General features: G+C 33.4%; 5 protein-coding genes and 2 non-coding genes across 7 annotated transcripts; 5 read left to right on the plus strand and 2 right to left on the minus strand.

The window, feature by feature from the left end:
• Positions 1-25,845: 25,845 nt before the first annotated feature.
• LOC120091857 (COP9 signalosome complex subunit 4) lies at positions 25,846-38,179 on the plus strand. The gene is made up of 14 exons (XM_039050006.1): positions 25,846-26,138; positions 26,246-26,397; positions 26,996-27,099; positions 27,208-27,268; positions 27,629-27,721; positions 27,824-27,924; positions 34,370-34,478; positions 34,587-34,631; positions 34,708-34,776; positions 34,864-34,955; positions 35,038-35,080; positions 37,278-37,337; positions 37,536-37,595; positions 37,799-38,179. Exons 1-14 carry the CDS (start codon positions 26,009-26,011, stop codon positions 37,871-37,873), a joined length of 1,194 nt encoding a protein of 397 aa, XP_038905934.1. The 5' UTR covers positions 25,846-26,008; the 3' UTR covers positions 37,874-38,179.
• A 7,121-nt stretch (positions 38,180-45,300) lies between these two features.
• On the minus strand, positions 45,301-49,849 carry LOC120089815 (putative leucine-rich repeat-containing protein DDB_G0290503). The gene is made up of 11 exons (XM_039047218.1): positions 49,033-49,849; positions 48,881-48,935; positions 48,648-48,747; positions 48,347-48,578; positions 47,879-47,929; positions 47,562-47,794; positions 46,795-47,356; positions 46,579-46,693; positions 46,208-46,257; positions 45,955-46,101; positions 45,301-45,776 (listed from the first exon to the last, which is right to left on the minus strand). Exons 1-11 carry the CDS (start codon positions 49,648-49,650, stop codon positions 45,513-45,515), a joined length of 2,427 nt encoding a protein of 808 aa, XP_038903146.1. The 5' UTR covers positions 49,651-49,849; the 3' UTR covers positions 45,301-45,512.
• A 2,432-nt stretch (positions 49,850-52,281) lies between these two features.
• On the minus strand, positions 52,282-55,236 carry LOC120089832 (outer envelope pore protein 24, chloroplastic). The gene is made up of 3 exons (XM_039047237.1): positions 54,937-55,236; positions 54,214-54,573; positions 52,282-52,506 (listed from the first exon to the last, which is right to left on the minus strand). Exons 1-3 carry the CDS (start codon positions 55,210-55,212, stop codon positions 52,426-52,428), a joined length of 717 nt encoding a protein of 238 aa, XP_038903165.1. The 5' UTR covers positions 55,213-55,236; the 3' UTR covers positions 52,282-52,425.
• Positions 55,237-68,494: 13,258 nt separating this feature from the next.
• LOC120091877 lies at positions 68,495-71,561 on the plus strand. Its single transcript, XM_039050025.1, has 3 exons — positions 68,495-69,116; positions 69,194-69,532; positions 70,904-71,561. The coding sequence occupies exons 1-3, from the start codon at positions 68,820-68,822 to the stop codon at positions 71,417-71,419; spliced, it is 1,152 nt and encodes a 383-aa protein (XP_038905953.1). The 5' UTR covers positions 68,495-68,819; the 3' UTR covers positions 71,420-71,561.
• A 7,377-nt stretch (positions 71,562-78,938) lies between these two features.
• LOC120090837 lies at positions 78,939-84,597 on the plus strand. Its single transcript, XM_039048540.1, has 3 exons — positions 78,939-79,029; positions 84,079-84,304; positions 84,420-84,597. Exons 1-3 carry the CDS (start codon positions 78,939-78,941, stop codon positions 84,595-84,597), a joined length of 495 nt encoding a protein of 164 aa, XP_038904468.1.
• Positions 84,598-105,588: 20,991 nt separating this feature from the next.
• Positions 105,589-105,677, plus strand: LOC120092273. Its single transcript, XR_005485983.1, has one exon. It is a non-coding gene; the product is annotated as a small nucleolar RNA R16 (small nucleolar RNA).
• Positions 105,678-105,755: 78 nt separating this feature from the next.
• LOC120092272 lies at positions 105,756-105,838 on the plus strand. Its single transcript, XR_005485982.1, has one exon. It is a non-coding gene; the product is annotated as a small nucleolar RNA R16 (small nucleolar RNA).
• The last annotated feature ends 23,062 nt before the right edge of the window (positions 105,839-128,900 follow it).

Here is a 128,900-nt window from a genome sequence, read left to right on the forward strand (position 1 = left end):
ATTTTCCTTATTAAGTATTACCTCATGCCACTAACCCTTGTCTTAAGTAAAGGAACTCGATCAAAGGTCCTTGAGCGGAAGCAGATCATCCCAATTTCCTAATTTTCATAGAATACATAGAAGAGCATACAATTATACATTTAGTACAGAAATTACAACATGCTTAAAAATAAATGCGGAAGAATAAAATTGGGTTCAAGAACCCTTACCTTTGAATACCATTCTTCAATGGATTTGCTCGAACAATACGGACACCACCACGATGGCTACCTACGTATTCTCTGGGATGAGAACCTAGGAGTTGTGGGCTCTGACTATTTTGGTAAAGAGGGAAGAATTTTGAGAGAAAAGATGAAGAGAATAAAATATCTTACAGAACCCTTATGTAGAGAGAGTTTCTTTGTTATCTTTCTCTATTTTCACACACTGCAGAGAATAAGGAACTACTTTCCACTCACACGTAGAGATGTCCACGGGGCGGGGCGGGGACGGGAAGCCATCCCTGTCCCCACCTCCCTATACTATTCCCTGTCCTGCAAATTTCCCCGCAGGGAAAAATTTCCCGCCTTTATTTTTTTTTTTTAATCGAATATGGACTTTTTCAATTCAATTTTAATTGAAACAAAATATTTTTTAGTGCAAATTTCAATAGAATATCATCAATTTTTCTATTAAAAACATTCATTCATAATCCATCAATTATTCTCATTAAAATTCAACATAAACTTAAATAATGAAAACATCCATCTCATTAAAATTCAACTTAAACTTAAATAATATCCATTCATAATCCATCAACTATTTTAAAAAAAGTTACAACATGACAACAAACATATTTGTTTAAGATACAACAGACAACAAACTCCATTAACATCGCCAAACCAAGCCGCCATCAACGAATTTCATCCAACTTTGCAAGGGATGATTCCTAAAAAAAAACACACACAAATATTGTAGTATTAATATAAATCAATATTAAATTAATAATAATAATAATAATACACGAACTTATAACTTACATCATCTGGATCTCGATCCTCAAGAATATTTTCCAATACTTTAGCATCTATAGGAGTATGTTTATCTATTTAAGACATGTAAAAGAAAAATTAGATCTTAAATTATAAATAATAAAAGCTTATTAAATGAATTAAACAATTCATACCTTCCGCCCATAACCAATCTTGAGTACACATCAAAGCTTCCAATAAATTTTTATGAATTTGAGAATGATGTGGACCTACGTGTCTACCACCAATACTAAATGCAGATTCGAAGCAACAGTAGTGATGGGAACGACTAGAATATCTTTTGCAATTTGATACAAAACAGGATACTTCACTCCATTCAACTTCCACCATTGTAAAATATTAAAATCATCCGACCGCGGTAGAAGAGACTCATCCAAATAATGATCCAACTCTAATTTGACATTATCAACATCATTTTTAACATTATTAACAAACTCTTTAAACTTGAGATATCGATCTTTCCTATTAACAAGAGATATCGATTTTTTGTCTTTTATAATGATTCCATACTACTGACGTCAACCTATTACTTTTTAGTACATCCGCATTATCATTGGTATCTAATGTAATAGGCGTAGATTGATCATTATCACTAGAAGCACTGTTTATTGGGGTTGATTCGCTCATGTTCATGGATATTGGAGTTAAACCACCTTATTCTAACTCATTATTATTCGATAGAGTCATTTTCAAATTTCACCTACAAATAGTCAAATAGTAACAAAACAATCACAAAATCCAACAACTAGTCAATTTCAGACATATAAAAAAATAGCAGATCACAGTCCACATATTCACAATCATAAATTTCATATTCACAAATCAAACCAGAAATCACAGATCAGATTCACAAACCGAACAACTAGTTTTACCTTTAGATTCACAAATCAGATCAAAAAGTGGATATTCAATCGGATATACATTAAATCGATCTGACGGAGGCCGGAAGGACACTGACGATGAGACTTGAGAGTGAACGAGAGGGAGAGTGACGGTGAAAAGTCACTGCTGAGAAGTCGTCGTTGACTGGAGTTGAGGCCGTGACCGAAGTTTCATCTGCCAATGAGAAGTCATGCCACTGCTGAGAAGTCACCGAGAAGGGGGAGCTGACTAGTCTGAGGAGTGCCGCTACTGAGGAGTCGCCGATGAGGGGGACTTGAGAGTGCCACTACTGAGGAGTGTTGTGCCGCTGCTGCGTGACTCATGAGGGTGATCGTGAGGGTTTGCCGCATGAGGGTGAGGGTGAGCGTGAGTGAGGAGTGAGGACGAGGACTGGAGTGGACAGTGGCCACACAAGAAGAAGAGACGAGGATTGTGTGTGTGTGCCGCCGACTAAACTGAAGAAGGATGCTTGCTCAGCTTAGGGTTTTATAATATATATATATATATATATATATATATACTCGGTTCGGGTTATCCCTGACCGTAGCCCCGAAATGGAAATGGGGAAAAAAAGTTCCCCACTCCCTCCCTCATTCTCTATGTGTTCGGGATTCTTCGCTCTGCTCAAGGCGAGACCCCGGCCCGCAATTAAATGGACATCTCTATTCACAAGTCTGAAAGAGCAAAATGAGGGGAGGAAGTTACAACTCCCTCCTATAATTAGTTTTTCTAAAAAAAATAATAAATTAAATTAAATTTATTTATTTATTTAATAAAATATTTAATATATATATATAATAACTATCTTATCACATATATGTATTAAACTATATGTTATATCAAATGTAACATATAACTTATAATTTCTATATTGTATCAAATACAATATAACCTATATTTCAATTCTCTCCTACCAATGGGCTATATTTCTATCAAGTATACTTTATATATTATGTATCAAATACATTATAGTAATTATATCATGTATAATTAAAATTAAATTAATATAATTAATTCTCTCAATTAATTTGAACAATTCAAATTAATCCAAAAACTGATTCTCATTTATTCCTGTTGAGCTACTGAAGTAACCTCATGGATCTATAGCTTGAAGCTCCAACGGTACGTGAATAATTAATTAAACTCCTTTAATTAAATTATTCATTATCCATTAACTGTCGGACACTTCACTAAAGATCGACAACTGCACTCTTCGCACTATAGATATATTTCTGTGTCCATTGGATATAATCAGTCAATAGTACGATGACCCTTCACAAATTGCTCATAAGTACAGCTGGATCAAAATTACCGGTTTGCCTCTGTAGTTATATCTAACTCCTTAAATACCACTGATCCCTCTAATGAACAATAAATCATAGTCCAACTATGATCAAACCCCTCTCAAGCGAGGAGAAGGTGTGGCGCCACATTGTTCAAGCCCTGAAATCAGTCTTTAAGGGAACATTTTATCTACTTACCCCGACGTTGGGGAATGAGTGAATTCCTTCTTATATAGTTGTGTTCCTAGCTCCCTAATTAGACGAATCCCTAAAATGGTAGGCTTATTGAGTCAGCGATCTAGCCACTCTCACCCTACAAATCAAAAGACAACCTTCATAGGCAGGAGTTCACAACTAACTTAGGATTCAGATCATGTTATCTATGGTCATCCTGGTGAATGTACGTCTCCATTATGAATGGTGCTATATAATGAGATTAAACATTTTATGGTTCGGTCTTATACAAACTCCTTTTGTATAGAATATCCCCGTTCACATGTCTCCACATGAATTATCATGATAAGATTATTCGTAGCACTTTACAACAATTGTAATATCTGCAAAGTGGGTCATACTCGTAGTGTCATCAGGATAAGTTATCCAACTTTATCCATCTACTACATACCATTTAGGTTATCACTTAAACATGATCCACCCATATATTTCTACATACATGTTTAAGCTACAAGATAACCTTGGGTCTTAGTTTATTGGTTTGTGGTTAATGCAACTAAAATTGAAATAAAACATCATATGTTTTATTAAACAAATAAGATGTTTGTACATTACAATTACAAACTATAGAACCTTACGAGATTTAGGGCACCAACCCTAACAATCTCCCACTTGCCCTAGTCTAAATGTGGCATGTCCCATAGACCCATACTCTGCAGGTGACCCTCAAATACATTAGCCGTGAGAGCCTTTGTAGGATTAGCAACTTTGTGCTCTGAAGCTATCTGTGTGACAATCACATCCTTTTTATGCATAATCTCTCAAATGAGATGATACTTCTGCTCTATGTGTTTCTCGCGCTTGTGACTCTTAGGCTCTCATAAATTAGCCACAACACCATTATTATCACAATAAAGTGTGATGGATTTTGACATGTATAGAACGACTCCAAATCAGTCAAGAATTTTCTGAGCCAGATAGCTTCCTTAGGAGCTTCACAAGCTGCCACTTACTCAGCCTCCATGGTGGAATCAGCAATGCACCCTTGCTTGGTGGTCCTCCAGACTATTGTCCGTCCCATAAGAGTGAACATTGATCCTGATGTGGATTACCTAGAATCCTTATCAATCTGGAAAATAGAGTACGTGTATCCTATAAGGATCAGATCCTTAGAACTATACACGAGCATGTAGTCCCTCGTTCTCTGTAGATATTTGAGGATATTCTTAACGGCGATCCAGTGATCAATTCCTGGATTAGACTAATATCTACTGACTATCCCCACCGCATAGCAGATGAGGTCTAGTATAGAACATTGCATACATCAGGCTGCCAACAGTCGATGCATAGGGGATTCGTCTCATTTCCTCAACCTCTTGAGGTGTCTTAGGACACTATTCCTTATAAAATATAACTCCATGCCTGAAAGGTAGTAAACATTTCTTTGAGTTCTACATCGAATATTTGACAAGCATTTTGTCAATGTATGATGTTTGAGACAGAGCAAGCATTTTGTTATTTCGATCTCTAAAGATCTGAATTCCTAGAAAAAACTAAGCCTCTCCCAAATATTTCATTTAGAATTGGGTCTCTAGCCAATTCTTAACTTCAGTCAGTAGACCTACATCATTCCCAATTAGTAGGATATCATCTACATACAACACTAAGAAAGCTACTGAACTATTAATGATTTTCTTGAATACACAAAGCTCATCAACATTCTGATCAAAGCCATAAAATTTTATCACAATGTCAAACCTTATGTTCTAAGATCGAGAAACCGGCTTCAGTCTATAAATGGACCGATTAAACCTGCAAATCTTTTGCTTTTGACCTTGGATTATGAATCCCTTGGGTTGCTCCATATAAATGGTCTCCTCAAGATTGCCATTTAGAAAGAAGTGTTGACATCCATTTGCCAAATCTCATAGTCATAATATGAGGTAATGGACAGGACGATCCGAATAGATTTTAGCATGACAACAGGTGAGAAAGTCTCCTCATAGTCGATTCCCTAAACTTAGGTATAACCATTTGCAATTAGTCTAGCCTTAAAGGTTTGCACCTTCTCATCAGCGCCACTTTTTCTCTTGTAGATCCATTTGTAACCTATAGGTTTAACCCCCATCAGGTTGATCTACAAGATCCCAAATTGAATTGAAATACATCGACTCCATTTCGAGATCCATAGCTTTGATCCTCTCATCTTTGTCAGCATCCTTCATTGCCTTCTTGTAAGAAAATGGATCCTTAACATCTCCGTTAGCTACCACAACTAGGATTTTCGTTAAACCCATATAACGGACAGGCGGGTTCGCAACCCTCTCACTGCATCGAGGCTCCCTCAACACTTGAGGTGGATTTGACCTACTAGATGATCCAACTTCAACAACTCTTGTTTAGGTATCAGGTTCTTCAACAACTCTTGTTGAAGGTTCAGTAGATTCATTGGAAAGTTCATTCAACACAATCTTACTATAGGGCTTGTGCTCCCTTATGTGGTATTCTTCTAAAAAGTATCGTTTGTTGACACAAACAATTTATTTTCCTTAGGGTCAAAGAAGTAACAACCTCTAATTCCTTTACGATATTCGCCTACAAATAGGCAAAATTTTAAACGAGGTTCCAGTTTATTGGGATTTTCCTCAAGCACGTGCTAGCCAATCCTAGATTTGAAATGATGAAAACTAGCTTTACGACCATTTCATAACTACAAAAGTGTTCTCGTAACACTCTTGGATAGAACACAATTCAAAATATACGTTACAGTTTGTACTACAAAATCCTAAAACGAATCAAGTAAGGAAGCGTAACTCATCATAGGCCGAACTATGTTTAACAAGGTTTGATTTCTCCTTCCTGATAAACCATTTTGCTAAGGTGTACCAGGTGCTAAAAGTTGGGATTCAATTCCACGCTCTTTCAAATAGTTCTGGAATGTAAGATCTAAAAACTCTCCACCTCGATCAGATCGAAACGTCTTAATTGTTCTATTTAATGCATTTTCAACTTCGGCCTTAAATTCTTTGAACTTTCAAAAGGATTTAGACTTTTGTTGCATTAAATAAACATACCCATATCTTGAATAATCATCAATGAAGATGATGAAATATTCAAACCCTCATCTTGCTTTTACATTCATTGGACCACAGAGGTTTGAATGTACTAGCTCTAAAGATTCTTGCTTCACTCTTCTATTCCTTGGTTTTCATCAAGAACTGGAAGGTATGTAGCTAGTTGAGCAAGGTGCTTAGGTTGTAGTCAATCCTGTTCGTAACAGCATTACTACGGACATGTAGGAAACTTTTATGAAAAGATTCTCGAATGAAACTAACCTGACTAGCTTCGTCGATGATAGACCCATTCATCTCTACCACGTTGAAGTGGACCATCATGTTGAGAACACATTCTCGAACAGATGCCCTATCTAGCATACAGACATTAAAGATGTGTTTGAGAGTGTCGTCTTGAGCTGTGCGGATGGTTGTCTGAACATTCCCCTCAGGGACTCCATAATCTCACGAGTCGTGAGTATGGGCTCATGCTTCTTGGCCAAGACTTCAGAAAGACTTTCCAGGATATGCGCTCTGGCCTTTTCGTTTGCTCGTGTCCATCGCTCATATGCTTCTCGAACATTTCGAGCAGCATTTGGAGCTGGAATGAGAGGACAGTCCTCCATTAGGACAAAAAAGAGGTCATCAATGATCAGGATTATATTGATCGTATTTTTCCAAAACGTGTAATTTTCATCCATTAATTTATCAGTGGTGAGTAAATTAAGAGTTGCGGAAGTCATTATGAATAAGTTTGTTGAAATCATACAAATTATTTATATTAGTTTATTTTCATTAAACCACTTAGAAAAAACCAATCATTTTAACAAAATAATCTAATGTATCCTAAGTGACATCTATTTTGCAATGATGTTTCAGTGAGGCAGGATAAAAGCCACCGTAGGGTGATCAGGTGCCCCTTCACTGGAATGAGACAATCTCAACTAATAGATAGAACAACTCCTTATTACTATAACTATCAGTCACCATTGTTCAGTCCAGAAATTGTTAAACTTGCTTAACATTTCTTGTAAGTGTAACCCATCATTTTAGATTCTAAAGTTCTGCCTCAATGAGCCAACCGTAGCGAAAAACCGAATAGACATGAAACTAAAGTAACCCTATCCATTGCTGGAGTTTGAATAAAGTGTCATGCAAAAATGCCATCCATAGGGGGACAATCAAGGTGCCACGAGGTCTTGCATGAAACTTTACTTCAAGCTAATGAGAGAGACCAGGGATATGTTGTCACACGTCTTGCTCCCACTTACTATAAACACTTGCTCCATTCACCTTGATATTGATCTATACAAACACCATCCATAGGGGGACACTCAAGGTTCCTCGAGGCTGAGTATAGATCTAACGATGTGAACTTTTAGGGAGAAATATGAAGAGGAAAAATGAAGTATCATATACCCCATTTTCCTCCCACTGAGTGTTCTACCTAGGGTTAATTAACTTAGAAAAATCCGTCTACTAGTTTTAACTAAATGATTGTTTAATTTACCCCAAAATAACATTTGCTTTGGATAGTTAAACAATTTTGATTAAGGTTTACTAAACACTTTAACAAACTTTAATCAAACATTGCATGTTTGTAATAAATCTATCTAATTCACCTTTCTAGGTAAGTTCCCAGGTAGGGGGTTACGTTTCCGTCAACTTAAATACCCTAGCCTAGACAGAACTAGCCTTAGACAAAAGGTCCCTTATAGATACATTTGTTACAATGTTAATCTTTTAAATAAGAATCAATTTAATTCTATTAAACCGATTAAAAGATTAAACTTAAATATCTAAATCCTTAGAAAATTGATCTTAGATCTATATAAATCATATTTTAAAACAATTTCAAAAGATGATTATAACCTAAGGTTTGTATGCAATTCTGATTTATTGGTTTTAATTTATAATTTCAATTAGCAATAACAATTATAAACAAATGAACATATTAAAATCATACATTGCATGTAATTGACCTACTTAGTAAATTAACACTTATAAGTTACCTAAAGTAGTGTCATGCTTCATGTAAATTCATTTCATTACTAACATATATAACAATTATATAATAAGGTAATGAAATAAATTATAACAATCATCCATACATACATTCGACCATATATTGTAACACTTATAATATAAATGATACATGGATATGTTAAATGCATGCATGCATATATTATAATATTTATATTATACGATGCATGAGCATGCTATAAAATAAATCATGCAACTAGATATATTATAATATGATGCATGAAATTAAATGCATAACTTATAGTGGGATTTTATACTATATGACATACATTACGACATATAAAAAAAAAAAAAATCATACATCACATGCATAATTTAAAAGCAATAAACGATCAGGATTGGACACCTAAAAGAAATTTAAAAAACTAATTATTACAAAAAAAAACATCCATTCGATTCGATACAGATAAATTGGGCCTTGAACCGCTCAAATCGGACCCCGAATCGGTCCAGATGAACCCAAAAACCTCGAATCAGAGAACTCGTGAATCGAACCAGACTAGAAGACCATGGACCACGCGCGAACCAGAGTTGAACCGCACGAATTCTCGGTCTCAGAGCATTGTAATGTCGTGCCCTAGTGTTGCGACTACATGAAGAATTTCTTTGTCCGCCGCGTCGTAACGTCGCAATGCTAGGGCACAGCATTGCGATGCATAGTACATTCGCCCACTATATTGCATAGGATTCCTTTGAAACTTCACTGAATTTTACCTCGACTTCTCCAAAATTTGGCTGGGAACTTTACAAACGACTCAACACCAAATATTATAGAATCGATCGCAAAATAATGCCTAAAAAACAAGGGCCCTTACAAAACAATTTTGTAAATTAAAGCGATAAATCTATATTGCCCAATCCCGAAACATCCATTAATGCAAACCACATTAAACGCAGGATTCATCATATGAACTAAGAATGCTAAATCCCACCATTACTGTAAAAAAATATTATGAAAAATTAAGAAAAATTGGGACCAAAACTTGGCTCTGATACCAATTGAAAGAACTGGTTAAAGGTTTTTAAGCGAAAGCGGATCATACCAATTTCCCAATTTTCACAGAATATAGAATTTTACAGAAGAATAACATATAATTATGCATTTAGTATAGAAATTACAACATGCTCAAAAATAAATGCGAAACGATAAAATTGGGTTCAAGAACCTTTACCTTTGAAGACTGTTCTTCAGTGGATTCCTTCGAACAATATAAACACCACCACAACGGCTATCTCGGTATTCTCTGGGATGAGAACCCATGGGCTCTGGCTATTTTGATAGAGAGAGAAAAATTTTGAGAGAGGAGATGAGGAGAAGAAAAGATTTCATAAAACCCTTCTGTAGAGAGAAAAATTCTCTTTTATCTTTCTTTGTTTTCACACACTACAGAGAATAAGGACTACTTTCTCGCTCACACGTCTAAGAGAGAAAAATGAGGGGAGGGAGTTACAACGCCCTCCATAATTAGTTTTTTTAAATAAATTAATAAATTAATCCAAAAACTAATTCTCATTTATTTCCATTGAGCTACCGAGTGGACCTCATGGACCTGTAGCTTGAAGCTCCAACTGTACGTGAATAATTAATTAAAATCATTTAATTAAATTATTCACCATTTGTTAACTATCGGGCACTCCACTAAAGACCGACAACTGCACTATTCGCACTACATATATATTTATATGTCCATTGGATATAACCAGTCAACGATATGATGACTCTTCACAAATTGCTCGTAAGTATAGCTGAGCCAAAATTATCATTTTGCCCCTGTAGTCACATCTAACTCCTTAAGTACCACCAATCCCTCTAATAAACAATAAATCATAGTCCAACTATGATCAAACCCTTCTCAGGCCAAGAAAGGGCGCGACACCACATTGTTCAAACCCCAAAATCAGCCCTTAAGGGAGCAATTTATCTACTTACCGCGATGTTGGGGAAGGAATAAATTCCTTCTTGTGTAGTTGTGTTTCCAACTCCTCGATCAAATAAATCCCCAAAGTGGTAGCTTATTGAGTCAACGATTTGGTCACTCTCACCCATACAAATCAAATGACCGCCATTATAGGCAAGAGTTCACAACTCACTCAAGATTCAGGTCATGTTACCTATGGTCATCTTGGTGAAATGCAAGTCTCTATTATGAACGGCGTTATATAATGAGACTAAACATTTCGTGGTCTGGCCTTATATAAACTCCTTTGTATAGAATATCCCCGCTCACATGTCTACACATGAATGATCAGGATCAGATCATTTGTAGTATTTTATAACAATTGTAATATCTACAAAGCGGGCCATACTCGTAATGCCACCAGGATAAGGTATCTAGTCTTATCCATCTACTACATACTATTTAGATTATCACTTAAATATTATCCACTCATATGTCTCTACATACATGTTTAAGCTACAAGATAACCTTGGGTCTTAGTTTATTGGTTTGTTGTTAATGCAACTAAAATTGAAATAAAACATCATATGTTTTATTAAATAAATAAGATATTTATACATTATAATTACAAACTATAGAACCCTACGGGATTAGGGCACCAACCCCAACATTAAGCCTCTAATTATGCCACCTAGCCCACTAATTAGTCTTCACACTTTACTTCCTCTCGACCCTAGGCTCTCTTTACCGCCCAAGCTACCACCTTGGCCATTGCCTATAACTCCCAACTTTCTACCTCTTGCCACCATCTAACTCTTCCTTGCCTAGGCCTTTCTTGTGACATTCCTTCTATCTTGGCAAGCTCCCCATGGCTTGCCTTCCAAAGTCATCGCTTAGAGTTTGCCAACACCAAGTTCTCACACCTAGCCTCCCTCTTCTCAAGAACTTCTTAAAATTTGACCAAATGTTAGAAATTCATATTTAGACCCGAGAGCTTCTTTTCTTATACTTAAAATACTTTTGAACTAGAACTTAGTTCACTCTTTGTGAGGACATGAACTCGTGATTTATGACTTCGAAAAGTACTTCATTTAAAGTAATCTAGCATCATGATAATATCTTTTCGACTTTGTATAGACCATTGATAGTAACCATTTTGAATACTATCAGAGTAGATATTTCCTCCAAATCCTTAGAAATTTTTTCTTCTTTTATTACTTTACTTACTAACTTCAAATTTAACGAATTAAAAACTAACTCCACGAGCATTCTTTAAAACAATTTACAATAACTACAACAACATTAATAACAACGTGAACTTCCAAGTGTGCTATTTAGAAAACCAAGTTCGAGGGTTTACACAACCGTTACACCACTCTTTTTGTGAGTTCAAGAACAAACTCAATTCTTTCCACGAATCAGGATCAAACTATTTCAACTGCTCTTTTTTTGGATCAAAAGCAACCCTTACAAAGTGTTTAGAAAAATTAAAGCACATTTGAGAAACTCTCTGAAATAGTGGATTTACAAATTTTGATCTCACAACACATCAATTAAATTATCTCAATAATTCAAAATTTAAGGTTGTTGCCTTTTTGGCAATTAATCTCAAATTAATTAATTAATTAATATTTTGATGATAACAAACCTACTCTTATTCACTAATAATTTTAGTGTTTTGAAGTCATCGTTGCATAGACTTCGAAATAACAAATCCAATGCATTTCAAATCACTTAAATCGGAGCTCGAACGAAAAAGTGGCCAAAACAAGCTAACGGAAAAATATCCAAATGGTGACATCAAAATGGACCCATGAAAAGAGACATTTGGAGCCTAAGAAGAGTAACACATAGTAGACTTTTGATTTTTGGATTGGTTTTAAAAAGAAAATTAATTTAATAGTATATAAGTTTGTGTGTAACGACTAGTTTTGGACACATGGTGGGCATTTGATTTTTGTTGGGTTTTAATGATTTTAAAAGATATATGGGCACGTACCCCCTCTCACATCATGTCGTTTTACATAGAAAAATTCTGATAAATAGAAAAATCTAAAAAATATTTAAACTTTATAGTAAAAAATTCTAAAAATGCTTTGCGCATATATATGTATATATTTTAAATATTTGTTTGTTTCAATGGTTAGGTAATGGAAGTATGCTAACTTGATGACTAGAGATCAAAACTTTTGGGAGGCCATGTTTTATCTTTTTACTATTTGATTATTGATTTTTAGTTTTTGAAAATTAAGATATAAAAACGTCAATTTCACATATAATTTTTTTTTTTAGACTTTACCATTATTTTAAAATTATATTCAAGTTAGTACAAGTTTAATTTTTAATTTTTAAAATTATGACTAATAAATAACTAAACTTTCAATTTGAATTCTAATAAATCTCTTTAAAATGTCAAGTAGATATAAAAATTTTCAATTTAGTATCTAAAAATCCTATAAAATATTTAGAATGCTTAAAAATTAACCAATTTATTAGATTATTACATTTTATTTCTAATTGAATCTCAAAATTTCAATTTTGTAGCCCATAACATTATTTTAAAAATGTATGGTACTACATATTAGACACATAAACCAAGACGTCAATGATTTAGTATATATTTTTTGAAGTTCAAGAACTATATATGACACAAATTAAGACGTTAATAGGCTAAAATTTTAACATTCTATAAAGTTGTATCCCTAACATGAAATTCTAGATCTGCCATTGTCTGCATGTCAATTAGTTATGCTTGTTTTGACGACATTATATGATTTGAATATTATATCAATACATCTAAAATTATGTTTATATGAAATTCAATGATAAAGAATCTTCGAGTATCGAATCTAAGTACCATGTTGAAAAACAAGACCCAAAAAACTCAACCCCAACAGACCCCAAAACCAAATAGTCTAAACCCAAAAGATAGACTAAATAACAGAATACTTAGACAATCTAATAAACCAAGGATTAGAAAAAGTATTGAAACTCACATCAACCTTTGATCTTCAAAACACTCTACAAGTAAGACAAATCAATCCTCACTTGGATGCTCTAAATATTCATGCATTCTATCTAAAAAATGCACAAGAAACAAGCTTAAAAGCTTTCAAAGTTTAAAACCCAAGATTTTACATTTTCCAAAACTTCTTCTTCCCAAATGTGAAAAATATAGCACTTTTATGTAAAATAAAAACACACTATGGAAGGTCACAACCTTTCTTCTAATTGACTAGATTCATCTAACACTCTCTCAACTTTCTCATAAATATAATTACATAAATTAAATTGTACATAGTTCATTAAAGTTGTGGATGAATTTGAATTTCAGAGTCATTGTCTCTTGGATGAAAATGTGTCTTTTGATGCATGAATGGTTGCAACTCTTCACCATAGTTTGGAGACTTAATTTGGAAGTAATCATTTAATGTTTTAAGAAGACTTTTCACTCTAGCTCTTGTTATTGTCAATTATTTGCTTACCAACAAGTCTCCATTAGAGAGTATTGTGCCGTCCGATTGATTTTGTTCCTTATTTTGGCCGTTGTGAGGTAATAGGAGTGAAGGGTGGAACTTCTTTGGTTTTGTTTCTTATTTGGACCAATTTGATCAACCGAGCTTACCTAAGTCATGTAGCAAAAAGCAAGCTTGTAATCAATAAAATGAAGAAATTTCTGTCATATGTTGTGTCTTTGCGCTTGATAATAATAGTATAGTTAGTGGTTGAAAGAAGTATAGTCAAGGAACGTTGTACATATGAACATTTTCAAATTCCATGGGATAGTAAAGTATGGTATGGAATGAAATCTATTGTTTTTGGTGTAATTAAATTGAACTTGTTCAAGTTTTTTTTTTTTTTTTTTAATATATGTGTTTTAGATGATTTAGAGTAGTTATGCACGTATTCTAGAGTTTTTTCTTTCCCGCAATATATGGCAATTATCTTTCAACTTCAAACCTAAAATATCTAACACAAACTCAAATTTATGTGTTTTAGGTGATTTAGGGTGATTATGCACATATTTTATAGAGCTTTTTAGGTATTAATATTATTATTATTTATCTCGCAACAAGTCGCAATTATCGTCCAACTTCCAAACTTGTTAAAATATGTATTCCTACCCACCCTAAATGATCTAAAACGAGTTTAAAAATGATTTTAATTTTGGTGCTTCAAGTTTGGAAGTTGAAAGATAATTGCGAGATGTTCGTGAGATGGTTGCGAGATTAAGAAACAGTATCTAAAAACTTACTAAAACATGTGAAAACCACCCTAAATCACCTAAAACAAGTATAAGATTGATTTGGAGTTAGCCATTTCAAGTTTGGAAGTTGCGAGATAAAAAACAGTACCTACAAAATTGCTAAAACATAGTAAAATGACTCTAAATAGCCTAAAATAAGTATAAAATTGATTTGGGGTTAAGCATTTCAAGTTTCGAAGTTGTGAGATAGTTGCAAGATTAAAAAACAATACCTAAAATCCAAGCTAAAACATGTGCATGTACACCAAAATCACCTAAAATAATTCTAAAAGTGAGTTTGAGCTAGTTGTTTCAAGTCATTTTTTATGTTTTGTTGATGCATGAGACACACTTAGGGGTCGTTTGGGGCACCGACTAGAAGTTGGTGGGGTGAGTTATTATAGCTCACTCCATGTTTGGAGCACCAAATATAATAGTAGTGTGTACAATTATTTATAACCTACAATTAAGTATAGTAAATAATATTTCAAAACTCTATTTGTTACATTATTTACTATTTTTTACTCATCCTCTCTTTTCTTCCTTGTTAAAGTGTTTATTATTTCCTACCCAAATAAAAATAGTTTACATTTTAAACACAGACTATAATAACCTAGATTAAAATAGTATGTATCTCAAACACTAACCATTATAACTTACTGACTATAATAACCAATCCAGCACCCCAAATGTCTCCTTATGGTCAAATATAATATTAGGATTTTAATTAATCTCATTTTTACATTTGGCCCCTCCATGTACCATTTTAGGTGTTGTTTTTTATATTGAAAGTATCTCGCATCTATCTTTCAACATAAATGTTCCACACCATATATATTTGTACTTGAAACATATGATAATACGTACATGAAATACAAATATATACATATATATTATATATGTGCATGAAAATTACAATCTAAATATGTTGATATGTTGGAGTTAATGGTCCATAACTGGCATGCCAATTGTTTTATAAACTACATCATGTTTTCTTCGTCTCTCATCTCATACGCCACCATAACAAACTAAAATTCAAACATGGATCTTCCTTAATTATTGAAAACTCTTTAATTCTTGCAAATTTAAAAAAAAAAAAAAACAAAAACAAAAACAAAACAAGCAAACACCTAAAACAAATCTATGATGAAACATGTGTAAACTCATCTTAAATGACCTAAAACAAGTATAAAAATGACTTTGAGTTAGGCATTTCAACCTTGAAAGTTAGAAGATAGTTGCTAGATGGTTGTAAGATAAAAAATGGTCGCTATAAAACTTGCTAAAACATGTTTAAAACTACATTAAATCACCTAAACAAATAGAAATTTGATTTGAGCTTAGACATTTCAAGTTTTGAAGTTGCGAGACGATTGCGAGATTAAAAACAAAGCTGTGCTATGGAAAATTGTGAGATTCTCTCTTTTGGGATTTAGAAGATCACATAATGATTTTTCTTTATTTTCTCAGGAAGAAGAAAAAAAGCATAGGAAGCTTGAGAGCCTTCTCCCTCTACAAAACAAAACCCCTTTGTTAGAGAGTGAGGGATGGTGAGAGAAGGAAAGAAAAACGTGGGATGGATCCCACATTTTCTCGTAACTTCTCTAAAACTGTGAGTTAATTTATTTAATTTAATTTAAATTAAATTAAATCATATTTAATTGAATAATCATTTAAATCATATTTAAATGATTTCCTCTCACATAACCTGCAGTTTTAATGTGCATTTGATGTATATTAAATTTAACCTATAATTTGATTTAATCAATTTGATTAAATTAAATGAAATAATTAATTAATCATCCAATTAAATATCACATATTTAATTTAATTTCTCATTTGAATCATATTAAAAAACATTTCTCTCATTTAACTTATAATTTTAATGTGCATCCAATGCACATTATTTTTAACTAATAATTTTCATTATGAATCTTATTCATATTAAATTAATATTCGAACTCCTTTCAAATATTTCGTTTTCTCATTTATTAATTTTGAAATATCCAAAATGAATAATAAATTCTAAAATTAAACTTTATATTAAAATATATCAACATGCATTAAAAAAATTCCTAATTCTGAATTTGAACATTTCAAATTCAATTTAATGACAAATTACCTCAATACCCTTTACAAGCTAAGAAGGGGACCTAATGGACCAGTAGATCAGAAGCTCCAACAATGTGAGATTAATTGGATAAACTTATTAACCAAATTAATCAATATTCATTAACTGTGAGTACACTCCACTAAAGACCCATATCTGCACTCTTCTCACTACAAATATGTTTCTATGTCCACGGATATAGACCAATAACAGCAACTTAGTCCTTCACGAGTGTTCATAACACCAGTTGGGTCAAATATTGTTTTACCCTTGGGTTACCTCTACATCCTTAAGTACCAGTGCTCCTCTAATGAGCAACCTATTTATGGTCCAACCATTAAATAGAAACCCCTCTCGGGCCAATGAAAGGGTAGGGCCCTTTGTTCAAGTCCCAAAGATACCACTTAAAGGAACACTCGTCTACTTACTCTGAAGTCGGGGGAAGGAGTGAAATCCATCTTGTATGATTATGTTCCCAGCTACCCACTCAGTCTTATCCCCAAAATGGTAGGCATATTGAGTTGACAAACTGGTCACTCTCACCTATACAAATCAAAGGACAATCCCTTGTGAACAGGAGTTCATAATATACTCAGGAGTAAGATTAAGTTGTCTAGGTCATCTTATTGAAATAGAAACCTAACTAGTCAACAGAGTTACATCTAGTGGTTATTATTTCGTGGTCTTGTCTTATGCAAACTCATTGCACATGATACCCCCACGTGTGTCTCTTACACAAGCACTTAGATCACTGTATTTGTATCAAATACAAAGTGAGTCATATCCATAGTGTTACCAGTATAAGGTACCCAACCTTATCTCTATATTATAGACCATTTAGGTTATATATTGAACATTGATCATTATATGTCTCTACATATAGTTCAAGACTCATAGACAGCCTAGGATGTTAGTTTATTGGATTTTAGGGTTAATAAGACAAAATTAAATAAAAAATTAATAACACTTATTGATAAAAATATTAATAACTATTTATTAATGATAGTCATTTAATTACAATCACCATCTACAAGTTTCAGGGCATCAAACCCAATAGACCTGACATATGTTATGCAGTGGGAATAGTCAGTAAATATTAATCTAATCCAGGACATGATCACTGGATCGCCGTTAAGAATATCCTCAAGTATCTACGGCGAACAAAGGACTACATGCTCGTGTATGGTTCTAAGGATTTGATCCTTATAGGATACATGGACTCTGATTTCCAGACTAATAAGGATTCTAGAAAATCCACATCAGGATCAGTGTTTACTTTTAATGGAGGGGTAATAGTCTAGAGGAGCACCAAGTAGTGGTGCATTGCTGACTCCACCATGGAGGCTAAGTACGTAGTGGCTTTGTGGAGCTGTGTGGCTCAGGAAATTTCTGACTGATCTGGAAATGATTCCAAACATGTCAAAGCCCATCACCATTTATTATGATAATAATGATGTTGTGGTTAATTTTCGAGAGCCTCAGAGTCACAAGTGCGGGATGCACACATCGTGAAAGTATCATCTCATCTAATAAATTATGCATCGAGGGGACGTGATTGTCACACAAATGGCTTCAAAGCACAACGTTGCTGATCCATTTACAAAGGCCCTCATAGATAAGGTTTTTGAGGGTCATCGATAGAGTATGGGTCTACGGGACAGACCATATTTAATTTAGGGCAAGTGAGAGATTTCGTACTAGGCACGTTTTATGTCCTAGTTTATTGATTTGTGTATTTGTATATTAGTATGACTTGCATATTGTATACTCCACTAGTTTTAGGACAAGTGAGAGATTGTTGGGGTTAGTGCTCTAAACCTCGTAAGGTTCTATAGTTTGTAAATGTATTGTACAAATATTTTATTTATTTAATAAAATGTGAGATGTTTTTATTTAACATTTAATAGCATTAAACCAACAAACCAATAAATTATCCAAGGTTATATTTTGTAGCTTAAACATGTATGTAGAGACATACAAGTGGATCATGTTTAAGTGATAACCTAAATAGTCTGTAGTAGATGGATAAGGCTGGATACCTTATCCTGGTGACACTACGAGTACAACCCGCTTTGTAGATGTTACAATTATTGTAAAGTGCTACAAATGATCTGATCCTGATCATTCATGTGGAGACGTGTGAGTGTGGGTATTCTATACAAAGGAGTTTGTATAATACCGGACCACGAAATGACTAGTCTCATTATATAACACTGTTCATAATTGATACTTACATTTCACTAAGATGACTATAGGTGACATGACTTGAATTCTGCGTGATTGTGAACTCCTGCTTATGAGGGTGTTCATTTGATTTGTATGAGTGAGAGTGACAAAATCATCAACTCAACAAGCCTACCATTTTGAGGATTCGTCTAATTGGGAAGCTGGGAACACATTTACACAAGACGGAATTCACTCATTCCCTAAGGTCGGGTAAGTAGATAAATTTCTCTCTTAAGGGCTGATTTCGGGGCTTGAACAATGTGACGCCACACCCTTTCTTGGCCCGAAAGGGGTTTAGTCATAGTTGGACTATGACTTGTTGTTCATTAGAGTGATCAGTGGTACTTAAGGAGTTAGATGTAACTATAAAGGTAAAATGGTAATTTTAACCTAGTTGTACTTACGAGCAGTTTATGAAGGATCATTGCACTGTTGACTGGTTATATCCAATGGACACAGAAATATACCTGTAGTACAAATAGTGTAACTGTCGGTCTTTAGTGAAGTGCCCGATAGTTAATGGATATTGAATAATTGAATAATACAATTAAAGGAGTTTAGTTAATTATTCAAGTACAATTAGAGCTTCAAGTTATAGGTCCACGAGGTCCCCTCTGTAGCTCAACATGGATTAAATGAGAATAAATTTTGGATTAATTTGAATTGTTCAAATTAATCGAGGAAATTAATTATATGTGATATAATTAATTTAATTTATTTATATATGATATAATTACTATAATGTATTTGATACATTATAATATAAAGTTTCTTTGAGAGAAAATAAATATTTGAATATGATTCAAATAGTAATTATAGAATTGGATTTATATAATTAGATTTAATATAAATGAGATTTATATTAAATGTCATTGGTGAGAGAATTGAAACTATAGATTATATTGTATTTGATACAATATAGAAACTATAGGCTATATGTTATATGTGATATAACATATAGTTATGTATATATGTATAATAAATTAGTTACTATACATACATACAAACATACATACATACATACATACATATAATATTAATTAATTAAAATTAAATTAATTATTATTTAATTTAATTTAATTTAAATTAATGAGATGGAACTAACTTCCCTTCCTATTCTCTCTTAACTCACGACGTGTGAGTGAGGGGTGGTTGGGATTAGCTTCATCTTCTTCGTTCATTTTTTATAGAGAGGATGAATATAGAACGGTTATGAGAAAAAATGTTGTTTTTTCAATCTCTCTTTTCCTCTCTTAATTCTCAATTCCCTTCCTCCAAAATTTTCAAGAGCCCACAAACTCCTTGGATTCTCAAATAGAGAATATCGAGGAAACCAATTGGTGGTGGCCATTTGAAGATCGTTTTGTTCGTGATCATTCTTGAAGAGGAAAAACGTGAAGAAAAGTTCTTCAAAGGTAAGGGTATTCTTATCCCTTTTTCTCTTTTATTAGATTTCAGTTAGCATGCTGTAAAATTTAATTTTAATGCATAAAGTTTTTGTATTGATTCTGTACACATTATGAGTTTTGTAAAATTGGGATTTGGATCTGATTCCCCCTTCCGCTCAAGGACCTTCGTCGGTTCCTTCACATTATATATATGAAGTATGCCTCATTAAAACCTTACTAAGAAAAAACTCCATGAGGAAAAATCATAGTGAAGGAAAAAAAAAAGTATATATTTCATATAATTTATATTCTTAAAAGAATATATTTACTCCCCATCATGAAAACATCACTTAAGATCTTTGGTGCACCAATTTCTCAAAGGTTGAGATAGGTAATGCTTTTGTAAATGAGTCTGTCAGGTTGTCTTTCGAACAAATTTGTTGTATAGTGATGTCGCCGTTTTCTTCAAGATCATGGATGTATAAAAACTTCGATGAAATATGCTTTGTTTTGTCTTCTTTAGTATATCTTCATTTGATTTGGGATATACATGTTGTGTTGTCTTCATATAATATCATTGAAAGATTTTTACTAGAAGACAAACCACATGTTCCACGAATGTGTTGAGTCATTAATCTTAGCCATACACATTCTCGACTAACCTTGTGAGTTGTAAGAATTTTGGCACGATTTGAGGAAATGGCTATTATGGTCTGTTTCACCAGTCGCTGTGATATAGCAGTTCCTCTACATGTGAATAGATAACGTGTTTGAGATCCAACTTTGTGTGGATCAGATAAATATCCAGAATCTACATAGCCAACTAGATCAAAACTTGATTTATTTGAATAAAACAAACTCATGTTGATCGTTCTCAGAGATAACAGAGTATATGCTTGATTTCGTTCCAATATCTTTTTCTTGGAGAGGAACTATATCTCGCTAATAAAATTACTGAAAATGCAATATCTGGTCTTGTATTATTAGTAAGATACATATGTACACCAATTGCACTAAGATACTGTACTTTAGGACCAAGAAGTTCTTCAATATCATCTTGAGGTCGAAATATATCTTTCTTCGCATCTAGTGAATGAACTTCCATTGGAATGTTCAATGGATGTGCTTTGTCCATATAAAATATTTTCAAATTTTTTCTTATATAAGTTGATTGATGAATAAATATCTCATTTGCTAAATGCTCAATTTGCAAATAAATGAAACATTTTATTTTTCCAAGATCTTTCATCTTAAATTTTTTCTTAAGATATTCTATTGTATTTCAAAGTTCTTCAGGAGTTCAAATTATATTTAAATCATCAATGTGTACGGTTATATAGCAAATTCTGATTGTGATTTCTTTATAAGAACAGCGGACATATTGGATTATTTTGATATCCTTCTTTCAACAAATATCCACTCAGGTGATTGTACCACATTCGCCCTGATTGTTTTAATCTATACAATGATCCCTGTAACTTTATTGAATATAATTCCCGCTAATTTGTTTTATATGTTTCATGTAACTTAAATCCTTATGGCATTCTCATCTAAATATCATTATCAAGAGATCCATATAAATATGTTATGACTATATCCATAAGATACGTGTTCAAATTTTCATACACAGTCATACCAATTAAATATCTTAGTGTAATTGCATCCACCACTGGAGAATATGTCTCCTCATAATTAATACCAGGTCTTTGTGAGAAACTCGTGCAACTAGTCTTGCTTTATATTTTGTGACCACATTATTTTTATTTCCTTTTCTCACAAATATCCATTTGTATCCTACAGGTTTGACACCTTACGGTGTTCAAATTACTGGTTAAAAAACCTGATGTTTTGAAAGTGAGTTTATTTCTGCTTCGATTGCTTCTTTCCGCTGAAGCTAGTCTTTTCTATGTCGATATTCTTCAACAGATTTTGGTTCAGGATTCTCATTTCATATATAATATCAAGAGTAACATTATATGCAAAAATGTTGTCAATAATTATATTAGTTTGTATCTATTTTTTTCTTGTCATGACATAGTTTATTGAACTCTCATTATTATATTTAGTTATTTTACCTTCCTCACTAGCCATGTCGAGAATTTTTTCATGGGTATTTACATCCTCAACCAAGTCTTTTTACTATTAATTATTTTCCATTTTCGAGAATTTTTATCTTTGTAACCCACTGGTCTACCACACTTCCGACGGGTTCCGGACTCATTAGTGACAACTTGTTGTGTTGGAATATCAATTTCGATGGAACATTTGCAGTTGGTATATGTGACTTAGTTACTTTCTTTACATCTATAAATGCATTTGGCAACTGATTTGTTGTATTTTGCAAATGAACGATCTTCTTAACTTCAAGTTCACATTGATTTGTATAGGGATCTAAATGAGACAATAATGATGCATTCCATGTAGTTTCTTTTTCCAACTTCTTAATTCCTCCCCCTAATGTTGGAAAATTTGTCTCATTAAAATGACAATCAACAAATCGTGCAGTAAATGCATCACCCGTCAGGGGTTCAAGATATTTAATAATTGATGGGGAATCATATCCAACATATATTCATGACCTCCTTTAATTACCCATCTTAGTGCATTGTGGTGGTGCAATTTGAATATATACTACACATCTAAAAATTCTCAGATGGGAAGTATTTGACTCATCACCATAAGCTAATTGTAATGGTAAGTACTTATAATAAACTACTGGCCTAATACGTACAAGTAACGCTGCATGCAAAATAACATGTCCCATACAAATGAAGGAAGTTTAGCTCTCATAAGTAATGGTCCTGCAATTAATTGCAAACATTTTTAAATGATTATGCTAAACCATTCTATGTATGAACATGAGCTACAAGACGTTCAACGCTTATCCCAATTGACATACAATAATTATCAAAAGCTTATGATGTAAATTCACTAGTATTATTAAGACGAATAGTCTTAAATGTATAATCAGAAAATTGTGCTCTTAACTTAGTTATTTGAGTAAGTAATCTTGCAAATGCAAGATTTCGACTTGATAATAAGCACACGTGTGACCATCTGTTGGATGCATCTATTAACACCATAAAATATCTAAATGGTCTACTTGGTGGGTTAATAAGTCCACATATATCACCATGAATTCGTTCTAAAGATACAGCTGATTCAGTCCCCACTTTAACCAGTGATGATCTAATGACTAGTTTGCCTTGAGAGCAGGCATCATATGATAATTCATTAGAGTGAAAAATCTTTTGGCTTCAATGGATGTCTGTTTTAATTTTCAATAATTCTTCATATCGTCGTAAACCCTAGATGACCTAATCTGCCATGCCTAGTTTCATAAACTTTAGGTTTATTGTTGCATATGTTTCAATTACTCGTATATGAATATAATATAATCCAGAAGATAAAGCAAACAACTCTTCCAATATACGTTTTCCACATGAGACAATAGATATGATATAAAGATACTCTATATTATTATTTCTATCGATCTCAATATGATAACCATTGCAACATATATCTTTAAAACTAAGTAGATTATCTTTGATTGACTAGAGAACAATGCATTGTCAATTGAAAATCTTGTTCCTCTAGGAAAAATAATATTTGCTTTCCAAATCCTTCAATTAGATTTGCAGAACCTGATATTATATTGACTTTTGCTTCCAGTATTGTCGGTTTGGAAAAATATTTTCTACTAGTAAGTATTGTATGTGTATTTGCACTGTTTGCCAGACATAGATTTTCTTTACTCGTTTTTTAGTCACCTAACATATGAAAATGATCTAGGTTTCTTTATTAAAAGAAAATAGTTACAACAAGAAAAACAACATTTGGAAAATACAAAGGTTAATAGAGGAAAAAAAACATGGAGATGAAAAAAATATATTAAATCTAGACATTTTCAAAGTCAAAGGAAACATTTGATGTTTAATCAATTTTGTTGATTTTCTCTTAAGGATATTTAGAAGTTTGCCACATCCAAATTTGTATACAAAATTTGCTTCCACATTTTTTTTTTCTTTTTCCTTAAAGGATGCTTGATAAAGGTCAACTAAGTGTTTTGACATATGATATGTACGTGACCAATGCCCAGCCATTCCGTATCATAAGCATTTATTTTCAACACTTTTTGAACTTTTATCTTGTGGAGTTTTTCCTTTGTGATCATCATTTTGTGTGGTTTTTTTGAATTTTGAATGGTTAGAACGACTACCACGAAAATAATAATTATTTCTTCCTCTGCCACGATCACGACCTCGACCATGATTATTAAAATTCATAGTATTTACTTCAGAGAATGTTGTTGTTCCAGTTGGTCGAGATTCATGATTTTTCATCCACGATTATTAGAATTTACAACATTCACTTCAGTGAATGTTGTTGCTCTAATTGGCTGAGATTCATATATATTTTTTAATCAATAACTCGTTACTTCATTCAGCCACGAGAAGACACCGGGTGAGTACAAAATAATTTCAAAATATTTCTCTCGATATTGCTATTGTAGGAGCATATCCGAAATATAGAAAAATGTCTTATCTAACATATTGATTTGAATTTTTTTAGCCTCAAGTGCATCCATTTACGACGAGCTTTATGGAAAAAAATTATTTTTTTATGATCACATATTTATGGCATTCAGTTGTATTTTGGCAAGTATTAATGCCAAATAATTATTATCATTAATATCAAATGTTATAAATTCTAATTTCATAATATTTTTCATAGTAACATCATTACAAAATATTATAAATTTAATATATATCAAATATACAAAACAATATTTAATCTATTAATTATAACGAAGAGAGAAAAACTGACATATCTTTATGACTTATCTTTAGCGGAGAAAATGAAATAAACTCGTGCTGAATAGCGTGTTGTAAAATTGGGGAGCACAACGGAACACAGATATAAAGAAAATATAATATAATAATAATATATAATATAAATAAATAACAAAAGAATATAAAATAACTAAACAAATAACTTAAATAAAATAAATAAGAAAATTATGAAATTATGGAATTTTCTCTAATTTCTTTCCAAAAAGTTGGGATTTCTCACCAATCTTCACCACCTTACAAAATTCACAAAATGATCACTATTTATAGAAGAATTGACAAATAGGAGGTGGAATTAGTTGGACAGCAAGGATTGGACAGCAAGGATGTGTACTCATAACACATATGAACTACATGTTCAAAGATACATGGAATAGCCGGAAAATATCATTTGTGCTTCTAGGACAAAAAACGTTGGCACTAATAGATATTTATTATGATTTCAATATTTATAAGAAAATGTATAACTTTTTACACCATTTTTAAATTAATTATTTTCACGTCAAATATTAAAACTCGATGAATGTTGGATAAAAAAGGTTATAACTGTGAAAAAAGGAAAAGAATCGTGAGAGATCGTAGAATCGTTGCATAAAAAAGTTACGAAATGACGAAATCACCCTTGCATATACGTGTCACTCTTTAATTAGCGTACGATCAAGCTATTCCTCCGATCTAGAATCGGAAAATAGAAGCGGTTCCGTCCATTGCAGGGAGCGGAATTGAGCGGTGGCGGAGAGGGGTTTTCCTCGAGGTAGGGTTTCCAGTTTCGAAGCCGAAGGGAAGCCGGTGCTTGATTCCAGAAGGCGAAAACTTGAATAGCCATGGAGAGCGCCTTTGCGAGCGCCTCTGCTATATCAGACCAGAGGCAGAAGATCGAACAGTATAAGCACATTCTGTATAATGTTTTATCCTCAAACGATAGGGTTCAAGCCAAGAAGTTTATCGATCACAGTTAGCTGCCTCACATTTTATTTTTTTAATACGTTGAAGTTTTTCTCCCCATTTCTTCAATTTTGTGTGAAGTTAGGGCTAATCATCCGACGTTTCTCTACTTGCAGCACTATCTGATGAAGTTCCACTCGTAGTTTCGCGGCAGCTATTGCAGACTCTAGCGCAAGAGTTGGGGAAGTTGGAGGGGGAGACTCAGAGAGAGATTGCCCATTACATACTCGCTCAGATTCAGCCGCGCGTCGTCTCTTTCGAGGAGCAGGTTTAGTTCTGGTGTTATTATTTTATATGCTGCAGAAATGATGCTTCTCAGTTGTCTAAATGATAACCAAGCACCAATATTACTTCTTACTCAATTGAAACGGGAACCTGACCTTGCTATTCGTCTAAATATCCATCTAAATGGAGTTTTATACCTCTGTTGTGTTGATTATAATTTTCCGGAAGAACGGTCGTGCGTGTGTCCTTGGTTTATATCGTTAATTTTCCAAAATGTGTGAATCTATTTTCAATTTTCCGTTAACGGAAGAATTTGGGGTTCTTCTAACTTCTTTTGAACACCAAACCGTCAGGTATTTATTGCTTTCGGATTCATACTCAAAACATCGTAAGTGCACATTTAGTCTATCATCGGCTGATTGATCCACGGTCCTCGGTGGAAAAATGAAAACAACTCAACTAGAGCAATATCACTTATTCATAATCAATAATTATTTTTATTTTGATATCAGTTCCTATGTTTTTCTCTCACAATGTTTTGAGTGTGGCTAGGGTCAGCAGTTTTTAACTACTTTTGGTCATGGATCTTGACTTGCATGGTCCATAGGCGAAGGAAATAACTTGTCTCTGGTGAGTTGCAGGTGTTGATTATTCGGGAGAAGCTTGCTGAATTGTATGAATCAGAGCAGCAATGGTCAAAAGCCGCTCAGATGCTTAGTGGCATTGATCTAGACTCTGGAATGAGGTACACCATCCACTTTCCTTTCAATATCTTTTCTAAAAAGTAGGATTATAGTAAATTATGGTCTGTTTCTCTCTCTTTATTTAATATGTCTTCTATGGTTGCTGTCAGGGTGATTGATGAGTCATACCGGTTGTCAAAATGTGTTCAAATTGCTCGTCTATACCTTGAGGTACCATTTATTTCTGTAATTGCAGTTTAAAGCTTATGATTGTATTTAGTACAAAGGGTTATATGTCTCTGTTTCTTATAAAAGAAAAAAAAAAGAATATTATGAAGGGTTATATGTTATTATTAATAGTGGTAATTTGCTACAATGTCGTGTAAAAGCAATTGCATAGAGCTCTATATGGTGGAGGAGAGTGGTTTCAGGTTGCATTGTATCCATGATATAATAATGTAGCAGTTTTCAATTACAATGGATGTACTTTACAAGAATAAATTATTTAATGTTTGTACTTACACGGACAAGGAAGTTTGTTTAGTCTTAGTTACTTGAGCACACGGTATTGCTTATTTTTTTCTTCGACAGGATGATGATGCTGTCAATGCTGAGGCTTTTATCAATAAAGCTTCATTCTTGGTTAGCAATAGTCAGCACGAAGTCCTTAATTTACAATACAAGGTTAGAATTTTTTTTTTGACTGTTGATGACTCTTACTCAACAATATGGCTATATGGTTTTTCTTTTGTCTATTAATCCCCTCCATTTCATTCTTTTTCGCAGGTTTGTTATGCTAGGATCTTAGACTTGAAAAGGAAGTTCTTGGAAGCAGCACTACGTTATTATGATATATCTCAAATTGAAAAGAGACAAATAGGAGACGAGTATGTAAACTTGAACATTCTTTTCGTGGAATATAAGTGGTTTTTAGATTTGTTAAATAATCATCATTCACTGATATACTTGTTTTTAGGACACCGATCTTATGCATTTGCACACCACTAAAAGTTCCATTATTTTTACAGGTCTTCCAGTTTTTGTGTCAAGTTTCAGCATTGTTAATGTTGAATTTCTGAATTTTCTCAAGTTTCTTTCACACTCTTTACAAGGGGGTGTATCCCTCGTATATACAATAATAATTGCCAAATATGGCAAAGACACTTAACAGTAAAAAGAATGAAAATAAGGAAAGAATGAATACTAATTGCAAGAAATAACATTCCAAATGGGTACAGGGAAGGAGAAGACTTTTCATATTCAACCCTCCCCCTCAAGCTGGATTGTATATGTTGATTAAGTCCAGCTTGGTTTTTAAGACTTCAAACACGTTCTTGAATAGAGCTTTTGTAAGAATGTCATCAATTTACCTCCTGATAGGTGTGTAGTTGAGTGAGATACTTTTGTTTTCAATTTTCTCCTTAATAAAGTGTCGATTAATATCCACATGTTTTATGTGATCGTCGTGGACCGGGCCTTTGGCAATGCTTATAGTAGCTTGATTATCATAGTGTACCTCCATCAGTTCTTCTGATTTGAACGGTTCTTCTGATTTGATTTTAAGTTCAGATAGGATGCTTTTGAGTCACATTTCTTGAGCTAGCGCTCTTAGTTCAACTTTGACATTACTCCTAGATGCTATTGATTGTTTCTTGCTTCGCCAAGTGACTAAGTCTCCCCAAACAAAAGTAATATCCGGTAGTTGATCCTCTGTTTATTTTTGAGCTTGCCCAATCAACATATGTGAAGATTTCAAGGTTTCTTTTCCTAGATTTCTTGAAGTACAATCCTTCTCTTGGAGTTCCTTTCAAGTACCTGAGTATTCTATAAACAGCTTGCATGTTGTCTTTTGTTGGACTGTTCATAAATTGACTTACAAAGCTAATTGAAAAACAGATATCAGGTCTAGTGTGAGTTAGGTAAATCAATTTTTCAACTAGCCTTTGATACTGATCTTTGTCAACCATTGTATTTTCTTTGATTATATGATGATTTGTGTCAATGTGCGTGTTAGTGGGCTTACATCCAACTATACCTGTTTCCTTTAAAGGTCAAGGACATATTTTCTTTGAGAAATGATCAAACCTGTTTTTTGGCCACTTCCATCCCTAGGAAGTATTTAAGGATGCCTAAGTCTTTTCCTTCAAATTCCTTGGCTAAGAGTAGCTTTAGATTTCTTATTTCTTCTTCGTGATCTCCTGTAAGGATAATATCATCTACATAGATAATGATAATTGCTATTTTACCCTTGCAAGGATGTTTGATGAAAAGGATATGGTCAGATTGACATTGCGAGTACCCCTTTTTCTTTACCACTTTTGAAAAATTTTCAAACCAAGCTCTAGGGGATTGTTATAGGCCATAAAGGGACCTTTTGAGTTTGCATACCTTATTCATGGTTGTAGTTGATTCTATACCGGTAGGTATATCCATATACACTTCTTCTTCTAAGTCTCCATTAAGGAAGATTTTTTTTATATCTAATTGGTGAAGTATCCAATCATTATTCACTGTGAAGGAAAAAAGGACATGGATAGTATTTAATTTTGCTACTAGAGTAAATGTTTCTTGGTAGTCAATGTCGTAAGACTGGGTGAACCCTTTGGCGACTTGTCTAGCTTTTTACCTATCTATTTCTCCATTAGCTTTGTATTTGATGGTGTAGACCCATTTGTATTGTATTGTTTTCTTCTCTGGAGGTAGATCTGTTATTTCCCATGTGTTGTTCTTTTCCTCTTTTCCAATGCCTTTATTTCGTCTAATACAACTTGCTTTCAATTGATGTCTTTGAGGGCTTCATAGACATTGTTCATAATGTGTATTTTGGATAGTGTAGTTGTGAATGCTTTGAACTTGGGAGAGATGTTTGTAGGACAAGTAGTTTTGAATGGGCTGCATCGTACAAGTTCTTACCCCTTTCCGTTTTGCAATGGGAAGATCAATGTTTTTAGTGAGTGTTTCCGTTGTGGAGTTGGAGACATGATTTTCCTGCATTTTGGTTGGGTTTTGACTGAGTACTGGTTCATGTCCAAGGGTGTTTTTCCTTCGAGTATAGACTATAGGATCTTTCCAATATTCAAGTGCGTTTTGATTGGAAACATCAATTTCATGTAGAAATGGAGCACTCTTTTCAATGAAATCTGTTTTCGGGGGTTCCTTTGTTTTCAAGAAGAATTTCATTTTCAAAGTGAGTGGAAGGTTCAATGGTGCCTTGCTTTTGAAAATAAGGTTGAGTTTCAAAGAAAGTTACATCCATGGAGGTTAACCTTATAGTGGTTGGTGAATAGCATTTGTATCCTTTTTGGCTTGGAGCATAATCGAGAAAGATGCATTTGATTGTCTAAGGATCTAATTTACTCCTAATAGGTCGATGATCTTGAACTAAGACCGTACAACCAAATATTTTTAGGGGAACTTAAAAAAATAATCTATTATGTGGAAATACTTCCTTGAGTTTTTGTAAGGGAGTTTTGAAGCCTAATATCCGAGAGGACATTCTATTAATAAGGTATGTGGTTGTCAGAACAACTTCTCCCCAAAACTGATGGGGGGTGTTAGCGAAAAGCATTAAAGCTCTAGAAACTTCTAAGAGATGTCTGTTTTTCCTCTCTGCAATTCCATTTTGCTGGGGAGTGTTAGGACATGTACTTAAGTGGGCAATACTTTTTTTTCTTTTAGAAAGTTTCTTAAGGAAGTGTTAAAATAATCCTTAGCATTATCAGTGTGAAGGATTTGGATTTAAGTGTTAAAGAGATTGAGAATCATGACATACATGTTTTGAAATATGGCAGTGACCTCAGGTTTTTCTTTCATTAAAAACATCCAAGTCTAGTGTGATCATCAATAAAGGAAACAAACCATTTAGCTCCTGTTACATTCTGAACTTTACTAGGGCCCCAAACATCACTATGCATCATAGAAAAAGGATATATGGGCTTACCGGATATGAAGATCGAGCCAACTTTACCATTTCACAAGACTCACATTGAAAAGCATGAGAACTTTTATTAAAAATATCTAGAAAAATTTGTTTCAAATATAAAAATTGGGATTTCTTAAACGATGATGTCATAACATTATTGTACTATCATAATTGTCTTTAGAAGCAATAAAAGTAGATGTACTATCATAATTGTCCTTTGAAATAACAAAAGTAGATTTGCTAAGACCTAACTCCTTGACTTGAGACTTAAGAGTATGTAGTATGTAGAGAGCCGAGGATTCCTTAGCATTGCCAATCATCTTCCCTGAATTCAAATCCTGAAATATGCAATTATGTGAGTAGAAAGTTGCATTGCAATTTTTCATAAGAGTTAGTTTGCTTATGGAAAGGAGATTGCATCTAAGGTTTGGGACATGCAACACATTTTCTAAAACAAGATCTTTAGATATAAAAACATTGCCAGTTCCCATTACTTTAGAATAGGTACCATCGGCAATTCTTACAGTAGTTTGACTGCTACAGTGTGTGTAATTAGTTAAACGTGAGATATCACCTGTCATATGATCTGATGCACCAGAATCAATAATCCAAGCACTAAATTTTCTTTGGTTGCATTAAGAGCACAAAGGAAGTTACCTGATTGTGCAATTGTTGCTACACTGGTTTCTGATGTTTTTTTTAGTAGATTTGGGTTGACCAAAGAGTTTTTGTAGAAGGTCCAACTGCTCCTTAGTAAACACATTATGTTTAGGGTTGAAGTTACCTTCAGTTGTTGTAGTTGCTTGGCAGTCCTTTCCACATCTATCTCCTATGCCTTTGTTTGGCTTCCAATCTGGAGGTTTACCATGAATATCCCAACACACTTCTCTAGTGTGTCTTGATTTTCTACCGTTCACACACCATGGTTTTGGTTTTCGTTGCCGATTATCAATTCATGTGTAGTTCTGATTTCGATTGTAATGGTTACCATGGGTATTTATGTGTACCGCATATCGAGGTTTCGAGCAATTAAAACCGATCCTTCAAATTCAGAGTTTGCAAATGCTCCTAACATTAGTTTCTTCCTACTTTCTTCCCTTCTTACTTTTGCAAAAATTTCTCTGATGTTAGGTAAGGGTTTAATAGCTAAGATTCTACCATGTACCTCATCTAGTTCTTTATTAAGGCCAAGAAGAAATTTGAACACTAGTTTTTTTGTCAACTATCTTTTTGTATGTGGCTCCATCTACCGTGCATTCCCACCTGTGGCTTTCAAATACATCAAGTTGTTGCCAAAGATGAAACAATATGGAGTGAAATAGTGAGTGACTTGCATATCCCCTTGTCATAGCTTGTGAATTTTGCCCTCAATTTCAAATGATTCTGCTGTATTTTCTTGGTCGGAATAAGTTTCACGAGTTGCTTCCCAAATTTCGCTTACAGTTGAGAAGAGTAGAAATCCTTCACCAATCTCTATCGTCATGGAGTTGATTGGCCATGACATAACCATATTATTTTCTGCTTTTCGTGTCTTGTATTTTTGATAAGCTTGGTCTGGGATAGAATTTTTGCTTGACAGATAATCTTCCTTTCCGTTTTCACATATAAACATCATAACAGATTGTGACCAATGAAGATAATTTCTTCCATTTAATTTGTGATTAGTAATTGGAAGTATGGTCCCTTCTGTATTGTTAGAATTTACGGATGCCATCAAGAATCAAGGAAGGAAAAAAAGGGGCATGTTGATAATTGATAATTGGCAAGACAAAAAATAAGGAAATAAATAATGAAAAAAAGAACATAACCTCTCAAACCTAAAACCTTATGATAATTCCTCCCAGATTCGGTGGATAAAAATCGAATACCATGACTGAAAAAAATCGAACGATCTTGACTGATTTCAACCCATGGCTTCGACCTCGATTAATATGGAAAAAAGATAATCGGCAAGACCTCGACTGATATGGAAACTGATTTCAAGAGAGCACGACCTCGACTTTGATTGATATCAACCCACGAACTTGATTGATGTGCTTCGAGCGTGAATTTGAGTACGGATTTGTATATACTCGAAGAACACGAAAAGAATGGATCTGGGACCAAGCACAGCTATCACGCAGAACACCAAAAGACTGGATCTAGCCCAACTATCAAGCAGAATCGACTGGATCTGGGACCAAGCACAGCTTTGCTTCTAACGTGAAGCTCCAAGTTACTGATGGTGGTTTTTTTGATGCACAACTTCAAACAAATTGGTATGTTGTTTGAAATTATCGATACTCAGTTTTTCTTTGGTAGGGTTTCGGACGTGAAACATATGAAGATGATTAAGAGAGATGGCTCTGATACCATGTTGAATTTCTGAATTTTCTCAATTTTCTTTCACACTCTTTACAAGGGGGTGTATCCCTCATATATACAATAATAATTGCCAAATATGGCCAAGACACTTAACGGTGAAAAGAATGGAAATAAGGAAAGAAAAATACAGAAAAGAATGAATACTAACTGCAAGAAATAACATTCCAAATGGGTAAGGGGAAGGAGAAGACTTTCCATATTCAACACTTGACATTCTTTTTTGTACGTTTCATTCACTGCAGGAATTGCCAACTTTCATTTAATCATTAAAAATTAAATGACACACTGATAAGTATTTTTGTTTTGTTTAGTAAATAATTACCAAGAAGAGAAAATTGACTAAATTTAACATGAAGATATTTGTTTTATTTCTACCATATTCATGTCTTGATAATGTCTCAAAGATCATCATTTTCCCCCTTCCTAAATTATACAGTGGAACTGCAAAATTGAGCTGATACTGCTATAATTTTAATGTGTATGTTAGAATGAATGTTGACCAATTTGGTGGCCTTTTCATTAAAAATAGTCTACTTTCGTGGATTTTCCTTGTATAACCCTTCTAAGCGTTTTGTCTTCGATTATTTTCTACAATTATATATGAATTTCTTTCTTGATCTCAGTTGATCTGGTTTTAATTTCTATGCTATTAGCCTCAAATTTTTAGAGCCTTGTACATGCATGGACGAAAGCAATTTTTTTCCCCTATAAATATCTTTTATGTAAAAAACTCTCTTTCTCAACCTATTAAACAATCTAGTGCCTCCTTTGCAAAAGAAAGTCATGTGCTCACATACTTGTAAGAGTTTCAACAAAATGGTATGATTTGTATTATCTTTTATAGGAAACAGAGACAATTTATTTCACTGATATGATGAAAATGCTATGATTTGTATTCTACTCTACTGTTGAATTTAGAAACTCAATTGTTTTAAGATGAAAAATATGAATTCATTCATTGTGATGCTTAAAGAGATTGTTTAGTAACTAATACAATCTCTCTTCACGGGTGTTATTAGTTACTATATATATATTTTTTTTCTCAGAGAGATTGACGAAGAAGCTTTGGAACAAGCTTTATCTGCTGCAGTGACATGTACAATATTGGCTGCTGCTGGTCCCCAGCGATCCCGTGTTCTTGCCACATTATACAAAGTAAAATCCTTTTTATTTCTTTATTTATTACTAATGGAGTTTACCTAAAATTTTGGAGTGGAACGATTTTTAAATCTGTTCTTTCTAAATGTTGCCATTTTGGTGTAGGATGAGCGTTGCTCGAAGTTAAAAATCTATCCAATACTGCAAAAGGTCCCTTCTCTCTCTTCTAACATTCAAGACGGTGTTATGTTCATTGACATTAATGAGTGTGTGATCGAACCGTTAGGTTTACTTGGAGAGAATTTTGAGAAAACCAGAAATTGATGCATTTGCTAAAGAGCTAAAGCCTCACCAGGTTATTATTTTTGCTCTTTACCCCTTTCTGGATTCTGGCATCACATCATATATTAAAATCCTTTCTTTTTTAACATTACTTCAACAGCAAGCCCTTCTGTCAGATAATTTTACTGTGTTGGATCGTGCTATGATTGAGCATAATCTTCTCAGTGCAAGCAAACTTTACACAAATATAAGGTTAATAACGTGTAGTATATTTTCTCCTCCTTTATTCCTTTTCTTCTCGTTATTCTATTGTTTTTGGTTATTCCTATGGCAGCTTTGAAGAATTGGGCACTTTGCTGGGTATTCCTCCGCACAAGGTGTGTGATAAATTTATTATTCTTAATGATTTGGCTAAAATTTCACTTCTTGCTAATGATCTTTAAATTATGTTCTTACTGTCTGTTTAATTTATGGTATGCAATTAGTTTCCTGCTGTCTGTTTGCGTAAAAATGATCCTTAAATTACTGATTTTGTAAATGAAAAGAGAATGAGAGATGGATCCAATCATTAGCCTACTTGACCTCTCAAATAATTAGAGACAAAGAAAGGGAAAAAGAAGAAAGATAATGACTATAAAACTCCTTTGAAAGAAGGTCCCTGCTAGCGATGTTTAAGGAAGTACGATTCTAAGAATACTAGAAAGATCCTTCCCATATTAAGTGTACTTTTCTGTTCCTTTTAATTTTAGCTTTTTACACAATGAAGTTTCGTGGTGGATCCTTATTGCCTTTCGAATCATCTTAGTTTTGGCTTTGTATTATGATTCTTGTTTGTGGGTACTTTCTGATTCTTTCTATGATTAAACTCCCTAACTGAAACTTGTAAAAGAACAAATGGTAGTGTACAAGTCTCGATTTTACTTTTCACCCAATGAGTAGAAAACATTGTTAATATAAAATTGCTAACTTTCTTTGGTCTGAAACTTGATCGAAAATGTTAGTTATTCAAAACAAGTTTTAATTTGGAGTGGTATGAGACGATGGTCCTTTTGTTAGATTGTAGTCTATAAACTCCAAGTGGTATGAGAAGCAAATGGGTTCATTTGCTGACTAAAGATGAGATGCGTTGAACTTCTCCCTGCCTGTATTAAACCTTGCGATGATCTGGATTTGGACTCCAGCTACCTTCTAGAGTGATCTTCTACTCGAACATCAGTAACAGAAAAGGGAAAGAGGTAGGTTAACATCATTTATGCCTCTGCAAATTCTAACCCTCCTCCCTTGCTTTTGCATTAATAATTACGACATTAGAGATACTGGAGTTGTGCCCTTGATGGCACCCTCTATTTGCAACCAAATTCCTTTGCGATCAAAGCCATTTTGATGAAGAATCAATCAACCATCATATGATATGATTTCTCAGTATCTGGGTTGAAGATCAACCTTTTCCTCTTGTAATTTACCTCTCATCAACCGTCTCGTTTGAAGAATAGGTTTCAAAATTTATTCGCCTCCTACAGGTTCAGGCTTCCCGAAATGGTCACATGGAGGACCTTTAGGTCTATATCCACAAACTCTAGCAAGGATTTTTATTGGGAGTGAGACTAATAGGTCTAGAATATCTGTCATGGCAGCCAAAGAGTTATTGGGAATCCGGCGTGCATAAGTTTCATTAGCACATTTGTTTTCCTTATTTAATATTCAGCAGTAGCCAGTAAGACCGTTTGGGCCTAGAGTTTTGTCAACCTATGAACTGCTAACAGCTGAAAAATGAAAACTCACTCTTTTTATAGTATTTCCAACCGTCAACGTGAGCGTAGCTCGCTCGTACTATCGACCTCGAGGTCAGAGGTTCGATTCCCCCACCCCATACTTTAATTAAAATACATGCAAAAAAAAAAAAAAAAAAAAAAGTCTTTCCAACATTAACTTGCTGTCCACTGAAATCCAATCCCAAATGATAAACCCATCAGGTACAAACCTTTACTTTCCCGGCCCTATAGTGATTGGCAAAGAATTGCCAGAATTCATCATCAGAATACTTATTCTAAACGTCTAGCAAGGGGAAACTAAAAGTCCTTCGGGACATAAGTGGTTCTACTCCCCGCTGTTTCATGGAAGAGGTATTTTCACCTCTCTGAGCCAATAAGGTTTACGTTTTTTGCTTTCAAAGTCTCGCCTAGTTATGATCTACTTTAATGGAAGCAGCTCTTCTCATTGATGATGATGAAAAGTTAGAAGGGATATCTTTAGATTCAAAGTAAGGAAGGTCACTTTCTTCTTCTTCTTCTTCTTCTTCTCTCTCTCTTCTTTTTTACTTGCAAAAAACAAATAATAAGTCCAAGTTGTCATCTCCAAGACAAATACCAATAATAAGTTACAAAAGATGAATGGTTACATTAAGGTTTAGTTAGAGAACGGCAAGTAGAGAGAGAGAGAGAGTATGTGCATTTGATGGAGAGGGTGGAAAAACTTGTTTAATATTTTTTGCTTCTGGCTTTCCATTTGCAAGCAGATGCTCGTTACTCATGAAGTTCACTTCGCTTGCATAATTAGAGTCCTCTCTGTTTGTAGGCTGAGAAGATAGCATCGAGAATGATCTACGAGGACAGAATGAGGGGATCAATTGACCAGGTTCTCTCTCTCCCTCCTCCCTCCCTCCCCCCCCCCCCCCCCCCAAAAAAAAAAAAAAAAAAACCAAAAGAAGAAAAAGGGGAAAAGGGGATCATATTCTGACTCTCATAAATTTAAAGAAATAATGGAAAAACAATTTATATTAATCAGCCTTCAGAACTATTTGCACATTATATTTACCTACGAAACTACCATCAGGTAGAAGCTGTTATCCATTTCGAGGACGATATTGAAGAGCTGCAGCAATGGGATCAACAGGTATCGTCTCTGGATTTCGATTCTATCAATTTATTGCTTGTTACTAAATTGCATGGCACATGTCATGATGGTTATGGCAAATTTTAGATATCTGCATATATTACACTTTTTTCATATAATGAAATGTAACATCTCTACGTATTACTTTCATCTTTGATATGTGGATCTGTTGTGTAATTATTTGTCTTGCTTGATCTGTTTAGATTGTTGGTCTCTGTCAAGCTCTGAACGACATCTTGGATAGCATGGCAAATAAAGGTGTCTCCCTTCCTGTCTAATCCTTTGTGCTGTTAAGTGTCCCAATCCAGTGATTTTGTAATATCTCAGAAACTTTTTATCTTTTCACCATAGTAATGAGGCTATTTTAGTTTTCTTTTCTTCTTCTTCCTCCTTTTTTCCGGAGAGGTTGAAAAATTACTATTCTTTTTAGCAGCGAGGGTCATTTTTCTGTCATTGGTGTAAAAAAAAACTTTTGAAAAAAAAAAAAGAAGAGAGCGAAAGAGAGGGATATGTTGAGTTATGAAGCCACCGGACGCAAAATAAATGAACTCCTCCTCCCTGAGAAAAGGGAACTAGAAAGATAAGATAAAATGACACACTGTTAATGGGCCTCTGGACGAACCAACCACAAGAACGCAAACCAAATCTGCCAGGAAAGTCCAAAGCTTCACACATCTTTTCGGATTTTTAACTAAGAAGTCCATCTTTGGTCATATATCTTCATAAATGTCTTTAAATTTGATTATTTTTTCAAAAAGGTCTTTTAGTGCTATTTTTAGACGGTTTTACCTTTTTTATATTTATTTATATTTGTTATATATATTTTTTCTCATTTCGAAGCTATTTTAATGGGAGAGAATAAATTTATTAAAAAGAGGAAAAATATATTTAATATAGTTTTTTTTTTCATCTGAAGGGAGAAAATACATTAATTATAATTTTTTTTATTTTTCAATTTGAGAAAAAAAATACATTTAATGAAATTTTATTTTTTATTTACTTTAGTTTTCACATCAATTTATTGGTTTTTTTTTTATGGATTAAGGGTTATTTTAAATAGATCTTGGAACATTTCGATGGATTCATGATTATTTTAAATATTCCTTAGGATATTTTGTTAGGTATTTGAAAATATTTTAACAAATTATATAATATATGTATTATAATACAAGAAGTTTATAAATTAGAGATTGATTAAATGTTTGATATAAATCACAGTATAAATCAATATATGAAATATATTATAGTATATAAAATTTCATAAATTTGATTTACATTATAATATATGTATTATAATACAAGAAGTTTAAATAAAAAAAAATACTTGTCTATGTCAAATAGATGAATACATATACATATATATATCAAATTTCTTTTAAAAGCTAAAAAAAAGTTATGAAAAAGAGGAAAAAAATAAAGTTCGTTTTTATATGGGGTTTTATAATGCATAATCCTCCATCTTCATTTCTTCTTTAGCCATGGTCGTCACGGATCTCTCTGTCGTCGATTGGATTAGTTTGTCCTGTTGTGCTATCGGTCGAATTTGCTCAACTCGTTATCGTTGATTCATCCCATGTCGTCCGCATCATCAATTTGTCCAAGTTGTTTGTGTTACCTCGTGTCGAGTCATTGATTTGCTCCACGCGGTTGTCTATTAGTAAATAGAGAGTATGCATGAGAGAGAGTGTGTATGGAGACATAGGTGATGACTAAATTGTAAATATCTATTGATATTAGTAAAAATAGGGAGGTCAATAGGTATTTTTTGTAAAAAAAATTATATATATAAAGTAGGTGAATACTAAATTGTAAATAGCTAATACTAGTAAAAATAGGAAGGTCAATAAATCTTTTTTGTAAAAAAATAAAATGTTCAAAACATTAACATAATACGGGTCTATTTTTTTGGCCTTTTATGTATTTTTTTTTCCTGCAAAAATGTCCTATTTCGAAACTAATTTTATCAATTTCTAATGTAAAGGCATTTTATTTTGTAGATGGATCTTTCGATTTAAATGTATACGTACTTATATCTTGTTACAGTAACTTACAAGTTTTAGACACTGATATTGGCTATACGGTATATAGGGATGGTCCACGGTACGGGATGGCTTTCTTGTCTGTCCTTGCTCTCTATTTTATTCTCTGAAAATTTTCTTTTAATTTTGTGGGGTTTGTGTTCTCTTGGAGAATTCTCTCTCTCTCTCTCTTTTTTTTTTTTTTAATAAAAATTAAATAAAAAAACAGTGAACTTAAATAACTTACCATTGGAAAGTTAAAAAAATCAGTGAACTTAAATAACTTACCATGGGAAAGTTTTAATTAAATGATTAACTTTTTTTATAATTGTTTTATATGATTGATTATACATAGGTGATTTGAATTAGGGAGAAAGTATGGTAGAAAGAAAGGATTATTTATCAAATTAATCGTATATATAATTTAAATTAAAACGTTTTAAGCCAACGGAACATAAATTTAAATGTATCTATATAATAATAACATAACAATAGTAATTATAATAAATCAAAAAGAATTAATGAGGTGGGGATGATCCGTCTTGATTAGCTTATGAAGAATTTTTTTCCACTCACTGATTTTCCGCCTAAAGAGGAATCTAAAATGAACATTTCTATATCCCCTTTTGACAAGATGGCAAATTTTCTGATTAGCCTAATTTTTGAAGGATTTGAAATTCTGACATTTGTAGCTATTGTAAGTAAATCTATGTATGAAGAGTTTTCTTTTCAATTTTTTTTTTTAAAAAAATTCTAAATGAAAATCAGTTCCATGTTAAAAAATCAATGAAGTTTGGTATTTTGTTTGTGTTAGCACAATGTGAAATTACTACTTTGATTGAAGAATGTATGTATCGGGATTTTTCACTCATTCCTTATTCATCGCTCCTTGCTCTTTCTATCCTCTTCAATTCGCTTTCCTATGGTTAGAAAACTTCTCGCTTCTCACTTCTCTCTCCTTGTTTCTCACTCTTCACCTTTATCTTCCTTAATTCGCTTTTCTATGGTATACAACTTCTTGCTTCTCTTTTCTGGTTCGTTCTATCCTCCTTCTCAATTTGATTTTTTAGGGTTAGAAATCTTATCGTTTCTTCCTCCTTCCATTGTCCTCAATTTACTCTTCAATGGTTAGAAATATTCTCACCCCTTATTTTTTTTTAAAAAAAATGCATATTAATGAGGAAGAACCAAAGGAATTGATTGAAGAAGCTATAGATTGGAGAAGAAGAATCGAAGAATTGATTAGATTTTTTCTTAAAAAAACTACAATTCGAAGAACGGTGCACTTAGGGTTAAAGTGATAATTTTACATGGTGTTGACATAAACAAAATGTCAAAATTTATTAGTTTTCAAATTTGGGGCTAATTTTCATTTGAGCCCCTGTACCATTTTCTCAAGAAGAAAGAGGAGGGAAAAAAACATCTCTAAAGATGGTCCAAATCAAGTAATGTTTTCTTATTTTAACTAGCAAGATTAAAATTTAGAGTTGATTTTGTAACGCTCCAAGTTTAGGAGGGAGATATGGATGGATCGAGATCACATTGAGAGGGATTCTAGGACATAAAAGTATTGTTAAGAAACGGTTAAAAGAATTGAAAATTACTACCAATATCAACACAGTGTATCTTCTTTTTTTGTGGCTCAATAATAGGAATTTCAAAGTTACATGTGCTTAGCTTGGAGCAATTTTATGTTAAGTGACCTCCTGAGAATTTTCCTAGGAAGCATGTGAGTGACGACAAAACATGTTGAAAGGATTTGTGTTGGTTTTTGGGGACAACTCTCACTCTTAGAAGCTTTCAAGACAAGCAAGGATGATATAGTCGAGTCGCAGGGGAATGTTGGGACCATCAAGTGCCAAATTTGGATTCCGAATCTTAGTACGAATCCTGGGCCTAAGGCGTTACAGTTGGTATTAGAGCCTAAATTTTAAGTTTTGTAAATTGACTTACAAGATAAGTCCAATAGCCTATTAACAAGTTCTTTGCCATCTCCAGGTATGTTAAGTAAAATTTTTATAAAAAGTTGTGCATGAAAATATTTGTTTAGATTAATATACAAAATATTTTCTATGGTTGGTTTAACGACATGAAAGAAGTTAGTATGAGATTATTATTCAGTTATGACACTATAAAAAGATAAAATAATAATAATAATAATAATAATAATAAAATCATATGATCACTTGGCACTAGTTTATCCCATAGTAAGACTCTTAGAAAGGAACATACATTTTAGTTGAAAGATCTTAAAGCCTAGTAAAACTATTTAGCGTTATGACAATTAAGGAAGAAAAGTATGTATCTGTTTAAGCTAGAGACTAGAACATTCAATACAAGATTTCACAAAGGACTAATGTTATGTTTTGTAATGAACAATGGGATTGATGGTACTACAAGAAACTCTATCACAGCAAGACATTAAAGCTGCTAAGTAAGGAAAAAAAAAGGGAAAAAAAAAAGAGAAAAAAAAAATTAAGAGACTAGAGCACCTTTAAGGAGGTCTAATTAGTGGAGTTGAGGTATGTTATATGAAACTTTTAAGGGGTCATTTGGTTTAAGGTTTTATAGATGTCTGAGAATAAAGAATGAATGATAATAAGATGTGTGAGAATAGGATGTTTGAGAATAAAAAATGTCTGTGTTTAGTTGTGTATGAGAATGCTATCAGAATTTTATGAACAAAAATTATGTTTGCGTTTAATTATGTAATTAAACATGAAAATCTTATTATAATTATAATAGAACAATAATTTAAAAAATAAACAATATCCAATATATCAATAAAAAGTTAATTACAAATCCATAATAATTTTAATTATAAATATTGGAAGGCTAAGTAATTTAAAATCAATCAATTAATGCATTTAATGAACGTCGTACTAATTATAATCTAATACTTAATCATTTTTATTATTAATTAAGTTCTAACATTAGTAATTTTGATTTTAGTTAAATAATATAAGAAAATATATTTTAATGGACAATATATTATATAAAAAGAGAAGAAAATGAGATAAAAATATGATATATTAATAAAGAATACTAAAAAGTAATTTGTAAATATGATATGTTAATAATGAATGGAGTAATAAAAATTAATCACAATAAATAATTAATTTCTTATAAATAATCAGTGATGATTATATGTTCATAATGAATGATTAAATTAAAATTAAACTCAATAAATAATTACTTGATTATTAAAAAAATAATAAAGCAATAAATTATTATCATTGAAAAAATGAAGTTTAATACTTACTAAATTTAACTAATCCTAGTTTATTAATTAAATATATTTAAGATAATGTTGGCTAATAAATTAATAATTTATGTAAAACAACAATTTCATTCATTTAATAAATTTTTATTATAAAAACAAGTTAAGTAAATATTTTAATAGATCTTTATTCATCTATTAAAATAAATATTTATATTATTTTTGTTAAATTTATATTAATTAATTAATTAATTAACTATATTCAAAGTGAAATTATATGTAAAACGAAAAACAGATAGAGAGGGAAAAAGAGAAAACTTACAATTTGGGAAACGAATAAAAAACCCTTATCTATGGGAAATGAGGATGCCTGGGAATAACTTATTCCCAAGTAAGAGCTGAAAACAAACCTTGGAATTAGATATCTATGTCAATTCCTAGGCAGAAAATCCTTCAACAAAATGATCCCTAAGGATTTAATACAGTGAGATCATTATTTTGGATTTCAAAGATGACGGGCTCAATAAGGTACTTTGATTATTCATATGTGATGCTGGAAGAGTGAAAATGTTCAATTTGAAAAGTAAGTGATCTTTATGTGAAAAGAAGTTCTACTAAAAGTTTAGTTGATGTGATGAATGAGTTAGTTAAATAGTTAGAAAATGACTTAAGACTTGGAAGAAAAAAATTGTGGCTTTTGGAACTAAGAAGTAAATTAAAAAATATCTCAAGATACTAGGATTATCCATACTCTTGTCATAATTAAAATGCCCTAGTTTATTTAGTGTGATCGAGGGAAAAACGTTTGGAGTTTAAAAGTAATGACAATTGTTGAAGGAGAATTCTACAATGTGGAAAATTTTAGATGAAAAAGTAAGACTTATGAAGGAGTTAAGTAAAGTTACACCTCGTATATTGAGTTTATGTCACACTCGGAAAAGAAAGAAGAGCACTTTGAGTTTTCAATCTTAACAAATATTAGTGTGTGGAAAAGAAAAGTATTTAAGAAAGATTTTAATATTTTGAGAAGATAAAGGAAATTAATATTTTGAGACTTCAAGTACATAAGTTTGGGTTGGCTTTCTAAGATAGAAATTTGGTGTTTGCGAGCCTTTGGAATTGGTATGAGCGATTTCGTTACTACTTGCAAGTTTAGACCTTATTATGTGTTGGTGGAAGAAATTGCATAAGACATTGATTGTGAAGCTTAACTTTAGCATAGGAATCTTTTCCAAAATAAAAGGTTAAGGAGCGATAATCTGAAGTGGAGTTGTTAGTAGCAATGGTTGCTAGTGAGTATTAGAAAAGTTAGGTTGTTATAGTTGGTATTAGAGCGGAACCTCTCCCAGTAAGGTATGGTTTAGGGACGAACCAAGTGGACGTTGGTGGGCATGAAATGCCCTAAGTTTAGGAGGGGGGTATGAATGAACAAAGATCACATCTGCATGAGAAGGATCGTAGGATATGAAAGTATAGTTCAAAAAGGCTTAAAAGAATAATGGTTACTACTTATATCAACATGGTGCATCTTCTTTTTCAGTGGCTCAATTATAGGAACTCCAAAGTTAAGCGTGTTTAGCGCTTAGCTTGGAGCAATTCTATGTTGGGTGACATGAGAATTTTTCTAAGAAGCATGTGAGTGAGAACAAAACATGCTGAAAGGACTCGTGTTGGTTTGTGAAGAAAACTTTCGCTCTTAGAAACCTTCGAGACAAGCAAGGATGACTAGCCGAGTCGCAGGGGACGCAAAGGAATGTCGGGGCCATCAAATGTCAAATCCAAATTCTGAATCCTCAGTCTGGGGCATAACAAATTTGGTAGTTGTACTTAGTATGGTAATCTAAAATGTAAATGTTCATCTTTTCTTTTTTAAAAAAATCTAAATGTTAAACATTCTTTTCGCACTTTGAATCTTTGAGGTTATTAATGTTACAAGTAGCACGGTTTCCCATTACATAAATTCAATTTATTCAAAAGCCCCGTGTTTTCCATCTCCACCTCTTTAAATTCATAAAATTTATATTAAAAAAAAGGTTTTACTACCTGCAACGATTAATTTTTTTTAAAACTACGATACAAGGGATGGAATTCAAATTATAAAAATGTCATGGTCACTAATACAAACTACATACTAAGTTATATACATTTTGACACAATGGACAATATATGGATAGAACTAAACTCGTACCAATTTATTTCTATAATTTAAATTAAATTATTGAGAATATTATTGAACTTTTAAAATTTTCAATAATACTCTTGAACTATTTAAAAGAAAAACATAGGTATTGTTTAAAAAAAATTATTAATGATGTTCCTCTAAAACTAACAGAATCTGTAAAACAAAGTACAAAGTACAAAGTTGAATAGTATTTTCTATAATTTAGCCTTTATTTTAACTGTTAATTCAAAAGCTTTAACTTGAAAGTTCTCAACTTCAAACATGACAAATCTGAAGTCAACAAAATTGTGAGCTACATGTCCCTTTATTAGTTTCCTGTGTGGCCTTACAAAAGGCTTAATTACTACTTGTAGACATGTGATCAATTAACTCGAAATAAAAGGCCAAAGTCTCCACCCAACGAAACATTGAGCAGAATGGACTTCAAACAGAACTAATAGAAACAAAAACATGGGATTGAACTTTAGATCCAAAGGCAAATGTGTGGAGCTCTCACATTAGAATCTCCCTTCAGTCTTTATTGGCTTCTTCATGTGTGTCTTCTCCAATTTGAATGAAGCAAATGCAGAACTCATTTGGCTAGACTCCTCCCCAAAAGTGCATGGTTTGCGTTGAAGTTGCAAAGAAGATTGCCTTAATATATCAAACAATGAACTCCCTGATTTAATTTCAGGAACGGTGTTCTGTGCACTTGGTCTCACTTGAGAGTAACTAAACTTAGCTGAAGAAATCCTTGTAGCTTTATTATTTTCACTCTGGCCCTGCAAAGCCAAGTTATTTATGTTGTTAGTCGCACCATGATCGACCAAGGAATGCTTAATCGGTTTGTATTGAACTGTTCTATGATGAGGTAATGTCATCATTTCTTGCCTCTCAATCATTTAAAAGTAACACGAATATATATGTTTCAGCGTCAATATTGTTATAACGAGGGCTGACCTGATCAGAAGTTTCCTCCATTGTTGGAATTGCACTCCTGCTGTTGCTATCGTCTCGACCAAAAATGAAAGAACGATTGTTGGCTGATGATCCATGCTTATGAGATGAAGAAAGAGATAAATTTGAACTTCGGCCTAAGAAAGATGACTGCATAACTTATGTTAGCTTTACAGAAGTGAGATCTTTTTACAATTGAACTAAAGGAATTGATAGCTAATGGATTTCTGAATTCAGAGATTATCCACACAGATACCTTTGAAGATGTGTTCTTGCCTACACCGGTTAGTGGAGAGTCCGAAAACACTGCATAAATGGAGATAATACGTAAGGATTAAACAGAATAAAGGATGACAGATTTGGAGGATGATGAAGTGTATGTTTGGGAGTGATTTTAAAATCGTCAAAATCACTTTTATCATTTTTAAATTATTCTAAAACATACTTCAGAACATGCAAAATTAATTTAATATTAGATTTTATACTTTTAAATGCAATTTTTATATTATTAAAACTGGTTTTGAATAATTAAAATATGTTTCATAGTGATTTTAAAAATGACAAAAATGACTTTAACCATTTTATAATCACTCCCAAACATGTCTGAAAATATGCTGCAGATCTTACATTGTGCTTTGCGTCTCTTCTTTACATCAGGTACAACATTCAGCTTCTTGATAAGGCCAAAAACTTCTCTAGTGCTCTCATCCTCAGCAGGCGACAGAAATGTGGATTTTCCATCCTGTTTCAGACCAATGGTTAGATCATCCTGTGAACTATATGGTTGAACGATTAAAAGATAAGTAAAAGACTTTGTTCAGGAAAGAACAGCTTGAATCTCACAGCTTTATCAAATACACGTTCTCTTGCTAGCTTTCTGTCTGTTTCGTCATCATCAGAAATGTAGTGATCATCTTTATCTGTATACATTTGAGGAAGCATTTCCTTTACTTTTCTAATGTTCATTCGAGCCACATCCAGTGGAAGAGAATCTTCTGCAGCATCTTCACAACATTCAAAATCATCATTTTCTCCCTCGTTATTTTCATCTTCCAGCAAAGATTGTTTAGTAGGTTTTGAGCCATATTTCAACTTCTGCAGAAGATCTTCTGTTCCAGCAGCATCTTGCTGTTCAAGCCACTTCTGATGGAGTTCATTACGTTTTTCATTGTCTAATGGATTTTCTTCATATGCAGTTGCTATCATATCTTGAAGCTCTTCTAAATCAGTGTCCTCATCTTCCTCATCATCTTGGAAACGCATATCATGGTCACTGTCATCTTCTTCCTCAGCTTCATCATCAACAAAAGCTTTAACAGGATCCCCGCTTGCTGATGAAGGCAAGTCTGACAAACCATGTGGATGTGGATTAACATTCTCCTTGTCATTATCCTCTTCATCAGAGCTAACAAAATCAAAGTACTTAAGTTATATAAGCTTTCTTGAAAACCAACCCTAAACTTTATCAAACGATTAGAAGCGGCCCTGCTTAATATTCTTAGTTTTCGATATTAGGAGAGTAGGAACAAAAACCAACATGCAAACCAAAATATCATGGATATATCAAATGAGTACATGTAATCAAATTTCCAATTACATAACATTCTTACTCTTCATCAAGGGCTGCAGAATCGAGCCTTAAATTCATTGCCAATACGGATGGTGTGAAATTTTCTTGCAGATGACTGCTGGATGTCTCGTTCATCACATCATCAAGAGGAGCAGATTCAAGAATTAAATTCGTTGCCAATACAGATGGCATAAAATTTTCTTGCAGGAGATTTTTGGACATCTCGTTTGATACATTATCTCCATTGTTTGTTTGGGAATCAGAAAAGAGTTCCTGGAACATGGATAAACATAGTAATTATCCTGAAAAAAATATAGAAAAGACGAAACATTGTCACAAATCACAGAATGAAAGTACCTGAGTGTCATTAACAGGAGCCCGAAATGTTTCTGTGACCTCATCGGTAGCCTGTATTTCATGAAGGCAACAACTGCATCAAGTCAGTTGCAAAGTTGAAATTCTAACTTCAATGCACATGAAATATGAGAATCCTTGAAGCAAAAATATGCATTTGTTATTTAGGCCAAATTGTCAGGTAATAAAGAAAATGTCATGTCATTTAGCTTCCTTAAAGTCTTAGTTACTGGAATTACTCAACCAAAACTGGCCAATACTTCCACCAATAGAATTGCTATACCTAAGAATGTGATTAAACTCCATTTAGAAATAACCGCAAGCTAGAAAAACAATTGCCCCTGTTGTGCAAGTTCCTTTTGTATATTTGACACATTTTAATTGGTGTACCAAAAAAAAATCAGCTTGTTCAAGGATAAACTAATTTAAACTTATTAATGTTACGAGAAGGGAAGGTGGAAGCCATCTAACCCTTTCCTTCTCTGGAGGCATGTTTATCCCATTACTTCGTTCGTCTATACACATTGAATCTCTTTGATTATCCTCATCAGCGGGATGCTGATCCATATTCTCACATTCTTTTTCTACAGAATCTGCCCTCCCTTCTACAGACAACCTATGCTTGATTACAACCTCCGTGAACTGATAATTGTCATCATCTTCGTCGTCGCAGTCCAAAATGGTATTCCCAATATTGATAGATCTGCATAAATAGATATTACATAAGTTCTTAGTCTAAGCATAGAAGTATGACTAAGAACAGGATACCCACTTCCTAGAGAGCTCAAGCTTCCTTCGTCGGATCTTCTCCAAAACTGAAGATATCGGCTTCTGAACAAGTGGCATGGGCTTGAATGCTGCTCCTCTAGTATCTAACAAAGAAGAAAATCAAGCTTGAGAATGCAAACAAGGAAGTATGGCTTAAGCTTGGGACTTCATTTTGAAGATCCGATGGTCATTCAGAGGAATCATGAGACGATTATGAGAGTTGGTTCTACAAATTACCTCGCAAAAGTCTCTGAGACTCAGCGCGGAGTTGCTGAACGTATTCTCTTCTCTCCTGACAAAAATACAAGTAATGAAGTAAGCAAACACTGAGAATTTGAGGAAATATCCACATAAATTATCAAGGTTAAGTGCATCGGAGTTCCTTATACCTTCTCAAGAGTTCTTTTGGAGAGCGCAGTCTCGTTGAAATCTCCAGGCTCTCCACTGCTCTTGAGTCTTTTGTTCTTCGATTTCCTCCTCTTCGCTTCTCTCTCATCCTCAAATGCGACCAAACTTGGCCGTTTCTTCTCCAGCTCATCTACCAACGCATCGCCACTTTCCGCTCCCATCCCCAGACTTTGATCTTCAGCTTTTTCATCAGTTCCAGCCACAGCATCAAATTCCAAGCCCTTCTCCACTCGAGAATCATTTTCCTCACCATCCAGGCCAAGACTAACTCCCAAATTCCCACCATCATCCAAATCCCTCGATCCAGATCCCGATTGTTGAACCTCGTCGAACTCATCCAGATCTTGGCCGTTCAATTTATCGGAATCTTCCGCTTCAGGTTCCACCGCACTCAATTCACGAATCTTAAGGCCATCATCAAGCCGATCATCGATCCTCGAAAATTCCCCTAACAATCCACTCGAAAATCTTTCATCGATGTTCCGTAAATCCTGGGAGAAACCACTTGCTTTCTTCAACCGCTTCAGCTTCCTCCCAGAAACAAGAGGGGAATCGAGCCCGGGAGAAGAGAGTAACTGGAGATCATCGTCACTATCCATCCTCTACAACCGATTATGAAAGGAAAATCGAAGAGGAAGAAGTGAAGTGAGAGCAGCAGATGAAAATTCCGGAGGCCGCTAAGAGAAAAAACTGTAGTGGCGGCAAAGCGAATTCGAAAAATTTGTGAAGGCTCGAAAGGCAAAGAGACCCCTTTTTTTATTTTTAGTTTCTAATGAGATGACCAAACAAAGTAGAGCGAGCCCGCCAAAATTACCTGTTCGTTGGACGACTCCACGGAATCTTTTGATGATCTGTCGGTAATAAATGTACAAAGACAAAGGCCCGGCCCAGTCGTTTCTCTTCTCTTCTTTCTTTTTTTTTTCCTCTCTCTTTTTTCTTTTTTATTCTCAATTATTGACTGTTATGTTACTTTCTTCAAATGTTACCTTTTATATATATATATATAATTCTTCATTATTTTTTTTATTTCCTTTTTATCTTTTTTTTAAAAAGGGAAAAAGAATATAAGAGTTTTATCATGTCCTGCCCAATTTCATCTACTTGAGATTGGATCGCCGGTAAATATTTAGTTATATGAGGATATTTTATTATGTAAATATTTTTATTTGGGGTTGGATTGACATAAATTTATTTGATATTATCCTATTTTAGAGGTTATTTATTTACAAATATTATTGGAAGGAAGAAAAAAAGGGGGAAGATGCCTATTGCCTCCATTAATTTGTCTCTACATTTTTTAATAAATTATAGTAGTTTGTAGCTAGGTGAGTATGATATACCAAAATATCGATTTAATCGAAGGTCGTTAGTCAGAGAAAAAGATGAGCTTGGTTGGTATCAATTTGAAAAAAATCTAAAATGACACTAAAGAATAAAACCGACTGACCGATGATTGGTTTGAACATTTACTAAACCAAATATAATGAGTTTTGAACCTTTTGATGACAGTTGGTTGAAAAATCAATTAAATAGTAGTAATTTATAGGTAATAGTAATTTAAATTTGAAGTAAAAATTATTTTAATATAAATTATAATAACTTGTATTTAGGTGCATGCTCAAGTGAGATTAGATTGTTATGATACTTTCTTTAAATATTACTTTCAATATTTATTTATTTATTGTATTATTATTATTATTATTATTATTTGGTGTTTGTCGTGCTCAATGTGAATCTACTTGAGATTGGATCGGTGTTATTTACTTATGGGAGGATTTTTCTATTATATATTAATATTTTTTAATAGTTTATTTGTTGTTGGATTGGCACAAATTTAATTTGACAGTATCATATTTTAGAGGTTCTTTATTAAAATTTAAAAAAAAAATTAAGAAAGAGTTATTGGAAGGAATTGGTAAGATTTCTTTTTTATTTTTTTAATACAACAAATTGGGATATGAGAATTTGAATTCCAATTTCAACAAAAATAAAATATATAAGCTATTGTTGAACTAGGTTAATATTGGTTAGTCTTTAAGAATTAAACAATATAAACAATTAAATTGTAAATTATTATACTTTTTTATGAAAATTTAAGACTATACCATCTAATTGGCATTATATGGTTCTTATGTTTTTTTTAATATATGTAAGTATTCGAATCAGTTTATGCACAACTCGACTAATCTCATGAGACAACGATAATTTTTGTTGCAAATTTTGATGAGATGATTAATCTTGCTTTAAACCAATCTTGTTTTTTCATTGTGAAGGCCAAGAATCAACAAAGATTGTCTACCTATTTCTTACATTTTGTGTTTCCTCTCTTTGTATTTTCTTAAAAATAAAAATTTAGAAAAAAATGGAGCACCTAAGCTAATGAGATTTATTAATTAAATAATTTAGTGAATGACAAAGCATGTGGCGACTGGCAAGTTAAAATTTTCGATAGTGTTCTGTAAGTGGCATGTGACAGCTTTTATAATGAGTTTATTTTCTTTCAATTTTAATAATTAGTAGCCTGCATATTATTTGCCTTAGAAGTTAAGTTTGATTCCAATGACAATTTCAGAACAACAGGTTGGGTCAAATGGATTGTTCACGTGAAATTTTCATTAGCTTATATAATCACTTCTAATATGATTATACAATGCCAAATCATTACACGACAGGGCTTGCAAAATGAGTAGGATGTCAAGTAATGGCTAATTTTGGACTATGTTGTAAAATTTTCATGCTCGGTATAATTGGATTAAAATCATTATTTCGTCTTACCATTATTGATCTAAAACAAGTATTAAAATTTTTACAGGTGATATATTATTTTCATTATTGTAATTAAACTTAACCGTTCATCTTAATTGCTTTTCAACAATACGTGGGAGAGGGATCATCCCGAATCTCTGACTTCGAAATTAAAAATACAAGTATTACACTAGTTGAATTGACTTTTAACTCCTAATTTTAGGGGCAAGTATTTTGGTCTTGGTTGATAATTTCTTTACCAGCCAAATGACGACATTGAGCTATATGTTTGGTTAGCTAAAATAAGCATAAGGTGAAAAGGAATTTACGTCAAAAGTTCAGGAACTAAAAATAGACCTAATCAAATTCTTTATTCAAGTTGATAATCTTTTGCTTCTCCTTGTAAATATAGAATTAACTTCACTCTTTTAAATGATACGAGCAAATAAAGAGCAGAGCATGAGCAAAATGAAAGTGACAGTCACTTCAAAAGAACTGCTACTTATGATTATTGAGGTGTAGTTAAATTTTCAGTGCACAAAAGTATTTTCAGATTCAATCATCAAAATGTATCTAGAAACTCCACAATAAATCACAACAGAAATTTAAAGGGAAGATTGATTTAAAAATTACACTTCAAAGTTCCATGTCGATTCTGCAGTTACTTTTGGCCTTTTTGATTCATCTGCCAAATTGACCGATGCTACAATCTGCACAACAAAAGATAGGGTAAAAAGAACCGACATGAAAATCCAATACAGTGAATAGCATTTGAATCGATTCAAAAGCATCTAGAACTTAGAATTGAAGACTGTTATCATGCTCGGGTCGTGGAATAACTCATCAAGTCATCAACTACCACCGAGCTGAGAACTGACTCAGAAGCCAACCACTACATTTTTATCCTAGAATGTTAGTAGTTCTACCTTTGCCACCAGGTATAAACAATCTAGTTACGAATTAACCAGTTCCACTGAAACGACATAGCAGTTATGAAGATTGCTAATGCCAGAACCTCAGCCTGGAAATCACCAGTACAAGCCTGCAGGTATTTTGCCCTCTTCTCAATTGCTCCATGTCAGTGCATTGCTAACGCTTCCTATAGTGCGTGACCTACCCGTTAAATTCTCTGGATGGAAACACTTTCATCAACCATTTTCCAACAAAATTTTGGTGTTTAAAACTTCCTAATATTCTTGAACAAGATTTTTGGTGAACCATTCTCTTGCAATTGCTGGTAAAAGAAAGCGTGTCATATCAATACATAAGTCGAAATGGCATTGAGAAACTCAACCCCGACTAGTAATCTATTGACCACTTCAAAACCAAGTAAAAGTTAATAATATTATAGATCCAGAGCCCAACTCAAAGACTGACTATCCTGTTTGTTTCTTTTACCGAGCACTTGTGCATGGCCCCCAGACTAATAAACATGTCTTGAATTTCCTCAAGCCACCACGTGGGAAAGGGAGTTTTCAAAGATAAGAAGATAAAATCCCCAAATAATATTCTACCACAGACCAAACCTAAATGTATATATATATATATATTTTTTCAAAAAAAAAAAACCCTGTCATCAATCATCAGATTACCAGATGCTAAGTCTCGGTAGAAAACCAAGTAATTCCTATTTAAAACCCTGTGTCTCATTTACATATGTTGACACTGGGGTGAAGATACCAATCCAATGAGATAGTTTTCTTTTAAAGGTCCAGGGGAATACCTAACCATATTTGAAGGTTCAGAATATTGACTATTTTAGGGAACAATTCAAAATTCTCATAGAACTCCCTAGTTATCAATTTCCTGCAAGGAAGTCTCCTTTCCATTCTCTTTAAACTCATAGTATCAGGGCCTACTCCCAATAACCCACAGGGAGATTTCGAGCACCCCAACATGGCACTAAAAGACCTAAAACATTTCAGTGATTTCACTCGTTAAAGCTTTCTGTCTGGAGGCTCGAATACATGAACCTAGAGAACTTCCCCTCTCAAATGTCCTAATCCTTTACTGAAAGGATCACCCTCTGGGGCTCTTTTCTTTGATTATTGGGTAATGCTTTTCTGGATGATGAATGTTTGATTGTGCACTCTGAGAGGCAATAAAAAAGATTCATAGATTGTGTAGTCCGTGGAACTTCCAGGCCAGACATTCTTTCAAATTAAGTGCTTACTGTTTCGTCAACTGTGTAAACATAATTATTAGGATGTGTTCTACAAGAATTAGACAACTAGAGTTAAATTCCATTTTAACTGTACAAAAGATGTGCATTTCTACATATATGGTGGGATAGAATTATAATATATCAAAGTTCTCAATAGTGGTTTATCCATAGGAAACTTCCCTATCCAGAAAAATTCCTTGAGATGTCATATCCAGAAATTTTGATTTACGCAATTGACGAGCATTCTACATACCTTGAAATTTCCGCTTGACTTCAAATTCCTTGTCCACTCTAATCCCAGTGCCTTGGATGTAGTCTGGTACGTAGCCTTGAATACATCATCACCATAGACCTTCCTTGAAACAGCAAAGTCCCACGAATTCTTTGCAACATCGTAAGAAGGTTCAAAAGTGGTCGCCCCCTCGTGCACATATGTGTACTTCAATTTACAATTTCCAGAGCCAAGAGCATGATTAGCAGAAACCTTGTTAGCTGAATCAAGGACTAAGGTCCCGTCGAGAACTGTTCTGTTATCGGCCCAACTATGGATGTAAGTCAAATTCAAAGGCTTCTCCGCTACCTTAACAGTATTCATAAACTGAAAGCGAAGATCCTGTGCAATAACATGCAATAACGAAACAAGTTAAGCACGAGATTGAATTTGATGATGCAAAGGGCGAAAATGAATTCTACAGAAACCTAACTCAAGCTTCCAACAAAATAATCAGATTAAACTCAGCAATACAGTGAATCAATTTCAGGTCCAGTTTAACCAATTACATACTTCAATTTCCGTAAACTTCTGTGCTAAATTTATTATAGATTAAACCAAATGGTTCTGACTGGTAGGTAAGAATGAGATAGAGAACAACAAATTCCACTTCTACCAAGATGTTTCATTTCGTGAAATTCTATCCTCTGAATTCGAATGCATCAAACAGCCCTAAGAATCTGAAAAATTGAAGAGTCAGCGTACCTTTTTGGGGACATTGTAGTCGACTATGAAGAAGCCTGGTTTCTCGACGGCAAGAGCAAGGCCATTTAAACTAGGACCGTTGATGATTGTGGCGTCGGTAATGGATGCTCGGAGCTTGACGTCGCCGGCGTTAACAGCCAAAGTGGAGGCGGCGCCGCTTTTGTCAGCGTCGTACTTGGTCTTCAGAGTTGCCTTCATTGTTAATAGTGAAGGAGATAAGCGAGGTCTAACCCTGTCCAGATGCAAAACTATATTTTCACTTTTTTTTTCTCCCATTTTAAAGCTGTTGCCTTGGGTTGCTTGACTTGCACTTGTCCAACCAAACAGTCCAAACCAGCTAAATTATAAATGAAAGGTTATAAAATAATAATAATAATAATAAATAAATCAAATTTAAAAACAAAAAAAACAAAAAAACAAAAAAAAAAACAATTTTCTCTCAATAATTTTGGTTAAAATACCTATTTGGGAACGAGAAAATTAATTTTTGGTTTAAATATTACTTTGATAGGTAGGCTTTTAGTTTTTGTTTATTTTGGTTCTTATATTTTTAAAATGTCTATTCTAATTCCTACTTTTTTACAAGATTTTTGGAGAAATTTATTTCGTTAAATCAATTTGTATTTGTATTGATTTAAGTGTAATGGGTACAATCTCCAATAAATGATCATTTGATACTTTCTCTCAAAAAGTAAATTTATTTTGAAGGTTTTGCAACTTGTTCTCAAGGTTGATTTATTTTGAGAGCTTTGCAACTTATTTTCGGTGTTGATTTGTCTCGAGGATTTCGTAGCTTGTTCTTGATGTTGATTTGTCTCGAGAATTTTATAGCTTGTTCTCCATGTTGAATTGTCTCAAGGGATTTGCAGCTTGTTCTCGAATGCATATGTCTCGAAACTCCTGGAGAGTTATATTCTTCACACCTTCAGAGCTTCAATCTTCGAAACTTCAGAGTTTGTGAGTTTCGATCTTCATACTTTAGAGCTTATGTCTTCAGCCTTCATAGCTTAAGAGCTTTCATCTTCAGTTCTTCTAACCCCAAAGCGTAGGGGTAAGTAGCGGTGGAAACGGTTTGGTTTGGTGGTCAAATCGAACCGAACCGATTTATTGGTTCATGCGGTTCGGTTCGGTTTCAAATTCGATTTTGATATTTTTAAAAAATTCATGTTATATTCTTTTTTAATTAAAAACGGTTCGGTTCGATTCGGTTTTAAATTCGATTTTGTTCTTTAAATTAAAAGCGGTTCGATTTTACTCTTTCTTTATATATATATATATATTAGTTAAAAATGGTTCGGTTCGATTTCAAATTCGGTTTTCGAAAGTGAAATCGAACCCAACCAAATTAATCTGGTTTCAAAATTTCTTCAAACCGGATCGAACTGCATTTTTTGATTTCACTGAATTTTCGGTTCGGTATGATTTTTAGAAACGGTTTGGTTTTTGCGGTTTGAATGACCGCCCCTAGGGGTAAGATCTCTATCTATAAAGTTTTCACAAGTTTTACAGGCCCAATTGCTTTTGGGGCCAAAATTTATGATTGGCTTGTGCCTAATATCTCATTTGGCCTAAAATTTTACTCATGGACTTGAATTTGGGTTAAACTTTAGACCTGAACTACTTTAATTACACGATTTTATTCAATTTATAATTTCAGGCCCAATCGGGCTACTAGCCAAATTAGTCAATTGTTGTCTAGGCTTCATTAAAATTGGTAGGTCTATGTTGTGATCAAATGGTTAGGAGACATGTGGCATTTCTTAAATTGTCATTTATTTATCTCCAAAATTTAATTTAGAGACAATAATTTTTAATTGACCTTAAATTTAATGAATTTAGGTTTCATTGTAATGACGTAATAAATTTTGATTGACCAAAATTTCTCATTCAACACTTGCACTTTCAACTTTGGTTCGTTTTAACCCTTGTTTTTTCAACTTTGAAACATTTTGGCTATTCTACTTTTAAAAAGTGACCATTTTTATCTCTTAATTTTCATTTTTAATTTATCAAAATAGTAACTTTTTCAAAGTTCATAAGAAATATTTAAACATTAAATTTTAGTACATGTCAAATATCATTAGACTAAAACCTCTTTGAGACTTATTAGTTACTAGAGTCAAAATTGGAAGTTATAAATTTGTTAGTCACAAAATTCACAACTTCCATATTAATGTAATTTGAAAGGCATTCATATATGATATCTAAATTAACTAATACTAATTACAAAATTATTATAACCCTTCATAGAAGTATCCAGATAAATATAAAAGCAAATAATTTTTTAATATAAAACTTGTCCTAAAATTGAGGAGCAAAAATGAGATACAATGAGTACACAGAAATTGAGAAATTATATATTAAATGAAACAAATAAGATAAAAGAAAAGAACAAGATATAAAATAATGAAAACAAGAATTTGAAAATTTAGAAATCTCTATTAATATCTCACCAATATGCATAAGATCAAATTCCACAAAATAACACTATTTATGGACAATTTGATAATTAGGATGTGACACAATTGGATATTAAGCATGTATAATTATATGACACATGGTCAATATGACTAATACACATGGATAATAAGAGAGGATACTTGTTTTTAGGACATTAAGCACGAGCATCTACTTTATTATACATTTATAATACTCCCCTTTAGATGTCCATTATATATGAAATATGTCTCATAAAAACCTTACTAGAAAAAACTCAATAGAGGAAAAAAAATACATATTTCATATATTCTAATAACCCTAAAAAAACATATTTGCTTCTCCTCATGGAAACATCACTTAAAATCTCTGAGTCGTTGCATTTTAATGTTGTGCACCAATTTTTCAAAAGTTGTGGTAGGTAATGCTTTTGTAAATAAGTCTGTCAGGTTATCCTTTGAACAAATTTGTTGTACTATGATATTGTCATTTTCTTCAAGATCATGAATGTAGGAAAGATTGGATGAAGTATGTTTTGTTCTATCTCCTTTACTATATCCTCTTTTGATTTAGGTCATAAATGTTGTGTTGTTTTCATATAATATTGTTGAAAGATTTTTACTAGAAGACAATAAGTCACATGTTTCATAAATGTGCTGAGTTGTTGATCTTAACCACTCACATTCTCGATTACCCTCATGAATTGTAAGAAATTCGACATGATTTGAGGAAGTAGTTGTTATGGTATGTTTCACTGATCGTCATGATATAGGAATTCTTCCACATGTAAACACATAACCTATTTGAGACCTAAATTTGTGCGGATCAGATAAATATTCAGAGTATGCATTTATTTAAATAAAATAAACTCCTATCAATCATTCCTCGAGATAACAGAATATATGCTTAATTCCATTCCAATGTCTTTTCTGTTGAATAAGAACTATATTTAACTTGTAAATTTGCTGAAAATGAAATATTTGGTCTTGTATTATTAACAAGATACATAAGTGCATCAATTGCACTAAGATATGGTACTTTAGGACCAAGAAGTTCTTCATTACTATCTCGAGGTCGAAATATATCTTTCTTTACATCCAGTGAACGAACTTCCATTAGAATGTTTAATGGATATGCTTTGTCCATATAGATTTTTTTAAAGATTTTTCTTGCATATATTGACTGAAGAACAAATATTCCATGTACTAAATACTGAATTTGCAAGCCAAGGCAAAGTTTTATTTTTCCTAGATCTTTCATCTCAAAACTTTTTAAAAGATATTCTATTGCCTTTGAAACACTACAAGAAATAACGGATAGATAGCTAGTGAAAAATGCTACAATAAATTTTTTATAGCCTTTTTCAAAGATCCTAATAGTCCATGTTATTAAAAATCCAGGACTTTTGATAATATTTTTTTGTTAGCTATGTCTAATGTTATTAAAAACCTTAAAAATATAATATATTTAACAAGAAATATATTATAGCATTAATTATTAAAGTTATAATAAGTTTCTATAGCTAATAAAATGATCTATTATAACTTTGTAATAACCTTTTTTTTTTTAACACTATTATAAGTTTATATGAGCCTTTTGTATGCACTATTATGAGATTTTATAGCTTTTTCTGTGTTATTAACAGTCTTTATAGCCTTTTTTTTTTTTTTGTCAATTATATATTACTAATGATCATAATTACCATTTTAGTCATTTTTTTTATAATTATTTATAGCAACGTAATAAGTCATTTTCACTGATATTAATCAAATATAATGTAAAATGATACATTTTTTCTTTTAAACAAAGCCTAAATAATAGCTTTACATTCATGAATTATACATAACAAAATATCATGGTACTTAAAATATCACAAGTCCCATCTCATTATTGAAATTTTGTAATTCATTATATACATATTGAATTAGAGTCAAATACAAAGAACGAAAACTAGTCTAATTAAGTGTAACGCCCCAGGCCTAGGAGTCTGACCAGGATAGAGAGGTCACCCAACATAGCACGCTTAACTTTGGAGTTTTTATGATTGAACCACCGAAAAGGAAGGTCCACCTTGTTTGTATAGGTAGTAACTTTCAATTCTTTTAAGCATTTCCTAACCATACTTTCATGTCCTTAGGATCCCTCTCATTCGGATGTGATATCGGTTCATTCATGCACCCCTCCTGAACTCGGGTCGTTACATTAAGTTTGTTTTAATTGATGAACTATGCAACTTTCCAAAGGCTGACATTGTAAGCGCTCCTAGCAGAGCAACCTCATCATCTTTAACTTTACATAGCCAATTAAATAAGATTATTATCTGAATGACTATAGTCAAAGAAAACACTAAATTCAGAGCCCTACAACCAGAAGACTCAATAAAAGTATCAGATCTAATAAATAGGTGTGTACATGGTTCGGGTTGGGCCGAGTTGGAAGAATTTTATGGTCCAACCCAAAAAATCGGACTAGCTAATAATGAATCCTATCGATTCTTTTTTAAGGGTCAACCCAACCCAAAATTTTCGGGTTGGGTCACCAGTTTTTTTTTTTTTTTTTTGAATTTTGAAGAGGCGAAGACCGGAAGTGGCGATTGACTGGCAAGGGACCCAGGATTTCGCGTTTTGATCGGAAGCAGCGACTGATTGGCAAGGGGAACGGCGACTGCGAGGGTTTTGCTTCTTCAAATTTGAGTTCGGACTTCGTGGACTTCAAAACAATTTCTGTTTTGTTTTTTTTAATAATAATAATAATAATAAATTAAAAATATTCGGGTCAGATCGACCTAAAATCGAGTAACCCGAGATCCGACCCGAATTTAATATTTTTTTAAAATTTTTAACCCAACCCAACCAAAACCTTGCGGTTTGGGTTGGGTAATCTGGATTAGTCGGGTTATCGGATTTTTTGAACACCCGTACTAATAAATGCATTAGCTTGTTCATTCAATAAATTCAAATTTGGTAACAAAGAAAAAAATTACTCACACTTTAACAAAAGGTGGAGACTTCTGATACTCTAGAAACTCTGAATATACCCCGACAACAAAAATTGGAATCACACCCAACAAAAACAAAACCTTAAACATAATAATAACTTACATTGGCTAACATACTAAACTTACATAAAACGAATATCAACAACTTTGTTTTTCTAAGTACAAACAACTTAAAAAATAAAAACTCAAACTAGCCATATCAAAACAATTTTGTGTAATGGTTGAAGGGTCTTAAAAAATCTATATAAGAAAACAATTTGAAAAACAACAAACAAACCAACCCATAACCTAGAGAAAACATCCAACTTCCTTACACACATCTCCAATAACACCGGACAAACCAAGTTATTTAAAAGAACAAGTCAATTAACATTCAAGGAATAATTCTAGCTACTATTGTAAGGGAAAATCTTCTTAGTCAATTCTTTATTGTAAAAAGAAACAAAGAGAAACATATAATCTATACAACAACTTTTGTTAAGATTCATTAATTACAAAAAGTACCAAATCTTCAATGACCTCTTAATTGATATTTGAAATTCCTCCAAATCTTGCATAAGTAAGAACAAAAATAACATCTAACCTTTTGCAAGTGCTCATTATAGTCAGAAAAACAAAGAGAATAGCGTAAGGAAACAATATTGGAACTAGAAAATAGAAAAATCCCTACAACTTTAAAAAAGAAATCAAATACATGTCTCCAAAACAAAGTCACGAAGAAAAAATCAATTCAAAATAAAAACTAAACTCTTGTACCTGAATGAAGAGGCACAACTATACAATTTACAAAATCAATTGGCGAATTTAATTAAGATATCTTTCTAATGATACCAAAAGAATGAAATTCGAAAGCAAAGAAGTTCAAGAACTAATTTCGAAATCCAAACACAAAACAAATCTAAAAGGGTGGCGGATACAGTAACTAACCTCGAAACGGTAGCTTCAAGTGTCTAATAGTTTCGAGAGTGAGAGAGAAAAGACAAAGAACCCCGAGTGAAATCTATAACAAAGGTTCAAAGAAGGTGTCAATCCACCTTAAACTCCATTGTTGGGCTTTTAATGTTTTTTTTCTCATAAGAGACATGTAGTTTTTTAAAACTTTAGCCCATATTGAAAACAAACATATATTACTTTTGTATTCAAAGGTTTAAATTTTGACATAAACATCACAAATACATCTCATCCAAGATGATTTCAGAAACTTTAGCCCCCTCTTAGTCTTTTGGCTAAGATCAAGTTTAGATTATGTTCTTATCAACTAACAAGTCAATTTCGATATGAAAATCAAGAGACAACTACATTGAAAAAAAAATGGAAACAAAAAACTACAAAGGTTTACCCTTTTCGCTAAGTGCAGTGGCTTTTGCCCTTCTCCTTCCATGTCCTCCATGGTCATCAACATACATTCAATGAGAAGTGACATCAAAAGCTATAATCTCTTTGGAATGGGTGATGCTAATGCTATCGCTATTCACTTAGCTGAAAAAATCTTCTTCAAGTTCACAAAAACTCAAATGCAATCATGCTTAGTACAAAAATTTTGTCGAATGGTTGGTCTGCAAGAAAAGAATACTTAGCTATTATGCTCTCAAACAAAAGAATCTTCGAAATATAAACTATTTAACACACTTACAACATAGAGAGCTTTCGTCGACAAAAGTTACCTATCAGCCATACATGAAGAGGACGTGAATGAAAAACTCGGCGTCACCTTGACAAGGGGTTTACTCCAGGTCGCTGAAGAAACTCTCCAATCGAACATAATGATTATGGGAGCTTCAATGTTGTCGCTTTGAGATAAGCTCGGTATGGAGTGTCGAGGCTAAGAAAGCGGTTTTGGGACAAAGCGCAGGAAATTTACATCCAGAATTTTGATATAGAGAGAGATTTTGTCGTCGTTTAGCAAACCCCTAAAGATCAAAAGAAAATTTATATCAATTGAATATCTACAACTACTACTACGATGGTGTAGCAACAATGACAAGTTTCAAATCAATCCGTAAGGAGATGCGTTTTGTTTCGTTAAGCTAATTTAATAGTTATAACGTAAATGTGAGAGGTTTGGTGGGGTTAAGAAATAAGCGTGTGAGGAAAGTAAAGATAAAGTGGATAAATGTAATTAGAGATTAGATATTCTAACCTTGGGAGTAAATTGAGACTCTATGCAATTTCCTATCATTGGGCTATTTTGACTTGCATCTTAGTCCCCAGTCATTCTTCACTAATCCTATCGCGGATCTGTTTCCTGCCTCTAATTCTTCACCTGATCTTGAGTTTTCTACTCTGCCCATCCCAGAGCTCGATTAGTCTTCTCCTCCTGTTGCACTCCTAAATCTACCATCTATTGGGTTTTATGTCATAAAACTCGCAGTTTGTAAAATTAAAACATTTTCTTTTATCAATAAAGGTGTTATTGCCATTTATTCAATTAAAGTGTTGTTGAATATATAAATTGCACTTGTAAAGATTAAATCCAATAAACTAAGATCCATGGCTTTACATAAATACTTAAACTTTATGTAGAGACACAAAGATGGATCAAGTTTGAATAAATAGCTAAAACGGTCTATAGTATACGAATGAGGTTGGGTACCTTATTCTAGTAACATTATTGGATGCGGCCCGCTTTATAGATAGTACAAATGACGTGATCCTGAATCATTCATGTAGAGACATGAGAAGTGGGGCGTCCTAATGCAATGAGTTTGCATAAGATCGGACCAAGAAATAAGTCACTCTTACTTTATAACACTGTATACCATTTAAGATTGGTCGTTTTGAATAGATGACATAGGTAACTTGACCTTATTCTTAAGCTAACTATGAACTCCTGTTTATTCGGGATTATCCTTAAATTTGCATAGGTGAGGTTGACTCAACAATGACAGCTCGATAAGCCTTCCATTTCAGAGGTAAAACTGAGTAGATAGCTGGGGACATAGGGTGCAAGACGGAATTCGCACCTACCCAATTTAGGGATAGGAGAAAGGTTGTATTCTCTTAAGTATTGAATCCAAGTCTTGAAAAGGGCCTCACCCTCTCACTGGCCCGAGAGGGATTTGGTTTAGTGATTGGATCACAAACCAATCGTTCATTAGAGGATCCGTGGAATTTAAGGAGCAAGATGTAACTTCGTGGGTAAAAGAGCATTTGACCCAACCGTTATTACGAACAACCTGTGAAAGGTCGACTTACTGATTATGGTTAAATCAAGTGGATAGAAATATATCCATAGTGAGAAAAGTACAATTATCGAGCTATAGTGGTGTGTCTCGACAGTTAACGAATATTGATTAATTCCATCTAAAGAGTTTAGCCAAATATTCTCAAATCATTGGAGCTCATGACTTATAGGTCCATAAGGTCCCTCTACTAGCTCGTAAAATATGAACACCTTGGATTAGTGAATTGAGTGATTTGAAATGTCAAAATCAAAATTAAGTTTTCAATTTGAAGTGTTCAAATTGAATTTTAATTTAAAATGTTCAAATTGAATTTTAATTTGAAATGTTCAAATTGAATTGAGGGTTTCAATTTGAAAGGTTCAAATTACAAATTAGAGTTTGGATTTGAATTGTTCAATTTCAAATTGGTTGTTTTTAAATATAGAAAAATGAACCAAAATATTTACAAGATATAACAAAATTTTATAACTATCAATAATAGATGTTGATAGACACGGATAGACTTCTATCAATGTCTACCATTAATAGTTCTAAAATTTTGCTATATCTTGTACATATTTTCAACAGTTTTACCATTTGAAATAATTTTCCATTTCAAATTAGGGTTTGTATTTTCGATATAATTAAACGTTTAATTTATCAAAATTAAAAGAAATTAGAAAGTTTAATTATTTAAATATTGATTACATGAATAAGGATTCATGTTTAAAATTAGGTGTTTGGTTAATTTAATATTTCATATTAAATTATTATTTGTATAATTAATTAAAATAAAATTATTTTTTTTCAATTTTTTAAATCCAACTTTGGAAATTGCGTTTTAAAATTGATTTAATTAAAAATTAAATCAAATTAAAAATTGAAAATTAAGTTTGATAGTGGAAAATTTCAATTTCTTGCAAATTAGATGTGTTTTAACAAAATCCTTACACCTAGCCCATTTCATGGTTGAAATTTGAAGTGGCATTGACTAATTAATTCAATGCTTGCATGGTCAAGTGGAATAAATACTCCCAATTTTTCCATATTGGAAGTGAAAGTTGCTAAAAATTGAGAGTTGCTGAAAATTGAGAATTTTCTGCAAAATTGTTTTCCTTCTCTCAAACCCTTTCCATCTTGCTTGACAATTCACTTCAAATTAGAGTTCCACCACTCAAATTCAAGGTTGAGAATAGTAGAAAAGTTCTCTTGGTGGTTCATTGTGGATTTGAAGCATAGAATTCGTGGAGAGCAACTTTGATTAAGAGGATTTCTTCAAAGGTAACAATTCTAAACTAATTTTGTTAAAAAAAACTGTTTTGCATGTTTTAGAACTCGAATTAAATGCAAGTAGAGTGCTTATTGATTCTGATTGCTTTCGTTGCTTGCTTGTACTTTCCATCACCATCTGCTTCTGATGCAGACCTTGACCTTGCACAAGATGATTTGCCAAAATGATTTAAATCAGTTTTCTCAAACCATCAAAATTCTTTGCACAAATAATGCAATGGAGTATAAGAATTCTCACCTACTAGCTTTTCTACCAAATAGGGCACTTTTGTCCAACGTTCATGTCCTTATACTTCCCAACAAAATGGTCGAGTTGAATGAAAACATCGTCATATTCTTGATTTTGTCCGTGCTCAACTTCTCTCTACGTCTTGCCCCGAGAAGTTTTAGGGTGAGGCTGCCCTTACGTCTACTTATGTTATCACTCGCCTCCCTTCTGCTGTTCTCCACAACTTATATCCTTTTGAGCGATTGTATGGTACTCTCCCTCTTACTCTCATCTTAAAGTTTTTGGTTGTGCATGCTTTGTTCTACTACATCCTCATGAACATACCAAACTCGAACCCCGGGCCCGTTTATATTGCTTTCTTGGTTATGAAACTGAACATAACAGGTTTCAATGTTGGGATCCCGTTTCTAACCGGTTATGTATTTCTTGTCATGTCATCTTCTAGGAACATCGTATGTTTTCTAGTATTTCTTCTTTTCATGATTCCATACTTAGTCCTTAGTCATTCTTCACTAATTCTGCCACTGATCTATTTCCTACCTATGATTCTTCACTTGATCTTGAGTCTTCCACTCTGCCCATCCTAGAGCTCGATTAGTTTTCTTCTTCTGTTGCACTCTCATACCTACCATCTACTTCTGATGCAGACCTTGACCCTACACTTATTCGTCGACCCATCCAGGTAAAAGGACCTCCTCACCATCTTAAAGACTATCACTATTTTTTCACTCTCATGTTTAGGGCTAAACCTACATCCTATCTTGAGGCTTGTACTAACCCTTTCTAGCAACAAGCAATAGATGAGGAACTTCAGGCTTTAGAAAAAACTTATATTTGGAAGTATGATGAGTATCTCATGGCAAGAAACCTATCGGATGTAAGTAGATTTATAAAATCAAGACTCATTCTGATAGTTCCGTTGAACGTTATAAGGCTCGTCTGATGACTAAGGGATATTCTCAGAAATATGACATTGATTATGAGGAAACCTTTGCTCTTGTTGCTTGAATGACATTTGTTCGGAGCCTATTGGTCGTAACAGCTGCTAAACAGTGGCCTCTTCTTCAGATGGATGTTAAGAATGCTTTCCTCAGTGGCACTCTGTCTGAAGAAGTCTATATGCAGCCACCATGGTGTCTCTCCCCCGTCTAGGAAGGTTTGTTTTCTCCTTCGTGCATTATACGGGCTAAAACAAGCTCCCCACCCCTGGTTTGCAACCTTCAATCTACCATCACCTAGCTTGGGTTTACTTCCAGCTCTCCTGACTCTGCTCTACTCGTAAGACTTCACATGACATCGTTCTCCTTTTTTTATATGTGGATGACATGATTATTATTGGTGATGATCCTCAGGCTATTTTGTATCTACGACGCTATTTAGGAGAACATTTTGAGATGAAAGATCTGGGACTACTCAATTATTTTCTTGGTATTCAAGTCTCATCATGTCGTGATGGATACTACTTGTCTCAAGCGAAATATGCATATGATCTTTTGGCTTGTTCCGGTATCACTGATTTTGACACAACACCAACACCGTTGGATTCAAATGTTCATCTGACATCTTCTGATAGTGCTCCTCTCGAGGACCCAACCTTTTATAGACAACTTTTTGGAAACCTTATCTATTTAATAGTGACACATACAGACATTGCCTATGCAGTTCATGTCTACTCCTTGCACTATCCATTTCACCACTGTGCTTTGTATTCTATGTTACGTTAAAGGTACACTAGGGCATGGTCTTCAGTTCTTTTCCCAATCCTCATTGCGTCTCTCCGGGTATTCTGACGTTGACTGGGCAGGCGACCGTACGGATAGACGATCCACCACAAGTTACTGTTTTTATTTGCGTGATTTTTACATCTTCTGGCAGAGTAAGAAACAAACTGTCGTTTCTTGTTCCAGCACCAAATTGAAATATCGTGTGCTTGCTAAAGAAACTTCAGAGGTCTTATGGCTTTGTTGGCTTTTGGCTGACATGGGGACTCCCCAAAACTCTACCACTATTCTTCATTGTGATAGTCATAATGCTATTCAGATCGTACATAATGATGTTTTCCATGAACGGACCAAGCACATTGAGATTGACTGTCATTTTGCCTGTCACCATCTCCAGAGTTCCACTCTGCATCTTTAAGCCATATCTATGATCAAGCAACCGACAGACATCTTCACCAAAGCTCTCTCCCCTGTCCGCTTCAGTCAGATACTTTGTAAACTTAAGATGGTCTCTACTCTACCACCTTGAGTTTGAGGGAGATGTTAAATTGTATGGTTATTTGGTTGTGATACGACCTTGTAATATGTTGGATTTGTTATTTTGTTTAAATTTACATATCTATTTTTAGATATTCTTGTATACATATAAAGTTTTGTACTCCAAATTTAATATGAGCAGAGAAATACAAAAATACATAAAGTTTCACATTTAATCATGAAACTTTTAGATTTGTGTCTATAAATATCTAATAAACCATCAGTTATATGTTTAATAGACAATTGACAAATTTAAAACTTTTAAAAAGGGAAATTTTCAAGGATAGAAAAAAATGTCGAACTATTTACAGAAATAGCAAAAAGAAAAAAAAAACACTGATAGACATTGATAGACTTCTATCAGCGTGTATCAGTTATAGACTTCTACCAGTTTCTTTAACCGATAGACACTGATAGATTTCTATCAGCTTCTATTAGCCTCTATAAAAAAAGATTAAAATTTTGCTATTTTATGTAAATAGTTTTCCTATTTTTCTATTTTTGAAAATTTTCCTTAAAATAATTCTTAAATTATATAGAATTTTAGATGTCAGTAAAAATATCAATTTATACTAAAAAAATTTGAGAGTGGTATTAATTAAAATCTTGAACTAATAATTATAACAATTCAAACTCTAAACTTTTTAAGTGTATCAATTTACATCATTCATTACATTGTATTTAGAAATTATTAGATGAGACTTATAGTTGGATCAATTTAACCCTTGAAACGTTCATAGATGCATCAATTTTGACATTTAGCTACAATTTACTTTGAGAATTGGCAATACTTCAACTCTAATTGTCCACTTCCTAAAATCGGCATTTGAAAAAGTTTACACAAGTAAGAAAATTGTTGCATTGATGATTTTTAAAGGAAATCATAATGAAGGGGGATTTAAATTGATTTGCTCATAATTTTTAAATTTCATAGAGAAATATATAAACCAGAATTTAAATCGATATAACCTTAGGAAAATAATTCGACATTTTTTCCTTTAAGTTTGATGTCTAATAGAATGATACACTTTCAATCTCATCAAAAATTGAATTTAAAGGAAAAAAAGAGGAAAAATTTTATTGTGCAAATAGGCACAAAAGTAAAAATTTAGGGATTACAAGTAATGTAACAAAAACATTGGGAATTGGTAATGTCGTGCAAGAAAAGAGGCAAAGAGGGGGGAAAAGCCAATAAAAGAAGAGGCAGTTAGTCTCACACTCAGCGCTCCTAAAATGGTGCCCTCAACAACGACACCTACGCGTGAGGAGCACCTTACGAATAAACTCCATTCCTCCATTCCTCCATTCCTTCCTTCTTCTTCCTTTTACCCTCTTCCATTCACCATCGCTTTAACTTAACAACCCCCTTCCCCTTCCACCCCTCGCCACCGGGGAGGACAGGGCCCACCCACCCGCTCCCCCCTTCTTTCCATTTCCTTCAATTTCTTCTTCTTCTTCTTCTTCTTCTTCTTCTTCTTCTTCTTCTTCTTCTTCTCCTCTGTTCTTCCATGAGGAAACTCTGTCCCAATTTCGACAAAGAAAATGGACTCGAAACTGTTCTTGAAGTCCCCATTCCTGAGGAAATGTTCACCAACATGGGCACCAACGCCGCCCTCCGTTGGCAAAATCTCCGTGCCTTAATGAAAGCTCAATCCGTCGAGAATGTCAATAAGTCTTCCTCCCATCTCTCTGCCGCTTCCAATAACGAATTCATGGCTCTTCTCAAACTCGTTGGCTCTCCTCTCATTCCTTTCCAAGTCCATCTCGATCTCACCTTCAATTGCTCTTTCCGTGACTGCTCCATCGTAAGCAACCGCCTCATCTCGACTCTGTTTTTCCAGATTTCGTTTTCGTTGTAATTTATTGAATTGTTGTTTTCTAGGAGGCGTCCACGGCGAAGTACATTGTGCAGCAGTACGTGGCGGCGACGGGAGGACAAGCGGCGTTGAATTCCGTGAATAGTATGTGCGCGGTTGGGCAGGTCAAAATGGTGGGATCGGCGATGCAGCAAGGGGAAGAGAGTGTACAGGCGAGGGGGAAATGTGAGGTCGGCGGATTTGTGCTTTGGCAGAAGAATCCGGACCTGTGGTATCTTGAGCTTGTGGTGTCTGGTTATAAGGTCAGTGCCGGAAGCGACGGCAAGGTCGCTTGGAATCAGTCTTCTTCGCAGCCCGGCCATGCTAATAAAGGTCCTCCCAGACCCCTCCGCCGCTTCTTTCAGGTGATCCTTTTTTCCTTTCCGGCGACGGTGGAATGTTTAGACTAATTGATTGAATTTTGTTTATTTGGAATTTGAGGGCTCCTCTGGGCAAATTTTTGTTGGGTTAAATTAATTTTTAAATCTGTCAAAAAAAAAAGAAAAAGAAAAAAAAAGGGTTTTGTTTAGCTTTAAAGTTAGTTGCAAGTTTAGTCCATAATTTTAAAATTCTATTTTATTATGAAATTTCAAAATGCCTAAAAGGACTCTAAGCCTGAAAAACGTTTTGAGTTTTGAGATCCAAATAATGCAAACTCTGCTTATGTTATGAGTATATCAAAATTTTGAATTTGAAATTTCAAGATGCAATGTTGTATTAAAAATAAAAATAAAAATGCTAATTATAGTATTTCATATGGTAGGCTATATTCATTTATCTTAAATTGAAATATGTATTATAAATTATATAATAATACAAAATAATAATTATATAAATTTTTCAACATAAAACATTCTTATAAATTAATAATTAATAGTTCGTATTCAACCTAATATTTAGGATTCTTCAAAGATATCTAATGTTTAGTGGGTAATTAGTTTTATGGTTTATAAGTATATTATAAACCCATTTAAATAATTGTTTAAATTGATATTTGAAATACAACACTCTTTGTATTAAATATTTTCAACCCTTATAAATTCTAGGTATATATTTCAAATTGGTCTAAAAAAAGCCTAAAATTTTAATATTGCAATAAACATTACTCTTCTAAGAAATTATTAAATCCTTTGGAAAAAAAAAATTTTAAAAAAAATTAAAGCATTGTTTTCACTCAAGCACCATCATAACAAGCCTTTAAATTTGAAATAGATACAACACCTTCAATCAAGTTTTTCTAGTTTTATAAAGTTTACTATAATTTAAAATATCCTAAAAACCTATCAAACCAAAAAACTATACTGAAAACTAATAAGGATATATATATATTTGGAGAAAGCATAAAAAGCTAGAAAAGAAACAGATATAAATTTGGCTAAATATTTGTTTTAGTCCCTAATAATGTTTTATTTAATTTAGTTTCTCCTTCAATAGCTTCTATTATTTCAAACTAAAAGTTAATTTAGTTTACCATTTAAGAGAGGAAAAAGTTCATCTAAGAGAGATATAAAATACTTTTATTTCTATTTCTAACATAACATCTTTGCTCTTCTAAATATCAACTAATAACATTAAATATAAATGTAGCATTCATCCATAGCAACTCAATTGAATATTTTTTAAACAAAATTCTGAAAAAAGAAAATACTAGAAAAAAAGAAAAAGAAAAAAAAATATATATATATATATAGTTAATTAAATTTGTGTGTATTTTTGTGGGGGGAAAAAACAAACAGGGATTAGACCCACGGTACACGGCAAATCTGTTCGAAGACGCAGTATGCATCGGAGAGAAAACCATAAACAAAGAAGATTGTTTCATTCTAAAACTAGAGACGGCGACGGAATTGCTAAAATCACAGAGCACGCCGCACGTGGAGATCGTTCACCACACAATATGGGGCTACTTCAGCCAAAGAACCGGCCTTCTCGTCCACTTCGAGGACACCAAGCTCGTCAGAATGAAAGCCGGCAAGCGAAACGACAGCGTTTTCTGGGAGACCAACATTGCTTCTACCATCGAGGATTACCGATACGTCGACAACATTAACATCGCGCACGGCGGCCGGACGACGGCCAGGTTGCATCGGTACGGTGAAGCGCTTAACCACCGGAGGAAAATAGAGGAGTGTTGGAGAATTGAAGAGGTTGATTTTAATATTTGTGGTTTGTCGATGGATTGCTTTTTGCCTCCGGCGGATATGAAGAGAGACCAATCCGACGCCGGAGAACAAGAGGCGGGAGAGAACTAACTAATTGTTAGATTTAGTTTTTTTTAACCTCAATACGATCGAATTTCAATACTATACATGTAAATATAGGAGGATTTGACACTTTTTTCCCTTTCATACCAATGCTTTGAACTTTTGAATACAATATACGATCAAGATTTTAGATCCCAAAGTGGAGGAACTTTTTTTTTTCTTGGACATTTGCAAATATAGTAACAAGCTAGAACTTTATCGAGCAAAAAACACTAAATAGAAATACTATGGAAAATATTCATTCACTCTCTTTGGGGTTATATTAATAAAATTTTTGAAATAATCATTTTTTAAAATAATAATACGGATGGGGGATTGAACCTCTTACCTCTTGAATCAGAATGCACTATCAATTAAATTCTTAAATTGTCACAAGTGAATCAAGTTAACAATTCATTAAAATTACCGTTGAAAATTGTTCATACATCAATTCTCACACAGAATGTATGGTTTGTCACACCTCACCCCCGATTACCCTCCTAATCCGAGAAGGAATGTGAAGACAACAATTGTCATTCCTTTTATGAAAACTATTGTCGATATACTACCATGAACCTGTGCTCCTAGTACCTGATAAATTGTTTATAACTCACCACAGATCATCTCTAACGATGTGTATAGCCTAAACATACACATTCTTATACAGCAACCACTCAACTTTTACCCCAATCCCTCATAACATGAGCTTAAGACTCGAGTTAAATAAAGACATGATGAGTCACCTAAGCTTCGAGTTCTTTGAAGTTCTTGAGAAGTGACTGACTGGTAGAACTATTAGGTCTCGGGACGTCAACCTACTTAGAGAGGAAAACATTATAAAGGGTGAGCTTAAAATGCCCAGTGAGTGTTTTTTTTTTTTTTTTTTAATTTTATTTTAAGAAACATGCTTTTATAACTCATAATAAAACATACTTATTATAAAACATTTACACACTCATTCTCAGGGCTTGGAATTAAAACTTAGAAACATAAAATCATAGCACATAAAACCCTAAGCTAAAGTTCACTATCATTTCCTGTAAAACACATCTACTCCCTGGCCTGAACATGAGGGAGAGTCCTTTGCTCAATCCTTAGTAACCTTAGTTGAGAGAGAGCCCTTTTGTTTGATCTCCTCAACGTCGATAACACGGATCTTACGTGCACGTAGAACTGATAAGGATCCTGCTTAACTTACCATACCTTCGGTAGCGAGGATCTCTATATGGCTAGGTACCTGTCCATACCTTCAGTACCACAATGCTCAGGAGTAGGTTTTACATATTAAGCATAAGGCATGTTAACATCCTAACACAACATATTCATCATGCTTTAAGAGATTCTTAAATAGCTCATTCCAATGCTAAAATGTGCCATAAAACATAAATGGAAAGCATGGAAGATACATATAAAATTTATCATAAAATCATCACACATGCATTTAACATCAACTTCCACTACTTAAAACCTGCGTTGGAAAATCAAGTTAAAACTAACTATGCGTTTGAGATTCTTTAGTAAATACTTAGTAAATATTTGAAAACTAGTCACTCATTGTCTTTAAGCAACTTCCTCAAAGGGTTATAAGCCTCCTCTATATGCATTGGCCAAAGGGTATCTTATGGTGTCGCTCCCAAAATATCACAACATAAATAATTAATCACCGAACGAACTACTTATACTAACTAGTAGTACAAGCAGAAAATCCGGGGTTGAACCTCAGAGAGCCGAATTGGATTCCAAAATTGAAGCTTATACGAAGTAACTGGGGGGGGGAGGGGGGAAGTTTTGTGAAAATTGTGAAAGAAAATTGCACAAAAATTGAAAACGCAAGTGTGAAAGTATGTGTAAAAATATCAATTGAACAAAACACTTAGCTTAGGTTATTCCAGTTTATTCCATTCCTTTTCAATTATACCATAGACTTATTCTGAAGATCATGTGAGAAATTCCAATTAAAACTTAGACTACTCGTTTAGAATCTAACTGGTAGTCCACAAGATCAAGTTAATTCAAGGAAAAGCGAGAATTCTCAACTAATCAATAAATCAACAGACGTTAAGATTAAAGGCAAAGCTAAGCCAAACGATCGATTTCCATCGTCTACTCAATTATTTGAGCGAAATTTATATAGGTTAGAAAGTAATGCTTATTAAATGGAATCCCAATTTAACTTCACAAACTTTCCTTAATCATTTCTTCCAGATGACCACCACCTAACAATTATAAATTAGGGCCAATCAAAGTAATCAATTATACAAACATAGCCAATTTTTCAGATTATCTCATGCAAGACAATTGAAAATAATTTCGATATAAATTTCATAAGTTCAAAATTATCTCAACTGAATTACAAAGAAAGTCTCAAGAACAAAAATGAATGGAATTAAACTATGAAATTCAAGCTAAGTACTTACCCCTTAGCCACAAATCATTGTCTAATTGAATCCTTAAAGTCTATGGGCATCAAAGGGGCAAGAAAAATCAAGAAACTGGACAGAAGAGAGGGAGAAATCGAGTAGGAAAAGTGTGGCGGCCGAATGGTTGGAATGTTGTTCCCTACTATTGGATTGACGTTCTATTTATAAAATTTGTCGCAGCGTCGCAACGCTACAAGCAACATTGTGATGTTGCCCTGTCTTCAGCACACCCGCTTCATGTTCGTAGCGTTTCTGTTGGGACTGATGCCTATATCTCGTAGGGTCCTGTAGTTTGTAAACACGTATATGAACAAACATTTGTGATGTAATAATATGAGATATTTTCTTCACTATTATCTATGAAATATGAGATATTTTAGTTGCATTAATCACAAACCAATAAACTAAGATCCATGGTTATCGTTGTAACTTAAGCATGTAAGTGGAGACATACAAGTGGATAATGCCTTAAGTGATAACTTAAATGGTCTCTAGTATATGGATAAAGGAGGGAAACCTTATCCTAGTGACACTATGGATACGACTCGGTTTGTAGATGTTACAAGTGTTGTAAAGTGCTACAAATGGTTTGATCCTGATCATTCGTGTGGAGACATGTGAGTGGGGTATCCTATACAAAGGAGTTTGTATAATACCGGACCACGAAATATTTAGTCTCATTACATAACGTCGTTCATGATAAAGACTTTCATTTCTCTAGAATGACCATAGGTAATATGACCTTAATCCTGAGTGAGTTAGAAACTCTTACTAATGAGGGCGGTCCTTTGATTTGCATGGCTGCGAGTGGCAAGATTACCGACTCAAACCTACCACTTTGGGGATTCGTCTGATTGGGGAGCTGGGAACTCAGCTCAACAAGACGGAATTCACTCCTTCACCGAAGCAGGGGTAAGTAGATAGATTGCTCCCTTAAGGGTTGATTCCGGGGCTAGAACAATGTGACGCCATACCTTCTCATAGCCCGAAAAGTGGTCACTCATAGTAGGACTATGATGTATTGTTCATTAGAGGATTTAGTGGTACTTAAGAAGTTAGATGTAACTACAGGGGCAAAACGGTAAATTAGCCCACCTGTACTTACGAGCGATCTATGAAGGGTCATCGTACTGTTGATTGGTTATATCCAATGGACACAAAAATATATCTATAGCGCGAAGAGTGCAATTGTGGGTCTTTAGTGGAGTGTCCGATAGTTAACGGATGGTGGATATTGTGATTAAAGAGTTTAGTCAGTTATTCATGTACTGTTGGAGCTTCAGGATACATGTCTATAAGGTCCCTTTAGTAGCTCAATGGATTCAAGTTGAGAATCGATTTTTGGGTTAGTTTGAAGTGTTCAAATTAACAAGAGGGAATTTGATTATATATGATATGATTAAATTAATTCAATTATATGTGATATAATTGATTTGATGTATTAGATACATTAATTTGATGAATTAATATAAATATGGTCTATATTAAATAAAGGAGAAAAGAAATATGGTTTATATATCACATATGGTGTGATATTAAAACTATAAATTATAGATATAATATGATAAATTAGTTATTATATTTATTTATAACAAAAATAATTATAAAATAATTGTTTGGTTGGTTATTTGTTTCTTCTTTAACCGTGAAGTGGGATGTTATTATCAGTTTTAATAACTGAAGAATAAAAGTGAAAATTGTTTTCATTTTTCAATATCGAATTACATTCGATCGAGCAAAAGAAAGAGCTATACGATAGCCTTTGAGAGAGTGAACAACGAGCGAGTTTACTAGACGACAACTTCTCGCTTATTAAATGATCGAGTACCCAGTCTATACGATAGACTTAAGCCTTTCTCCCAGTTACTTGATCGTTTAACTTAATTGTATACTTCCTCATTCCTTCTACCAAATTCACACAAAGCACACACCTCCTAGATTCTCGAGAATACCAAGGAAATCGAGTGGTAGTGTCGAGTGTTGCTGTTCGAGGGTCGGATCGAGTCTTACTCGATTGGGTTCGAGGATCTGACAGTTGGTGAATTCACTGATTGTTCGTTGCATTCGTGCTCGTGATCGAGTTTGCTGGGACGCCTGACTAGTGTAGATTGAGGGAATACTTGAAGAAGAGTTTTTCAAAGGTATGTCACTCGATTCCCTTTGTTTTTAAATGAAAAGCATGTTGCAATTTATACGATGATGCATAATTGTGGTTGTATATTTTTAAATGTTATATTCTTTCACAACGAGTTTGGAACAATCTTGCTTCCACTCAATGGTTCTCTTGTTTAAGAGTTCCTTCAATTGGTATCAGAGCCAGGTTGTTCTGATATTCCAAATTCCATTGATGTATTGAATTGCATGTACACTTGGTAGGTTTTAAGCATGTCTACATTATGTTTAAGTATTAAATATATTTGTGGATCTGAATTAATGGAGTTTTTGGGATGATTGCCTCTGTTTACTGCTTTCTTTTACATTTCAAAGTTAATTTGTAAAGGCCCCTGTGTTTTTGGGCATATTAACTTGCTATCGAGTCTGTATTCAAAGTGTTTGAAGAGTTTTGAGTCATTCGTGATGAAGTTTCAAAGCATGGGAATGCAGTTCACTTCGAGGAAGAAGAAGATCAAGCGTTGGTCATATCGTGTAGCCCAGGTTAAACGATCGTGTAGCATTTACTAAATGATCATATGACAGATGCTAAATGAACGAGTAAAGTGTTTACTTGATCGGTTTGCATTGGCTACTTGATCGTGTAAACGATAGGGGTAAACGATCGTTGAGTATGTGATACTCATTGTATGGTAGGCGCGCGCACTAAACGATCGTGTAGGCCAGCATACTTCATCGCATAGTCACTGGCTATGTGATCACTCGGTATGTGATACCTGTTGCTTGCTCCTCGATCGTTTAGACGATCATGCTTCATCGCATAGTTCTCGTCTACTCGATCGTTTAGACATCGTTTAAAAATGGTGCGCTGCATGATCGAGTGGCCTGCATGCTTCATCGTGTGGTCAAAGGCATTCCATCGTACTATACGATCGTGGTTACTCGACCAATGTTACTCGACGATCACAAGAAAAAGCTACACAATTAGGGAGTGAGGCTTCGCCTGGGTAGTTCAAGACCCGGTTCGCCTGTTTTAATCGGTTGACTCGATGGTTTATGTAATAGATAGATTTAATTTCTGGCTTTTTAGGCAAATCATCCCGGTCCATTAATTTTGATGAATGTACATGAGATGTATGTTTAAATTATATGTGTCATATAGTATGCCATATAGTTTTAAATCCCACTATAGGTTATGCATTTATTCATGCATCATCTTTATATTATAAGAATTATTATATAGTAGCTTGCATGATTAAATTACTCTAAAGCATGCTCATGCATCATAAATATAAAAGTTATAATATATGCATGCATTAAGCATATTCATGCAGTATCTTTATACTTTAAATGTTATAGTATAAGGGTGTATGAAAGCATGTATGCTTGGTTCATTACAATTTATATAAGAGTTATATATAGTAATGAATGGACATTGCATGAAGCATGACACATAGGTTAATTTATAAGAGTTATAAATACTTAGTCTAGCTTAGCAATGTGGATGGGTTTAGTTGTTTCCTTTTATAAGAGTTATAATGGAAATTAGAACTATAATCAATAAGAAAGACATGCATGCAAACTTAGGTTGAGTCATGTTTTAAAAGAGTTTTAAAATTTGATCTAGATAGACCTAAGATCACGGTTCTAATGAGATTAGAAACCTAAGTTTAATCTTTTAATCAGTTTAATAAAATTAAATTGGCTAATAAAAGATTAAATATGTACCAAATTTATCTATAAGGGACCTTTTGTCTAAGGCGGGTTCTATCTAAGCTGGGGTATTTAAGCTGACGGAAACGGAACACCCCTACCTGGGAACCTACCTAGAAAGGTAAATTAGATAGATTTGATGCATGCATGTAAATATGATGGTAGTCTGTTAAAGTGTTTAATGGGACTTGATTCAAACTTGTTTAATTATCAAAAGCAAGAGTTGTTTTTTTAGCAAATTAAACTCACACTTAGATAAAATCAGTAGCCGGATTATCTAAGTTAATGAATCCCTAAGTAGAACATTCAGTAGGAGGTACTTGGGGTATATGATACTTCACTTAAACCTCTACATGTTTCTCCCTAAAGTTCACATCGTGAGATCTATCCTCGGCCTCGAGGCACCCTGGGAGTGTCCCCCTAAATGATGGTGTTTGGGTAGGTCAATACCAAGGTGAATGGAGAGAATGTTCATAGTAAGTGGGAGCGGGACGTATGACAACATATCCCATGGTCTCTCTCATTAGGTTGGATAACGTCTTGTGCATCGCATACCCTGAGAGTGTCCCCCTAAAGGATGGCAATTTTGCACGACTCTTTATCTGATCTCATTAAAATGATAGGATTGCTTTAGTCTCTTGTCCTAATCTGCTTTTTCCCTACGATGGGTGCATTAAGGCGGGACTCTAGAGCCTAAAATGTGGGGTTACACTTATGCAGAATTATTAAAGGTTAACATATTCTGGACCGAAAAATGGTGATTGTTAGAGTCAATTACAAGAGTTGTTTCTGTCTAATGGTTGAGAATATCTCATCCTAGTGAAAGGGCACCTGATCACCCCACTGATGACTTTTGTCCTACCTCGCTAGGGCATCATTGCAAAATAGATGTCATTTCACTTAGGGTACATTAGAACTATTTTACTAAAACCTAATATTGGTATTAAAAGTGGTAATGAAAATAGACTTATTAAGTTTGTTCATGTTTTTCAGTAACTTTTAAAATGGCAACGGCCACTCTAGCTCTATTATCTGCCGATAAACTAATTGGCAAAAACTACGCTAGTTGGAAAAACATGATTAATACCATACTGATCATCGATGACCTCTGGTTTGTCCTTATGGAGAAGTGTCGTCCTATTCCAGCTCAAACTACCGCTCCAACTATTCGAGAGGCATATGAGAAATGGACATGGGCGAACGAGAAGGCCCGAGCTTACATCTTAGACAGGAATGACGTGTTGGCCAAGAAGCATGAGCCTATGGTCTCTGCGTGTGAGATCATGGAGTCCCTGAGGGGAATGTTCGAACAACCGTCTGGGAAGTTCAAGCACGAAGCTCTTAAGTGCATCTTCAACTTCGAAATTGAGGAGGGTATATCTGTTTGAGAACATGTTCTGAACATGATGGTCCCCTTTAATGTGGCAGAAATGAACGGGGCCTGCATTGATGAGGGCAGATTAGCATAATTCTGCAAATGTTGCCAGAAAGCTTCCCACGTTTTGTCAGTAATGTTGTGCTGAACAAAGTTGATTACACCCTTACAACTCTCCTCAACGAGTTGCAAACATTTCAATCCTTGCTGAAAAGCAAGGTGAATAAGGTTGGTGAGGAAATTGTTGCTTCATCATCTAAGAAGTTCCTACGGGGTTTGATGTCAGGAACTAAGTTTGCACTTTCTATTTCCAACACTAACAAGTGGAAGAAGAATAAGGGTAGTAAGAGGAAGGGAAAGACACCGGCTAACCCACAACCTATCGCACATCGTGGTGGACGACTAGCGCCGGTTGAGAATGGAAATCCATTGCAACCAGGATGAGCACTGGAAGTGGAACTGTCCATGCTGGTTAAAGGAAAGGAAGAAGGCTAAGGCTAAGGTCAAACAAGGTAAATGTGATTTACTGGTTTTGGAAACTTGTTTAGTAGAGAATGATGATTTTACCTGGATTATAGACTCTGAGGCCACTAATCATGTTTGTTCTTATTTTTATTGGGATTAAATTCTACGCAACTTGAGGCTGGTAAGATGACGATGCGAGTAGGCACAGTGCCATCTCAGTTGTGGCAGTAGGAGGCATCCAGTTGACTTTACATAATAGGTTTATCATTTTAATGATGTATATGTTGTTCCTAAGTTAAAGAGGAACTTAATTTTTGTAAAGTGCTTGCTTGAATGTAAATATACTCTTAACTTTTCGGTGAATAAAGTGAATTTTGAATGATGGTGTTGAGATATGTTCAACTAAATTGGAAAACAATTTGTATGTGTTAAGGCCGTGAGCAACAAATTCCCTCCATAACATAGAGATGTTTAAAACTATCGTAATTCAAAATAAACGACTTAAGGTTTCTCCTAAGGAAAATGCCCAACTTTGGCACCTTCGATTAGGGCACATCAATGTCAATAGGATTGAGATGTTGATAAAGAATGGATTTCTGAGCGAGTTAGAGGAAAATTCTTTACCTGTGTGCGAATCATGCCTTGAAGGCAAGATGACTAAAAGATCTATTACTGGAAAAGGTTATCGAGCCAAAGAGCCTCTAGAGTTAGTACATCTAAACTTTTGTGGTCCGATGAATGTGTGAGCCAGGGGAAGCTACGAGTATTTCATCACTTTTATTGATGATTATTCGAGGTATGGATATGTTTATTTGATACAACGTAAGTCAAAATACTTTGAAAAGTTCAAAGAGTTCAAGGCTGAAGTTGAAAATGCATTAGATAAATGGATTAAAACACTTCGATCAGATCGGGGTGGAGAGTTTTTAGATTTTTAACTTCAGAACTATATGATATAACATGGAATCATTTTCCAACTCTCAGCACCTGGTACACCTTAGCAGAATGGTGTATCGGATAGGAGAAACAGAACCCTGTTGAGCATGGTTCGGTCGATGATAAATTACGCTTCCTTACCAGAATCGTTTTGGAGTTTTGCAAGAGATACTGGAACTTATATCCTAATTGTGTTCCCTTCAGAAGTGTTGCCAGAACACCTTTGGAGTTGTGGAACGGGCGTAAAGCTAGTTTGCGTCACTTCTGCATCTGAGGTTGCCCGACAGATGTGCTTGAGGTTAATCCTAAGAAATTGAAATCACGTTTGAGGCTGTGCCTATTTGTAGACTACCCCAAAGGGACACGAGGGTTTTACCTTTATGATGCTAAGGAAAACAAGGTGTTGGTATCGACAAATGCTACTTTCCTTGAGGAGAATCATATAAGGAAGCACAACCCACGAAGTAAAATCGTGTTGCGAGAACTTTCCAACGAAACTACTGAAACTTCAACAAGAGTTGTTGAAGGGCATGCTACATCAACACCCGAATTAGCATATTTTTTTGGTTTACGCCCCGTAATTCTTCCTAGAGTTGTTGATGGAAGTTCGTTTAGTCGATCAAATCCACCTCAAGAGTTGAGGGAACCTTGACGTAATGGGAGGGTTGCGAACCCACTTGTTTGCTATATGGGTTTCACTGAAATCCTGGCTATAGTTGAGGATCCGTTGTCTTACAAGAAGGCCATAGAGGATGTTGACCAAGATGAGTAAGCCATGGATCTTGAGATGAAGTCTATGCACTTTAACTCAGTATAGGATCTTGTAGATCAACTTGATGGGGTTAAACCTATAGGTTGTAAATGGATTTACAAGAGGAAACGGAGTGCTGATGGGAAGGTGTAAGCCTTCAAGGGTAGACTTGTGGCAAAGGGTTATACCCAGGTAGAGGGAGTTGACTATGAGGAGACTTTCTCGCTTGTTGCCATGCTTAAGTCTATCCACATCCTCCTATCCATTGCCTCATATTATGATTATGAGATATGGAAAATGGATGTTAAGACTGCCTTTCTGAATGGTAATCTTGAGGAGACCATTTATATGGTACAACCCGAGGGATTCAAAGCCCAAGGTCAAGAGAAAAAGATTTGCAAACTGAATCGATCCATTTATGGGTTGAAATAGGCGCCTTGATCTTGGAACATAAGGTTTGATACTACGATCAAATCTTATGGTTTTGACCAAAACATTGATGAACCTTGTGTCTACAAGAAAATCATCAACAGTTCAGTAGTTTTCCTAGTGTTATATGTAGAGATATCCTACTCATTGGGAATGACGTAGGTTTACTAACTTCAGTTAAGAACTGGCTAGCAACCCAATTCCAAATGAAAGATTTGGGAGAGGCTCCTAACTTCAGTTAAGAACTGGCTAGCAACCCAATNAGAACTGGCTAGCAACCCAATTCCAAATGAAAGATTTGGGAGAGGCTCCTAACTTCAGTTAAGAACTGGCTAGCAACCCAATTCCAAATGAAAGAATTGGGAGAGGCTCAATTTATTCTTGGTATTCATATCTTTTGGGATCGAAAGAACAAAATGCTAGTGCTGTCTCAGGCATTGTACATTGACAAGATGTTGATCAAGTACTCGATGCAGAACTCCAAAAGAGGCCTACTGCCTTTTGGGCATGGAGTTATATTGTCTAAGGAACAGTGTCCTAAGACACCTTTAGAGGTTGAGGAAATGAGACGGGTCCTCTATGCATCTACTGTTGGCAGTTTGATGTAGGCAATGTTGTGTACTAGATTTGACATTTGCTACGCTGTGGGGATAGTTAGTAGATATCAGTCTAATCCAGGACAGGGTTACTGGACTGCCGTCAAGAACATCCTCAAGTATCTTTAGAGAACGAGGGACTACATGCTTGTGTATGGATATAAGGATTTTATCCTTACTGGATACATGGACTTTGATTTTCAGACTGATAAGGATTCTCGAAAATCCACTTTAGGATCAGTGTTCACTCTTAACGGAAGGGCTGTAGTATGGCGAAGCATTAAGCAGGGGTGCATCGCTGACTCCACCATGGAGACCGAGTATGTAGCGGCTTGTAAAGCTGCTAAGAAGGCCGTTTGACTGAGGAAGTTCCTGACTGATCTGGAAGTTGTTTCAGACATGTCTAAGCCCATCACCCTTCATTGTGATAATAGTGGTGCTGTGGAAAATTCTAGGGAGTCTAGGAGTCACAAGCGCGACAAGCATATGAGCGAAAATATCATCTCATCCGCGAGATTGTGCATCGAGGGGACATGATAGTCACGAAGATAGCTTCGGAGCACACCGTCGCTGATCCGTTTATGAAGGCTCTCACGACTACAGTTTTTTAGAGTCACCTACAGAGCATGGATCTACGAGACCGTTCGCGGCTGGACTAGAGCTAGTGGAAGATTTTTTACTGGGCCTTTGTGCTCTAGTTTATTGTTTTGTACTTGTATTTATCTTGTACACCCCACTAGCTTTACGACAAGTGGGAAATGTTGGGGTTGATGCTCAAAATCTTGTAGGGTCCTGTAGTTCGTAAACACGTGTATGAGAGAACATTTGTGATGTAATAATATGAGATATTTTCTTCACTATTGTCTATGAAGTATGAGATATTTTAGTTGCATTAACCATAAACCAATAATGTAACACCCCACACATTTTTTAAGTAATAATGTAATTTCAGTAACTTTATTATTTGGAATTTTAGTAATTGTTATTAGTTTGTGATCATTTTTGGAATTTTGGACTTCAAGTATAAGTGCGAGAATTTAATTGTTGGTGTGAAATTATTCAATTTGAAATTCAAATGGAAAATTAATAACAAGAATTAATTTTCTTTTGAAACAGAAATGAATTTAATAGTATAAAACGGAAAGGAATTAAATGTAAGTATATTTACTTCCTTTTTTATTTTATTATTATTATTATTGTTTCTAGAGTATGATGAGTTTCTCATGAATGTGAGACTTAATTAGACAGAGTTATTCTCAGACATGTAGACCCTAGGAAAGACATCACAGTTGGCACTTCTAGAGTAGAAGCAGTTTTCAGTTGACTAGATTTGTTCTGGTACGTATCTTCAGATGACGCATTATATAGTATGACCAATTTCTTCACTGCACATATGAAGTTTTCCCAGTGACAAAATGGTAAGTTCAAATGTATGTTTTTAGTGGATAAGACTTTTTTAACTTCATGACCGTTTTCACAGTTCTCAGCTCGGATGTGTAGAAGTGTTGTTGATTTTCAACATCTTAAGTTTCATAGTTATTTATGGAAGGGGTTGTTACACCTCTTTTGGTACTAGTTTTAGCTATGTCAAACAATGACCCTCGTTTTGTATCTAGTTTTTTTGAAGAGTCTCTAGTTAGCATTGGGTACTCAATTGGATTTTGGTACAATTTTTCACCCATAGACTGATGGTCAAATAGAACGTCTGAACCAGATATTGGAAGATATGTTGTGCGCTTGTGCACTAGAGTTTTCAGGGAGTTGGAACTCTCACCTGCATTTAATGGAATTCGCATATAATAGTAGCTATTAGATTGCCACTGGCACATTGCCATTTGAGGCCCTATATGGAAAGAGTTGTAAGTCTTCAGTATGCCGGGGTGAGGTTGGTGAGAGGAAGTTGCTAGGTCCTGAGCTAGTGCAAACCACGAATGAGGCAATACAAAAGATCAAAGCTCGTATGCAACCAGCTCAAAGCAGACAGAAAAGCTATGCCGATGTGAGATGTAAGGACCTGGAATTTGAGATTGGTGGTAAAGTGTTCTTAGGGGTGGCACGTATTATGAGGTTTGGCAGGAAAGGGAAGCTGAGTTTGAGGTTCATTGGGCCTTTCGAGGTCTTAGAGCGAATTGGCCCTGTAGCTTACTGATTGGTATTAACTCTAGCACTGTCTTCAGTTCATAATGTCTTCCATATTTCTATTTTGAGGAAGGTGTGTGACAGATCCGTCCCATGTAGTTGACTTTGAGTCATTGCAGTTGAATGACAACTTGAGCTACGAGGAGAAGCCTGTAGAATTTCTCGCCATAGAGGTAAAGACGTTGCGCCACAGGAAGATTGCACTTGTGAAAGTTCTGTGGAAGAATCACCAGTTCAAGGAGGCCACTTAGGAGTGAGAGAATGAGATGAGGGCTCAGTACCCGGAGCTTTTTCAGGAACGAACTTTCGAGGACGAAAGTTCTTTAAGAAGGGAAGAATGTAACACCCCGCACATTTTTTTAGTAATAATGTAATTTCAGTAACTTTATTATTTGGAATTTCAGTAATTGTTATTAGTTTGAGGGAATTTTTAGAATTTTGGACTTCAAGTATAAGTGCGGGAATTTAATTGTTGGTGTGAAATTATTCAATTTGAAATTCAAATAGAAAATTAATGGCAGGAATTAATTTTCTTTTGAAACGGAAAGGAATTTAATAGTATAAAATGGAAAGGAATTAAATGTAATTATATTTACTTCCTTTTTTTGTTTTATTATTATTATTATTATTATTATTGTTATTGTTTTTTTTTAATAAAAAGTCAAACCCCACCCCCTTTTCTTCCTCACGTTTGTGAGCCTGTCTGACGCTGCCCAAAGTCGCCGCATTAGTTTCTTCTTCATGACCTCCATCCATCACTGCTCAAGCGTCGTTTTCTTTTACTGTCACTGGATCTATCGATTTGGGTAAGATTTCTGCCGTTTAGGTTTGTTTTTTATTGATTCTTGAATACTTATTTACTTTTGGCATCAATTGGTTGATACCTATTGTGTTTCAACTTTGGATTCAAGTTTGTGAAGGTATTGAGGTGTTGTTCAGTGAAGTTGGAGTTTGTTTTAGCGAGTTTTGATAAGTTTTATGCTTTGATTACCCTCTTGTGTATTAATTTTGGTTGTTGAGAAATTTTTGTAAAGTCATTTGGAAGTGATTTTTGACGAAGCTACATATGGATAATTTATTTGAGACATTGGTAGTGACGTATGTATTTGATTCAAGCTTTAATCATATAAGCCTAATTTAAAATTATGATTAGGGGGTTGATTCAAGAATTTCATTTAAGATGAAGAAGAGTTTGGTTTGCTAATTATTTGGACTTAAAATTGGAGGTTTGGAAGGCGAATTCGAATTGGACCACACCTTAGGTAAGGTTATTTGGAAATATTTTGTAATATTTGGGTGTTTGGAATTTGGCCTTAACTATTATTTTTAAAGCTTGGTTTATGTTTAGGCTTGATTAAGGATTCAAGAATTTCACAAAGATTCAATTGTTTTTTGGTTCGACCTAATATCGAAGTAAGTAATCTTACTACTGGAATTGCTCAAGGGCCAGGCATTAGATGTATGCTAGCATGTTAAATGAAGGTTATGGCAGAATGACAGCATGAAAGATTGATAGTATAAGATGATTAAAGTATGTTTTGTTACGAGATCCGAATTATTTATTTATGCACATGGACACTTGAATACTAGTATGAGATGGTATGTGCTTCCATGGTTGTATTTGATCTGATGATGTTGAGGTATACATTATGTTGTAGAACAATGATGTTAAGGTATATGTGTATGTTGTAGAGCCATGATGTTGAGGTTTATATGTATGTCATAGATTCGTACAGTGATGATTATGATATTGAGACTGTGCAAATGTCCTTACTGATTAGTTAGATGCCCATTAGATTTTGTGTTTCCTTCGGGATTCACCAGTTTGTGTTTCCTTCAGGATTCTCCAGTTTGTGCTTCCTTTGGGATTCACCAGTTTGTGCTTCCTTCGGGATTCACCAGTTTTTGTTTCCTTCGGGATTCACTAGAGGTAGTGGGCATACTTAACTATAGTAGGATAAGACTCAATCTCCTTCTTATTTTATGTGCATATGTGTCCCATGAGGACTAGAGTAGTTATATGTTTAACCAGAGGTGAGTATCTAGAGGACATAGATGACCAGCCTAACCCCAGTAGTGGGGTTACTTACTGAGTATTTTATACTCATTCTTTCTCATGTTGTTGTTTCATGTAAAGGTAGAGATGCACTGGCGATGGACAAGCGGAATTCGTGATCGAGCCACTGGGACTAGTTTTTGCACTTCTGCATCATGAAATTTAGTGTTCTTTTCATGTTTCTCTTAACTTTTAGTTTTGATGTTTAAAACTTATTTTTAAGAATCGTTTTTCAGACCTATTTATTATCCTTTATGATTTATGGGTACCTTACTATTGTTTTAATATTTGAAATATTGAACTTACCTTATTTAATTAGCATTTATTTCATCATTGAGTGTCGTTTTGAGTTCCATGCATGCATGTATTTAGTAACGGCCTAACTTAAGTCCTAGGGAGTCGGGTCATTACAAATAAACTAAGATCCATGGTTATAGTTGTAACTTAAGCATGTATGTGGAGACATACAAGTGAATCATGCTAAGGGAAATCTAAATAGACATCCTTTGAGCGGCAGAAGTGGATCGTTCCAAATCCCATTGAGAAGGAACACACAATTACAGTCCACATAGAAACGAACAGATTATGCATAATCATAAATTACAACATGCTACTTGTAAAGGAAGATACAAGGGATAGAGTATGCAAACCTTTGAAGAACTCTTCTTCAAGTATCTCTCAATCGTTCAGCAAATCGTTCAATCAACACGAACTCGAAAACAATGAACATAACACGATCTCAATGAACATCTGAATGCACCTCGATCCCAATCGAGTCCAACTCGATCCTTGAACAGAATTAGAACACCACCACAATGGTTACCTTGGTATTCTCGGTTTGAGAATCCAGGAGATGTGGGCTCTGTATGATCTTGGATTGAGGAAAGCATGAAGTATATGATCGAGTAGACGATCGAGTAAGTGGGAGATGAATAATGTCTATCGTATAGATGATGTACTCAATCGTTTAGTAGATGAAGCCTATCGTATAGATTTTACTATTCGATCGTTTAGCATCAAGTAAACGAGTAACTATTGTATAGTCAGCTCAATTATGTATGCTCTCTATGCTATCGCTTAGCAAAATCTTTTCACTTGATAGCCTTTTTATGAGATTATTCTGAGGGAATCATCAACTTAATTTTGGAAAACCATTTTCTTTTTTTATCTCACAGTTATAAAAAAACTTCCAATAACCTCCCACTCAATTCATTATTAGAGAAAAAGAATTAATTATCATATAACTAATATGTTATAAATAAATATAATAACCAACTTATCATATTATATTTATAACCTACAGTTTTAATACTTCATCGTATGAAACATATAAACCATAGTTCTTTTTCTATTTTATGGTATTTAATATAAATCATATTTATATTAATTCCTCTAATGATAATGTATCAAATACATCAAATCAATTATATCACATATAATTTAATTTCCTCTTGTTAATTTGAATACTTCAAATTAATCTAAAATCTGATTCTCAACAGTGCGATGACCCTTCACAAATCGCTCGTAAGTACAACTGGGCCAATTCACCATTTTGGCCCGTGTAGTTACATCTAACTCCTTAAGTACCACTGATTCCTCTAATGAACAATAAGTCATAGTCCTACTATGATTAAGTCCTCTCGGGCCAGGAGAGGGCGTGGCGAGGGGTGGACAAAAAAACTGCTCAAACCGAATCGAATTGCAAAATCGAACCGAACCGATTTATAAGTAAAACTGAATTTTTCAGTTCGATGCAGTTCATTGGGTTGGTGAAACTGAATTAAACGGTTTGGTTCGGTTCAAAGCTTGAAAACCAATTTCTAAACCAAACCGAACCGTTTATATATAAATATATATATAATATTAAATTATATTTAATAATAAATAAATAACCTAATTTAAACTCACTTTACCTTCTTCACTTCAGCACTGTCGAGCGCCGCCCTCCACCTTCAGCATTTCGCATTTCCATTTCGCAACTAGGGTTTCTGCCGCGCCGTCGTTCTTCTTCCAGTTCTGGTTCTTCTTCCTCTGGGCGTCTGGGCGTTCTTTCTCTTCGTCAGCATTGTTTGGGCGTTCTTCCTCTTCGTCGACGACTCGACCACGACCAGACCACTTGGGCGTCTGGTTCTTCTTCGTCTGGGCGTCTGGTTCCTTCTTCGTCGACATTCGAAGGCAAAAAAAAAAAAGGTTAAATCGATTTTTGAAACTGAACCGAATTGAATCGGTTCGGTTCGGTGCGATTCGGTTTCATGTATATACAAAATTAGTTCAGTTCGGTTTGACGACCGAATCGAACTAATTCCACCCCTAATGTTCACGACCCAGAATCAGCCCTTAAGTGAGCAATTTATCTACTTACTCCTGCTTCGGGGAAGGAGTGAATTTCGTCTTGTGTAGCTGAGTTCCCAGCTCCTCAATTAGACAAATCCCCAAAATAGTAGACTTATTGAGTGGACAATCTGGCCACTCTCACCCATACAAATCAAAGGACCATCCTCATGAGCAGGAGTTCCCAACTCACTCAGGATTAAGGTCATGTCACCTATGGTCATTTTAGTGAAATATAAGTCTCAATTATCAATAGCGTTATATAAAGAGACTAATCATCTCGTGGTCCGGTCTTATACAAACTCTTTGTATAGGATACCTCCGCTCGCATGTCTCCACATGAATGGTTAGGATCATACCATTTGTAGCACTTTACAATACTTGTAAACATCTACAAAGCGGGTCGTATTCGTAGTGTCAACAGGATAAGGTATACCTCCTTTATCCATCTACTACAGACCATTTAGGTTATTACTTAAGGCATGATCCACTTGTATGTCTTACATACATGCTTAAGTTATATGAAATAACCACGAATCTTAGTTTATTGGATTTGAGTAAATGCTTATAAAATAACATTTATTTTATTAATAACAATATGTGTACAAATGTTTACAAACTACGAGACCACCGGGAGAAATAATCTAAATAACATTTATTTAGGTTATACTCGAAGTGTTTTAATTCTTTTACTTAACAAATTTTCTGTCTCGATCTTAAATTCTTTGAACTTTTCAAGAGTTTCAGATTTATGACTTATTAAGTAAATATAGCCATATCTTGAGTAATCATCAATGAAACTGACAAAATACTAATAGCCTCCTCGTGCTTTTATACTCATCGGACCACATAGGTCTGAATGTATAAGTTTAAGAGGCTCTTTGGCACGAAGACCTTTTCCAGAAAAAGGTCTTTTGTTATTTTTTCCTCAAGACATGATTCATATGGAGGTAAAGAATTATCTTCTAACTGACTTAGATGACCATTTTTTACCAATCTCTCAATCTTGTTGAGATTACTGTGACTAAGTCTGAGGTGCCAAAGATAGGCGTTAAGAGAAATTTTTCGTTTTTTTATTTTGAGTCTCAGCCGTTTTAAACATCTCTATATTTAGAATGACCTTTGTTTCAGTTGGTTTTAATATGTATAAGTTATTTTCAAGTATTGCAGAACAAATATGAACACCTTTTGAAATAACAAACACTTCATTAGATTCAAAATATATTCTGTACATATTTTCTAGTAGTCAGGAAATGGAGATTAAGTTTCTTTTCATCTTAGGTACGTATTATACATTCTTAAGTAAGATGAAATATTCCCCAAAAAAATAGCTTGACATCTCCCACTACATGACCTGAAATGACTTCACCCATTCCCACCTTAAAAGTCATTTCTTGTTTGGAAAGTTGTCTCCAAGAACTAGTTCCCTGTAGAAAAATGGAAACATGATTAGCGGCACCTTAATCTAATATCCAGGTTAAGTGAGTATTCTCCACTAGACACGTTTCAACTACTAGTAAATCTAATTTATCTTGTTTCGCCTTTTCCACTTTCTTTTCTGCCAAATACTTTGGGCAATTATGCTTCCAATGCTCATCCTCTCCGCAATGTAAACACTTTTCTTTGGGAGTCTTGTTTTTGTTTTTGTTTTTCTTATCAGTGGTTTTCTTATTTCCTTTACCCCTATTCTTCATTTTTACATATTTATCTTTTGAAGAAGATGGAACAGACTTCTTGTTATCAGTGGGTCTTGTTCCAAACGTCAACCCCTTAAAAAACTTCTTAGATCGAGAAATAACATTTAGTTCTTTTTCTTTAAGTTTCATCATCGACTGATATGTCTGTAACTCGTTCAACAACGTAGTTAAATAATAAGTAATTTTGTTCATAACAGCATTGATTTTGAAAGACAGATAACTATCCGAGAGAGATTTCAATATCATACTGACTTGACTTATCTCATCTATCATCGCCCCATGAGCCTCAGCAATATTAAAATGGACCATCATATCGACAACATGTTCTCTAACGTTGGACCCATATTTCATGCGAGTACTGTAAACATACTTAATGGCTTCATGTCGAATAGAGGATCGCGGTTGCCCGAACATCTTCTGGAGTGAAGCCATTATCTCATGGGCAGTGGGCATTACCTCATGTTTCTTATTAAGTACATCATATATACTTGCTAAGATATAGGCCCAAGCTTTTTCTTTAGTCCTAACCCACCGATCATAGATGTCCCAAACATTTCGATTCACTGTTGTATTGGGAACTGGAGGACATTCCTCCGTTAACACAAACCTCAAATCATCCACAACTAATATCGTATTGATGTTGGATTCTAGTTTGAATATCCTTCACCGTTAAATTTATCAAAAGCTAGCAGTTGTATAATTGAATTCAAATTTCTGAAAAAGTTAAACAAATTCTATTAAATTCTATGCATCTAAATCCAAATTTAGTAAAATAATAAAGTACTCATAAATCTTTATTTATTTGCAATGATATCTTAGTGATTTAGAACAGTTGCTACCGTGGGGAGTGAAAAATTCCGTCACTGAAGCAAGACAATTCTTGACCAAATACTATATCAGAATAACTCTTTATTCCTATAATTATTTTGGTTACCATTTTCAGTCAAGATCTTTACTAACAATTAGTAATTTTTGTAAATGTAACCTGCAATTTTCAGATTTTATAGAATGGTATGAACATGCCTCTGAGATGGAAGATAATATCCAAGGCGGAACTATAAGACCCTATTCATTATTGAAGCTTGGGTTATTCTGAATCCTATGTTACAACCCTCCATGGTTAACGACTAGCTAGTGCTGCCTAAAAACGATAGCAGACGCAACATAGGAATCTCATGATTCAAACTAATGGAGGAGACCGTGGGACAATGTTGACACATTTCCTTCAAGTGGGTTGTATCTGTAGTGTCAACACGATAAGACACCCAATATTATCCATTTACTATGGACCATTTAAGTTATTACTTGAATATATTCCATCTGTATGTTTACCATATACTGTTCAGGTTACATAAAATAACCTTGGATCTTAATTTATTAGATTAACTTAATGAAATCTCAATGTCAAATAAAATAACTCTTTATTTTATGAAATAAATAATTCATATTTACAATTTACAAACTATGGGAACCACGAGGATATTGATCCCTGCACATGTCCTACAAGACATAAGAGCGTAACTATGGGCCCATTGTTGTTTGCCCTATAGTTAATGAATGTTGATTAATTTAATTAAATAGCCTAATTAATTGATCTCAAATCACTGGAGCTTATAATCTGTAGGTTCATTAGTCCCCTGCTAGCTCACAACGGATGAACAAGGACCAAATATATTGAAAGAATAATGTGAAATGTTCAAACTAATTTAGGAAAATATATGTTAATTGAATATGATGCAATTAATATAATGTATAGAGATACATTATAATATAAAGTTAATTTTGAACGAGATTCAAAACTAAACTATATATTATAGGAGAATCAATATATTTGAATATGATTCAAATATTAAATTAATATGAAAAAGATTCATATTAAAACTATAAATATTAAATTAATATGAACGAAATTCATATTAAAAATATAGGTTATAAATTAATGTAAATGAGATTTATATTAAAACTATAGGTTAAGATAGAAATATGCATTTGAATATGATTGAGATGTTAATTAAATATAATATATTCAATTATTTAATTTAAGGGTTATTTTCAAATAAAGGAAAAAGGAATCAACTTATTTACAAATATAGCAAAATGTCAATATCAACGCGATAGACCACAATAGAAATCTATCAGTGTCTAATAGATTTCTATTGCGGTCTATCGCACTATATCACGATCTATTACTGATAGACAATGATATTTTACTATACTTGAAAATATTTTCAGAAGTTTTACCATTTAAAATAATTTCCCTTAATTTAATTTAATTGATATATATTATTCATTAAAATAAAACTTCTCTTTTATATGGGTAATAGGAGAATGGGAAGAGGAAGGTGCTCTATCCCTTCATGTATAACTCATAGAATGGTTATGTGGGGAAGATCTCTACAATTTTTTAATTCTCTCTCAATCAATTTTACAAAAGAAAGGTTCTCTATAAAATTTTGAATCTTCCCTCACAATTCCCTAACTCTTTTCAAAAGGGCATTCCCACCAATGGATTCTTGCCGAAGTCATAGCAAAGAAGTCCTTTTGAAGGCATTCCTAGTGAAGGAAGAGATCTACAATGGTGAACGAGAAGGATTGGAGAAGCGACGAACAATCTTCCAAAGGTAACTCCTCTAAATTCCATTTTATGCTAACCTATTATTCTACAGCATATAATGTTGTTTGTTGTCATATTTGTGTTTTTTTCATCTACCCAAGATGACACAAAAGCTTTCACATGCTTTCGCTCCAAGATTCGATCTCTTCATAAAAAAAATAATAATAATAATAAAAAATCTATGTATCACTTTGACTCTCAAAACCAAACTAAAAGCTTTTAAAAGGCGTCTAAGTGATAATATGGCGATCAAAAGTCAAAATAACATAAAAAGTTACCAAGTGTCACTTTGACTCTCAATACCAACCAGGAAGTTTTACCAAAATGTCACTATACGAACTTGTAAATAGACCTAATCATGGAAAAAAGGACTTATCGGCTTTAACAACATTTAGATACCTCTTGTATCCAAACATTAATTACATTACTATTGTTAAACTTTAATCTCAAAATAAAATCAGAGAGTGTGTGTTTGTTATAAGCCTAATAAAAACATAGATGTGTGTATTTGAATAAACTATAAATATTAAAAGTCTGAGTTTGCTAGCTCTTGCTTCGCCCCACGATAGAAAGGAGAAAAAAAATCAAGAGAAGATACTGTTGTTACCAAAAGAAGCAGCATAGATTAGGGTTGGCAAAAATACCCGCGGGGTCGAGTCCTCACGGATCCTCGCCTCGATCAGGGATAGAGGTCAAATTGGGGATTCTAATCGAGTTCTAGTCGAGGATGGGGAGGGTTATCCCCACCCCGTTCCCGTCCTCAACCTCGTCCCCGATTAATTTTTTTATTTATTTATATATATTAATTACAAATATATATATATATATTATATTATATATATATATATTATATATTTATAAAAATTGGGATGGGTCTGCGTGGGGACCCATTTCCTCGACGGGGAATCCCATCCTCGTTTCCTCGCCTTTAATTGGCGGGGACGAGGGCGAGGATGGGAGCCCTCCTCCCTCCTGGCTCCATTGCCAACTCTAGTGTGGGTTTCCAAAATTGTATCGTGTATTGAAATTCAACCAATGGGCAAAGAAAAAAAATATGAAATAGTTTAAGTCCTTGTAACCTAATTTCTCCCGAGCAAAAATTACTTTAATCCTATCTTTCCACGCAGTAACATATTATAAATTACCCTTTTATTGTAAAATACATGATTGAAGCACAAAATGCAAACAATATCCCAAATACAAGTATGAACATATAGATCTAAGCAGAAGAGTAAAAGAAAAAAAAGGTTGAAGTGTTACACCTCATCCCAGGCTATCCTTTTTACCCGAGAAGAGATGTGAAGACAGTAGATGACAACCCTTTTATAATACCTACTATCCAACTAGTACCTGTAAACTGTTTCATCGCACCCATTTAACCTGATAGACAGTCTATAAGCATAATAACATATCCATGCATTCCCAGTTATAGCTTTGTAGACATCCGTAACTTACTAACAACAAATAAATCAATTGTAACTTATATACATACTTTAAACAAAGTTCACACACAACTACTTCCCCATATATCCAAACTTAGGGGTCTACTCTTCCCACTATATGTACAAGAGTTCTAATGCCTACAAAGACATAACATCAATATAAGCAATTTCTGGTCTATCAGGGATCTACAGATTTGCAACAGACTAACAGTTGTAAGCTAGGCTCTGAAAAATTGACCGCTACCTAGAAAAATAAAAAATTTGAAAAGAGTGAGCTAAAAGTTGCCCAATGAGTGACTAACTTTTAAAACTTGTTTACATGAATAAGAGCATACTGAATAAATCATAAACTACTAATTCATAAATATGCTTCCTTGTTTAAGTGTTAAGAAAGTAGACTCAGCTTAAATACAAATACTAACACTTTAAACATTTTGTTATATTGAAACCCTGAATATATCACATAACACATTCATACTTTATTTGTACTCTTTTGCCTTAGTTGAGGAAGAACACCATTTTGGTTATTCGCTCAACGTCGATAAGAAGATAACTTTAGCTAATGTAGAGAAGTTTGAATACAATTAATGTCGATAGTATATAACCTTAGCTGTTGTAGAGTAATCTCAATACAAATAGCGTCAATAATAATCATACGTGCACGTAGATATGCCCCCAAGGCTAATTTAAACATAAACATAATGTGTGCCTTGGATACCTTCATCTCTTTCAGTATCATGGGATTCAGATACCTTCATCTTCTTGGTATCGGGTTTCTTCATCGGAGTACTAAAAACATGCTCATATAAACATATATGGCATTTAAATACTTAAGCATTCCTAAGAAAACTTAGCATTGAAATGGCATGAAAATTAATAACATATTAGAATGCTTCATTAAATAAGACACGCCTTACACAATGCATAAAAACATGGTTTAATAAATTCCCTTTTAGAAATTACTCGTGTTTATCATTGGCTTTAGAAACATTGGAGCACATGGCTTACATTGAGAGAAAACACGTGCTTTGTTAAACATGGAAAAGCCTTGCCTTTAAGGTAGACCATGCATCCAACATACACTTACTTTAGGTAAATCATGCGGTGAAATAACTTATGGATAATATATTTAAGTTACTTTAGGTAAATCATGCGGTGAAACAACTTATGGATAATATATTTAAGACTCAAGCATTCAACATGAGTTATATTTGAAAATATTAAAGCAAAACACTCTTTGAACATATGTGTTGAAACTATAATAAGGAAACATTTGTAAAACTTTGTCACTCACTATCACCTGCTAGCTTTTAAGGGATTGTAGGCCCTTCTTATCTCCGATTGGTCTATCACATAAATAAATAACTCTTGGTTAATGACATTAGCTCCCTTTTGAGCTTACTTACTTGATCTAACCTAACACTTTATGTTGGGTTTTATGTCCTAAAAACTCATAGTTTGTAAAATGATAAACATTTTCTATTATCAATATACTTGTTATTGATCTCATAAGTTGTATGAAAGTCTAAATCCAATAAACTAAGACTCATGACTATTGTATGAGTACTTGAACATTATGTGGAGACATAAGAGTGGATCGGGTTCGAGTAAATAATCAAAATGATCTATGGTACATGAATGAGGTTGGGTACCTTATTCTGGTAACACCATTGGATACGACCTACTCTGTAGTTGTTACAAAGAGTTGTAAAGTGCTACATACGATGTGATCCTAATTCGTACATGTTATGACATGAGGAGTAGGGTCATCTTATGTAATGAGTTTGCATAAGATCAGGACCAAGAAATAAGTCACTCTTACTTTATAACGCTGTTTATTGTTTAAGACTGACTATTTCACCTAGATGACCTAGGTAACTCGATCTTAATTCTGAGCTAACTATGAACTCCTGTTTATTCGGGATTGCCCTTAGATTTTCATAGTTGAGGGTTGGCTCAACAGCGCCAGCTCAATAAGACTCTCATTTCAAGGGTAAGACCGGATAGATAGCTGAGGACATAGGGTGCAAGAATGAGTTCATACCTACCCGATTTAGGGATAGGAGAAAGGTTGTTCTCTCAAGTACTTAATTCAGGTCTTGAACAAGGGGCCCATCCTCTCACTGGGCTAAGAGAGTTTGGTTTGGTGATTGGATCACAAACCAGTTTTTCATTAGAGGATCAGTAGGGACTTGAGGAATAAGATGTAATCTCGGGGGTAAAACAAATATTTGACCTAACCGTTATTACGAACAACCTCTGAAGGGTCGACTTGCTGATTATGGTTAAATCACGTGGACATAATATATCTAAAGTGAGGGGAGTGCAACTATGGGCTTTAGTGGAATGACCAATTAGTTAACAAATGGAGATTAATTTGGTCTATAGAGTTTACCCAATCAATCTCGGATTGTTAGAGCCCATGATCTGTAGGTCCGCGAGGTCCCCCTACTAGCTCGTAACAGACTAGCTCTAGAATAGCGTGATAAATTAGCTTGAAACGTTCAAATTAGAATTAAGGGAATTAGTAATTATATGAGATATAATTATATGTTTAATTTTAGAATTAAACGGAATAGGAGAATTTATATATTAAAATATGATTTAAATATATAAAGATGGATATGTGTTTAAATTAATTTAATATTTGATATTAAATTAATTAAATTTTATTTAATAATTAATTTATGAAATTAATTAAATTTTCATTTTTAAAACCAAAATAGATTTTTTAAATCAAATTTTTTATTTTGAGATAAAATTGAAGAAGGAAAAGAAAACAAAAACACAAAATGGAAAAATAGATTTTTCCATTATCCATTACCTAACTAGCTCACACATATTGTAATGTCTTGCCTTTGTCTTCTCCAAGCATGAGCTGCAACTCATGCAGCTCTTCTCTTTGCATGTTGATCTGCAATATAATGAAAAGATTGGAGTGAAAATCGTGCATGCAATCCATAGAGTTTTTTAGATAAAAACTTGTTTGAAGAAAGGTTCTTCAACAAGGTTGCTGCAGTGAGCATTTCTCCTTCTACCCTTGGTTCAAACTTGTTTTGAGTCCCACAACTCAATCTAGAGCACCAAGAGAATAGTGGGAAAGATCTTGAGGTGGTTTACAACAAGGTATGAAGTAGATGGCAGCTGGAGATGGAGCTTTGAAGAAGTTCTACAAGAGGTATGTCTTGAAACTCATTTTCCTGTAAAAGCATGCTTTATATTTTGCCAAAATTAGTGAATTTGAATGCTTAGATAATCCTTGTGTTTATGTTGTTGTTGATACAATCCTACACTTTAGGCCTCATTTTGAGTTCATCCTTAATATTAAATAAAACTCTACACTCATTTAGGGAATTTACTTAGCTTACCAACATTTAGATTTCAAAACTTGGTGCAATGCTAGTCTTTGGCGAGCTAAGCACACGACACAGACTCTGCCAAAAAACCTTGCACGTCTTGCCTATGCAAAGGCGTACACACTCTAGCGCTAGCTCAAAGCCCACCTTCAAGCTACTCGGTCAGGTACTTGCTTCTTCAACCGTTGTAGCTGCCTGCTTGTTTATCAACATCAAATTCTAGATTCAACTTCCAAAACTTATAACTCAAAATCCACTAATTAAAACACTAAATTTCCTTCATGAACTTTTTACATAATCTCTTAATTTCTTACCTTAAAGTTTGAGCTTCAAATTCCTCCTAGAGAGTTCCAAATCCACTGATCTTTACAGCTTGCTTGAGGTGAACTAGAAATCATAACACTCTTCAATTTCTCCAAGATTTCAGCATCAATCCATGAAAATTTCCTTACAGCAGCCTCAGATCACCTTCCTCACCGATTGAACTTTACTTTGGCTGTAGATTTCCTTCTTTGGCATAAGAGAAATGGCAAAACATACTTCATCTTCTCAAGCTCATATTTATACTTGCCCTTGCATGACTGCTTAAATAGTGACATGTAGGACATTAAGCTTTGTTTAAAGCTCCTAATATTGCTACTTAGTCCACTAACCAGACTTAGTAAGTTAACCCCCCCGCCCTCCCAATGCCTCAACGTGTAAGGGCCTTGCATCTTACCAACGCCAACCCTCTCTGCCATAGCTTCACTACGCACAACAATCCCTATAGCACCTAGCCTTAAGTGCTCGGTTGCATGCCCAACCACCTAAGTCCAACGATCACCCAAAGCATCCCCTTGGGCACTTAGGCACACATCTGATTGCGTACATTAGTGCTAAACAACCTCTAATAAGGCCAACACAAGCTTCTTGCCTTAAGTTCTTCCAAACATGGCTCTCCCCTTCCATTATTCTCCAAAATTTTACTGAGTGTTGAAAACCACCCGAATTCACTAGAGAGCTCCCTTTCTTATACTTAGAATATTTCCCACATTTAAACTCAATTCATTCATTTTCAAAGCTTTACTACCTAGATAAATTTTCCTTCTTTTAACTTAGCTACTGCCTTCAAAACTTAACTAATTAAACTAACTTGTTTAACATGTTTTTTAAATCAACAGATAACAAGGTAAACTTACAAACATAAATATTTAGGAATTCAAGTTGCAGGGTTTACATGAAGCACTTATCAATGGTCTTATGAGATCTTACTGGTGTCGCTTCTAAAAGACTACCGCATAAATAATATATATAAATCACTGAACGACTACTTATACTAACTGGTAGTGCGAGCGGTAAGTTTGGGGTCGAATCTCAACGAAGCACGAAAGATTAGTGCATCGAAGCTCGATTTTAGTTAAAGAGGTAAAATGGGGGGGGGGGGGTGTGGATTTCATCAGTCGAATTGTGAGAAAATAAAAGAAGAAAATGAAATTAAAGGAAACGACCTAGCTTAAGAGAACTGGAATTGACCAATGCAGTTTTTGTTCATCGAGTTATTTAAATGCAACTTTAGTTTTTTTACTATGCCTAGCCCAATTGATTGGAATCCTAATCAACGGTCCTAATTACCTAATTAATCAACCTGCATAGAAAATGAATCTGTACCATACATATCAACCTCCGTCCAGGGGCATTTTTGTTCTTTCATGTCCTTTTGAAGCTCGGTTGCTCAAATTAGCTCCTAATTCTCCAAATTAACTCCGAACAACCAGTAACGATTGATTCTACCTCTAAGATGCTCAAAACTTATAAAAATCGCTAAATAAACACATTAAATATAGTAACGACCTAGAATTAAAAAGAGAAAAATAAACATTTTGATGCTATCAAACACTCCTAACTTAATTCTTGATCATCCTCGAGCAAGGTAGTAGAATCACTACATTCACACAAAAAATCATGCTTGCTCGATCACAAAGGTCGTTACTCCAGTCTTAACAGTCTATAAGGATAAGATATGCAATAAAAAATGAAATCCAATTACAATCAGTTAATGAAGCATAAAAGTGATTTTAAACTATTCATGCATGAGTGAGTCAAAAGCTCTACTAATTAAGCTTGCAAAACCCCAAATGGTTTTATAGGGCCCTCAATTCGTTTTCCCCTATACTGGCTCGAAGGTATAAGAGCCAAGCTTCCTATACTCAACTTTGGAATGACACACTTAAGGAAACCAAACCTTTATTCTATTTTTTTCACTTTTTTTCCATTTTTTCCATATTTTATTATTATTATTTACTTTAACAAAAGAGGAAATCTTATCTAGACACGTCATCTTTGTTTTGGCTTGCCCACATGTGTTACGTGAAAGACATCCAACTACGAGCAATGTCTCATAACAAGGCGCCAAAGCTTACTCATTCCTCGGGGTACTTTAGCTCAGAGGGAAACTACGGGTGCTAAAGCTTACTCATTTCTCGAGGTATTTTAGCTTAGAGGGAAACTACGAGTGTTATAGCCGCCCCAGGTTAATCATAACCCCAAGAAAGATGAGTAATCCCCTTAAAAAATAACATACAAACTTGCTTTTACTTTACAACATGCTTCCCCTTTTACATTGCTTTTTATTTACTCTACACTTTGCTTTTACAATACAAAACAAAAGTTTGGAAAAAACTTAGGCATGCATTACTAGGTTAAGCTTTCTGTCACTTAACACATATCACCTAGTCCTTTTGGGGGTGACACCAAAAATATAAGCTCAATAATACAACTCTAAGCATGCAAGACCTAACTTCGTTGGACACGGGACTTAATGATGCATGAGAGATAAGAAATTTTTTAAAACGGGCTAAAAATCATGATTATGATCTATAAACATAGTTTCATGCAAACCCAATCACAAAAATGGTGCATCATCAACTATTCATCATAACAAACCAAACAAGAGAGCAAACAAACAATTTAAACACACAAACATCGTCCGAGCACAATGCTTAAAGACCCCAACGTTACAACATACCTCACCCCAACTTAAAATAATAAATTGTCCCCAATGTATCTCTAATCTAAGCCTAAAAAAATAAAAGAGTCAAGGGAATAGAAAACCTCCCAGATGACATTTCCGCACACAGGATAATGGTAAGAGGGCTGCCTTAAATTGATCTTCTTCTTCTTTAGGGCAAAGGGAAAGAACCTACAAAAAAAAAAAAAAGAAAAAAAAAAAAAGAAAAAAGAAGTTAAACTAGAAAGCAGTAAAATTTTCACCTCCCTCTAGAAAGGGCAAATTTTTAATGTCGATTGCTCGATGTGACCTGTCCCCTGTCAAAGGTACAAAAATATTCTCGTATTTCTCTAATCCCTTCTTGGATGAGTCAATATAGCTTGGTAAGGCTATAAGGCTCCTCATCTTCTGAGATAGGTCGAATTTTTTATTTTTTAGTATATGAAAAAAAAAAAGGGTAAAAAGAAAGAATCAAAAGTCTTAAGCGATCCTAAAAAGTCGACTCAACAGACTCATGAGGACTAGGGGAACAAAACTCGAATATATACGAAATACCAGGAGTTATAATAGGGCGAGGTCTTTTGACCTCTAACTATATCACTTGGATCTCATCAGATTTAGGCTCGGAATCCTCCTTAACCTCACAAACTGGCAAACATGGAGTGACATCCTCATCATCACTAGAGTAGTAGCACTCCACAAGAAACTCTGCCTTTGAGGCATAGACGATGGGATGCTCTGGCACGTTCTCCAATCTCTGCATGACCTCTCTCAATAGGGCAACATGGGTAATCATGCTTTGCAGTTGAGCTTGAACATCCTACTGAAACTGAAGAGTGCTATTAGCAAGTTCATAAATTAAACACTCCAAAGTCATACCGGGACACGAATCTCTAGGAAGTAATTTCTACTCCTCCACCGAGCCTTTGGAAAGTTAAGGGAATGGTCTGGCAGTAACTCGTCTGACCTCTCAACTGAAGTTACAAGTTGAGCAACAAGGTCACTCAGACCTTACAAGTCAGTTCTATTCTTTGCCTCGGGGCAAAGACTCTCCTGTTGGAAGCACTCAATTTCCTACTACCTACAGAGGTTGTCCTGTTGAAACTCAAAAGCACTGTCAGCAAGCTCCATAACTAAAGCCTATAAGGACTTACCTGACCCTGAAGACTGAACATGAGTCGACTGGTGTGGTGCTATGAAATCTTGGTTGCCTAAGCTTTGCTGCCATTCTAAGTATCCATGGTCGAAAGACTCCTCCCATCTAGGATGATGAGACTCGTAGTCTAAATGACCATAATACCCCTTCTCGACGAATCCATATGGTGCAGGCATCCACTACAACCTCGGGCATGCTTACGTAGGATGCCTCTCAAATATGAAACTCTCGTACACCTCTACTTGTTGTGAACTCTTTTCCATCAAATGGCCAACTAAGGAAGTCAATTTGGCAATTTGGCGTCGAAGGCCACTTACCTCATCGTCAAAATCTGCAACTTGACTTTTGGACGTCTAAGATTGGTTTTGAAATCTTGTCATGCTTAACTGACACAAAAAGAAAACAAATCAAATTAAAAGAATAACTAAAAACTAACTAAGAATAACTAATTGGTTTCCTCGGCAACGTCGCCAATTTGGTCGGACGAGATCTTATTGGTGTCGTTCCCAAAAGACTATCGCACAAATCATATTTATAAATCACCGAACAAATTACTTATACTAATTAGTAGTACAAGCAGCAAGTATGAGGTCGAACCTCAGGGAAGCGCAAAAGATTAGTTCATCGAAGCTCGTTTTTAGTTAAAGAGGTAAAATGGGGGAGGGGGGAAGGGGTTTGGTGTGGATTTGATAAGTCGAATTGCGAGAAAATAAGAGATAGAAATACAATTAAACGAAACAATCTAGCTTAAGGGAATTGTATTTAAATGCAACTTTAGTTTATTGACTATGCCTAACCCAATTGATTGGAATCCCAATCAATGGTCCTAATTACCTAATTAATCAACATGCATAGAAAACGAATCCGCTCCATACAAATTAACAAATCGCATTAAGTTTTAGGGATAATGCTAGGATGAGTGTTCGACTTCCAACATCTAATCAAACATTCAATGTGGTTTATCTCTAGGTTGATAAGTGCAATACTATTCTTTTTAGGCAACAAATCACAAGCCCAACGAATTGCAAGTCTAACTAACCTACTGCTTCCTTTGAGATTAACCTATAATATGTCACATATTACAAGCCAGTCTTTAAGCATTCAAATTACACAACAAATTAATGGTTGTCAGTCAATGATAAGATCATGCAATTCATAAACAAAAAATTCAAATTGAAACTCATAGACAAGAATAAAATGATTACATTCAAACAAAACTCCCAAATACTACATTGTTCCAAAATCTCCTAAACTAGTAAATAGCTAGAACTTACCTTCCCACGGAGATGGATAAGACAAACATCGTTCCATCAATTACATGAGACGGAGAGAAAAGGGACAAAATACAAGTGGAGAGGTGAGTAGGGGAGAAAATCGAATTAGGAGCCGATTGGAGGTCGATGTCTCTGCCTTAAAACGAAGAGATATATTTATAGCAGTGTTGTAGCATTGTAACGCTGCTCTGCCTCACGCACACGTTCGTTATAATCCGGAGCGTTGCAATGTTGCCCTGTTTTTTCATGAGATAGATAGCTTTTGCCTTGTAACGTTGCACAATGCTCCGTCTAGGGGCATTTTTGTCCTTTCACATCATTTTGAAGCTCGGTTGCTCAAATTAACTCCTAATTACTTCAAATTGATCCCAAACAACCCGTAATGACTGATTCTACCTCCAAGATGCTCAATACTTGTAAAAATCACTAAATAAACACATAAATATAGTAATTACCTAGAATTAAGAAGAGAAAAATAACACATTTTTTTGTGCTATCAATTGAAGGAAAAATAACGACTGACGATGGCACGACAAAGGAGGGCTAGAGGCATCATGGTGCGACAAAGAAGGAGGGGAGGCGACGACGAATGAGAGTGGGAAGAAGGGAAGAAAGGAAGAAAAAGTAAGGGAGAAAAGGGGGTCGTGCGCAATTGTGGGTGTAGGAAAGGGGGTTTGGGGAAGAAAGTGTGGGGAAAAGAGGGTTTTAAAATTATTTAAGCTGACGCAACTTTATGTTGACACACCTTGAAAAATGTGGGATTATCCATACTATTTGCCGATGCAACTTTGCTTCGACATAAGTTTATAATTGCATCTGGATGGACAAAAATTATTGTAGTGCTAATTGATAGTCTAAATTTATTTGCTTATGAAAGTTTAGGAGTTCAATTGATAAAAATATAAGTCCCACACGATGTTCATCAAGCGGAACATAATAGGGGGCTATATATTAATATAACTAAAAAAGTTTAAAGTTTAAATTGATACAATTATCAATTCAAGATTTTAATTAACCCGACTTTAAAGTTTAGGAGTATGAATTGATGTGTGTTTAAATTATATATATATATATATAACTAAGAAGAAAGACAACAAAGCAATAGGTACTTGTATGGCGATATCATTTCTTAATGGAACAAGATAAATATAAGCTATTTAAAAATACTACACTGGTTAAATGAAAAAATATATATTTGGTTTCTAAATTTAGTTTGTATTTGATTCATAAATTTTAAAATATTATAATACTTTTATTTTTGAATTTTGAGTTTAACTTCCATTTGGTTTATAAATTTCAAAATGTTATATTTTTACTTAAAGATTAAATTTAGTTTTTCATTTGGTCCATAAACTTCAATATTTTATACTTTTAGCATTTTTTTTTATAAATACTCACCATTGTATTTGACGTAACCTTTCATTACTTAATATAAAATAATCACGACATTAATTTTTTAATTAATTTTAGTAATTCACTAATTCAATTTTCTAAAATTAATCAATAAAGAATAATACCAAACGATTATTTAATAAAAAATCATGAAAATCCGAAAGTCAAACTAAATGGAAAGAAAACTCTAAATTCAAAGGCAATATTATAACATTTTAAAATCTAAAGTCCGTATAAATTCAGGGTAAAACTATAAGATTTTAAGAATTAAAGATTAGATAGAATTTAGAACCAAAATATAGGAAAACCAAAATTATATATTTTTTCCCCTATTTTAATTAAAAAAACCATAGTTATTTGGAAAAGAAAGAAAGAAAGAAAAAAAGAAAAAAAGAAAAATACTAAATGAAAGGAAATTAGAAAAGCGCCGCTGTCCTGTACTCCAAATTCCAAACCCTAAAACCCCTGAATGCTATAAATACAAGCGTCCAGACTCTTCTGTTGCCGTTATAAAGAAATCCCATTTCGATTTCTTCGGTTCTTTATAAGCATACTCATCTGGTAGCCATCTTAAACCCTAATTTCGGGTATTCTCTTTTCAAATTTTGATCTACCTGCGTTCAATTTCTTCAAGTTTTCTTCGATTTCGACTGGGTAGTTTTTAATCGAGCGATCGTTTTCTGTTCCATGAGTGATTTTTGTTTACTAATTGTTGCAATTTTCTTTTTTGAATGATTTAAATGCATCTGTTTACCCTCTTCTTGACATAGTTATTAACAGATCAAGGGGATAAAACAGATGCAAATATCGAAAGGTTGGCTTACCAGCCCATTTCATGTTTGATCTTTGTCTTGGAGTCAAATGGACCTACCGAAATTTTCGATTTTCATTTATTTTCTTTCATTTTACTTGAATTCTGTGAATGTTTTCTTGTTTATGATGGCAAATGATGAATACTTTATTACCGCTTATTGATATACTGATGTTCTGTGCTGACTCAAAACTCCGCTTATTATCTGATGCCATTAAAGTTTTCGGTATTTCGTTGTTCTTTTAGTTTATTTGTTTTTGATTAATTGTTTATGTAGTTTAATACCAATGAATGGCAGGCAAATGATGTAGATAAATTCTTATCCTACACACTGAAGTAAATGTAGACTACAACTCCGCTTATTATCTGATGCCTTGCCATACTTTTAGAATCGAACTTCGACTGTTTGCAGATTAGGAACTAAATTAACTATTTTTCTCAACGAGTTTCTGCTATATCGCTTAGTAATTATACCATTTGATCCTTGTTTCAACAAAAGACAATGTTCTCACTCTAGTTTTTTTCTTAATTTGTGTTGAAACCAATCTTTGTTTCGATTTTATTCTGATGAATTGGATGACCAATGAAGAGAAATAGCAGACGGGCGGTCTGAAATGATGCCGTGTTGATTGTCTGCAACTCCCATTTTCATGGGTTCCTGAGGGTTCAGAAATTTTGAATATTTTTTATAGATTTTTTATGGATTTAGGTATGATTTGAATGACCTTTTTGGCTATGATGAAGTTTTGCCTAAATTATGTCTGGACATATGAGATTTGTCTATGATTAGCTGGTGCATACTTCTGAGCTAATGCTTTATTTTAACCATATATATATATATTTTACTTGGAATTATTTTAACAATTTTCATAATTTTGAGGTTTTTGAGTCCATGGATTGTTTGGGGTTCTAGACACGAATGATATTGGACAACAACTTCACGAGCAATGACGATACTCTGATGGTTCATTAATGTGAATAACTTCGTGTTGATAAAATAAAGTACACTAGCTTAAATGTTGAATTATTGGAGAACAAAAACGTTGGGTAAAACTTCAGAACAAAATAAGAAACTTAATGTCTCTGATTTGTTAAAGCCCCAACATTGATTTACAAATTTATGTATCAAAAGAACTTGGTTTAACTCAAGCTTCAAGGTCTTTAGAACATGGACCAAAGACAACAATTGCTAACAATTTCATCTCTCCACTTAAACCAAACCGTCTCTGGCATTTTCATCTGTCTATCAAAACCCAAAAATGAGATCTTTGAAGCTTGAGTGTTCTTCGAATTCACAAGGTAAAAATTCTAACGTGAAAGCAAAAACTGAATGGCATACACTTTTCAGAATGATTTGTGTATGAATAATTTGTGGGTTTAATTTTAGTGTGTTTCCATTGAAATCTTTAGTCATCGATTAATTCAATAATCTTTGGAAATCATCGGCGCGAGGAGGTTGACAGAGTGGAATGATGGCATTAATAATGTTGGGGCTTGTTTGTAGACCTTGCAAACCAGAACTTGTTTGAGAGGGCGAATCTGTCAAACTTGATCAACTATTAATGAGTAATCTTAATGTGGGAGGATTTGGTCAAGGAGATGTGGAAATAGTCCTTCAAGATCATTACTTGTCCAAGGTCTTTTGTTTTTTTGTATTTGTTATTTTGGCACAAATCTTTTTAGTTTTTAAAAAGAAACAGTTTAAGAAGGATCAATTGTCCGAAATTAATTTCTAAAAGGGAGAAAGTGGGAGGGATAACTTTCTAATTTAAAATTACACATTAGCTTTAAGATAATAAAATAAATACTTTAAATAGTTGGATGGATCCTTGAAGCCTATCTTCAAAAGTTTGGAACAGAAAGGTAATTTTTTTTATAAATAAATTGTCACTATAAAATAATTTTAAGAATACCAAAACAAATTTTAATTCAAGATTGGTTGAAAATAAATAAATAAAATAAAATATTTTGAAGTTAGACGGAATGAATACACGACTCATACTAACTAGTTATGTAAATTTCAAGATGAGATGTACTCATATTAATTAGTCATGTGAATTTCAGATATACTCATACTAATTACTACTTGAAGATACACATAAAAGATGTACATAATTGGTGCACATAGAATTTGAGGTCTACATAATTACAAGTAGAGAGTAATTATCACCAAACATAGCTTAGCATGTATAACTAAAATCTTTTTAACAATGCATAGCGTGGGCAAATTGTGTTAACACGTTTATATTCTTAATCTCAAAGATTAAGAACTAAAGCATGCTTATGTATGAATCTAGGATATTTAGATAATCTTTTCATAATACGGCACGATTAGTTGATTTCAAAAACAAATGAACTTAATAACTTAGGCTTTTCAAGCTATTAATTCATCTTAGTCATGATTACCTTTTCTTAATCCAATTAATTTAGACATTTAGGACTGATGGAGTGATTAGTCATGAAATTAAGATATGTAATTCTAGGCTTTTTTCGGTTGCATAGGCTAAGTCAATAATTAGCAAGAGTTTTTGTTTAAGGTCAATGAATAACCAATAAAGTTAAGAGGATTCCTTATACCTAGGCTAGATCGTTTTGTATCTAGTTTCTTATTTAAATTCTTGCATTTTACATTCATTGCATCAAATTTTCAACTTCTCCTCCCTCTCCCTACCAATCCGGACTACCCAACTCAAACCGTAAGTCACTTTAGCATATATATTAAATTCGGGTTGGGTCTCGGGTTATCTTGACCCGATCCGACTCGAATATATATATATTCTATCAAAATCTTCTTACTTCTAGAGCTTACTGCTTATATTAAGCAACACTACAACAAATGTCACTTTAGCATCATAGTATATTCTATCAAAATAGCTATAGAAAGGATGAGACAAAAAAGCCGAAAGTGAATTTTAGGTCTTCTGCCCTCCATAAGTACAAAATAACATTTGAAGCTTCTCTCCCTTTTCTTGGCCATCCATTCAAATCCCACTCTTCGTCCACCCCTCTCTCTCACATCAAAACCCTTTCCCTCTCTTGCTTCTCCATCCCCTTTTTTCATGTCAAAACCCTCTCTCTCTTTTGGTTTCAGACAATCAATGTAAGGTTTTTAGGCATCCTATCTAACCTATGGCCTTCCCGATCGTGCTGGTTCCATCAATGGTCAATACCGATTGTGCGGCTTTCTTTGTTCTCATGTCAGAGTGAGGGGCCTTATCCATCCGCCAATAGAGTCGGCTTTTAGTGAAGATTCGCGCATATACTACATGAGGGGCGGCAAAAGGCGGCTTTGCTCATGGTTTCTTGTCTTTCCAGAGCACCTTGCTCGTAGCTCCCTATTGATATAAAAAGGGATGAAGGAAGGATGAAAGAAAAAATCAAAAGCAAGTCTTGAGGGAGTAAAGAACCACCGTGTTAAGTGGTTCTGCACCAAGTGCGATCGATTGTCCTTTCTTCATAGATTTGTCTATCGTAACTCCACTCAATCAACAGTGTGAATTCCATACTCAAAGTGGAGTTACTGTATAAACCTGAATATCTATAAAAACGAAGGGGGAAATATCTTAAATTTGTGTGCATTTCTGCAACTCTATTCAGCTCTAAATCTTCTTTTTGTTATTTCCAAGTCTCCATCTAGATATATCCATGACCATAACTCCAGTGTTGAAGTAGTTAGTGAAATTGGAAGAATGGAGGTTTTGGAAGATGAGATAATTGTTGGAAGAACCACAACTCCTAGACAAATCCTAGATCAAGAGCTTGGTTCTTCGGTTCCCTTTTGTTTGTCACTTGAAAAACTCTAGTGTCAACTATTGCCCTAGTATTATTCAAGAAGTATGGATAGAAAACAAGATATGAAGTCTAAATGATGTAATTCAAAGAAACTATAGAAGTCACTTTGTTTTTTTTTTCTTATTTGCTTACTGTAATGTAACTTGAAGTGATTGTAGTGATTGAAGAGTCACATAGTGATATGTATATGTTTATACTTTTATTTTGATATAAATGCACTTATTACATTAAAAATTCAAATATTTGACATTAATTTCACAAATATATTTGAGACGATTTGTTTATTATATAAACAAAAAGATCGCTACGAAAAGTTGCATAATCCATAATGACACCTACGATGAGGTGTAGAAATGTTATATGTTTTTTAGCATTTTTTTACTGTTATAAAAAAATGTTATTAAAGGTCATTCATAGCATTTTCATAATGCTATGTAAAGTTTTTATACCATTAAATTTATGTAATAAAAATGAACATTTTATTACTTATTTTATAGTATTGAAAAAACACTATAGGACTTTCAATAACTTTAGCTACGACAATATGTCTAAAAACGCTATGACTTTTTTTTATAGCATTTTTTTGTTGCTAATAACTGCTATTAGCGTTTTTGCTAACGCTATGAAAAGTTCATAACATTAAAATTAATATCATTTTTTATAGCATTGGAAAGACTTTCAATAACATCGCTTATGAAAGCTTCTCCAGAAATGCTATCAAAAGTCGACGATAGCATTTTGTTTTTTGCCGTCGTAGTGACGTTAGTGCAATGACACTTTGCACACGATATACATAGTTTTTAAAATTTCTGGGCAGAGGAGAGAGCAGATTCACTTCGTTCATCTTTTCATATTTTCATCCTAATACTTCACCATTTTTTTTAATCTCTCAATCACTTTTCTCTTAATAATCGCTTATTGCAACTTTTCGTAAGGATTCAAGGATCGTAATGGGCTAAAGTGGTCTTTTTTGGAGAATAGATAACTGATTTCAAATTCTTGAGAATTTATTATATTCTTTTTTACACGTTTTCTGGATTCTTGGTTGAATCTGGTGCATTTTCCGACTAGATTTTAGTTTGAGTGAATTGACAACTCATCATAATTGAAATCTCGTACGCAAAATACATATGACACTAGAGCGTAATGTGTTTGGTGGCAAAATTAGGGATTCTCGCTAGGGTTAAAATACTTTTTCTTTAATTCTTGCTTGTGTGAACTAATTAGTTTCAATCATAAAATCAAATTAAAGATCTAGGTTTTTTGGTCTCTAATTTGTCACAATGTTGCACCTTTTGTTCTTAATGCAAGTTCTTTTTGGTATGGAAACCGCTGAGGAAAGAAATACTCAAAAGGAATTTATGGTTAAATAAGATTTATATTTTGTTAATTAATTAGGGAAACTAGAAGTTTTTCTCTAATTGGTTGTGGAATTTATAAAAATTGCCACAATTGTTTGATTCGATGGTAGAATTAAAATTGACAATCCTATTTCCAAGCATTTTACATTGAGATTTCTAAAAACAAAAATATTGCTTACCAATTATTACAATTTAGATTCTTGTATTCTTTTACATTTTCTTTCAAAACAAACTCCCATCACAATTGAATTCCCTAATTGTCTCAAGCTAGTCAAAGGTTCCTATGGAGACGACTCGGTCTTACCTTTTATATTGCGTAATTAGTGTAAGTTGCATCGATCGATTTTTACAAATTTATTTGATCTTAGGAGTATGTTTATGATGACACATTTCCTAATAACTACTTACCTCGAATCTCAAAAAATTTATACAAGAAAACCAATAGATGGGACGCACATATGAACACGGTCAAGTTATAATAATTAAAACGGCGTAAAAGGCCGAGTATCGTCTTCAAAGATTAATGAACAATTTCTACTTATCTATTTAGAACCGTGTCAATTTTAACTAAGGAATTGGAAAAATAGAATTAAGTGATTTTTTATTTAATTGCAAGAAAACTAAATAATAAGAAAAACTGAATGTAAACTTCAGAAGAAAGAGAATTTTAGAGTGCTGACTTCATTACAAACTTCATTAGATGTTATCTAGATTAATCATGGAATTATGCAAAATAATTTATCTAAGTCTAGAAACCCAAATCCGAATTATTATCTTTCAAATACAACTCCTTTTCATGCAATCCTAAATGATAACTAACATCGTGATATCAAGGTAAGACTTATGACATTAAACATTCAACAACTTTTACTATTCCCTTAACTATGCATGTGATAGATTAATAACAATTCAATGTTATAAGTCTGATTAAATATGCAACCTACCGAATTGAACATTTAATCTAACATTCATTGTTGACCAATCAATATAAATTAATAACAATAACATTAAAAGATAAAAAGTTCTACAATTCCATGAAATCTTTGAATATTAAACTAAATCCATAGGTAAATCTGTCAACACCCTAAAACAAGAGAGTTTAGCCACTCATGGTTCTAAAAAACACATTCACATACAAAATTGACAACATCCAATTAAAGAAAAGTAAAGAACCAGAGAAAAATCATGTAAAAAATGCTCCTCCTCTTTTGGTAGAAATCGCCACTCTTCTCTTCGTCAGCAAGTCGGAAAGTTGAATGGTCTCCACAATAATTCTTCTCTCTCTACTCTTTTTGGGCAAGAACTCACTCCTTTAGGTCTGAATTTGAGTCAGAATTTTGTGCCTTGAGCGTCTGGAGACGTTTAAATATATAGAAGATGCAAAATTATGGTATAAAATCTTGTAAAAAATCACAGATTTTTCATTTATGGAAAGGCAACGTTGCAATGGTTGACTGCATGCAGCATAGCAACGTTGTCCTGATGTTGCCACATCGTAAGGCTATGCCCATTGTAGCGCAACAACGCTGCATTCTTAACGTAGCTTCTGCCTTCAAGTGTAACGGGTTGAGCATAGCTATGCTTCTTGTTACGCTGCTTCAAACACGTGCGACCTCTTCTGTCTCAAGTCATAACATAGTATAGCGATGCTCCAATTAAGATAGTTATTATCTTCCAGCGTAATGGAGCAACGTAGCTACCTCGCATTAGGTTGTCCTTTTAATGACAGTCAAAAGATGACAGTTGGCAGATCTTCACATCTTCATGTTTTTTTCTTTATTTTCTTCTCTCCCTTTGTTCCATTGCCCGATTTTGACTTCTTTAGACATAATTTTATCTTTTTGAGCTCACTTTGAGTATAATTTTGCTCTCGAACATAAAACCTAAAAATCACTAACACATCAAATCTTATAAACATCATATTAAAAATCACCCTAAATCTAAGGCAAATAACGCACATTTTGTGTGGGTTTCACCAATCTCCTTTTTAGCTTTGAGAAACCTTGAATCAAACACTACCAAAATTGAAGCTTAATTCAAAATCACTCCTAAACTTCACATACAAATTCCAACCTATACTTAAACCATGATCAAAGTTCCAAATCCTACTACAATACAATAACCCAAACAAAAGGGTTTAGAAACTTCAAAACTTACCCTGAATGAATCTCATTCTCACTGGAAATCTAGTTGTCAAGATAGCACATTAAGGAAGTCTAGCCCAAAGCCCATTGCTAAAATTAAGCCAAATGACTTTAACTATTTAGCTATTTTTAGTTATGATGTAATCTTCTATAAATACATGTGTCATCTCTATATTTGGAATATATGAAAAAAAATAATAAAAACAAATTCTCCATTTTCTTGCATCTTAAGATGGTATCAGAGCTATACGTCTAACGACACTGATCCTTTTCTTCTTCTTCTTCTTACTCTTCATTATCCACCATTAGCACCATGAATGCTAAAGAAATTTCTATCATAAACCTTGGAAGTAAAATCTTCATTGTAAAACTTTTTGACACAAATTTTCTTCTATGGAAACTACGAATTGTTGCAGCCCTAGAAGGAAATGGACTTGAAGACCACATATACGGTGAAAAGTGGTGTGAAACCAAAAATCTAATATTTTGAATCAATGAATCTCTCCTCAAAAGGAGGGAAGAGACTTTATTTATAGAGAAAGATTACAAGTTTGTTCAAAACTAACAAACTAACTATAGTTAAAGTCAAAACTAACAAACTAACTATAGCTAATTAAAGAAGTAAGCTTTCTAGTTACATCAAATCTACCCTCTCAAGATTGGACTCGTCCGCGAGGCAATTAGGATGCTAAATGGAAGCTGTCCGGAGCAAAATAAGGCTTTAAGTCAGCCACGTTGAATACTGGATTAATGTGCAAATCTGTTGGTAATTCAATGCGGTATGCATTGGTGCCACATTTCTCTAATACTTGAAATAGTCCAAGTTGTCTATCTTTTAATTTATTGTATGTACCAGTAGGAAATCGAGCTTTGCATAGGTGGATCATTACTAGGTCTCCTACCTCAAAATTAACTTCTCTTCTAGACTTGTCTTTAGCTTCTTTGTAAGACAAGGTAGTTTTCTCCAAATGATCATGGACTTCTTGCTGAAACTTTTGAATTCTTTCAGCCATACTTTCAGCCTCAATGCTAACATCCACTACAGAAGGCAAGTTAGCAAGGTCAAAAGTTAGTCTTGGAGTTCTGGTGTATACAACTTCAAAGGGGTATCTTCCTGTTGATCTATTCTTCATATTATTAAAGACAAACTCTGCTTGGGCAAGGGACAAATCTCATTGTTTCGGTTTTGAGTTACTTAGACAACATATAAGATTTTCCAATGTTCTGTTGGTAACTTCTGTCTGCCCATCAGTTTGAGGGTGTGAGGTAGTGCTATATTTCAATGTTGTATCAAACTTCTTCCATAGTGTACGCCAAAAATGGCTAAGGAATTTGACATCCCTATCAGATACAATGGACTTGGGCACTCCATGAAGTTGAACAATCTCTTTAAAGAAGAGATTGGCTATATAAACTGCATCATTTGTCTTTTTGCAAGCAAGAAAGTGAGTCATTTTACTGAAATGATCCAATATAGCCATTAATGCATCATACTCCCATTGGGTTTTTGGAAGACCAAGTACAAAGTCAGTTGATAAGTCTTCCCAAATGGTTGTAGGAATAGGTAATGGTGAATATAGACCCACATTAGTGCTTGTGCCTTTTGCTTTTTGACAAATAGAACATCTCTTAACAAAGTTATTTGTGTCCTTACGAATTTGTGGCCAATAAAACCGAGCAGTCACTAGTTCAAAAGTTTTATTGTGACCAAAATGTCCAGCCAATCCTCCCGAGTATGCTTCTTTTAGAAGATCTTCTCGAAAGGAAGTGTGTGGAATACACAATTGCTCTCCCTTAAATAAGAAACCATCCACTATATGAAAATCATTAGTCTTTATAAAGTGGGTGCAATTATACCATATCTCAGCAAAATCAACATCTTCTTTATATAAGCATGGGAGATGAGAGAAAACAGTTACTTCGGTGGTTAAGATAGTAAGGAGAGAATTCTTTTGACTTAGAGCATCAACTACTTTATTCTCTTTGTCTGATTGGTGTTTGATCACAAAGTCAAACTTTGAATGAAGGAAATCCACTGTGCGTGCATACGACTGATATTCTTTTGAGATTGTAGGTACTTCAACGAAAAGTGATCCGTCAACAAGAGAAATTCTTTAGAAAGAAGATAATGCTCCCATAGTTTCAAAGCTCTAACAAGGGTATACAATTCTTGTTCATAAGTACTCCAGTTTTGCCTTGAATTACTGAGTTTTTCACTAAAGAACTCAATAGGGTGCCCTTGCTATGATAATACACCTCTAATGCCCACTCCACAGGCATCCACGACTACTTCAAATGGTAAAGAGAAGTCTGGTAGCTTAAGAACAGGGTTGGAACTCAACTTTCCTTTGATACATTCAAAGCTACTGTGTTGTTTCTCTCCCTAAAGGAAACTGCCTTTCTTTAGACAATTAGTAATAGGTACTACGATAGAGCTGAAATCTTTGATAAATTTTCTGTAAAATGAAGCCAAACCGAGGAAGGCTTGAATGTCTTTTACCGAGCATAGAGTTGGCCATTGGTTAATAGCTTCAATCTTCTTTGGATTAACTTTAATTTGATTGTGACCAATTAAGAAGCCAAGAAATATAATTTCCTTTACTAGAAAAAGACATTTCTTATGATTGATATAGAGCTTGTTAGTTGTTAATGCTTGAAAAAGGCTTCGAAGATGCTGTAAATGCTTCTCAATGTTCCTGCTATACACTAAAATATCGTCAAAATACACTATGATAAATTTGTTAAGAAAAGGATGGAGTACTTGATCCATGAGTCTCATGAAAGTGCTTGGAGAATTTGATAGCCCAAAGGGCATGACTAACCATTCGAACAATCCTTCATTGGTCTTGAAAGCCGTCTTCCATTCATCACCAGGTCGTATTCTTATTTGGTGGTATCTACTCTTCAAATCCACCTTAGAAAAGAATAATACTCCTCCAAGTTGGTCAAGTAGATCACTTATACGAGGGATTGGAAAACGGTATTTCACAGTGATTCGATTAATGGCTCTACTGTCTACATACATTCTCCAGCTTCCATCTTTCTTTGGAGTTAGTAGGGTCGGGACTGCACACGGGCTTAAACTTGGTTGAATGTGCCCTTTGTTGAGTAACTCCTCGATGTGTTGGTGAATGATTTCGTATATTTTAGGACTCATTCTATAGTGAGGCAAGTTTGGTAGTGTAGCTCCCAGGATTAGGTCAACGTGGTGTTGAATATTTCTCAATGGGGGCAGCCCCTCGGGTTCTCCTTTAAGGAGGGAGAATTCATCGAACAATTCTTGTATCACCGGAGGGTTCCCATTCTCTTATATTTCCTCGGACTTATCAACAACAACAAGTCCTAATATATCTTCTTCTCTTTCTTTCATCAAAGTTTTTCCACTAATTGTTATAAACAAGTGACTGCTGTCTTCCTTTTTCACCTTTACGCCTTTATCATTCTTCTTGTTTAGTGGAAGTAAGACCACTTTCTTGCCCATCCAATTAATCTCGTATGTATTCTCTCTCCCCTTGTGTAAGGTTCAAGTATCATATTTCCATGATTTTCCTAACAATATGTGACATACATATATTTCCAATGCATCATATACTATTTGGTCCTTGTAGCTCTTACCAATTGAAAGGGGAATGGTGCAAATTTCACTTACTTGTGCCTCGCTACCTTTCTTTGCCCGTGTTATCTTGTATGGGTTTGGATGAATCTCCACTTTGAGATTTAGAGCCGTCACTAGCCTTTTGGAGACAAAATTCTCATTACTTCCACTGTCTATGATGACATTGCATACCTTGTTGTTGATTGTATACCTTGTTTTGAAAAGACAATGCCTTTGGGGGTTCAAATCCTCTTTAGGAGTGATTAACATTCTTTGGAGAACACAAGAGAGTCTATCACCATCATCCGGTTCAATGAACTCGGCCTTCCTCATCTTCTTCATTGTTTTCAGCCATAATTTCTTCTTCCTCTTCTATGTACGATACTGTTTTCATTGGGGGCATGCATTAGATAGATGACCAACTTGGCCACATCGAACGTATTTGCCCAAAGAAGGCCTATTGTAGGGATTTTGAGCTCTCTTCTTGAATGTGGTCTTGGTCTTCTTCTCTTCACTTCCTTCTTGATTTTCTTTATCTTTGTCTTTGGTCAAGGCTGGTGGATTTGGAGAATTTGATGCTTTACTTGTAGCACTAACCCTTTTGCTTATAGAGGCTTCCAAAGTGGACCTTCTTGATGAATTCTTGACTCGGATTTCGTTCATCTCCTCCACAGTTTCAACAAAAGAGATAGCTTCAGTAAAAGAGTGGAAAGGTTGTAGTTTTACCTTTTCTTTGGTATCCACGCGTAGACCTCCAATAAACCTTGCAATCAAATGTTGCTCACCCTCCATAAGGTTGGTTCTTGATCTTAGTCGATCGAATTATTCAATGTAATCAGCCACCGATCATCCTCTTTGTCTACAATTTTGATATTGACTATACAAGGTTTGTTCATAATTAGGAGGTAGGAAGCATTCCTTCATTAACCTTTTCATGTTCTCCCATGAATGAATTGGCCTTCTGCTAATTCTTCTTCGATTGATCTCAAGTTGATCCCACCAAGTCGAGGTGCCAGCTTTTAACTTTAGTGCCACGAGATGCACTTTTTTGCGCTCGGGAGTGTTCATGTATGTGAAGAAATTTTCTGTGTTCTTGATCCAATCAAGAAATGCTTCAATGTCTCGCTTTCCATTGTAACTTGGCAAGTCAATTTTCATCTTGAAATCATTGTCCTCACGTCTCTCGCCCCTTCCTCTTCTTGGCACAAAGAATTCTTCTTCTTGATCTTATTCAAGAGATGAATCCCAATCTTGGTTTTCTTGATATTTTTCTTGGCCAATTGGTTGTCTTCTTAGATTTTCATGGTATTGTCTTGGATGTCTTTCTTGAAATATTTCTTGCTAGTTTTGGTCATTTCTTGCCTATCCGCCGTCTCTTCTTCCTCTTCCTGTCCATTCTTGATCAACTAGTTGAATATTCTCTCGATTTTGAGGTGCGGTTGCAAGCATTTCAACTCTTCTAGCAAGGGTTTCCATGCTTTCGAAGGTTTTTTAAGGTGCCATGAATTTCCTCCAATGAGTTCTCAACAGACAACATGCGTTGGGTTGAGGTTCTTGGAGAGAGGGTGGGAGTGTCTTCCACCTATTGTTCTTGCCCGTGTACATCTCCTTCGATTGGTTGATGGGCTCTCCTTCCCGCCATCGGTTCCTAAATCTTGGAGTACTCTAATACCAATTTTGGAGTGAAACCAAGAATCTAATATTTTGAATCAATGAATCTCTGCTCAAAATGAGGGAAGAGATTTTATTTATAGAGAAATATTACAAGTTTATTCAAAACTAACAAACTAACTATAGTTAAAGTCAAAACCAACAAACTAACTATAGCTAATTAAAGAAGTAAGCCTTTAATTATTTAGCTATTTTTTATTATGATGTAATCTTCTATAAATACATGTGTATCTCTGTATTTAGAATATATGAAAAAATAATAAAAAAAAATTCTCCATTTTCTTGTTCTTGCGACTAATCCCTTTAAACTATTAATCCAACCTCCAACCTTCAAAATCATGACTAGAGCAATAACTAGATTTAGGGTATTCAAGATTTCCAAGAAACCCTGGAAAACTTACCAAAAGAGCTTTTGAACCCATTATGCTACTACTAGACATAAATTTAAAATTATTAAAATATCCAAAACCTTACCCAAAATCAAGAATCAGATAACGATAATGACGTGGGTGGCTGTACTTGTGATGGCGATCATTTGTAATAGGTGGCAGGTGGCAGACCTAGTAGGATGTTGGTCAGATAGCAGAAAATTCAGCAAACAACGTCGACTAGATGCACGACGTCTCCCTTTAGTTTTGCTAACTCTAAAAGACCGATAAGTCAAATTCTACTACTCCTTTTGAGTAGAGTGGTTTGGCCTAGATGAGACTGTTGGATCGATATGGTAACCCTAGTGGGGTGAATAGGATTTAATTAAACTTTTTTTTCTAAATTAACCCAATTAAACTAATTAATACATTTTTTTTATAAATAATAAGAAAAATTCAATTTATGCAACAAATAAGATGACAAATAGTGTGATAATTTAATTCTATCAAATTTTAGCAAATAAATAAGAACAAACTAAAGCATACAATAAATTGCTTAAATTAATTGCAAAAATAAAAAGGAAAGAGTTTGAGAAGAAGATACCGTAATTTTTATAGTGGTTCGGTCAAACTCGACCTACTCCCCTCTCCAAGTGCCTCTTGGAATATGAATAAAATATTTACGATTCTTTTCACGGATTAGAGCCCAATTACACCACCGTTCCTTTTACGGGTTCAAGAGCAAACCCGATCTTTTCCACGGTTTAGGATCAAACCATTACAAATGTTGAAATTTTTAAATACACAATACAACTCTCACTACAGTGGATTTACAAGTTTAAGCACTCAACAAATTTATTCTCACAATACAATAACACTCCAAGATAGTTTATATAGAGATGGAAATTTTTTTAAAAACCATAATTAATTTGGACCATTGGATTTTGGAAAAGAAAAAAATCAATGGTGGAGATTTTAAACTAAACTAGTCGTTAGATATAAACAAAATATAATATTAAATTCTTTTTCTTTTGAAATTCATTTTCTTTTTAAAATTAATCCAAAAAATAAAAAACATACCATGTGTCAAAAACTAGCCATTTGATACAAACATAAAATAATATTAAATTCATTTTCTTTTATTTTTTTTTTAAATTCATTACTTTTAAAGTCAATCCAAAAATAAAAAAAACATACAATGGATAAAAAAACTAGCTGACACAAACATAAAATAATATTAAATTCATTTTCCTTTTAAATTCATTCTTTTTAAAGTCAATCCAAAAATAATAATAAAAAAATATCATGTGTAAAAAAACTAGTCGTTACACACAAACATAAAAAATATTAAATTTATTTTCCTTTTAAATTTCTTTTAAATTTCATTTTTTTAAATCAATCCAAAAATCAAAAGTCCATCATATGTTAATCTCTTAAAGATCCACCATTCAATAGCCCCACACGAGGTTTGTGAATAAGTGATTGTCTGATAATGAAGGGCTGTCCAACCAGAAAGTAGGACGAGTTAGCGGAGAAGGGGTGTCTTAGTCAAATTCCTCGGGAGAGTCTGAATCGTCACTTACTGTTTATGATTCCCATTCTTTTGGCCTCCGCTATGGACATATTAAAACACTAAAATTTTCAGTAATTAAAAATTGAGTTTGTTATAATCAAAACATTGATTAATTAATTTGAGATTAAGGGCTAAAAAGCTAACAGGGACTGGCCTGACCACTTTAACTTTAGAGAATATTTAAACTCAAGCATATCCTGCTAGCAAAATTTTAAAAGATTATCAATTTTCTATGGATGAAGTGCCTAATGATGAGTCGTTTCTCTGAAGGTGATAGGTCAATGGTAGCCACTTGAATTAGCATATGTATATATATATATATAAAATAAAATTTGGCTTGAGAGGGTGTCATAACGGAGCCTCTAGTGTGCTAATAATATTAAAAAATACCCTCTTACAAATTTTACATATGTATTTCGAAGTGAGAAGGTTCAGATGCCATGGTCGAAAAGAATAAAAAAGTACACGTGTTGAATAATATGATCATAGGTTATATTTGTTTTTGTGCATATCATTAAATTGTACCATCATAATTTGTTTGATAATTTCATCTAACTTTTGTTGAAATATTTTAATTTTTTGTGTATGTTGAGAGTGTGATGCATAAATTAATATTAAAAAATTTCTTCTACCACAATATTTAAATACAAATAATTATAATATAGCACAGCATTTAAAACCACATGGTAATTAATATATTAACGGGTATAAAAAAAGAAAAAACAAAAAAACCTTGCACCTAAAATATATTAAGAACATAAACAAAATTTGAAATCTAAACTTATTCATGGATATTCATATAGTTGTTGAGGAATGTATCTTTAAATAAATTTCCATCACGGCACAAATAAGTCTCATCAAATAAAATTACTCTTAAAAAATATAAATAAACAATAAATATCTAATGGTTATGAAACCAAAATTAAAATAGTATATACTGAAATAATAATTAACTTAACGTATTTTTTCTCCAAACTCTTTTCATTTTAAAATATTTTGGTTGATATGTTCGTAGTGGTAGTAATGGATGGTTGAACATTTGAAGAAAAAAATAAGGAATTTGTTTGGCCTTTTAACTCTAATCATGTACCTTATTATTTTTTGTAGGAGTATTTTGGAGTCATTATAAATAGAAGAGTAAATATAATAATAATTCATTCATTTATTGTACAGGTTAAATTTAGTTGAATAGTTTAGACATAATAACATGAAAGCTTGAATCCCTAATTATTTATTTTGTAATTTACTTTCTTTTTTAAATTTTAAAATCATTTGAAAATATTTACAAGATATTGTAAAAGGTTAGAACTATTAATGATAGACACTAATAGACACTTATAGAAGTCTATCGGTGTTTATCAACGTCTATCATTAATAGTTCTAAAATTTTATTATATTTTGTAAATATTTTGATTCATTTTTCTATATTTGAAAACAACCCATTGTTTTAATGATATGTAATGAAATAAATAATAAACTTTTTAGTGGTTTTTCAATTTTTTGCTATGTAATTGTATATTGAATTGTTTTGAAAAGATAAAAACCTATAATAAACATGTGGTGATGTTGCAGAACCGTGTGAACAATCGTATTTCACTATCCATTGAAGAAAACAAGAATAAAAAACAAATAAGTCGTTATTCTTCGACAGAATCGTGGTTTGTGGGAACCCTTTAGAAATATGAAGGAAAGAGAGAATTTCTTGAGAGGATTAGTGAGTTAAGACCAGAAAGAAAGAAAAAAAAAATCAATTTTCTTATTATTATTATTTTTTTATTCTCTCTCGCTAACTCCTAATAACTCCCCATTTTTTATTCATTATTATTAATATAAATTAAATCAAAATTTAATTTAAATTAATTAAATAATATTTAATAGATCTAATTTATTAAATTTAATTAATTAAATATCATATATTTAAAATTTATTTAAATATATTTTCCTCTCGTACCCTATAATTTTAATATGAATCATATTCATATCAATTTTTAACCTATAATTTTAATATAAATCTAATTTATAGTATTTAATATTTGAATCTTATTAAAATATTTTATTTTCTCATATAATGAAGTTTAACTTTTATTCTAATTCGAAGTTAAGTATTATATTAATTATGTCTTATACAATTATATTTTCCAAATAATTTGAATAATTAAAATTCATCCAAAACTTTAACCATTCTATTTTTTCCCTTATTGAGTTAGCAGGGAGACCTAATGAGCCTACCCAAAATACTAGTTTAATTAATTAAATTCTTTAATTAAATTAATCAATATTCATTAACTGCGGGTCACTCCACTACCGACCCACAACTGCACTCTTCGTATTCTAGAAATATTTCTGTATTCATGGATATAACCATTACCGATAAGTCAACTTCATAATCATTGGTTGGTCAAATTACCATGGGAAGGGGTCCCAATTCAAGACACGGACTTAGCACTTAAAACAACTCTTCTACTTCTTCTAAAGATGGGAAGGAGTAACATCTCTCTTTATGTTTTCAGCTCCCAAAATGGTATGCATATTGAATTAGCACTCAGGTCACCCTCACCCATACAAATAAAAGACAGTCACTCGCAAGAGTCCATAACTCACTCAGAGATTGAGTTGCCTATGATCATCCTATGAAATATCAATCTTTTCAATCAACAATGCTATAGTGAAAGATTAATTATTTTGCGGTCTGATCTTATTTTAGCTCTTTGTATAGGATACCACACTCGCATGTCTCATTCGTAACATTTACAACGTATCCAACCTCATCCATATACTATAAACCTTACACGATCCAATTGTATGTTTAGTTTTTACATTCAATAATCATGAAGCTTAGTTTATTGAATTAAGTTATGCAAGACTAATAAATGAATAAAATATCTTTTTATTTTATTAGTAAATAATAATGTTTACAAGATTACAAACTACGACATAAATCCTATTATAAATATTATACAATAGGTATGGAAAAGAAGATAACCGAATTTCCTAATTATAGTGATAATAGATAAATCAAGGGCTAAATATCTCAATAAAAATTATTTAAATATCCAATATTGCATCTAAATAATATGGATAACTTTAATTCCAAAACTCAATGGTATTCAAAATCTTGCAAGAAAAAACCTCAAAATATCCAAATTCTTACCCAAAATCAAGAATAAGATAACGACAATGACGTGGGTGGCTGTACGTGATGGCAATCATTTGTAATAGGTGGTAGGTGGCAGAAAATTTGGCAAACAACATCAACGGGATGCACAATGTCTCCCTTCAATTTTGCTAACTCTAAGACCGATAGGTGTCTCCCTTCAATTTTGCTAACTCTAAGACCGATAGGTCGTTTGGCCTAGATGGGACTGTCCTGACCACTTTAACTCTAGAGAATATTTAAACTATTGGAGCATGATCCATAATAGTAAAATTTTAAAATATTATCAATTTACTATGGATGAAGTGCTCAATGATGAGTCGTTCCTCGACCATGTTGAAGGCGATGAGGTCAATGGTCATGATTTTAGAGGTGAATTAGTATATAAAAAAAGAAAAGATAAAATTCGACTTGGGAGTGTGTCATAACGGAGCCGTGCTAATAATAATAAAAAATGCTCTCTTAAAAATTTTACATATGTATTCTGCAGGGAAGGTAAGACATCATGGCCGAAAAGAATAAAAAAGGTACACTTTGTTCAATAATATGATTATAGGTTATATTTGTTTTTGTGCATATTATTAAATTGTACCATCATAATTTGTTTGACAATTTTATCTAACTTTTGTTGAAATATTTTAATTCTTTGTGATGCATAAATTAATATTAAAAAATTTCTTCTACCACAATATTTAAATACAAATAATTATAATATAGCACAACATTTAAAACCACATGGTAATTAATATATTAACAGGCATAAAAAAAAGAAAGAAACCCTCTTCCTAAAATATATTAAGAACATAAACAAAATTTCACTTATTTTAGGAGAGAAGCTTTCAACCTGATCCAAACCTATCCATGGGCATCATATGGCTCCTAAGGAATGTATCTTTAAATAAATTTCCATGCACAAATAAGTCTCATCAAATAAAATTACTCTTAAAAAAATTTAAATAAACAATAAATATCTAATTGTTAGGAAACTAGAAGTAAAATAGAATAGACTGAAATAATAATTAACTCAATTTATTTTTCTTCAAATTCACTTATTTTAAAAATATTTTGGTTGATATGTTTGTACTATTTTACATTTAAAACGGTTGAAAATATTTACGAGATATAACAAAATTTTAGACCCATCAATGATAGACGACACTCCTATAATTGTCTATTAATGTCATTAATAAACATTCATATAAGTCTATCAGCGTCTATCAACGTCTATTATTAATCGTTCTAAAATTTTGCTATATTTTGTAAATATTTTAATTCATTTTTCAAAATTTGAGAACAACCCATTGTTTTTAGTGACATGCAATCAAATAAATAATAAAATTTTTTAGTGGTTTTTCAATTTTTTTTAATCATGTAATTGTATATTGAATTGTTATGAAGTGTTAAAAACCTATAATAAATATGTGGTGATGTTTCAGGAAAATAAAACATGGTGCTGATAAATATTAGAATAATGTGAAATAATTAGAAAAAAAAAAGTAGTGACAGAAGCGTGTGAACAATTGTATTTCAATATCTGTTGAAAAAATAAGAACAAAAAATAAATAAACATGATGTAATTTAGCGTAAAAATACTAACTTTTTGAAGATCGTTCTCCAAGCGATCCTCTTTAAAATGTTTCGAACACCACCACTAATGTATCTCTGTTATTTTTCGATAGAATCGAGGCTTGTGGGAACCCTTTTGGATGTACGAGGGAAAGAGAGAATTTCTTGGGAGGTGAGTGAGTTAAGACTAGAAAGGAAAAAAAAAAAAAAATCAATTTTCTATCTTTTATTATTATTATTTTTTAATAATTTACCCTTCTCTCGGTAACTCCCAATAACTCCCATTTTTTATTCATTATTATTCATCTAAATTAAATCAAAATTTAATTTTCATTAATTAAATAATATTTAATAGATCTAATTTATTAATTTATAATTAGATATCATATATTTAAATCCTATTTAAATATATTTCCTCTCGTAACCTATAATTTAATATGAATCTTATTCATATTAATTTTTAAAATATAGTTTTAATATAAATTTAATTTATAGTATTTAATATTAATCTTTTTCAAATATTTTATTTTTTCCATATAATGAAGTTTAACTTTTAATCTAATTCAAGGTTAACTATTATATTAATTATGTAATATATAATTATATTTCCTAAATAATTTGAACAATTTAAATTTATCCAAAACTTTAACCATTCTATTTTTACTTAATTAAACTTTTTAATTAAATTAATCAACAACTCTTCACAGATATATTTATGTATCATGGATATCACCATTACCGATAAGTCAACCATGATCATAAACATAGTTGGGTCAAGTTACTATTTTATCCCCATAATTAACCATGATTAAGTTCCACCCAACATGTTTATGGTCTTACCATAAACAAAATCTCTCTCGGGCTAATGAGAGAGAAGAGGTCATTGTTCAAGACTCGAAGTTAGCACTTAACTCTTCTACTTTCTCTAAGATGGGAAGGAGTAAATTTCATCTCGTGTAGGTTCCTAATTCTCTACTTAGTCTTGTCCTAAAATGGTAGACATATTGAATCAGTGACTCATGTCACTCTCACCCATTCAAATAAAAGGATAATCTCTCATAGGCAGAGTATGAGATTGCGTTACCTACGTCTTTTCAATCAACAGTGTTATAGTGAAAGATTAATTATTTCGCGGTCTGGTCTTATTCAAACTCTTTATATATGCTACCCACTCGCATGTCTATTGCATGAATGACTTGAATCAAATCATTCGTAACACTTACAATACTTATAACATTTACAAAGTGGGTTGTGTCCATAGTGTTACAAGGGTAAGTACCCAACCTCATCTATATACTATAGACCTTTTAGGTTATTACTTGAACACGATCCAATTGTATGTCTATCACATACTATTCAAATTATATTAAATAACCATGAATCTTAGTTTATTGGATTAAGTTATACAAGACTAATAAATCTCTTTATTTTATTAATAAATAATGATGTTTATAAGATTTTAGTTTATAGAAAGGAAGATAAACGAATTTCCTAATTATAGCCTAAATATATACATAATACATAAATCAAGGCCTAAATATCTTAACAAAAATGGTTTAATTATCCAATATTGCATCTAAATAATATGGATAACTTTAATTCCAAAACTCAATGGTATTCAAAATCTTGCAAGAAAAACCCTATAAATATCCAAAACCTTACCCAAAATCAAGAATTGGATAGCGACGGATGATCATTTGTAATAGGTGGTAGGTGGCAGACCTAGCGGGATCTTAGTCGGATAACAGAAAATTCGACAAAAAACATCGACTGGATGCATGACGTCTTCCCTCAATTTTGTTTAACTCTAAAAGATCAATAAGTCAAATTCTACTACTCTTTTTAGTAGAGTGATTTGGTCTAGATGAGACTGGTCTGACCACTTTAACTCTAAAGAATATTTAAACTCTTGATCATGATCCATAATAGCAAAATTTTAAAAGATTATTAATTTACTATGGATGAAGTGGCTAACAATGAGCCTTTCCTCGACCATGTTGAAGGCGATGAGGTCAATGGTAGGCACATTTAAAAGTGAATTAGCATATAAAAAAAGAAAAATAGGTCAATGGTAGGCACAGTGAGTTTAAAGGTGAATTAGCATATAAAAAAAGAAAAATAAAATATCATAACGGAGTCCACTAGTGTGCCAGTAATAATAAAAAATGTTCTCTTACAAATTTTACATAGTTCCGTAGGTGAAAGGGTCAGATGCCATAGCCGAAGAGAATAAAAAAGGTATACCTTGTTGAATAATATGATCATAGATTATATTTGTTTTTGTACATATAATTAAATTGTACATAAGTATTTGTTTGACAATTTCATCTAACTTTTGTTGAAAGATTCTAATTCTTTATGTATGATGAGAGTGTAATACATAAATTAATACTAAAAAATTTCTTCTATCACAATATTTAAATACAAATAATTATAATATAGCACAATATTTAAAACCACATGACGGGTATTAAAAAAAAACACTACCGATTAAGAACGTAAACAAAATTTCATTTTAGGAGAAAAACCTATCCATGGACATCCATATGGCTCCTAAGGAATATATCTTTAAATAAATTTTCATCACTTCACAAATAAGTCTCATCAAATAAAATTACTCTTAAAAAATTTAAATAAACAATAAATATGTAATTGTTATGAAACCCAAAGTAAAATAGAATATACTGAAATAATAATTAACTTAATTTATTTTTCTCAAACTCTCTTCATTTTAAAAATATTTTAGTTGATATGTTCGTAGATGTAGTGATGGTGCTAAATAAGAAATAAGGATTATACATTCAGTATTTGAAGAAAAAAAAAAGTCAGCATGAGTTTGGCCTTCTAACTCTAAAAAGCTAGGAGAAAGGATCATGTGCATTATTTTTTTATCGAGTGTTTAGGAATCCTTATTATAAATAAAATAGTAAAATATAATAATAATTCATTCATTTATTATACCGTTTAAATTTAGTTAAATAATTTAGGCATAATAACATAAGTTTGAATCTCTAATTATTTATTTTGTAATTTACTTTCTTTTTTTTTATTTTAATTTTTTTGAGAAATTATTTTAAATGATAAAATTATTAAAAATATTTACAAGATATAATAAAATTTTAGAATCATCCATGATAGACGCTATCAGTGTCTATCAATGTCATTGACAGTTCTAAAATTTTACTTTATTTTTTAAATATTTTGATTCATTTTTCTATATTTGAAAACAATTCATTGTTTTAATGACATGTAATGAAATAAATAATAAAATTCTTTAGTGGTTTTTCAATTTTTTGCCATGTAATTGTATTTTGAATTGTTATGAAGGGGTACAAAGCTATAATAAACATGTGGTGATGTTTTAGGAAAATAAAATGTGGTGCCGATAAATATTAGAATAATGTGAAATAAGTAAGCATGTTGTAATTTAATAAAAATGTAAAAGCATGTGAACAATCGTATTTCAATAATCGTTGAAGAAAACAAGAATAGAAAATAAGTAAGCATGTTATAATTTAATAAAAATGTAAAAGTATTCATTTTTGAAGACCGTTCTTCAACCGATTCTCCCTTCAAGATGTTTCGAATGTCACCACTAATGTATCTCCGCTATTCTTCGATAAAATCGTAGCTTGTGGGAGCCCTTTTGGAAGTATGAGGAATGCGAAATTTTCTTGGGAGAATTAGAGTGTTAAGAATAGATAGGAAGAAAAAGTTTTTTTTTTTTTTTTTTTTTTTTTTTTTTTTTAATTTCACATTGAGTTAAGGGAGAGGGAGTTACCCCTTTCTAACTAACTCCCAATAACTCTCCACATGGGGAGTTATTTTTTATTCATTATTATTAATATAAATTAAATCAAAATTTAATTTAAATTAATTAAATAATATTTAATAAATTTAATTATTAATTAATTAAATATCATATATTTAATTAATATTATATTTAAATATATTTTCCTCTTGTAATCTATAATTTTAATAAGAATCTTAATCATATTAATTTTTAACCTATAATTTTCATATAATTTTAATTTATATTATTTAATATTTGAATCTTATTCAAATATTTTATTTTTCTCATATAATGAAGTTTAATTTTTAATCTAATTCAAGGTTAACTATTATATTAATTATATTATATACAATATTTCCCAAATAATTTGAACAAATCAAATTCATCCAAAACTTTAACCATTCTATTTTTACCCATAGTGA

The sequence above is a fragment of the Benincasa hispida genome, chromosome 11, assembly GCF_009727055.1.
Source record: "Benincasa hispida cultivar B227 chromosome 11, ASM972705v1, whole genome shotgun sequence".
Taxonomy (NCBI): Eukaryota; Viridiplantae; Streptophyta; class Magnoliopsida; order Cucurbitales; family Cucurbitaceae; genus Benincasa; species Benincasa hispida.

Excerpts from the sequence above, each read along its gene's own strand:
- LOC120091857 (XM_039050006.1), top strand. The coding sequence starts at position 26,009 with ATGGAGAGCGCCTTTGCGAGCGCCTCTGCTATATCAGACCAGAGGCAG. Across the intron at positions 27,269-27,628 it reads TTGCTCGTCTATACCTTGAG|GATGATGATGCTGTCAATGC; the intron begins GTACCATTTATT and ends TTTCTTCGACAG. Across the intron at positions 34,479-34,586 it reads TTCTTGCCACATTATACAAA|GATGAGCGTTGCTCGAAGTT; the intron begins GTAAAATCCTTT and ends ATTTTGGTGTAG.
- LOC120089815 (XM_039047218.1), bottom strand. The coding sequence starts at position 49,650 with ATGGATAGTGACGATGATCTCCAGTTACTCTCTTCTCCCGGGCTCGAT. Across the intron at positions 48,936-49,032 it reads CCAAAAGAACTCTTGAGAAG|GAGAGAAGAGAATACGTTCA; the intron begins GTATAAGGAACT and ends TATTTTTGTCAG. Across the intron at positions 48,748-48,880 it reads GTCTCAGAGACTTTTGCGAG|ATACTAGAGGAGCAGCATTC; the intron begins GTAATTTGTAGA and ends CTTCTTTGTTAG.
- LOC120089832 (XM_039047237.1), bottom strand. The coding sequence starts at position 55,212 with ATGGGAGAAAAAAAAAGTGAAAATATAGTTTTGCATCTGGACAGGGTT. Across the intron at positions 54,574-54,936 it reads ACTACAATGTCCCCAAAAAG|GATCTTCGCTTTCAGTTTAT; the intron begins GTACGCTGACTC and ends GTTATTGCACAG. Across the intron at positions 52,507-54,213 it reads AGTCAAGCGGAAATTTCAAG|ATTGTAGCATCGGTCAATTT; the intron begins GTATGTAGAATG and ends TTTGTTGTGCAG.
- LOC120091877 (XM_039050025.1), top strand. The coding sequence starts at position 68,820 with ATGAGGAAACTCTGTCCCAATTTCGACAAAGAAAATGGACTCGAAACT. Across the intron at positions 69,117-69,193 it reads CTTTCCGTGACTGCTCCATC|GAGGCGTCCACGGCGAAGTA; the intron begins GTAAGCAACCGC and ends GTTGTTTTCTAG. Across the intron at positions 69,533-70,903 it reads CCCTCCGCCGCTTCTTTCAG|GGATTAGACCCACGGTACAC; the intron begins GTGATCCTTTTT and ends AAAAACAAACAG.
- LOC120090837 (XM_039048540.1), top strand. The coding sequence starts at position 78,939 with ATGGAGTCCCTGAGGGGAATGTTCGAACAACCGTCTGGGAAGTTCAAG. Across the intron at positions 79,030-84,078 it reads CAACTTCGAAATTGAGGAGG|TATGCCGGGGTGAGGTTGGT; the intron begins GTATATCTGTTT and ends GTAAGTCTTCAG. Across the intron at positions 84,305-84,419 it reads AAAGGGAAGCTGAGTTTGAG|GTGTGTGACAGATCCGTCCC; the intron begins GTTCATTGGGCC and ends ATTTTGAGGAAG.